Raw genomic sequence first — 144,179 nt, 5'->3', positions numbered from 1 at the left:
TCCGGTGTTGGTTGAGGGTGAGTTGGAGTACGTTGTGGAGAAAATCTTAGACTCTCGTGTTTCCAGACGGAGACTCCAGTATCTGGTCAAGTGGAAGGGATACGGCCAGGAGGATAATTCTTGGGTGAATGCATCTGATGTTCATGCCTCTGATCTGGTTCGTGCCTTTCATAGGGCCCATCCTGATCGCCCTGGTGGTTCTGGTGAGGGTTCGGTGCCCCCTCCTTGAGGGGGGGGTACTGTTGTGAATTTGGATTCTGGGCTCCCCCGGTGGCTACTGGTGGAATTGAACTGGTGTCTTCATCTTCTCTGTTCACCTGTTCCCATCAAGATGTGGGAGTCGCTATATAACCTTGCTGCTCTGTTAGTTGCTTGCCGGTCAACAATGTTATCAGAAGCCTCTCTGTGCTTGTTCCTGCTCCTAGACAACTACTAGATAAGTTGGACTCTTGTCCATGTTTGTTTTTGCATTTTTGTTCCAGTTCACAGCTGTAGTTTCGTTACTGTGTCTGGAAAGCTCTTGTGAACAGGAATTGCCACTCTGGTGTTATGAGTTAATGCCAGAGTTTTAAAGTAATTTCTGGATGGTGTTTTGATAGGGTTTTCAGCTGACCATGAAAGTGTCCTTTCTGTCTTCTGCTATGTAGTAAGTGGACCTCAAATTTGCTAAACCTATTTTCATACTACGTTTGTTATTTCATCTTAATTCACCGCCAATACATGTGGGGGGCCTCTGTCTCCTTTCGGGGTATTTCTCTAGAGGTGAGCTAGGACTAATATTTTCCTCTGCTAGCATTATTTAGTCCTCCGGCTGGTGCTGGGCATCTAGAATCAACGTAGGCATGCTACCCGGCCACTGCTAGTTGTGCGTTAGGTTTAGTTCATGGTCAGCTCAGTTCCCATCTTCCAAGAGCTAGTTCCTTTATATGCTGATGCTATGATCTCTTGCCATTGAGATCATGACAATCCACCATGCAGAAGTAGCAGTTGCTTGAGTGGTCGGTCGGTTGCCGCCAAATTCGTGGGATAGAAAACTACATGGCTCTCTTTTCTCCCCTGTACCAACCTGTAACATAGCAGATTTAATTAATTATATAAATTTAAAAGCAGGACATTTTACACATTACTTAATACACATTTTACTATAGTGCATTGACATATGTGAAAATGTTGTCAATTGCAACTCCTTAAACTGTACTAGAGCTAAATCATTGAAATTCTACAAAATAAAGCACTGCCATCTAAATGAGCAGCAATTGTTCACCTTACCTTCAAGAGCTTTCTTGCAATATTCGCATGTGAAATGAGGTGCCCAGGACTTGTCTTGATCCCCGACAGGCATGCCGAAATATGCCTTGTAGGCCTTGCACATCATACGACATGCTTTCACGGAATACTTTCTCGCTCTTTTCATTATAAATTGTCCACACACGTAGCAAAATGCATCTGCTGGGCGCAAACAACCTCTTGATGCCATCTAAAACAAATAATTGCTCTTTAACTACGATTCGTTATTCTCTTACTCTGCAATAACATAAACCAAAATGTTGGTTCGAGTCACCTGTGCTTTTATACTTGTATGACTACTATTGAACAGTCCAAGAATGTTCTAGAAAGTTCTAAAAGTTTCTAGAAACTTCTAGATAGTTCTGGAAAATTGTAGAAACTTCTGCACAATTCTAGCAGTTCAACGATATTGTAGAAGACTACTCAGCATTGAATACAAATCAAGAATTTTTCAGAAAACAGACAAATTTCATTGTCCTGATCACAGAAGCAAAATTTTTGTGGAACAACAACTATTTTCTATTTGTGTTTGGCATAACAGGTTAGGAAAACACACTTTGTACCCAGGAACAAAAAATAAATAAAAATTTGTTACATAAATTTTGTTACAAGAATTCAACCACAGATAAGTCCAATTATAATTATAATTGGACTTATCTGTGGTTGAATTCTTGTTAATTACAATTTTTCAGTCTAAACTTTAGCTTTAGTTTTTCATTTGAGTATTCTCATTTTTGCAACATGGTCTTGAATTAATTACTTTCTTGGGATGGGCAAAATAATAAATTTTGTTTGTAAGCGACGGCCCATATTTGTGGCAGTATCTTGTACCAAGGTATCTTACAAAAAAATGTTGATTCTGAAAAGAGACTTAAGGTTTTGATGGGATGTACTCATTTGTGCTGAGCACGGTGTATAAATATGTATATATATATATATATATATATATATATATATATATATAGTAGCGTTTCACCCACTACGTGTCTTGGGGGACACTCGCTTGGCATGGGATTAACGCTCTCAGGCACAGTTTTTCACACATAATGGTCCATTCGGTTTATTAAATACAGCATAAACCATGTCTCGAACAGTTCATTACATCGTCATATCAGGATATCACATACGGCTTTACATAGCCTTCAGTAGTCACACTGGTATCTCTCTCCAGACACCAGATGACTGCACAGTTCCGCAACTGTCGTATTTTAGCGCACAGTTCTTTTCCCCATACCAGGGGTTACCTCTCAGGAGCTCCTGCTCCACAGGTTGACTCCACGTCAGTCCCAGGTCCTCAACATGGACTGTCCAGGTCAACGGTCTCTCAGTGCTTCCAGGACGTCTCCACTCCCAGGAAACTTCAACACTGACCGTCCAGGTCCACGGTCTCTCAGTGCTTCCAGGACATCTCCACTGCCAGGAGACTCCAACACTGACCGTCCAGGTCCACAGGTCTCTCAGGTGCTTCCAGGACGTCTCCTCTGCCAGGAGACTCCAACACACAGACCACTCAGTGCCAAATCCCAACCATGTGCTATTCAGGAATCCTTTGGGGTCATCACAACAGAACCAGACCCCAATCAGAGGACAATAAAACACTCCTTATCTAAGAACTGGTCCAATATTTATGGACATAACCGTTTATCACTCATGGTAATTCTGCTTCATGTCACCTGTCTTATCCAGGTTTTTTCTGTTTTTTTCTTCTGTGATGTGTTGTGCATAAATATGTGATTCTCCAGAATTTCTTTTAGTCTGTGCCGTACCATTTTTCAATGGGAAGAGGGTCATGTGACACATTAAACTTATTGAGAATTTCACAACAAAAACAATGGTGTGCTTGGTTTTAACTTAACTTTATTCTTTCTTGAGTTATCTGCAAGTTTCTCTTTGTTTACAGCCATTGACATTTCGCAGAGGTTAACATGTGAGGAGCGGATAGAAATTGTGATGATATCTGGTGAACGCAGTACGCGGGTCATTGCAGCAGATTTCAATTCAAGACACCCTACGCAAGAAAACTGTCACCATTCCCATTTTATTTAGGTGTATCCATACAAATGGCCCACCCAAAAAAGTTTGCCTCATCACTGAACATAGTGTTCTGTGTAAACTGAGGGTCCTGTTCCAATTTTTGTTTTCCCATTCTGCAAATTCAGCACGCCGATCTGGGTCACCAACCATTCCCATTTCATTTAGGTGTATCCATATAAATGGCCCACCCTGAATATATATATACACTAGCTGAAGAGCCCGGCGTTGCCTGGGCATAGTAAATATCTGTGGTTAGTTATAGCACCTCACTTCTCTTATTTTCCCATCACGTCTCTCATTTTCCCCATCACATCTTTCATTTTCCCCCTCACATCTCTCATTTTCTCCCTCACACCTCTCATTTTCCCTCACTCCCCCCTAACACTTGTCATTTCGACCTCACATCTGTCATTTTCCGATCACTCCACTATTTTCCCTCACTCCTCTCATTTTGCACTCACACCTTTTTATTTTCACCTCACACCTCTCATTTTCACCTCAGTATATACATGTTTGTCATCTCCCTTATATATAGTATACACCTGTATGTCATCTCCTGTATATAGTATATACCTGTATGTCATCTCCCCTGTATATAATATATACCTGCTGTGTGTCATCTCCCCTGTATATAGTATATACCTGTATGTCATCTCCTCCTATATATAGTATATACCTGTATGTAATCTCCTCCTGTATATAGTATATACCTGTGTGTCATCTCACCTATATATAGTATATATCTGTGTGTCATCTCCTCCTGTATATAGTATATACCTGTATGTCATCTCCTCCTATACATAGCATATACCAGTATGTCATCTCCTCCTGTATATACTATATACCTGTAGGTAATCTGCTCCTGTATATAGTATATACCTGTGTGTCATCTCCTCCTGTATATAGTATATACCTGTATGTCATCTCCTCCTGTATGTAGTATGTACCTGTATGTCATCTCCTCCTCTATATAGTATATACCTGTGGCATCTCTCCTGTATATAGTATATATCTGTGTGTCATCTCCTCCTGTATATAGTATATACCTGTGTGTCATCTCCCCTGTAAATAGTATATACCTGTGTGTCATCTCCTCCTGTATATAGTATATATCTGTATGTCATCTCCTCCTGTATTAGACCTCGTTCACACGTTATTTGGTCAGTATTTTTACCTCAGTATTTGTAAGCTAAATTGGCAGCCTGATAAATCCCCAGCCAACAGTAAGCCCACCCCCTGGCAGTATATATTAGCTCACACATACACATAATAGACTGGTCATGTGACTGACAGCTGCCGGATTCCTATATGGTACATTTGTTGCTCTTGTAGTTTGTCTGCTTATTAATCAGATTTTTTTTTTTGAAGGATAATACCAGACTTGTGTGTGTTTTAGGGCGAGTTTCGTGTGTCAAGTTGTCTGTGTTGAGTTGCGTGTGGCGACATGCATGTAGCGACTTTTGTGAGATGAGTTTTGTGTGGCGACATGCGTGTAGCAACTTTTTGTGTGTCGAGTTGCATGTGACAGGTTAGTGTAGCAAGTTGTGTGCAGCAAGTTTTGCGCATGGCGAGTTTTGCGCGTGGCGAGTTTTATGTGTGGTGCCTTTTGAGTATGTGCAAGTTTTGTGTGAGGCAACTTTTGCATGTGTTGCAACTTTTGTGCATGTTGCAATTTTTCCGCGTGTGCAAGTTTTGCATGTGGCGAGTTTTCCATGAGGTGAGTTTTGCACGTGTGGCGAGTTTTGCTTGTGGAGAGTTTTGCGCGTGGCGAGTTTTGAGCGGCGACTTTTGTGTTTCGACTTTTATGTGGCAAGGTTGGTGTATGTGTGGTGAAATATACGCTGAGGGTGGTATATGTGTTCGAGCACGTGGTAGTGTGTTGCGCATTTTGTGTGTGTGTTCATATCCCCGTGGTGGTGTGGTGATTATCCCATGTCGGGGCCCCACCTTAGCAACTGTACAGTATATACTCTTTGGCGCCATCGCTGTCATTCTTTAAGTCCCCCTTGTTCACATCTGGCAGCTGTTAATTTGCCTCCAACACTTTTCCTTTCATTTTTTCCCCATTATGTAGATAGGGGCAAAATTGTTTGGTGAATTGGAAAGCGCGGGGTTAAAATTTCACCTCACAACATAGCTTTGACGCTCTCGGGGTCCAGACGTGTGACTGTGCAAAATTTTGTGCCTGTAGCTGCGATGCCTCCAACACTTTTCCTTTCACTTTTTCCCCATTATGTAGATAGGGGCAAAATTGTTTGGTGAATTGGAAAGCGCGGGGTTAAAATTTCACCTCACAACATAGCCTATGACGCTCTCGGGGTCCAGACGTGTGACAGTGCAAAATTTTGTGGCTGTAGCTGCGACGGTTCAGATGCCAATCCCAGACATACATACATACACACATACACACATTCAGCTTTATATATTAGATATATATATACTAGCTGTACTACCCGGCTTCGCCCGGGGTAATAACTGCTGTTAGAAAAATAGAATGTGTTAACAAAAATTTATTCTGCACAAAAAAACCACAAAACTAATAGATAGAAATGTAATTATTAAAAGGCAAAAACTAAGCTAATAGAAGCATTTTACAACATATATTTCAACACCAGAGATATTCCACACAGATTTAACTAAATTGGCCAAGTAATGTGAAGTAATCTTCTACTACTTATTCGAGAGCCTTTTGATAAACGACATTCTTAGTTTTTCCTTCAGGTGCAAAGACAAACAGATTTTTGGCTGTTCCAACTCTTGAACAAGCCACATAAAGTTGACCATGAGAAAAGCATGGAGATTGTAAATCTAAGCTAGCTGAAGAGCCCGGCGTTGCCTGGGCATAGTAAATATCTGTGGTTAGTTATAGCACCTCACTTCTCTTATTTTCCCATCACGCCTCTCATTTTCCCCATCACATCTTTCATTTTCCCCCTCACATCTCTCATTTTCTCCCTCACACCTCTCATTTTCCCCCTCACTCCTCTTATTTTCCCCCTCACTCCTCTCATTCCCCCTAACACTTGTCATTTCGACCTCACATCTGTCATTTTCCGATCACTCCACTATTTTCCCTCACTCCTCTCATTTTGCACTCACACCTTTTCATTTTCACCTCACACCTCTCATTTTCACCTCAGTATATACATGTTTGTCATCTCCCTTATATATAGTATACACCTGTATGTCATCTCCTGTATATAGTATATACCTGTATGTCATCTCCCCTGTATATAGTATATACCTGCTGTGTGTCATCTCCCCTGTATATAGTATATACCTGTATGTAATCTCCTCCTGTATATACTATATACCTGTGTGTCATCTCACCTATATATAGTATATATCTGTGTGTCATCTCCTCCTGTATATAGTATATACCTGTATGTCATCTCCTCCTATACATAGCATATACCTGTATGTCATCTCCTCCTGTATATACTATATACCTGTAGGTAATCTGCTCCTGTATATAGTATATACCTGTGTGTCATCTCCTTCTGTATATAGTATATACCTGTATGTCATCTCCTGCTGTATGTAGTATGTACCTGTATGTCATCTCCTCCTCTATATAGTATATACCTGTGTGTCATCTCTCCTGTATATAGTATATATCTGTGTGTCATCTCCTGCATATAGTATATACCTGTGTGTCATCTCCCCTGTAAATAGTATATACCTGTGTGTCATCTGCTCCTGTATATAGTATATATCTGTATGTCATCTCCTCCTGTATTAGACCTCGTTCACACGTTATTTGGTCAGTATTTTTACCTCAGTATTTGTAAGCTAAATTGGCAGCCTGATAAATCCCCAGCCAACAGTAAGCCCACCCCCTGGCAGTATATATTAGCTCACACATACACATAATAGACTGGTCATGTGACTGACAGCTGCCGGATTCCTATATGGTACATTTGTTGCTCTTGTAGTTTGTCAGCTTATTAATCAGATTTTTATTTTTGAAGGATAATACCAGACTTGTGTGTGTTTTAGGGCGAGTTTCGTGTGTCAAGTTGTGTGTGTTGAGTTGCGTGTGGCGACATGCATGTAGCGACTTTTGTGAGATGAGTTTTGTGTGGCGACATGCGTGTAGCACCTTTTTGTGTGTCGAGTTGCATGTGACAGGTTAGTGTAGCAAGTTGTGTGCAGCAAGTTTTGCGCATGGCGAGTTTTGCGCATGGCGAGTTTTATGTGTGGTGCCTTTTGAGTATGTGCAAGTTTTGTGTGAGGCAACTTTTGCATGTGTTGCAACTTTTGTGCATGTGGCAATTTTTCCGCGTGTGCAAGTTTTGCGTGTGGCGAGTTTTCCATGAGGTGAGTTTTGCACGTGTGGCGAGTTTTGCATGTGGAGAGTTTTGCGCGTGGTGAGTTTTGAGCGGCGACTTTTGTGTTTCAACTTTTATGTGGCGAGGTTGGTGTATGTGTGGTGAAATGTGCGCTGAGGGTGGTATATGTGTTCGAGCACGTGGTAGTGTGTGGCGCATTTTGTGTGTGTGTTCATATCCCCGTGGTGGTGTGGTGATTATCCCATGTCGGGGCCCCACCTTAGCAACTGTACAGTATATACTCTTTGGCGCCATCATTCTCATCCCTTAAGTCCCCCTTGTTCACATCTGGCAGCTGTTAATTTGCCTCCAACACTTTTCCTTTCATTTTTTCCCTATTATGTAGATAGGGGCAAAATTGTTTGGTGAATTGGAAAGCGCGGGGTTAAAATTTCACCTCACAACATAGCTTTGACGCTCTCGGGGTCCAGACGTGTGACTGTGCAAAATTTTGTGCCTGTAGCTGCGACGGTTCAGATGCCAATCCCGGACATACACACACACACACACACACACACACACACACACACACACACATTCAGCTTTATATATTAGATATATATATATATATATACACACACAATCTGGTTCTCATAGACTTGCATTATCTGCTTGTGACCACTACTTCTGACTTCCGGACACAGTATGTTGTGGATGATTTTTACACAGAGATCTGACTGACTTAACTGAGCTCTTCTAGATCTGCAGTAGAGAAAACTGTGATTCTATCGCACGACTGCACCCAGTAACCTAAGTTACCTATATCATGATGCTAGCACATCGTAGAATTACGGAGCTTGTAAGTTAAAATTGGGGTGAATGCAAAGTCTTTACCCTGTATGCTGAAGATACAGTGGACCACATGTAGGCTAGATGTGTAAACCGTCCGTTCTATACTGATGCATGCATTGGTATAACGGTTGAGGTATAGTTATTACATTTGGGAGCTTCTGGCATTGCACCAATTTTAGGCTGATGTGTTTATGCATCAGGACACTTGAAAGATTGTGATGTCCTCGGGTAATATGTTAAGACCATGTTTGAAGCATCAAATATTCTTCTACAGCTCAGCCAAAGAAATGTCTTCTTACTGGCGGCTTCATATAAGCCTTTTTTATGTTTTATGTGACATTCTGCGTAGTAACTTTACTTAAATTCCAAATTCCAATCAAGCACATGCTACAAATGCATTTTTCACTCTTGATATAAATTACTGTACTGTCTGTACCAACTCAACCTGGATTTATGAGCTTCTAGTAAATATAGGGTTTATCTAGAAATTACTACATCGGAAGATTATCAAACCCCAGTGGAGTCCATTTATCAAACATTGCCCAGGAAAGTTTAATAAAGATAAAAAAAAATGCATCTTAAGAAAAGCCGGTCTAATTATACCGGGGTCCGGAGAACATAAGTCTGACTGACTCTACTCCCCTAGTAAAGGAAAGTAGCACAGCGGGGTTAGTACAGCAAAGCTCTCTGCCCAGGAGGAGAGAGAGATGATAAGGCCAGTAAAGTGTGGAGATCACTGATTAGTCTCACAACCTTTATACGATAAGACTAGTGCCTTATTGCCTGCTGTGTAATCTCTGGAGCAATATTTCAGATATCTGAGAGGACAGAACCTCTGTTCAGACGAAGGAAAAACTCCACAATAGCTAAATGGTATCTCATTCTGGACTTCATAAGTGAATACATGAAGGGCCTTCCTAAGATTCTGATTGCTTATGAATGGCTTATAAAAAAAGATTTTAAATATCTTGGATTAGTATCACAATATTAAAACCAGAGGTCTTCATTGACGCAGTGATTACATGCAGGATTTGACTAAGGGCTTCTCAAGCTATTCCATTGTGATAGGCTATTTAAACCTTGTAAAATGATCTTCATGGACACATTCAAAGGAATAAAAAGTAATAAATGATACCAGTTTGTAAGTTATGTATAATATATATATATATATGTACAGTATGTGTATATATATATATATTTTAAGATTGTAGTAGCATCGTATGTAGTGAGGAGGCAGTGACCCACAAAGTTCCAACACAAAAGTCTCTTTAATGTGTTTCCTCACAGCATTAAAGTCCAATTCACACAAATGCATATAACTTCAGTGGATATTATCAGTGACCAGTTTACACCAGTTCATAGCAATACATATCATATGGCTTTAGATTTGCAGTCCCTAAACAGGCCAGACTTCCCTTGTCCAGTTTTCCTGGGCGACCGCACGCCATATAAGTCTCCATACACATAGCCTCATATGTTGCAGACACTACACACGCCAGCCTTCCTGACTAGTTCTCGTGGGTGTCCTGCATCACTGTATCACAGTCTCTTACAGTCTCTTTACTCACACAGCCGTACACAGCCCAGGATATCTTCTGAATAGCAGCCGGGCACCATATCCACCTGTTTGCAATCATTACACATGCTAGTCCTCTTTCGGGCACAGGACATCCACCTTCGGGCACAGGACTGTCCACATCCGTCTCTTTCAGGCACAGGACATCCACCTCCGGGCACAGGACTGTCGACATCCAACTCCTTTGGGCACAGGACATCCACCTCCAGGCACAGGACTGTCCATCTGTCCACATCCGAGACCAGTACTATGGACGACTTGCATCACTGTGTACACTGTGGGTGCCAGGCTATTCAGCTGCCCTGGGTGCTGGCTCCGCTGACCTGTGCCTCCATGCCCTCAGCCAGCGCTCTGCAGGCTTCTGCTCTGCACACAAGACTGACACTGACTTGCACCTCAAACACCTGACACCTGACACACCCATACCTCTTACTGCAGGGCTTTTAAGACACCAAACCTGTGGCCTTCAGCCACATGGAAAACCCAGATCGGAAAGCCGTGACTCCCATGTACACCTATGGACTTCATCCGTCTGCATGCACAACCTGGGGAGAAGACACAGCGACCCCTACCTGTGATATGAGTCACTGCCTCACAATATATATATATATATATATATATATATATATATATATATATATATATATATACAGCTCTGGCAAGAATTGAAACCACCACATCAAAGCCCTGTCATGGGCAGCCCAATCTCCAGTACTGAACCCCATTAAAAACCTCTGGAATGTAATCAATGTAATCAAGAGGATGATGGATAGTAACAAACCATCAAACAAAGAAGAACTGCTTACATTTTTGCACCAGGAGCAGTGTGAAAGACTGGTGGAAAGCATGCCAAGACGCATGAAAGTTGTGATTAAAAATCATGGCTATTCTACAAAATATTGATTTCTGAACTCTTCCTGACTTAAAACATTAGTATTGTTTCTTAATCATTATGGACTTGTATATACAGTATATATATATGTCTTGAAAGCCAAGTTGCCAACTGTTCAGAGTTTCTCGAACAGTCCACAAAGGTAAGATACGTTTTTTCCCTGTTTGTAAAAATATATTTGATGCTTTCATGATTTATTTTTTTACACCATAGAAATTTATACAGATTATTTGGCATGTAATTATCATAATTTTCAGTTCACAGTGAATGCAGCTAATGTCTTTATATCAGAATGAAGGGCTGTAGACATGTAGATAACAAATATCAAGCTGGCAACCCTGGTTCAAAGATAACTCTAGGACAATCTGCAATATAGATTAGAAGGGTTATCCCAAGTTATAAAAGTATCACCTATCTACAGTGGTGTGCGTGTGAGTAAACTGCTCAAGTTTAAATGGAGCATTGGCCGTGTTTGTGCACCACTTGTCCATTCAAAGTCCATTTTGGAGATTGCTGAGAGATTGCCAAGCTCAACACTGTAATTTGAATGGGGTGATGGAGCAACTTATCACCTCCTTCTAGATATGTGATTAGTTGATGTTCGCTGCAGAATAGGTGATAATAACTCGATTAGTTGGGATAACGCCTTCAAATTGAACATACACAGACCAATTCTAGCAATTCCAGTGCTAGAAATGTGTCTCTAGTTATTAATGACAGAGCTATCAAACTAGCTCAACACCGTGGAAAACATTGAAATTATTGGGTTCTAGGCATACACAGGGCTGCCATTAGGGTATTACTGGTGTATGGGGTCTGGTGAGAAGAATGCACATTCAGTTGAAATCTATTGCCCTACAGGAAGCCAGCGGGAGTAGGATGAAAACACCTGGGGCCAGGATGGGAGAACACATGTGGGCAGGATGGAGACACATGGGGCCAGGATGGGAGAACATATGTGGGCAGGATGGAGACACATGGGGCCAGGATGGGAGAACATATGGAGGCAGGATGGAGACACATAGAGCCAGGATGGGAAAACATATGAGGGCAGGATGGAGACACATGGGACCAGGATGGGAGAATATATGGGTGAAAGATGGAGACACATGAGGCCAGGATGAGAGAGCATAGGGTGCATGATGGAGACATATGGGGCCAGAATTGGAGAACACATGAGGGCAGAATGAAGACACATGGGGCCACAATGGGAGAACATATGGGGGCAGGATGCAGACACATGCGGCCAGGAATGAGACACATGGGGCCAAGAATGAGACACATGAGGGTCAGGAATTAAATACATGGAGGCCAAGAATGAGATACATGAAGGCTAGGAATGAGACATGAGGGGTCCAGAATGGAGTACATATGGGGCCAGGCAGGATGGGGGACGTTATCACAGAAAGGGGCCAGGATGTGGGACATTATTACTGTATGGGCTGACTAAGAGATATTATTACTGTTGTGCTGTATTTCATGTTTGATGATAATGTTTTCAGTGGGGGGTCCTGCTATCGTGCAGGGTAAGCACTATATTGCTTGTTTTCTTCATCTGGCATAGCGTCGAAGTTGGGGAAAAATGGGGAATGTGCTCTGCAAGTGGTACTCTAGATAACTGCATTACCTTCTGCAGAGACGAGTGCAGCGCCCCAGAGTCCTGGTCGTTGCAGTACTGATGCTCCGCCGCTAAGGGGAGTGATGGTACGTCTGATGGCACTGAAGGAGTTCACCTGACCAGGTATCACAGACACCAATACACTTCATATTCTGGCCTCCAGGGGGAGCTAAGGGCACTATGTATTAGGCCACTCCTCACAATCTGGTAAAACTGGGGGTTAGATAGAAAGTTAGAACAGAAGCTGACTGGGTTGGAACGAGGCAACATCCTGTGGCAGAGGGTGTTGCAGGGGAAGATTCAGGGGGGTCCCTGTCAGGGGTGGGATCCTGACAGAGGCCTAGCGAACAGGAAAGAACGTTAAGGAACCGCGCCTGCACTACATTGCGGCGGTATCTCAAGAAAGGACAAGAAGCGAGGTTTATTGTGGAGAGTGAGAAACGAGATCAAAGCAAAAAGGAGAAAACACCAGTAGGAGTCGTGCTGTAAGATCGAGGCAACATCCTATTGAGGCGCGTAGCCGGTGGCCGGAACACCGAGGAAGTATTAAGCTCCAAGCATTACTTCAAACCAACGGCAGGACAGTTAATTATAGGTTGGCTGTCTCACCTAAATCACCTAAGCAGACATAGGGGGCAACTGTGGGAGAGGGGCGTCACTAGGGTCCCGGAAGAACTCCAAGCCTACCCGTCATACGGGTGCGTCCTGTCCATATCATCTGGGGGACGGAGAAGAACATCAGAATAGACATAAGTTGTGAGAAAGAACATCAGAAACAGACACAACAGTTGTGAGGACTATCCCATGGTGCTCAGCAGGGAAGGACTACAACACACAGGCACAGATTTCCACCTGCAAAGGGAACTCTGGAGGTGCCATCGGACCGACCGGTCTCAGACAGCCCTGTTAACCGTACTCTGCAACCCTGTGTCCTCGTTATTCATCGCGACCTGCACCACGCACCACCATCACATCTTTTATTGGACGCCCCTTAGGAGGGTCACGGACCGGGTCTAGCCACCGTGACAACCCCAGAACTGAGACAGAGAAGCCCGGTACCGAGTACCCCGTGGCCCTGCGTCTGGGGGCGCTTCCAGTCCTAGCTGGAAGAAGTGATGATAGACTGCGCTGGATGAAGAAGCAAAACGAAGATGAATATCTTCAACTAGAGACTTCACTGGTCAATGTGTTACCTGTACACTTACACTATACACTGTATACTATGTACAGTGCTCCTGTTTACTATGGCATTCGTGATCACTGTATTATCTGTACACTAAATACAGAGCTCCTGTGTATAATGGCACTAGGGATCCCTGTATTACTTGTACACTGACACTATATACAATGTTGTTGTGTATAATGTCACTAATGAGTAAGTGTGTTACCTGTACACTTACAATATACACTATATAGTATATAGAGAGCTCCTGTGTATAATGGCAATGGTGATCACTGTATTAACTGTACACTATGCACCATATACAGAGCTCCTGTGTATAATGTCACCGGTGATCACTGTAGTACCTGCATACTGAAACTATATAAAGAGCTCCTATGTATAATGTCACTGGTGAGTCAGTGTATTACCTGTACACTTACACCATACACTGTATACTATGTACAGAGTTCCTGTGTATAATGGCACTTATGGTAATATTAGTATTGTAGGTTTTTTATTAATCAGTGTCATAGTACTCAGGCACTATGTGATTGTAATATGTGGTCTGGTCATGGTGTGGCAGTATTTGTTCCTTGTATGTGGTAATATTCAGTCACTATGTGGTAGCAATATGTGATCTGGTCATGATGTGGTGGTATTTGGCCTTTGTATGTGGTATTATTCAGTCACTATGTGTAGGTTATATATGATCCAATCATAATGTGGTGGCATTTGTCCCTTGCATGTGGTATTATTCCATCACTGTGGTTGTAATGTGTAGTCTGATCATGGTGTGGTGGTACTTGTTCCTTGTTTGTGGCATTATTTGGTTACTATGTGGTGGTAATATGTGGTCTGGTTATGGTGTGGCAGTATTTGTTCCTTGTATGTGGTATTATTGGTAATTTTAAAAATTGTATGTTACACATTCCCTTAAAGAAAAATAAATTAACAATATAGATAAAACAGTTTTGGGTATTTTAAGATTTTTTAAAAAGGTTATAGTAGAGTAGTATGGCCCTGCCACCTTGTTGTGGCAGGTTTAAAAAAATATATTGGTTAAAAAAAAGCTGATGGCTATGTATGTGATATGGTGTTTGATAAGAACTGTTCATGTGTGATTGGTGACGACGTGGTGCAGAATTGGAGTTTTTCCAAGAGTAGGCGGTGTGTTGCGGAAGGTTCGAGGGGTGGAGGCGGAGCTGGGGTGGAGCCTGAGTGGAGTCTCAAGGGTGCCCAAAAGTTTTGCCAGTATCGGTCCGTGAAATTCCTGGTGGCAGCCCTGGACCTATACATATCAGTGGCATAGGGTATGTTACTATAACATGGAGCAAATATTGCACTTCAACAACTAGTAAAAACAAACAGTTCAAACATGGGGAGGGGGATAGAGAAGGAAAGTCAGCTCACCCAGCCCATAGTGGCAGACAGGCTGTCAGTGTCCTCACACAGAGCCGCCTGGGACCAGGCGTGGCAACAAATGGAAAGAAAAACATGCTCCAGCGAAGCAGCAGGTACTTGAAATAAAACTCAACGGTTATTATTGCAGTTAAGGCAATAGGGGTTCCTCCAGTGGCATACAACAATACTGTATATATGCCACTGGTGGAACTGCTATTGTTTTAGCTGCAACAATAAATGCTGAGTTTATTTCAAGTACCTGCTGCTTTGCTGCATAATCTGTTTTTTTTCCATTTAAAACAAACAATGCCCACTGAGTGCCCCCTTGTAAAAATATTAATGTCCACTTAGTGCCAGCTTAAAAAGTATTGATGCCCTGAGTGCTCCCTCCAAACATAATATTGCCACCTTTTTGTTATTCCCCTGCAAAATTATGAAGTTTTTACTTGTCTAATTAGATTGACTAAGTCCTCTTATGCACTGCACACAGAGCGGACTGGCACAGGTCACATAATGCAATGATATCAATGAGCCACTTGTGCCATAATGTTGACATCTCATAAGTCATAAACCTACAGCAGCCCACAGTCTGCATGATGGAGAGTGGTGGGGCAGGGAGCCTATTGCCACATAATGTTATTGAAGTCTGCTGATGGATGGGTCTGGTCACATGCCCCCATCAGTGACCATGAACAAGATCAGACTGTTGTGCTGTGAAGTTGTAGAACCTTTGACTTGAGAACATCACCGCAGCTCCAGTAATTCCATCATATTGGCAATTGGAATAAATGGATATTTCCTGAACATTCGTAAAAATAATTAAAATGTGTCCAACTGCTTATAAGGGAGTTATCTGTTTTTAGAAAACCATTGTCAATTCACCAATGTGATGCTAGTCACTTCTTATGAACATGTCGTGAGGTGGGGACCTCTAAGAGTCTGAGGTGAAAAGTCATGAGGGCATGTCATAAATAGAGGGGTGAAGCAAAGGCATAGTCAGGTCAGAGTTCTGGGTCAGAACTCCAAGAAGCAAACCACCAAAGCGCAAAGAAGGGGCAATGATCCGATATTTTTACAAATAATAATAATCAAATTTATTCCATAAACAACAATAAAGTACACAATGTGTACACAATATGGATAACATATTTATGGGACATAATACAAAGATCCATTGGTCGCACAAGCACACGACTCCCCAGAAAAGAACATAGATATTACCTATATAGCATAAAGATAAGTGAAGTGTACTTATATGAATATAAATTTAATAAAATCACACACTTCACTATCCTGTCTGAATTAGTTCAAATAGCAAATTTGTCCTATGTTGACATAGTCTTATAAGAGTACAGCAGGCTACGTATATAAAGGCCCATCTACAATAATAGTAATCCAAACTGATTGCACTAATCCCGGACCTATATACAGTATATAGCTAAATGCTAGCAGATATGCCCATCTGAAACTGTACCTGTCGACATGATGAGAGGAGTGTGCGTGCATCAAAACACCTCGACGCGCGTTTCACCGCCTCATGCAGCTTCGTCGGGAGGTAGAGTAGCACTAACCTTTGACTCATTATATAGCATTGTGCCAATTACATAAGTGGCCACATGTGTTGCGACGCATTACCCCCATGTTGCGACGTCACAGAGAGCGCAGCGCTCAGTGCTCCCGGCATCCGGCCATTTGCCCAGGTCATGTGACCCGACTCGTCACCAGTACAACAGGCAGCAAACTATAGAGCACCGTCTCATCGTAACACCACAGCGCATGCGTGGGTATGCGCACACATTGCCCAGAATGTAAGTTTGGTTATATACAGTATAGACATGATTTGAAACCTCATAATATTATAACGGCCACAGATAGAGCCTATATATTGATTAATCATGATTATACTAACTGGCCTATTAATATTTTCATAACCTTAACAACATTTATCACAATATGGCAAACGTGTATAATATACAATATTGATAATCAGCCAAATCCGATCAGTACATATACTATACATAAATATATGCATATGCATCACGCATAATTGATACCAAAAGTGTAATTAATATACCTTCAACATGATTTGTGCAGCTAATAACATAATATAGTAAACTAGAAATACCATAACTAATAAGAAGTGCACAGTACTAAAAAAAAAAAAAAATGGCTGCAAAAGTGCAATTAAATGCAATTAAGATCCAGTAAACTGGATAAATACTGATCATCATTATATACAAGTGACTTTGCCATAAATAAACCAACTAGTTTATACAATGTGTATATATTAAAATTACAATGTATATAACCAATATAAAGTGCAATAGTGCCTTAAAGAGTCCATATGCATTATAATAAACAACTAATCAAAAAATAGCCGGCTGACTCCAATACATGAGAATCGATTATGTCTTCATATCAGTCTATTCATATTCTTTAGTGGATTTTAGGTAGTTAATATGTCAGACACCTAGGCTCCCCCTCAGAGAGGCTCCATCATCCCTATAGCTATATCGAAAGGACAACAAAACTCCAGTGAATTATTGGAAATACAACACAATGAGACAATTGGCCCATATAACAACATAAAAACAGATAAAAACAAACATAAATTGTGAAGATTTAAAATTTGCGCTACTATAAGAAGGGTTTGAAGCTCACATATTCATTTAGGCCCCTCGGAGCAATAGTGTCCAGTACAACCATCCATTTACTTTCCTTTCTTAGCAATTCCTTCTTATAATTGCCACCTCTAATTCAAGCTGAACCCGGTCTATCCCTTTGACTCTAAAGAGTCTTAAAGGATTACTGTGATGACATAACCTAAAATGTTTAGGAATAGTCTTGAGGGTTTCAATATCCTCAACCAAGGCCGCATTCCTAATGTCTCTCACATGCTCGAGCGTGCGTACCCGTAGTTGACGGGTGGTCATTCCAATGTAGATTAGCCCGCCCGGGCAATAGGCATAGTATATTACGTTTTCTGTTTTACAGTTTATATTATATGTGATCGTAAAACTTTTACTGTTATTACTATTACTGAAAGAAAATGCCCAATCTATAAATTTACATGCAGAGCAATCACCACACTGAAATAACCCCCATCTTGGGCAGGCTCGATTAGAAAAACTTGATGTCTGAGAAGCCACATAGTGGCTTTTAGTTAGAATGTCTTTCAAATTCTTTGATCGCCTCCATGTAACTGATGGATGCTCTGGAATGCACTTGGCAAGATCATCATCTGCCCTCAACACTGACCAATGTTTCCTGTCTATTCACCAATGTGATGCTAGTCACTTTTTACGAACATGTCGTGAGGTGGGGACCTCTAAGAGTCTGAGGTCAAAAATCATGAGGTCATGTCATAAATAGAGGGGTGAAGCAAAGGCATAGTCAGGTCAGAGTTCTGGGTCAGAATTCCAAGAAGGTAGTGGATCATGACAAAAGGGTTGGGCAAATGGATGGTCAAATGCAAATCCAAGGTTGGTCACCAAGGATGAAAATACTGGAATTCACAGCACAGAGCAAACACACATCAAACTGAGTAGAGCTACAACTGACATAGCTAAGAGGCAGACAGTCAGCTAAATAACATGGGCATCATTCTGAACAGGAGGCACCTGTAGGAAACCCATCATTCCCCGACCCTGCTTTGGTTACTGGACTGTCCCTCCCCACACTGACAGCTCAGCACACCCAAGCCTTAGATTGGATGACCGAGCTGTATGTCACGATACTGACAACTAAGCACGCGCCTTTCTCAGATTGAACTGAGCTGCCACTCCCCACACTGAGAGGAGGAATTGTGACAACCATTAGGAAATTGTAGTTATTAAAGAGATTTCATGGTCTGGAGTCCTTTATACCCAGGGCAGAAAGTAGCAACAATGAATGTTTCTAGCTCTGGAGGACCTGATATATTCTTACATTAGATCAGGAGTCAACTGATTTAATTGAAAACTATGTAATACTCTTTCTGCACTCTGGGGGCGATATAGGGAAACTGAACACTTATTTTCATGTTTCCCTACAAATCATAACTAATCACAGCAGATGGTTATCCTGTAATCCCAACTTTTTATCCAGGGACCCTTGTAATAAAAACTAATTGCTGCAAGTGAATGATTCCTTTATTAAATAGGAGAATGTTTAAAAAAAAAAAAAAAAAAGTGAAACATCTCTACATTTTATTTTGAATTTTATTTTTCAGATTTTTTTGTGTGGTTTATAACTCAAGTGATGACTTTTTTATTTTCAGTGTTACTGACCATGCGCTTAGTCACTGTTCTGTTTTTCTCTCATCTACCTCCTTGACACTGGCTATGCATTAAAATTTTCTTTGAAAACTGTTTGCAGAGCAGAAGAATAACATTGGGGAAGGTAGACTTGCATGTTTTTTTATGAATCTTAACACTGATAGTGAGATACAGCTTAAAATTGGTTTTAGTGGAAGGTATTGCAAACAGTTCTATGCTGTTTTTCTCCGAAGGCATTTGGAGACCTAAACTGTATTTTTAGATATGGTGAATGGTGGCAGAAATCAGTTACTCTTATCAACCAACAGCATAAATTATCCTTTTCCATGTGCTCCCTGCTGCCTGCGCAGCTCGCTTCTGTATTCCAGAACAACATTTTAAATGCGAAGCAGCATATACTGACATCTTTTAAATTCAGCAAATAACTAATCCCGCTGCAACTTGGAAAGCACATAAAGGTCCATCAAAATATTACTGACAAGCAAGGTATATATTTTTCCATCCATTATTTTTTTTATGTTAGCTGATTGCAAAGGAATCGACATATGTGTTTTTTTTATAGTTATTTTGTTACTTTTTATTTTCCCCCGGAAATAAAGGTGTGTATTTTACCAATATAATTTACTAAAATAAGCTAAATAGATTCAAAGAAGGGGGAGGTTAACATTTGACAAAAGTCAGCTGATCGTAAAATCATACTTATGAATATGAAAAATTCCATAAAAAAATTGAGCAAGAGATAGATAATAACAATGTGAATAGATACATTAACTGTTTGTAAAAGGCAGAAAAGCATATTGATGATAAAAATGTTTGCGAAAACTCATTAACGTGCATTGATGTGAACAAAGTCATAATATACGGTAGAAGTTTGTGTTCATGCCACAAGCCATGTATGAACCATGAACTTGATGTAGCTATAGGGGATGTGGAGGCAAGAGGGTCAGTGGGAGCTCCCATCTGCTGGCCTGGCTGTCTTTAGAACGCCCGTACTCCTTCCTCAGGGGCAGAATACTTCTCAGACAACAAAGGGTGAGGATAACACAGTGTGGTGATACTATATTGGTTCACCAACACTCAACACCATATAGGAGAGTCCCAGCAAATACACAAGATGATGCAAATGACAGAGTCTCACCCTTCCGCTAGCTCGGCGGGAATTTGAACATCTGTGACTTCGAGCTTCCAGGGTCAACTACCCCAACCAGTAGCACCCTGCTTTTGATGGGCACCCACAGAGAGGAGGTAGTAGCAAGTTTAAGAAGCTGACAGAGTACATTGAGGTTCATAGTGTGGTGACCTGATTGTCCCAACCTGGGTTCTCCAAACATCTCCATGGGTTCAGGGATTGGCAGTGAAGCATATTTGTATTCCTCTGGTTGCAGCCATTGTATCTTGGCTGCTGTCCTGTAGAGTCTCCCTGGGGAAGGACAGAGGTCACTTTTATACACACAGCTGTCATTAAGGAAATTATCCACAGGTTTTGGGGAAGATCGGAGGAGGTTTAAAAGGGGGTGTGCAATTCAGATAAGTAATCACCTATCCATAGGATAGGTCATAAGTTATAGATCAATGGGTGTCCAACTGCTTCTCATTTAGAATTGAGAAGTAATGTATTTGCTGCTCATTTCATCCCCTATCTGGCTGAAAGAGAAAGTCAAATGCAGCACTTGGTAGTACCATAGAGAAAAAAAAGGGAGCAACAGTCAGGCATGTGCACTGTAACTGCATTCTAAATGGTAATAAGTAGGGTTGAGCGACTTTTATTTTTATAGGATCGGGTCGGGTTTCTCAAAAGTCGGGTCGAGTGAAATCGGCCGATCCTATAAAAAAGTCGGGGTCGGCCGAAACGCGAAACCCAATGCAGTGCAATGGGATACTATGGTTCCCAGGATCTGAAGGAGAGGAAACTCTCCTTCAGGCCCTGGGATCCATATTTACGTGTAAAATAAAGAATTAAAATAAAAAAAATTGATATACTCACCCTCTGACGCACCCTGGTAGTAACCGGCATCTTCCGTTCCTAAAAATGGCGCTTGAAAGACCTTTCGAATGCTTCACGGCTTGTTCATTCTTAAGAAGGAAGGCTGCCGGAAAGAAGCAGGGCGCGTACGAGGGTGAGTATATACCTAATAGGAATATACTCACCCTCGGCTTCTTTCCGGCAGCCTTCCTTCTTAAGAATGAACGCGTGAAGGACCTTCCGATGACGTCACGGCTTTGTGACTGGTCGCGGCGGCCCACGTGACCGCTCAGCGACCAATCACAAGCCGTGACGTAATTCTCATGTACCTGAGAACCAGAACAGGACCTAGAGTTACGTCACCGGCTTGTGATTGGTCGCTCAGCGGTCACGTGGGCCGCCGCGACCAATCACAAGCCGTGAAGCATTCGAAAGGTCTTTCAAGCGCCATTTTTAGGAACGGAAGATGCCGGTTACCAGGGGCGATGTCCAGGCTGCGTCGGAGAGGTGAGCATATCAATATTTTTTATTTTAATTCTTTATTTTACACTTAAATATGGATTCTGATACCGATTTCCGATATCGCAAACATATCGGAACTCGGTATCGGAATCCCGATACCAGATTCAGAAGATCGCCGACCCCATGGCCGACCCCACACAGGGGTCGGGTCGGGTTTCATGAAACCCGACTTTGCCAAAAGTCGGCGACTTCTGAAAATGGTCGACCCGTTTTGCTCAACCCTAGTAATAAGCAATAATGTGCCACGCTCTGCTGATCAGTGCGGATCACAGAGGGCAAATTCAAAGAAATCTATAAGTTATCACCTATCCTGCTGATAATTTATCTTCAGTAATACAGTGTTCAGGTCTCATGGACCATTGATAAATTCTGTGCTTACTCGGTAGCGCCTCCCACTAGGCCCAAAAACACTGGGCTATCCAAGAATCCAGAGACACCAGAGGATAATCCTTAAAAACTTAGATTTTTATTCCATAGTATTGAAAAAACACAATAATAGGCAATAATAGGAAGACAAAACAACTTTTCCACCATATTTGGCCTTTCTCAAGCCTCAAAATAGAGCTACTTTTTAATGTTATGGAAAAAAGATCTAACTTTTTAAGAATTATCCTCTGGTGCCTCAGGATTAATGGATATTCAACTTATCTTCACTAGACAACTTCATTAATTAAATGGGTATTTTAGCCTACAAAAATGATCACAAATCCACTGAATGGGTGACTAGTACTGTTTGATTGGTTTGGGTTCCAGCACTGAGACCTTCATTTATCAACAAAATTGAGAACTTACATTATTACTCTGATATTTCCCAAGTCTAGCTGAAGTTATATAGAGTTCCAGTTATACATGTACCCATGCCCCATGGTGTGCTCTTCAAAGATCTTGGCGTGATGGTTATAGCAGCGTGCAGATGTATCTTTAGTTTAGCTATCATCAGAGAAAGAATATATTTGGAGTGGTAGGATGCTATTCATTAAATGGATCTGGGTCCATCCATCTTAGTCTTTTGTTCTCTCCTGCTTCTTCTTAGGTCAAGAAATAATGGCCAGGAGGAGTTGAAGAGAGTATCAATTACACATGTGCCCTGATGTTCCTTTAAAGTGATAATACTAGTCATTAGTAGAGTTACCTTCGACTACCTTCATTACTGACAGAGACTTTGATTGGAGTGATAGAGCGTTTGACCAGCTACAACATCCAACCTCTGCTATATGCAGTCTTGACATATTCTTTATTTCTTATTACTATGGTTTTGCAGCCATAAAGTAGCAGGAAAGAACAGGGAAATAAGTCCCCCAAATGGCAAATCAGGTGCCTATATAAGCATCACATGTCCAGGACAGGTTCCATCAGTTGGAAGACAACAATGAAGGTTTTCAGTTCCCATCCAATCACTAAAAGTTGTAAAATATGAGGGATGGATACAGACAATATTTTCATTATAAAGCAAATAATTGAAACTAGAAAAACTTTTTACATGGAGGCAAAAGATTCCCTTTAACCCCTTAACAACAGCTCACAATCTTTTAACTTTTGAGTGGTCCAACATATGTAGGGACTTTCATACCGACATTTTGAAGTTGTACTCTTGATATCTAACGCTATACTATCATAAAGGGTGGGAAAGAAAACCAAAGCTAAATACATAATATTCCAAAGGCAAAATGCAAAATACTCAGCTGTTATCATGTTTATTCAGTAATCCATATCCTGAAAGCTACCAACTTGTAATCTTTTAACGTATCCATTATCCTTTGTCTTGGGCTGAAAATATACTTATATTTAATAAAACACATAAAAAAAAACTTGATTAACGTATTAAATACCATTAAGTGTGTAATTACAAGGGTGGTTTTACATTTAGATCCCAATTTCTTTAATCCCAGAAATAATACCTACTGAAACTTTAATTATTTAAATGAGAGAAAGAGAAAAGAGACATGTTATCTTCTCTGACAAAGATTAAAATCAGTTTAATTGCTTCTCGGCTTCTTGACGTGATTCTCGCTGTGAGTCAAACAACCAAAAAGGGGAATTAATACTGCAGCTGTTAATCAAGTGACATGCAAACATTGAGCCCTATTGATGTAGAGATGTAGGATGAGGGTACTTGTATATAGGCGGCTTTTCAATGTTTGTGTATTCGCATAGAACTGTGCTTAATTTCTGCTGCCTAAAGAATGGAGGGCTTGAGTATAGCCTCGAGGAACAAGACTTTTCATTGTCAAGTACCTAGTAAAATTCTCTTGCAAAGACGGAAACTCGCTCCAAATTAAATTTGCCCTAAGGTGCCTGATTCTGCAATCTATGGTGTGAAATTATGAAGCAGAACAAAAAAAAAGAAAAACACATGCAGACAAGATTGATGTTCCTCTGTGCACTCAGCATAACAATATATATTTTCCAGCTCAGACACCGGCAGCTCCTAGAGGTCAACTTCAACTGGATCACCCAAATTAGAAAATGTATTAAAAAAGCTAAGGAGTAATGGATAATAAATTACAGCTGTATCAGATAACATGAGCGCCATGTCTGCATAGAAAATGGCCAGCTGTTTTCGTAAAGAAACCCGCCAGTCCATTGTATTTATGATAGGGGAAGATACATGGCTCCATTGACTTATTGATTATGTACAGTTGTAGTCAGGGGTTGTGTTTTTTTCTTCCTTTTTTGGTGCCAGATGTAGTAATTTATAATTTCTCCCTGGGGACAATGGCTGTTATCTGTTGACTTATTGTGAAATAAATAAGAAAAGATGTTTTGGTTTCCTCTATATGCATTAATTAATTGTCTATCTTCTTAGTAACTGTTGAATTACAGCTTAACTTTTAGTTTCTATTCCCGTAAAGGGATAGAGCTAGTACAATCCCTTTATTTATCTCCTATTCTTTAGATCTAGCATTATCCCTTTACTTATTTCCTATTCATTGGAGTTAGCGTGATTTCTTTATTTCCTATTTGTTGGACTTAGCACCATTCCTTTATTTCCCATTTTTACACATCTTCACATGTTCTGCAGCTTGGGTACAGAGATTCATTCACATCAGTATATCTACTTTCCCTGTTTAGGACACATACTTGGGTCACTTTTATAAGAAGCTAGTTGACCTTTTATTACATTTTATTACGAGTCAGAGGACACGAGAATACCTAAAGGAAACCCAAGAAAACCAAGGGATAACATCAAACTTTTGGTTGGAATCAACCCCACGATCCATACGGCACAATGACAACTACTGAGTCGCAATGCTGGCCCAACATTTGCCCAAATTGTTTATATTTACTAATTATTTCCATTTTTGCCAAAGGGTCCAATATTTAGTGCTGATTCATTTAATATTGTTTCTTTAAGGTGGTTTAAGCTCTTTATGGAAATCTTTAATGAACGCCCCTCATAGTTATAAATCGCCTACTTCCTCTCGCACAGTCATAGAGCTAAAGGAAACCACTTGGACACTTGCACCCACTACTAGGTGGAGCTTACTGAAGACAGTTTAGAAGATGTAAACACATGAATTCTAAAGGTTCTAACCCATAAATATAAATATATATTATGACCATGAGCATAAAAACATCACTATTTTGTAGTGTCCCAGTAAGCAAAAATTATACGCCCATGATATACATGTTATCATATAGCATATCTATTAAAGTCCATAGTATGGTTTGGAGTGAGAAGATGGCTAACACCTCCTGAAGACATTGATATGGTGATTTTGATACTGTGATATGCTATACTGATGTGTTCATATGTTCTGATGTATTAATCGGGGTGTAGCTAAGGGGTACAACCATGCCACTTCTGCTATGACGTTAAATGAGCATCTCAACTCAGGTGATAATCCGATGTGTCTCCCAAGGGATTGCATTTTGCGCGTGTATGCTGGATCTATTAAGCAATAAGAGGTATACTTTCTTATACTTAACCCATTATATTATGGAAACCCTGTTTGTTTCTATGCACTAGGTTCACTTTTTAGCTTATGGAGAGTGTTGGTTTTAATTAGGAACCGTCTGTCCCTTGCACTTTATTTGATATCACATTGCACTTGTTGGGACAAAATATATATGGTCCTCACACTTTGATATATATTTTTATATTTTTATATATATTTACACATTGTTTAATATAATTAATTTTTCTTATATATATAAATGGGTCTTACGTTATGTTATATATCGCTTTAGGGGTTTTTTAATAGATTATTTGAATTATTTGAATTATCTTGAATCTTGAATCTTTATGTACCGTATTTTCCGGCTTATAAGATGACTTTTTAACCCCTAAAAATTGTCCCAAAAGTCGGGGGTCGTCTTATACGCCGGGTACGGGTGCACAGAGCGATCCTGGATGGTTCCCAGGGTCTGAAGGAGAGGAGACTCTCCTTCAGGCCCTGGGATCCATATTCATGTAAAAAATAAAGAATACAAATAAAAATATGGATATATTCACCCCTCCGACGGACCCTGGACCTCAGCGGTGCAAGCGTCTGCCTCCGTTCCTAAGAATGCAGTGAGTGAAGGACCTTCGATGACGTCGCAGTAACATGAGCGGTCATGTGAGCTCATTTTTTTTCTACCATTCCATGTACAGTCAGAACGTGGTTCTGGACCCACTGGATATCTTTGCTGTAGTGGTGAGCTGACTTTGCACTTTTTTGCCTATAAAAAGGTGTCTCATTACCAAGGTGCCACACAAGAAACCTTTCATGATGGGTAAAACCACTTAGCTATCTTAAGACCATCACAAACTTATTATATCAAAACATATTAATGGCATTGGACACAGACAGGGCCGCCAACAGAGCATTGCTGCCCTTACTCACATATGGGGCCTGGTGAGCAGAAGTAAAGAGGGGGAACCAGACGGGGCCCCACTCTGTGTGTGTGTATAACCCATTCTCTATCTGAGAATAACCCTCCATCAAACTCCACCACCCCCAATAGCACCACAAATACTGGCTGGTGATTACCTCATGCAGCTTTTACCTATTCCCCATTCCCTCAAGATGGCTGGACCCATTGTAAATAAGCCCCTGTACTTTTTCTCCCCCATTTCATTGTAGATTGTCAGCTCTCACAAGCATGGCTGTCTTATTTTGCTTTAATTATCGTATTATTTTTAACGTTGTTACTTATGAAATGTGTATGAACTGTTAAACTGTAAAGTGCTGCAAAATATGTTGGCACTATATAAATAAAGATTATTATTATTATTGCCTTGGAATTATTTTCTCATCTCTACTCGTTAACATTCTTTTTTTGTTACTGGATCATATTTATAAACCTTTTCCTATAAGCCGCATTGTTAAAGTCAGGAGCCATTGTTTTCGTTAGGAAAATGTAAATTATTGACATTCACGGCCTTTAATTTTAGAAAAGAAACATAATTGAATGCATGGATAATAGGAGAGAAAATTAAATCAAAGCACAGAATTCAAAAGGTACAAATTCTGGCAAGCGAAGACTATCCGCCTTATTAGTATTTACTTGTAGGAGCCTTGTTTTACCATTTGGATGTGAATTCTCAGGCTGTTTAAATGTCAACATGTTTGTTCAGGATGTATGAATGGCAGAAGGCATTTCAAACTCATGGAAAATATTGATATGCTGGTATTAAAAGTTTACAGTTACAGAACACGCAAGGTGAAAATCTTCCCTTATGCTTCAATTGGTAAATCTACATTTTAGCACAATTATTCCAGCATAATTATGGATAAAATTAAAGGTTCACTAACTTTAGACACTATTTGGCAATTGCGTTTGGTTTTCTTTGACATTTATTGAATAAAGCTGTCCGCAACAAGCTTTCCTGCATCCACGATCTTTTTGTTACTACCAAACTTTCCTTCCTCGCATCACCGAAACCTGGCTCACCCCCTCTGACGCAGCCTCTCCCGCTGCACTTTCATATGGTGGCTTCCACCTTTCTCACACACCCCGCCCCAGCAGCAAGCATAGTGGAGGAGTTGGGTTTTCTCCTGTCAGATAACTGCTCCTTCACCCCAATCCCACTGCCACCCTCTGTTACCCTCCCTTCCTTTGAGGTGCACGCTGTGCGCATCTACTCCCCCTCCAACCTCCAACTGGCTGTCATTTACCGCCCCCCAGAGCCAGCTACCACCTTCTTTGACCACTTTACCACCTGGTTATTTCATTTCCTTTCTGCGAACATCCCTACTATCATCATGGGTGACTTCAACATTGACACTTCCCTCTCAGCTGCCACTAAACTTCTATCTCTCACTTCCTCCTTCGGCCTCACTCAATGGTCTTCCGCAACCACTCACAAAGATGGTCACACACTGGACCTTATCTTCACCCACCTCTGCTCCCTATCTAACCTCTCTAACTCACCTCTTCCTCTTTCTGACCACAATCTACTCACATTCTCTTCCCTCTCCACTCCTTGTCCACAATCACCACCCCACAAACTTGCACACCATCGCAGAAATCTTAAACACCTTGATCTACACTCACTCTCTGAATTCCTCCTCCCTCTCACAGACATAAGTTCCCTACACAGTGCGAATGATGCTGCCACTCTATATAACACCACAATAGCTGTAGCTTTGGAATCTCTTGCCCCTCTCACACATACCAAAGCTTGCAAAATCAACAGACAGCCCTGGCACACCAGCCTGACCAAAGAACTGAGGCGAACTTCCAGGGCTGCTGAGCAGAGATGGAAAAGATCCCACTCCAACGAGCACTTCATTGCATTCAAACAGTCCCTCACTACTTTCAAGACCACATTCGCCACAGCAAAACAAACCTACTTCTCATCTCTCATATCCTTCCTGTCTCACAACCCTAAACAGTTATTCAACACCTTCAATTCTCTCCTCCGTCCCCCAGCACCTCCTTCCTCCCCACTTATCTCAGCTGAAGACTTTGCCTCATTTTTCACGTAGAAGATTGATAACATCAGATATAGTTTTAGTCGACAACCCCCAGAGCCCTTCCTCCCAACTGCCCAGCTCTCCACCTCAAAAACCAACTTCTCCACCATTACAAAAGATCGACTCTCCACTCTACTCTCAAGATTGCATCTCACCACCTGTGCACTTGACCCGATTCCATCCCACTTCATCCCAAACCTCACCAGAGTCCTCATCCCAACCCTAACCCATCTCTTCAACCTATCACTAACAACTGGTGTTTTCCCCTCAAGCTTTAAACATGCCTCAATCACACCTATCCTCAAAAAGCCCTCTCTTGACCCATCCTCTGTATCTAGCTATCGCTCTATATCACTTCTCCCCTATGCCTCCAAACTACTGGAACAACACATCCATTTGAACTGTCCTCTCATCTCTCTTCCTGCTCCCTCTTCGACCGCTTACAATCTGGCTTCCGGTCACACCACTCCACTGAAACTGCCCTAAGTAAGGTCACCAATGACCTATTAACCGCCAGGAGCAAGCGACACTACTCTGTCCTCGTCCTCCTGGACCTATCCTCTGCCTTTGACACAGTGGACCATTCCCTATTACTACTGACCCTCTCATCCCTTGGCATCACAGACTTGGCCCTATCCTGAATCTCGTCATACCTAACAGACCAGATATTCAGCATCTCCTACTCACACACCACCTCCTCACCTCGCCCCCTATCTGTCAGAGTCCCGTAAGGTTCAGTTCTAGGGCCCCTGCTCTTCTCCATTTAAACCTTGGGACAGCTCATAGAATCTCACGGTTTTCAGTATCATCTTTATGCTTACGACACGCAGATCTACATCTCTGGACCAGATATCACCACCCTACTAACCAGAATCCGTCAATGTCTGTCCGCTATTTCATCCTTCTTCTCCGCTAGATTTCTAAAACTTAACATGGACAAAACAGAATTCATCGCCTTTCCCCATCTCACGAGACCCCCCCAACAAACCTATTCATTAAAGTAAACGGCTGCCCACTCTCCCCAGTCCCACAAACTTGCTGTCTCGGGGTAATCCTTGACACTGATCTCTCCTTCAAACCACATATCCAAGCCCTTTCCACTTCCTGCCGACTTCAACTCAAAAATATTTTATGGATCCGTACATTCCTAAACCAAGAATCTGCAAAAAACCTAGTCCATGCCCTCATCATCTCCCGCCTCAACTACTGTAACCTCCTGCTCTGTGGCCTCCCCTCTAACACTCTCACACCCCTCCAATCTATTCTAAACTTTGCTGCCCAACTAATCCACCTGTCCCCCAGCTATTCCCCGGCCTCTCCCCTCTGTCAATCCCTTCACTGGCTCCCCGTTGCCCAGAGATTCCAGTACAAAACCCTAACCATGACGTACAAAGCCATCCACAACCTGTCTCCTCCATACATGTGTGACCTCGTCTCCCGGTACTTTCCTGCACGCAACCTCCGATCCTCACAAGATCTCCTTCTCTACTCCCCTCTTATCTCCTCTTCTCACAATCGCATACAAGATTTCTCTTGCGCTTCACCCCTGCTCTGGAACTCTTTACAACAACATATCAGACTCTCGCCTAACATCGAAACCTTTAAAAAGAACCTGCAGACCCACCTCTTCCGACAAGCCTACAACCTGCAGTAACCACCGATCCACCATACCGCTGCACGACCAGCTCTACCCTCGCCTACGGTATCCTCACCCATCCCTTGTAGATTCTGAGCCCTCGCGGGCAGGGTCCTTTCTCCTCCAGTACCAGTTGTGACCTGTATTGTTTAAGATTATTGTACTTGTTTTTATTATGTATACCCCTCCTCACATGTAAAGCGCCATGGAATAAATGGCTCTATAATAATAAATAATAATAATAAAGCAAATCCCACATTGTACTGAAGCAGAAGCCATGTGCTATAACCCAAATGACCCACCTACACATTTTAAAGGGGTGGTCTAGCAACTAAAATATATTTTTTAAATATCTATCCTACACCCTAACCATTTTTGTAATTTGCTTTATTGCACAATACCCTACACTTCTCATAATCTAGCTAATCCCTAAATATGCTTTTTTTACTGTACTTAATGGGACATTTCATTTGAGAAGGGTCTCAAATGTAACGTCACAGGAAGCTGGCGCTGCACTCACTTTCCTGCAGTGTCCATCACTCCTCCTGGAACACGTCACCAAGGGAGGCGTACTGAAGAGACTCACTAGTTTCTTGCATCACCCCTCTCTGAACATATCCTAGATCCTGGGTGATGGATGCTGAGTAGTGATGAGCGAATATACTCGTTACTCGAGATTTCTCGAGCATGCTCAGGGGTCCTCCGAGTATTTTTTAGTGCTCGGAGATTTAGTTTTTCTTGCCGCAGCTGAATGTTTTACATCTGTTAGCCAGCATAAGTACATGTGGGGATTCCCTAGCAACCAGGCAACCCCCACATGTACTTATGCTGGCTAGCAAATGTAAATCATTCAGCTGTGGCAAGAAAAACTAAATCTCCGAGCACTAAAATATACTCGGAGGACCCCCGAGCATGCTCGAGAAATCTCGAGTAATGAGTATATTCATGGAAGATGTGAGTGCAGCATCATCTCCCTGCGTCTATTTCTGCCGCAACCGTAGTTTCTAACTTTCTAAGAGTAACACCAGCACTTCCTCACAGCTTCTAGCACCGTCCTCAAATGAAACGTTATCAAAGGGCAGCACTGCTGTTTCTGCCCCACTCTAAAAGGGGTCGTGCAAGAAAGGGGTGTGCATTACAAAGGGGAAGTCTTCTTTGGAAGAGGCGGTATGACTTGAAATATGATAATGTTGTCCAAATTGTACCAAAATTTAGGTGCATAAAAGTGAGACAAAGTATGCCAACAAAAAAGTGGTAAAAAGTCAGACAACAGTGCTAATGATGCAACAAATTTATTGTGATGACACCGCATTTAATCTGAATTAGCCAGACATATTATTTCAGTAGGCCCAGGAATATGAGTTAGAGTTTATGTGAGAATGACTGTGCCACGATTCATTTTTGGATTCATGACAGCTCTGTCTCTGCTTTAATTTATATGTTTTTGCTTTCGTGCCAGCAAGGATTAATGTCAGTTTCCTTGCTGGCAGGTTGCTGGTCAGCTGATGTGGGAGGTGACCACTCCCACCATCCTTTAAATAGCCACATGATGCATCAGCTGACTGTTGGTGAAAGAGTTTTTCTCTGGAGACTAGCCAATGATGTGGGAGCTCTCTGGTATCAGCGTGAATTAGCTGCTTGAGGTCTTGGTTTCGAATCCTCTGCTGTGTGGAGCTTGCAGCAGAAGCTTTAAAGCTAAGTTTCCTAATTCCTTGTGTTTGTCTGTCTCGTGCTTGTCACTATTCCCTGTGTTTACACCATCTCTCGTGGTGAGTCTAGCATCTTTGCCAGCCAGTGCCCTAGCCAGTGTATAGTGAGGTGAAAGCTAGGGATGAGGCACGTGACGACGGTGGGGGGATGAACCTGCATAGGGCATTAGGGGAGTTTAGGGATAGGCACAGGCTGAGTTACGAGGTGCCCCATCCCTTGTTCCCTATTGTGAGAGCCTTCCTCCCCCTCTTTCCATCCCTGTTGTTGGTGTTTGTTGTGCTGTCTGCTGGACGGACCCTTGGGGTCATGGCATTTCCCTTGTGGGTCGTGACAGACTGTTGACCCTTATTGTAATTGAATTAATGTTCAATGGCTACCATGTGTTGACTGGCTGCTGATTAGCTATTGTATCTGTCCTAGTTTTGCAGTCCTAGTATTGTTCCATTATCTTTGGGAAACAAAGGCATAACATTTGTTAATATGTTGATGACTCATTGCTGCTCTGCAATATGAAGGACAATCTATGCATGTTGTTTGAACACTACAGCAGTGAGGGATGTCCTCCTTCCACTTTCCCCCAAGCCTGTGGTGAAATGACTGAATGAGAAGTTGTGACCTATAAAAAGGAGGATCTGCCTGTGTTCAGGGAGTCTACCGTATAGAAATCATGGAATCATGGCTCTAACTGAAGAAATACAGAGTTGCCTCACTAACCATCACTGAACCCTCAAAGACGTTTAGGGAATCCAGATTGGGATGATCAAGTCACCTGGCCTCGTACATCAGTGGACTGTCAGCTCCCTAAGCTTGTCGTTACCTTCTCACTGTGGGGGCCCGCCAAAAGCAGGGAGCCACTGATGGGGTATTCGGCACTGGAAGCAGCTGTAATCCCGGCGAGTCAGCGGAAGGGTGAGACTCTGTAAATTGCACCATCTTGGTTATTTACTGGGACTGTTTTATATGCTATTGTCTGTTGGTGATTCAATAAATTATTGCCACACTGTTTTACCCTCACCCTGTGTTGTCTGAGTAGTGTTCCGCCCATGAGAAGATTAAGCAGGCGTTCAGTTGTGAGCCATGGTCCATGCAGGCTTTCTAAAGACAGCCTGGACAGTGGACGAGAACACCCACTAACACTGTATGTCTACAGTTATCATCCAACCCTAACCCTTGTAATATATTTATGGCATTTTCAAACTAATATATGTTTTCACTTCCCCGGCTGTGTACAAAATATAGATAAAGCGTACAGAAGTCATGCTAATCAACAGTAAACTACAGCGTACATAAAGTGTGACTTACAGTTACATATGGTGCATTCATGTTAGTAGGAATACCAGCAGAATTTTACCTGTGTATGCTTATAGTAGGTAGAGTTGTGCTGCTATTTACCAAGATGATAAAATTTAGTTCTGCTTGGTATAATAATATTTCAAGCATGTGATTGTACCTTCAGATTTACTGTACTTTTTCTTTCATTGGGTTCATAAAATGAAATATTGAGGCTGTGAAATAAAATAAAATGTGTTTTTTTCAACTTCAATAAAAAAGTACCGTTATTTAAAGTACAATATCCTGTCCGGGACCAGGTGTCATAAAAATAAACTACTCTTTTTCTGCCAAATGTTTGCAGTTTTCAGTCTCATATTTCACGCATTAAGGGTAGAAAATATTGCGCCAAGTAAGTAAAAGCTCTAATTCAAAGCCGAAGCTCAGTCCTGTTCACACATTCATACTTCCAATGTCTGCCTCTGTAATTCGCTGCAGGCCCCGACTGTCTGCAAAAGTGTTTGCTGAAGGAATATTTTAGTGAACCAGACACTGATTAATTACACGTATCTGACTAAATGTTTTCACTTTGACAACAAAATATATCCTTAATGTCAGAAGGGCTTTAGATGTACAAGAATACCAACTCAACTGGACAACATACTTGAGGATATCCTTACCAAAGCTGTATGATACAAGAAATGTGCTTTTTCTTTTTCTCAATGACCTCTATCTCAACTCAGTTTTTCTCAAAGGTATCATAAATTATAGTTTGTTGGTGAGACATACAGCATGACAGCCAGGGAAGAGTAGATAGGAGAGAGATATATTGCTCCAAAGGCCTATGTTGTTCCACAAAACAAAGATATGAAAGTATTGTATTGTCTATAAATATTATGCAGGTGCACAGAGGAGGCCATAAAGTAAGAGGGCACTCATCGCAATCTGTACTGAACATAAGTATTAAGCTCAAGTATTGACATTATTGATGGAATGTTCCATTTAAACAAGCATATTGTTTGGTATGATAACATCATGATTCGCCCGCCAGGGCCGTGGGGTACTCGGAACCGGGTCCGGTACTCACAGGGGGATGTCACGGTGGCGGTAACCCGGTCCGTGGCCCTGGGCGCCCATGTAAAAGGGAAAGTCTTTAAAGGGTTCGTTAGGAATAAAATTTGTTTGTGACGCCACCTGTGGTATTCGGTCAGTGGGGACCGACGCTGCTTAGAGGGGTCCACTGGGGTGATGTTATGGCAGCTAGATGGTATAACTTCCCACAGGTGAAGTATGTCCCTAGGGCTCCCGGTGTATAGATGAGGATGGTGAATGGTGCAGTAAAGAACAAGGACACAGGTGTGCAGTCTCTTTACCTGGTTTACTGTAGGCTTCAGGCAGCCACAGTCCAGGGCACCAGATCACAGGTACAGGCAGGATCCGGCCGGCTTGGAAGCAAATCCAGAGTTCCCCTTTACCAGATGGAGTAAAAAGTCTTCCTCTAGCGCAGTGGTGTTGTAGTCCCTTACTGCCTATGGCTTCTGATAAGGTTCTCACAGTTCTTCTCTGTCCCCCATATAGGATAGGACACAAACCCGTATGACAGGTGACTCGGGTCTTTTTACAGGATCCCTATCATGACCCGGGCTCTATGTGTCCCTGTGCCTGCTGGGTATTAGGGCAGACAGGTAACTTGCAGTTCAGCTGTCCTGCCGGTCTCTGCTGTAAGTCTTAGAGTCCTTTACAACCTCAGTATTCCGGCTACCGGTTATCTGCGCTTCAGAGGGGGATTGCTCATTCGCAGCTGTTCTCCCCCGATTATCACTCTCCTGTGCTTCGCTCTCCTTCATGCTCACTGAATGATGTTCTTTCCTTCTGTATGTCTCTTTCTCCAGGGGTTGTAGTACTTCAGACTACAGGGCCCTTTCAGTCCTTCTGACACTCTATGTCGGTCTGCACTCTCAACTTTCTGACCCTTTTTCCTCCAAATCACAATATACTCGTATACTGGGGAATCACCTAGGAATGGGATCAAAAGCTCCCCCTTGTGGCCTGGAGTGTGAACATGTTGTGTGCATTGTGATTACCTGATAAAGAGATATCCTTCATCGCTTCCAAGCGTAACATCCCTCTCCCCGTGAGGAAAGCAATGTCACTGCGACGACCAGGACCCTGGGGCGTCAAAATCACAATGGAGATAATAATAATATTGCTATACACAGTATATATATATATATATATATATATATATATATATATATACATATATATACTTATTTATTTTTTAAAGATTTGTAACTAGGCAGAAGGTATGCAAATTGTCTCTTCAGAGAAAAAGATGACTTAAACTCTATACCGCCACCTGTTGGAAGTAGCGATCCTCAAGTCACAGTCAACCCTTTAACAAATTGTGCAAAATGACTTAGGATAAAAGCCAAATCAGTATCTCAATTCGCAGAGACGGTGTTTCCGGCTGTTGGCCCTCATCAGTGCGAAGCATGAGAACTGATTTGGCTAGGTGAGAGGCTCTGGACTGGGGTCTAAGGGGTAACGTTTCTCCTTATGGAGAGTGACATACCAGCTCTTGCTTGTCAAGGTAAGGAGGCTTACCTAGGCAGAAGGTAAGGTCCTGAATGGCAGGTATTTCTTACTAAGATGGTTTTTATGTAGACTGGATTTTGGGTCCAGCATTTAGGAATAACCGGTAGAGCATGGGTGGGAAAGTTCGCTCCCATTCTGCAGTCCGGGTCTTATTGGCCTAATGAAATGCACCTGGTCTATCTCAGGTAGTAGTAGTGTACTGAGGCTGGAGAATGACAGAGTTGGTGGATAGTCTGTACTGCAGCCTGAGAGGTTCCTGTAACACCAAGTTGACCAGACCATTTGATTTACTTTGCCTTACCCAGAAAGAGGACTTTTTTAATTTATTTTTGCTGAAGAAAGGATGTTTCATGTTGGAGCTGAAAAGTTTATGAAGGACAACAACCTTTATTCTGTTTTGATAAAAGAAAACTGTGCCTGTGCATATCCAAGCGGCTACCAGAGCTGAAAACCCTACAATATATATATTGCATCACGAGGACAAAAAATATTGGAACACATTGAATTTAGTTTCTTTAGGTGGTGTTTAAGCAGTCCCATAGTATAATATTGGCCTAGTGCTATTTGATAAAACATCAGATAGCACTAAGCCTTGTTATACATTAGTGTGAGAGAGCCATAAGGCATATCAATATTTGGTGTTACTGCCCTTTGCCTTCAAAACAGCAGTGAAACATCAATTTTTCTATGTACACTTGTACACAGTTTTTGAAGGAACTTGGCAGGGAGATTTTTTCAAACACCTTAGAGAACTAATCACAGATCTTCTGTGGATGTAGGCTTGTGAAAAGCCTTCTCTCTTCATGTATTCCCAGACTCAATGATGTTAAGATGAGTCCTCCTTGAGGGACATATCATCACTACCAGGACTCCTGGTTCTTCTTTATGCTGAAGATAGCTCTTAATGATATTGATTATTTGGCAAGCAACACCCACAGAAGTTCTATGGTTAGTTCTCCAAAATGTTTGGAGCAAAACATGTACAAAAACTGCAACAAGTGTACTGAGAAGAATTCATGATTTGGCACTGGTTTGAAGGTAAAAGGTAGTCACGTCAAATATAAATCTGATTTCGATTTCTCTGTTGTGTATTCACTTTGCAGCTGGTCAATTGACAAAAATTGCCAGTTAACACTTCAATTTGTAAAGCATTCTCACTTTGCAAACTAAAGCCCACACCTGCTTAAAACCTGCGGCTGCAAATGTTGCACCAAAGATATGTGTGCCCCTGTATGTGACCGGAACGTGGGGCGATAGCCATGGATGAGTGACTCGCTTTCTGTGCCACAGCCCACTACAGGAAAACAAGGTCCTATTTCAGTGTGTGTGTTTGTGGCTATGTTTCAGTTAAGGACACCTCCTAGTTCCTCTGGTCGGCTCAGGAGCATGGCATCAGCTCCTTGAGACCCCAGGATGAGGAAACCAGACCAGACCAATGCAACAAAGCCCTTATTACTAACAGTCAAGCTTGTGCCCAGAGAGTAACTGGAGAAAACGCTGTTATATTTCTTTTCACAAAAACCCAGTGATCTGGTTGGTTTGACTGAAAAAGGAAATGTTATATCTGAGGTTCTGTAACTATTTTCCAGAACCATTATTAATGGTAAACTATGGTGAGGGGATTGATTTATGAGAATATAGAAACAAAGGAGAATAGAGACTTATTTAAAGTTAATCATCAATAAGCTACGGTGCTTGGCTACGGAATTCTTTACTATATCCAATATATATTGAATTTTATCCATAGCAGAAAAAAGAACTAATAAAATAATAAATGGATACACAACATTACACATGATTGGGACAGGTTCTTATACACTGAGAGTGAAAAATAAAGGTTCCTTTACTGAATTAGAGATATCTGTAAGAAAACAGAAAGCAGCAACTGCGAACACTGTGGGAACATCAAAAAACAATTATTTAAAAGAAGCCATAAACTTTGAGCAATCCAGTAGAAAATTTATCTGAATGCAATGCATTAGTATCAAGTACATATTAGAAAATATTTAATTTTTTCTTCAAAAATGGACAAAATTGTTAAAAAAGTAAGAATTTAGCTCCTTCTGTTACGTTTATATCCTGAATGCAAAAATAATGCAAAGCATTCACATGCAAAAACATTTTCAATATAAATGGATGAACTTTTTTGCCAGAAAATTACCATTTTTTTATCCCAAATTTTCAGAAAAAGAAATCCCGCCGACTGTTAGATTTTGTTTAAACTGCAATTAGAAGCTCGGTTGGCAGGCCCGTCAGACTTGACAAATAATGGTGTTAAGGCCACGTTCACAAGTTCTGTATTTGTTCTCTATTTTACATCAATATTTGTAAGCCAAAATCAGGAGTGGAACAATCAGAGAAAAAGTATAATAGAAACATATGCACCACTTCTGTATTTATCACCCACTCCTGATTTTGGCTTACAAATACTGATGCAAAATACTGACCAAATACTGAATGTGGCCTTATTAGGAGTCTGACCAATGGTGAGGCACAGTTAAAAAAATATTGAGAAGTTCTCCACTATAAGGTCACATTCAGTATTTTTCACGTATGCAAAAAACATGGTACCGGTGTCATCAGTGTTTGGTAAGTAAGTCCGTTTTTGCCATAAGTGTGTCATCAGTGTTTTTCATGGACGGATACATAAATTAAAAAGCTTTTCCTATCCTTTGCAATGTTAAATTCTGACAGCACACAGATAGCGCACACATACCATCAGTGAGCTGTTTGTGTTTTTCACGAACACATAGACACATGGTCCAGGAAAAAAATACACACACGTGTATAGCACATTAATCCCAGCTTGTACATGTTCTATATTAAATCAAAAAGGGTGATCCATATTGTAATAGTGCGTCACTAGGGTAAATTATAGATCAACAGGACTACCACCATACTAACCAATGCTTCGAGTAGTCAAAGAGTGAGCGCTACCATCAATAACTAATTTAGCATACTTTCTTGAAAAATTATAAAAACAAACAATACAGCACAACTATTATAACCTCCGATGTGAGGGACGAAAAAGATACAGGCCTAGTATACACAGGTCATATATTTGTAGAAAAAATGAGTTAAACATGCAGATCTGTCGACAATCAATGTTGCCCCAAGGGGTAAAAACCAGTATGGGTAGCCATATACAAATGTTATGGGTAATGTATATGTATCATTAAATAGAATATGATTGTCTCATAGTATTGTACTTTCCAACCGAAAATTGCAAGTGCTCAGACAGTAATTATAAGACTCTGCTCAGTGCATTGAAAACAATCAATTATTACACATAGCCCATAGAATTAATAGCAAAAACATTATTGCATATACAGTAGATTCTCGCTTAATGCTAGTGCACACCGCATGTAGGAGGGAGTAAAGTATAACTTCACAAACCACAGGCAGACAGTGAAGTCACCGGATCAATATACAATCCACCTCCATAAATAAGGGGTATAGCGTATGCAGAGACACCACTGAATACACTTACAAGCAATATACTGTGGTAATGTCTGTCTTCAGTCCCTCAACCCCGATGCGCGTTTCATCCAACACTTCTTCATGGCCCCTTTAAACTGCTGCAGTAAGAGATAGCTATGTTCACTGCAGTAAGACTCGGGTGCATAACTCAGCCAGCACCCAGACTGTATAGAGCAGGCTTAGTTCCTGAGCCTTCACCAAACATACTCTACACACATCTGACATACATGCTTTGCAAATATCGCAAGTTGAAACATCAGCAGAGTCGGCCCCCCAGTCACCATGATCCCCAGCACTTGCCTGAATTTACGGAGTGCTGGTGCCAGGGCTGAGAAGCATTGCTCTCAGTCAATTAGCACAGGAAATAGCATTTCCTTTAATGCTGATTGGCCAATAAAAGGCCTCCATTTCTATACCAGATTTCTAAAAAAGAAAAAAAAACTCACAAAAGCCAGTGCAGATTAATCAATATGTAAGCATTTTTTTAATGTATTTTTAGATTCCATATTCTCTTATGATTTTTGGCAGTCACCTATTCTATCTTGGTTTGAAGCATCACAACCTGTAAATTTTTCCTCCGAAAAAAGGTCAAAGATATGCCAGTTATACAGTATAAACCTATTTTTAGCCACCTTCTGGATTAAATAAAAAATAGACACTCTGCTCAACACCAGAAAATTACTACCCATCTGATTCAGATATTTGAAAAGTCAAGTGACAGCAACGACAGGACCTCGGGGACAGACAACTATATGGAAGCCAATAACTACATGTCATCATTGGCATATATGTCAGAACACTTCTATTAAACTGGCGAATTAGGTTCCCGAGTGGCACAATGTACAGAAGGTGCACAATACAATGAACCCAATGTAGCATAGAGTGAGCTTTTGAAAGACAGGAAATTAAAAGTTAGTTGGAAAGACATGCTCGCCCTTGATCAGCATCTGTGCCGAATCTTGATAGAACAAAGTAAGCGGCAAAAGTGAGTGCCATTATCTTGTGTCATAAATAATTAGGCTGCGATAAGGTGGTTCCTGGTGCTTTCTGTGATAAATTAAAAGATTGATCATCTGTAGTTATGAAATCATTTTACATAGATGTATCTGTTGGCTGCTTAATGTGACTTGAAAGAAGGGGAACCAGAAAGTAAGGAAGGCAGAGGTAAGTAAATATAATACAAAATCCTGTTACATGAAAATTAACACTTTCACAATATTTCTCCATAAAGTATGAAAGGCTGAGAAAATACAGAATATTAAAATAGTGTTTGCAATGATTTTATACCGTCATGAGAAATTTTCATAAATCATAGTTTTAAGCTTGAAAGTAGACATATCTCCATACAGGCCCTCTGCTAACAAGTTGATCCAGAAAAAGGCAAAAACCCCAAGAGGCAGATGCTGGTTGCCTCACATTGGTCTTTCCTTTAACCTCGTCCACCATTTCATCCAGATTATTTTTGAGGAGGCCAAACACTATCATTTTTTGAGTCTCTTACTTTTTATGTAGTTGAAGAACATTTTTGGGGATTATTTTTACTTTCTTTAGAAGTGAGTCTCGTCTCAATCTTTGCTGCTTCTGATGAAAGAAGATGAGGAATAGCAAGTAAAGGGATAGATCTATCCACCAACACAGAAGTCTCAAATTTAATAGTTTGAAATATAGAAGAATGCTGGTTCAGTCAGCCTTCAAACTGATGTAAAAAATTCCTTAAATATGTAAAGGTTTTTGTAGAGTTTAAATCACATAACTTGTTAACCAACATGTTTCCATATACAAAGATTCTCTAAAATTAAAGAAAAAAAGTAATAAAAATATATCCAAAAATATTTTTTACCCTACACCATATCAGCAGATATATATACTGTATATATATATATATATATATATATATATATATATATATATATATATATATATATATAAATGATAATAGCTAAGCTACATCCACACTGTCTAAAGAAAGAAAAATCTGGAGACCTTTCAAGTAGGTACTATCTCAGTATAATTTTAAGACCAGCATCTGTATTAAAACCTATCTGCTTAAAAGGGTTTTCCTCTTTGATCAATCCAAGACCTGGCTAACAGCTTCATTGATGAGCTTCATCAATCTACACTTGACAGTCATTTTAGGTTAAAGTGCACTCATATAAAATAACTAAATAGAAAGGACTATCATAGGAAAAAAAATCTCAAAGTTAAGACCTTTGACTCCAAGATCAATTTTCTATATATTTTAAAAGACATAGGTCATATCAGCAGATATCCAATAGAAGGTGTCAGGAAAGAACTACTCCAACGAAGGACTTATACAACTCACTACCACACCATGCTATATGATGGTCGACTCATGTTGTGATGGTAGATTTGCCAAACAAATTCAAGGATGACTTTCTTGATAATACAATGACAAGCAAAAGGGTAACAATGTTTTGAACTTTTCACTTTCCGGCTCCATATCTCACCATCCACTGCTGCTTCGAATGTGAGACTACCATCAATTTATAGACAATCATCTTGACTATCGCATACATAAATTTGACTTGCAGATATTTAACATATTATTATTATTATTATTTATTTATATAGCACCATTAATTCCATGGTGCTGTACATGTGAAATGGGGTTACATACAGGGTTATAGATATCGTTAACAGTAAACAAATTTACAGTGACAGACTGGTACAGAGGGGAGAGGACCCTGTACTTGCGGACTTACATTCTTCGGGATAATGGGGAAGAGACAGGAGGTCGGTGTGCTGCAGCACTGGTGGTGGTGAGGCGGCAGCTCGGTGGTTGGTGAGGCGGCAACTTGGGTGGTTGGTGAGGCGGCAGCTCTGGCGGTGGCGACGCGGCAATTCGGGTGGTTGGTGAGGTGGCACCAGCTCGGGTGGTTGGTGAGGCTGCAGCTCCGGTGGTTGGTGAGGCAGCAGCTTGGGTGGCTGGTGGTGCGGCAGCTCAGGTGGATGGTGAGGCGGCAGCTCGGGTGGTTATTGCAGGCTGTAGGCTTTCCTGAAGAGATGGGTTTTCAGGTTCCGTCTGAAGGAAATGAGGGTGGTGGATAATTGGACGTAGGCGTAGAATTCCAGAAAATGGGGATATTCAGGAAAAATCTTGGAGGCGGTTGTGTGAGGAACGAATAAGTGAGTAGGAGGTCTTGGGAGGATCAAAGATTACATGAGGAAAGATAGTGGGAGATTAGATTAGAGATATAGGGAGGGGACAGGTTGCGGATGGCTTTGTAGATCAGTGTTAGTTTGAACTGGATTTGTTGAGGAATTGGAAGCCAGTGGAGGGATTTACAGAGGGCAGAAGCAGGGGAGTAGTGAGAAGAGAGGTGGATTAGCCGAGCAGGAGAGTTGAGGACAGACTGGAGTGGTGCAAGGGAGTTAGTGGGGAGGCAACAGAGGAGGGTGTTGCAGTAATCGAGGCGGGAGATGATGAGGGCATGCACAAGAGTTTTAGCAGATTGTGGGCTGAGGAAGGGACAGATTCTGACAATATTTTTGAGTTGGAGGCGACAGGAGGTGGCAAGAGTTTGGACGTGCGGTTTGAAAAACAGGGTAGAGTCGAGAGTTACCCCGAGGCAGCAGATTTCAGGTGCGGGAGAGAGCGTGATGCCGTTTACCATAATAGATAGATCAAGTAGGGGGGGGATACGTGAGATGGGGGAAAGATGATGAGTTCGGTTTTATCTACATTGAGTTTTAGGAAGCAAGAGTTGAAGAAGGAGGATATGGCTGACAGACACTCCAGGATTCTGGACAGAAGAGAGGAGACATCGGAGCCAGGGAGGTAGATCTGAGTGTCGTCTGCATACAGATGGTACTGGAAGCCATGGGACTTTATGAGTTGTCCTAGGCCAAGGGTATAGATGGAAAAAAGTAGGGGCCCTAGGACAGAGCCTTGAGGGACTCAAACAGAGAGAGGGCGGGGTGAGGAGGTAGTGTGGGAGTGGGAAATGCTAAATGTGCAGTCGGAAAGGTATGAGGCAATCCAGGACATTGCAAGGCCTTTGATGCCGAGGGAAGAAAGAATCTGTAGCAGTAGGCAGTGGTCGACTGTGTCGAAAGCAGAGCACAGGTCGAGAAGAAGGAGGATGGAGAACTGTCTGTTAGCTTTGGCTGTGAGTAAGTCATTAGTAATTTTGGTCAGAGCAGTTTCGGAGGAGTGGTGGGGGCGGAAGCCAGATTGGAGGTTGTCAAGGAGAGTTAGATGAGAGGTGGGAGGAAAGTTGACCATGGACATGCTGCTCAAGGAGTTTGGAAGCAAACGGGAGCAGTGATATGGGGCGATAGCTGGGCATAGCAGTTGGGTCAAGGTTAGCTTTTTTGAGGATGGATGTGATGGTGGCATGTTTGAAGGCAGAGGGGAAAGTACCAGAAGATAGAGATAGGTTGAAAAGATGGGTTAGGGCTGGAATGAGCATGTTAGTGAGGTTGGGGAGCAGGTGGGAAGGGATGGGGTCAAGTGTACAGGTGGTGAGGTGTGATTTGGAAAGGAGGTGAGTAATTTCTCCTTCAGTGATGTTGGAGAGGGAAGTTATTGGGGAAGGGCAGAGGTCCGGTATATGGAGTGGTTGGGGTGGTGGATCAGGAAAGGTTTGCCTTGTTTGGTCGATCTTGTTTTTGAAGTAGATGGCAAAGTCCTCAGAAGAGATGAGGGGAGTTGGAGGTGGCAGTGGTGGGCGGAGGAGAGAGTTAAATGTGCTGAACAGTTGTATTGGGTTGTAGGATATTGAAGATACAAGGTTAGTGAAATAGCTCTGTTTAGCAGAAGTGAGGGATAGTTTGAAGGCCAGTGTAGCTTTTTTGAAAGCGGTGAAGTCGTCAGGCAGGCATGTTTTTTTTCAACGCCGCTCCATGACCCTGGATGCTTGTCGGAGTTTTTTGGTGAGGTTGTTATGCCAGGGTTGCCTATTGATTTGTCTCACTTTGCCATGCATGAGAGGGGCAACTGAGTCTATGGCTGATGTGAGGTTGGAGTTATAGAAAGTGGTGGCACTATCTGTGTCGTGGATTATAGATATGGAGGACAAAGGTAGAAGAGAGTCTAAGAGTCTGTGAATGTCTAAGTGTGCAAGGTTTCTGCGAGGATGTGGTAGTGGCTGGACATGGGGGGTGGGTGAGGAGGACAAGGATGAGAAGGTGAGTAGATGGTGGTCAGATGGGGAAGGGAGGGGTTGTGAGATTAGATAAGGAACAGAGGCCGGTGAAGATGAGGTCTAGGGTATGTCCGTCTGTGTGGGTGGCTGTGGAGGACCACTGAGTAAGTCCAAAGGATGAGGTAAGGGCCAGGAGCTTGGAGGCTGCTGGCTGGCGAGTGTCTGTTTGGATATTAAAGTCACATACACTGTGTTCCAAATTATTATGCACAAAGAGTTTAGGAGTGATAAGGTTAGAATTTTTTTGTTTGTCATTTAAACTTATTGATGGTGATGTGTGACAGGGCTCTTTATATCACTGAAAGCAATTGCAGATACCTGTGCAAATTAGTTTGGCAGGTGTGTCCAAATAAAGGCAAGACTACTTAAGAAGGCTGTTCCACATTATTAAGCAGTCTACATTTTTTGCCAAAATGGGAAAGAAAAAGGATGTGTCGGCTGCTGAGAAGCAACAAATTGTGGAGTATTTAGGTCAAGGCATGACTACAATCAACATTGCCAAGACACTTCATTGTGATCATCGCACAATCAAGAAGTATGTAGCTGATTCCCAGCACACACGTGTGCGTGCTGATAAGGAAAAATTGAGGACTCTTTCCAACAGGCAATTGCGTAAGGTTAAAAGAGCAGCTGCAAAAATGCCTTGTCATAGCAGCAGACAAGTTTTTGAAGCTGCTGGTGCCTCCAACATCCCCAGAACAACAAGAGGCAGGGTCCTTCAGAGGTTTGCAGCTGTGCGTAAGCCATCCTGTCGACCACCTCTATCCACTGCACACAAGCAGAAACGGCTCCAGTGGGCCAAACGATACATGAAGACTGACTTCCAAACTGTTTTGTTCACCGATGAGTGCCGTGCAACGCTCGATGGTCCAGATGGATGGAGTGGAGGATGGCTAGTTGATGGACACCCCATGAAAACACGGCTAAGGCGCCAACAAGGAGGAGGTGGAGTAATGTTTTGGGCTGGAATCATGGGGAGAGAGATCGTCGGCCCCTTTATGATCCCTGAAGGGGTAAAGATGAATTCCATAATCTATGTGGAGTTTCTAAAACAACACTTCTTGCCATGGTTCAAGAGGAAGAACCGTGCTTTCCGCAGCAAGATCATTTTCATGCATGATAATGCACCGTCTCATGCTGCAAAAAACATATCTGCATCTCTGGCTGCTATGGGCATAAAAGAGGACAAACTTATGGTGTGGCCACCATCTTCCCCTGACCTCAACCCCATTGAGAACCTCTGGAGCTTCATCAAAAGGAGTGTCTATGATGGCGGGAGGCAGTTCACATCTAAGCAACAGCTCTGGGAGGGTATTCTGTCCACATGCAAAACAATTTAAGCAGAAACCATCCAAAAACTGACAAATTCAATGGACGAGAGAGTTCAGAAGCTTCTTTCGAACAAGGGGTCCTATGTGCAAATGTAACATCACCTAGATTAAAGTTTTTTCTTGAAATCTGTTTGATTTCATTTTGTAATAAGCTGATAATGCTTATAACTTTACAATTGGCAATTTTTTTGTTCAAAATAAAAAAAAAAGGTTGAAAACTCTGCTGTGCATAATAATTTGGAACACGCATTTTGAGTGTTTATTTTTTTTTAAAAAGATACTGTTTTCATAGGCAGTTTGTTCCAAAACATTGCAATTATACTAGAATAGTAGATGACTGGAAAATAACAATGACTGCAATTCAGATAGGTAATTTAGAGAAAATATGAGGAAATATTATTTGCATAATAATTTGGAACACAGTGTATTATGATGGTGGGGATGTCAGCAGAGAGAAATTGAAGAAGCCAGGTGGTGAATTGGTCAATGAAGGCAGAGGCTAAGCCCGGTGGTCAGTATATGAAAGTAACAGTTTTTGGAAAAAGGAAACCCACTCCCCCGCCATGTATGTTGCTAGAGCGAGGGGTGTGGGTAAAGTGGAGGCCACCGTAACTCAGTGCAGCAGGGGAGGCCGTGTCAGGGGGCATCAGTCAGGTCTCAGTGAGGGCCAGGAAGGAAAGGTTGCGGGAAGTAAAGAGATCGTAAATCATGTGGAGCTTGTTGCAGACAGAGCAGGCATTCCAAAGTGCCCCAGAGAGAGGAAGCAGGGGGTGGGGGTCAGTTGCACAGATTTTAAGTGTGAGGGATTGCGGTAGTTTCTATTAGTGTGAGAAGGATAGGGGTGAGGATTAGTGGAATGTATGAGGCGGGGGGGCAGGATTGGGGGATATGTCGCCAGCAGTGAAAATGAGAGGAAAAAAAGGGAAAGCAGGTGGGTGAAGGAGAGCAGTCGGCTTATATTGTATGTTAGTGGGTGAGATTTGAGGTTGTAAAGCAGGTCAGGTAGAACAGGGGGAGAGAGGTGCATGGATTCAGGGGTGCAGTGGGTATTCCAGGTTAGGAAACAGTTCAAACGTACCAGGTAGAACAGGGGGAGAGAGGTGCATGGATTCAGGGGTGCAGTGGGTATTCCAGGTTGAGACAGTTCAAACGTACCAGGTAGAACAGGGGGAGAGAGGTGCATGGATTCAGGGGTGCAGTGGGTATTCCAAGTTAGGAGACAGTTCAAACGTACCAAGTAGAACAGGGGGAAATAGGTGCATGGATTCAGGGGTGCAGTGGGTATTCCAGGTTAGGAGACAGTTCAAACGTACCTGTGGATGGAAGCAGATGGGTCAGGGCATGACAGTGTGAAGGAGAATATGCCATGGGTTACCATTATGGCATATTTCTTACGATACACTTAAAAGATGTCACTTCAAATGATGTCACATCTGACTAATAATTAGGTATGCAGATTCTTGTCACATCACTGCATTGTTACTGTTTTGCTCCTGGTGGTGGGAACATCATTTTCTTCCTGTATACTACAAATTACAGCTCAGTGTGTTATTTGGTTGATTCCCAAGCAAAAGGGTCACTGGTTGAAATCGATGAGTTGCCATGAGGAATATTTCTCAAAAAAAGAGAAACAGCATCATCCAGCTCATCGATAGCGGTCTCTTGGCCAAGAAAATTGTCAAACTGCATCAAGGGTGTGCCATGACAGATGAAAGAATATGAAATAGAGTCTGTCTATACATTCAAAAGCCAAGAGGTGGACATCCAGGCAAAATATTGGAGTCATCCAGTTGGCTCATCACAAGGTTTATCAGTTCTGGTGTGACAAACACGGCAGTGGAGGAGGCTCGTATGCTTCGTTATAGTGAAATCACAGATGTCCATGCAAGCACCATGCGATGCACCTTACACAAGTCTGGAATGTTGGCACAAAAAAAGGTGAAGAAGCCTTGACTTCAATATCGTCATAAGAAGCGTTGTCTCCAGTTTATAAAAAACAATACAAAAAGTGAAGAGTAGAAAATTGAAAACAGTTGATTTGTAGGGATGATATGAAAGTCAATAGACTAGGCTCTGATGGCTGCAAACGGGTCTGGGAAAAAAAACAAGAGAAAAAGGGGATAACGAATTTAAAAAATTGAAGGAACTGTCAAGTTTGGTGGAGGAAGCCTGATGATATGGGGTTGTTTCACAATCAGAGGTTTTGGATACTTGACTAGGACCATTGGTGGTATCAATGCTTAGCTATATGTGAGCATCCTACAAGACAAGTTACTTCGTACATTTGAGTACTATGTGTATGAAAAGGACAACATAGTTTTCAAGCAGAACAACTACTTGAAACATAAGTCAAGATTGGCGAAGAAATGATTCAATGACAATGAAGTAGAGATGCTGGATTGGTCCCCACAGTCCACAGACCTCAATTCAATCGAACACTTGAGTAGAGTTGAAGAAAAAGCTGTATACATACCCAAGTGAGTCGATCAGTATGCAGCAACATTGAGAGCGTGTAGAAGAGACCTGGGATTAGATTTTGGTAGAGATATGCTTTAATCTGAACAAGAGCATGCCTAGAAGGATTAAGGCAGTGTTGAAAGCCAAAGGTGAATTTACTAAATATTAATAAAAAATAACAAATAAAATAACAAAATATTAAAAATTTAAATTTAGATTTTTAGGAGCAAAACAGTAACAATGCAGTGAAATGAAAGAATCTGCACAACTAATCAAAGGCAAAATAGTTGCAAGTCAAATTTATGTATGAGATAGTCAAGCAAGATGATTATCTATAAAAATATGGTAGTCTCACTTTCTAAGCAGTAGCGGATGGTGAGATATGAAGCCTGAAAGTCAAAAGTTCAAAACATTGTTACCCTTTTGTGTGCCAGTGTATAATATTACAATTTATGGGTACTAGATTCTGGAGATTGGATGTTAATCCAAGGAATTATTCTGCTTGACATATATGGAGTCATAAATTAAATTTTCCCATTATATATGGGGCAAATATAATCCCCTTCATAGGAATTTTAACATCCTATAGATCAACATGGTAGGAATGGTAGAACTTAAGAGAACTTAAACTGGCAATCCAAAACCAAGTGCAAATAATGAATAATTTGTTTTTATCTTTACACCACCAAAGCTTGTCCCATATTGGTCATTTCAGAATTAGGTCTATCAGAAAAGTTATACAAAGGGATGTGAAGAAAGGTGAGAGTAGAAGAGGTGTCAGATTTATTTTATGATGTTACAGGGGGTTTTCAATTTTATATGACTTTTTTTTACCTTTTTTTTGTCCAGCACAGTAATAACTCCTGCCTAACATTTTACTAAAAAATTTCGGTAGATACAATGAGTAAATATTCTTCAATAATAATAATGTTTGCCATTGCCCCTTATAACTATTATATTCGCTTTATTGGACTATGTTCTTTTCCATTTAGTACAGTTCCCATTTTATTACTTGATCGTTTGTGTTTTACACAGCACAAACCCCTGCTGTTCTGAAACAGTTACTCACTATGAAGTTATATAAAAATCAATAATTGATTGTTTTCATTGCACTGAGCAGAGTCTTATAATTACTGTCTGAGCACTTGCACTTTTGTGGTGCAAAGTACAATACTTTGAGACAGAAATATTCTAATTAAAGATACGTATACATTACACATAACTTTTGTATATGGCTGCCCAGAGTAATGGTTTTTATCCCTTGGGGCAACTTGATTGTCGACAGACCTGCATATTTAACCCATTTTTCTACATGTATATGACCTGTGTATATTAGGCCTTTATCTTTTTTTGTGTCTCACATCGGAGGTTATTGTAGTTGTGTTGTATTGTCTGTTTTTATAATTTTTCAATAAAGTATACTATATTATTTATTGATGGTAGCGTTCACTCTTTGACTACTCAAAGCATTGATTATGCCTCATAGTGGTAGTCCTGCCAATCTATAACTGTACGTGTTCTATTCATGAAAAAAATGGATAGAACACGTATGTGAAACACGGATGTCAGGGGATGCAACTCCACTGCCTTCAATTACCAGAACTGTTACGCAATTGACTGACGAATGATGCACGGGGCCATGTGGCTTTCCCTCCTAGGCCAATTATTGAGGAATTCACAGTGAGTGCATGATTTATACACCTTCTATTCCAAAGCATGGAATATATACAATACCAAGGTACATTCAATGACAACTCCACAATAACAAAAGGGACTAGCTGCCACCACTAATCGTTTATACAGGCTAATTGGACATCTGATACAGGTAGCATAAGACTTCAGGGGTGTGGTTTACAGAGCAAGAGGAACAGAACTATTAAAGTTTATACATTTAATCTGGAAAGTTAGGAAATGTTTAGAAAACATATACAATGATGTTACAAAATGGGAACAAAACAATACAGTATATACAATCGCATGAAATAAAAGGGATAACAAAAGAAAAATACTAAACCTGTGTCATGGAAATGGATCAGAGGTTAACAGAGGGAAGTGCTCCTTTTGAGAAAAAGGACAGGACCACAGCAATCTGTATCTTCCAGGACTGACAAATGACAAAAACCCAAACTCTGATTTTTATTAGATCAGAGTTACGCCCACATGTCTCCCCTTGCTGACATCATATGGAAGGCTGGTCATAGGATGTGCTAGATCTTTAGAAGATTATGAGATCGCCAACTTTCAGGATATCTTCACCCACGGAGGTCCTAGGCAGGAGATAATGTCATGTTTCTAATTTTGATTTTACATTTCTGCAAAGATGAAACATGGCATGGATAGCATCATCCATAAGACAGCTTGTGCCATATTGGTCATTTTGGATTTAGGTCTATCAGAAAAGTTATACAAAGACCTGTGAAGAAAGGTGAGAGTAGATGAGGTTATAACCATTATATTTGCTTTACTGTACTATGTTCTTTTTCGTGTAGTACAGTTCCCATTTTATTACTTGATAGTTTGCATTTTACACAGCACAAACCCCTGCTGTTCTGAAACAGTTACTCACTATGAAGTTATATAAAATTCAAGAGTTCAAGTGACCAAGTCTTCCAACAAAAAACAAGAGTGAATTTGCTAACCATGCACGATTTCAAGACAGAATGTAAAACTTCTCATATAATGGGTGATAGTGCAACCAGCATGAAAAATGTATTGATATTAGAGTATAATATACAGGTATAATTAAAATGAGTGAAACCCCATTGCAAATTACATTTTTAGTTATTTTCCATAAACATATCATCATGAATAATTGAAATACCTCAACACAGCTAATATAACAAGAGGTTTAACCAAAGTCAACACACAATACCAATTTGATGACTACTGATGTCTCCGAATTGTCTCAAACATACCTGAAGTAATAATCAAGGACTCCATTAATTGCAATTACAACAGGTGTGCTTGACATAAAACACATCAAATACCGAAACTGGCTAGGGATTTGTTGACTTTGACATTTTGACCTTTTATTGCATGTTAGAAATATGGTTAAGAGAGTAGTCCAAAACTTAAAGTGAACCTGTCACCCCCAAAATCGAAGGTGAGCTAAGCCCACTGGCATCAGGGGGTTATCTACAGCATTCTGTATTGCTGTAGATAAGCCCCCGATGTATCCTGACAGATGAGAAAAAGAGGTTAGATTATTCTCACCCAGGGGTCCGGTCCGATGGGCGTCACAGTACGGGGCCTCCCATCTTCTTACGATGACGTCCTCTTCTTGTCTTCATGCTGCGGCTCCGGTGCAGGCATACTTTGTCTGCCCTGTTGATGGAAGAGCAAAGTACTGCAGTGCCCAGGCACCGGGAAAGGTCAGAGAGGCCCGGCGCCTGTGCACTGCAGTACTTTGCTCTGTCCTCAACAGGGCAGACAAAGTACACCTGCACCAGAGCCACAGTGTGAAGACAAGAAGAGGACAACATCCTATGAAGATGGGAGTCCCCGGACCGCGACGCCCATAGGACCGGACCGCCCCCCCTTAGGTGAGTATAATCTAACCTCTTTTTCTTATCTTTCAGGTTACATCGGGGGCTTATCAACAGCATTACAGAATGCTGTAGATAAGCCCCTGATGCCAATGGGCATTACAGAATGCTGTAGATAAGCCCCTGATGCCAATGGGCTGAGCTCACCTTCGATTTTGGGGGTGACAGGTTCCTTTAAGGGATAATTGGATTGAAGAATGAAAAGGAAGCAAAAATATAGTAAAGTCATCACGTGTTCCTACAATTTTTTTAGGAGCATAATTCACAAGTTCAAAAAAGAATACAGGCTGGACTATCTGGACATGACAGAAAGAGGAAGTTATCATCCACTGACATCAGATTTTGAGGAAGCAGGTCGTGAAAAACCCTCGCATTTCTGCAGAAGACCTTCAGCAAGATCTGATGGCAGCAGGCTCTGAGATTTTAGTGTGCATAGTAGGTCGCATTCTAATGGCTAAAGGTCTCCATGCCTGAAGATGTACACCTCTACTGACCAAAGACCACAAAAAAAATCCACTCCAATATGCTCAAAACCATATAAATAAGACAGTAGTTTTTGGAATCTGTTCAGTGGCGTTATGAAACAAAACTGGGGCTATTCGGATCCGTGGATCAGTGGTACATTAAGAGGTAAAAGAATGAAGTACTCATTAAGAAGAACACCCTGCATACAGCAAAGCATGGTGGTGGCTCAGTGATGCCTACAGTGAAGGATGGGGAGTAGCTCAGTGATGCCTACTGTGAAGGATGGCAAATTTACTGGATAATTTGTAATTATAGGGGCTTTCCACTTTAAACAAAGTGAACCCTAAAAGCTTGCAGTCATTTATAATAACAAAACCAAATGTACTCACTCTCCCCAGATCCAGCACTGTCTCCCTGTCACTGATCCCGTCCCTGTTTTGTTTGCAGCAGTAATATCATGACTACAGTGCACATCATTGCTACTGCTAACCACTAAGATCAATGACATGTGCTGTCTACATTGGCAGAGCACCAGAGTTCCAGCAGAAAATGTAATAAAAGCAATATATTGTCCTGGAAAATATCATGACCTTTGTTCAAAGAGTAAATATTGGAAAATTTCAGAGAGCTATAGTACTAGGTGAATGAAAAACCATGACATGATACCACATGCAAAAAGCCCAATCAGTAGAGAAAACTTTTGTCTGAGCTGTCTCTGCAAGGTCTACGCTGCACCACATCTGACAAGTCAACACAGCAGGTGACTGTAGCTGGTTTATGTCCATCTATAAAACCCTACACAAAAGGAAAATGGGAAAACTCAAATGTTTTCAGGATGCAAAGCTATTAACCTTCGTAGCTACATAACACAGCTATAAAGTATTTTCAATATCCCAATCTGAACATAAAATTAGTAAAAAAAAAAAAAGAATTGACTCACAATAGCAACACATGTGACTCCAGTTATAGATTTTCCGCTTATGAATTTATCCAAAGTTTTAACAGAAAAAATTGTAAGTCCCATTGCTTTGACTATATATGTATATACAGCTCTGGCAAAAATTAAGAGACCACTGAAAAATGTTCAGTTTGTCTGAGTTTTCTCTTTATAGGTATATTTTTGACTAAAATGTAAATTGTTCTATTATTCTATAAACTTCTGACAACATGTCTCCGAATTTCCAAGCAATACATTTTGTATATTTTTTTTTCTGAAAAGGAGAAATGGTCAAAATTTAAAAAAACAGTGCTTTCAGACCTCAAATAATGTAAAGAAAACAAGTTCATAATCATTTAGAAACAACAATACTAATGTTTTAACTCAGGATTCAGGAAGAGTTCAGAAATCAATATTTTGTGGAATAACCATGATTTTTAATCCCAGCTTTCATGCATCTTGGCACGCTTTCCACCAGTCTTTCACACTGATTCTGGCACAAAAATGTAAGCAGTTCTTCTTTGTTTGATGGCTTGTCACTATCCATCATCCTCTTGATTACATTCCAGAGGTTTTCAAAGGGGTTCAGGTCTGGAGACTGGGCTGCCCATGACAGGGTTTTGATGCAGTGGTCTCTTAATTTTTGCCAGAACTGTATATACATGATGCAAAACTGCTAACTTTGCACATCAACCTCTATTTCTAACAGGAAGCAGTCGATTGCTCTAACACTAGCCCTTCCCATTATGGGTTAGTCCCAAACATTAACTCTGTCCTAACTTACCCTATCGTCATTACCTATACTACAGTCAACTATCTGCATCTCACACTACCTATACTATACTTTACGCTATGTATTATATTATGTACAGCCTATATTGTACATTACTAACATTAAACAGAAGCATTACATTTCACTTGGCACATAACATCATGATATATACAAAGATGAAAGACATTATTTACACTACACAATACACATAGCACAATTGGTGTCTTCAGGGACAGGAACGCGACAGCAACAGTCAACCACCCTTACACAGTGTCAAATTTAAAGGGAACATGTCAGCTGATTTATGATACAGAAATCACGGGCAGCGAGAATCAAAATCTGGCTGCATGATTGTAGCCAGGTATAGTTTACTCTAAATGCTCATTATAAGATCTGGCCAGAGACCATAGCCAGAGAAGAGACGAGTCCGACACCACCCAAACTAGCTTTTCCCAGAACTGCTAGAAGTAATTGATTTGTTCCATAGAAGAGACCTGTCAATCACCTGGAGAAGCCAAGGGAAAAGCCAGTGGCAGCGCTGGACTGGTCTCATGTCCGGCTCTGGTCCCTGGCCAGATCTTCTAACAAGCATTTCAGAGTAAAATATACCCGGCTGCAATCATGCAGCCAGGCTCTGATTCTTACTGCCTGTGGTTGGGCAGCATGAATCAGCTGATAAGTTACCTTTAAGTGAATCCATTTTTTTTCTCATTTTCTTATATTCCACTTATCAAATGGGTTGCTTAGTAAATCAGTGTTGTTCTTATGTGGGAACAAAAATCAGTCATGTCTTCACATCCTGTAAAAATAAAAAAGAGTGCTGTGACATCTGTGCCAGTGCCTGTCCCCTTTATTCTTGCTTCAAAGGTCATCTGATGCAGAGTGAATATTCAGTAGCACTGTTTTACCCCTGGGACTAGTGGCTCTGGCCTTTCCTAAAGCTTTGGGTTTAAATTTTGTTAGTTTGTGTTTCTTTCCGCAGTCAGTCCTGCGTGGGACTGCTTTGCTATTTAAACCCCTGAGAATCAGTTCCCACCAGTGGCGGATTATAATGAGGTCAATCTGGGCGGTAGCCCAGGGCCCAGTGGTGTGGGGGGGCCCTGGGATACCGCTCAGATTGACCTCGGCCGCCTTCAGGGCATTACTGCCCTGACTGGCGTATGGGGCCCGGTGGACAGAGGGTCCCACATCTGCTCACCGGGCCCCTACCGGCGCTGCGGCAGTTTAATGCTATTGACATGCAGGTGCGGGCCAGCGCCCGCAAGTCAATAGTTAACAGCTGCCAGCCAATCGGAGGCTGGCAGCTGACGTCAGCCACAGAGCGCACGTCACTGGAGTCTGACGTCATTGTAAGTCGCCGGTGAGTGCGCGCTTCAGCTGCGTGGAGGGAGCTTCCCGCAGGAGCGTGCCCAGGTAAGAAGAACTCTGGGTTTTTTAAATTTATTCAGAGCAGCAATCCGGGGGACCCAGGGCAGAAATGCTGGACACACTGGGGGCAGAAATGCTGGACACACTGGGGGCAGAATTGCTGCACACACTGGGAGCTGAAATGCTGGACACACTGGGGGCAGAATGCTGGAGACAGATGGGGCAGGACTGGAGACAGAAGGGGCAGGACTGGAGACAGATGGGGCAGGATTGGAGACAGATGGGGCAGAATGGAGACAGTTGGGGCAGGATTGGAGACATAGGGGGCAGAATGGAGATACGGGGCATGATTGGAGACACTGGGGGCAGGATTGGAGACAGATGGGGCAGGATCATGGGGCAGAATAGATACGATGGAGGCAGATGGGGCAGGATGGGGAGATCATATGGGGCAGAATGGATACTCATGAGGGCAGGATGGGAGAACATATGGCTGAAGCCAGGAATGAGACACACGGGGGCCAGGATAGGGAATATTATTACCATAGGGGCTAATTAAGGGATATTATTACTGCAGTGATGTATTTATTTTATTTTTTGAGTATACTGTTTTAAATGGGGGGGGGGGGCGGTCCTGTTACTGTGTAGAGTGATACTATGCCGCCTCTTTTTCTTCATATGGTGTAATGTAGAAGTTTAGAAGTTGGGAAAAATTAAGTAATGTGTTCTGCAAGCGGAGCTCAAGATAACTGTATTATTTCCTGCAGAGAAGAGCCCGGGTTGGAAGAAGTGATGGCGGTCTGTGCTGGATGAAAGATGAAAGATGAAGGACTTCACCTAGAGACGTCACTGGTGAGTCAGTGTGTTACCTATACACTGACACTATACACTGTATACTATATTCAGAGGTCCTGTGTATTGTTATGATCTGGTGGCCTAGGAGCAGCATTAGACGTACTCTGGAGAAGGTGGTACCTGTACTGACCGCAGACCCTGAACTTAACACCGCAACTAGAAGTAGCCGTGGAATGTACCTATCACTCCCTAGACATCTCGACACAGCCGGAGGACTAATTACCCCTAGAGATAGAAAAGGGAAAACTATCTTGCCTCAGAGAAAATCCCCAAAGGATAGACAGCCCCCCACAAATATTGACTGTGAGAGGAGAGGGAAAAAACATACACAGACTGAAATCAGAATTTAGCAAAGGAGGCCACTTCTAGCTAAATAGAAAGGATAGGACAGAGTACTATGCGGTCAGTATTAAAACACTAGAAAATATCCACCACAGAAAATACAAAATCTCCACATCTAACTAAAGATATGGAGGGTATATCTGCATCTCCAGAGATACCAGCTTGGCTAAACAAATCCTCATACAGACCAAGCTGGACAAGACAAAAAACATGGAAAAGAACTAAACAATAAGGCCCACAGCATGTGGACTGCAAAAATCAAGGCCAGAACTTATCTTTGTTGAAATGAACAGCAAAGCAGGGGAGACCAGGCAGGGATGTGAATCCTCCAGGAACAATGGACAACTGGCACTGACTAAAGGGTCAAGCAAGACTAAATAGCCCAGTCCGAATTGCAAAAAGTGGACACACCTGATGAATGCTGCGATCCAGAGACAGCAGCGCTACCACTTATAACCACCGGAGGGAGCCCAAGAGCAGAATTCACAACAGTGTATAATGTTACCAGTGATCACTGTATTACCTATACATTATATACAGAGCTCCTGTGTATAATATCACCAGTGATCACTGTATTACCTGTACACAGACACTGCATACTAAGTACAGATCTCCTGTGTATAATGGCACTTATGGTGATAGTATTGTGGTTTTTTTTATTACTGATCAGTATTGTAGTATTCAGTCACCATGTGGTGGTAATATGTAGTCTTGACATGGTGTTGCGGTATTTGTCCCTTGTATGTGCTATTTGGTCACTTTGTGGTGGTAATATGTGGTCTTGACATGGTGCGGTGGTATTTGTTCCTTGTATGTGATATTATTCGGTCACTGTGGTGGTAATATGTGGTCTGGACATGGTGTAGCGGTATTTGTTCCTTGTATGTGATATTATTGGTCAGTTTAAAAATTGAAAAATAAATAAAAATGGACCAAAATTGTATTGCATATTTTAACAAATATTTAATAGGTTACAGTAGAGTAGGGCCCGGACAAAAGTGCCTACCTTGTTATGGTGGCTAAAAACATCTTTTTGCCAAAACAAAAGCTGCTGGCTGGAACTGTTAATGTGTCATAGGTGAGAAGTGGAGTTTCACTCAGCAACTATTTTTCGGGAATAATCTGGTTCAGGTATATGATGACCCTGTCGCATGACCCCATCACATGACCGGGGGGACGGGGGGTCTGAACAGCCCGGGGCCCTGGCTACCCTTAAGCCACCCCTGGTTCCGACTGCCAGTTATAGCCTAATTAGCTCTGGTGTGTGTATTACAGATCCTGTGTGGATATGCCTAAGGATACTTTCACACATCAGGTTTTCGCCATCAGGCTGAATCCGGCGAATTTTGAAAAAAACACATCCATTGCAAATTGTAAAAAACTAATGCGACGGATCCGTTTTTTTTTGCCAGATCCAACTAGCTGATATCCGGGCACTAGCTGGTCTGGGGAGGAGAGAGAGAGACCAGAATGGAAAATGCAGCTACCGGGCATGCTCAATGTAAAAAAATGGAATCGATCGCCAGATTCAATTATTTGACGAATCCGATGCCATAGGCTTCCATTATAGCAAAAGCCGCATGGCGCCGGATCCATCGCTGCCCGTTTTTTAGACGGACACAAAAAAGTTCCACTGTGCATTCTCTCCTGCCGCTGGACCAACAATTTTTGACGGATCCGGCGAAAAATATATGAAACGTGAGGCCATCCGGCGCTAATACAAGTCTATGAGAAAAAAACAGATCCAGAGGCAACTTTTGCTGGATCCGTATTTTTCAAAATTCACCGGATTGTGCCTGACGGCATAAACCTAATGTGTGAAAGTAGCCTAAGTTTGACTTTGGTTTGTTGTCTGACATTTCTCTGGCCTGATGATTTTACCTCCTGGTTCTGACCCAGATACCTGACTATTCTTCTTGCTAGCTTGCACCACTGGACAGCAGATGGCTCCATGGCCCAAGCCTATGGGACCCTGTGTAAATCGAGATCCCTGAACAAGAGTTAAAGAGTGAAGGCCATGGCAACTCCTTTGATCCAGAAAATGGAGTAGCTAGCACCAAGCCTGTTCATGATAGCAAATTATAGAGATGCTGGGTGACCACTAACAGTGCTCTCATTACAAATGCATGATTGTCATGTGCTGCGAAACCAGAACGTCTTCCTGCGGTGTTTTTTTTTTACTTACAAAGGGTTAGATAAACTAAGTTTTAAAACATGCATGTTGCATCTACTGTATCACGACCACAATGTGGCACTGGTTTCACAGTTTTAACCCTTACATTATTACTGCAACTTGACTTTTTGGACTTTTAGGCTGCCGTCACACTATCAGTATTTGGTCAGTATTTTAAATCAGTAATTGTAAGCCAAAACAAGGAGTGGGTGATAAATCCAGAAGTGGTGCATATGTTTCTATTATACTTTTCCTCTATTTGTTCCACTCCTGGTTTTGGCTTACAAATACTGATGTAAAATACTGACCAAATACTGATAGTGTGACGGCAGCCTCAGGGTTGGTATATATATATTACATCTCCTGCAAGCTGAATTACTAAGGTTCGATATTGGCAAGGTTCACCCTTTAGACTGACTAATGTAGATTGGGGCTTTTTTAATATTGACATTGAGGCACTACCAAAATAACAAATACTACAACTGAAATGATCTAGCAGTCAGTATTGTTAGGGGTTGTTTTTTTTTTGCTTCAATAAAGGAAAAGAAGAACGGAATTGACAACTTTGACATGAATTCACTCTAACAAAAACTAGACAAAATGCGGAGAACAAAAAAGAGATGCCAGCTGGTTTTGGAAAATGGTCTAATAGATTGCTATGGAAAACTCATTTATTCATCTGCTTGGATTGGGTTATAGGAGGTCTACAAGAGTTTACTACTTAGTCGTTTCTACGCATTTAGTGAATACATAGACTCAGCTTCCAGGGTGATTGAATAAACTGATAAACTGAGTAACGACCATCACAGTAACCAGGTTTTATGATACATTGAAGCGAATAACAAGCTGTTTCCGTGGAGAATGTAATATCTGTGGGGTTTTTGTCATTAAGTGTCTCATGTTTCAAGATTGAATCTAAATTTGATTACATTATTCAGGAGTAATCCAATTTAACACCAACGGAAGTTATCAAATGCTATTTAAATGCATCAAGCATATCCAGTTATCTTTAGTAGCATGCAATGTTTTAGACACATCCGAAAAAAAATAAACGCGGTTAATTCATCTGCTAATACACCAACTGTTCTACAAAAACACCAATAAAAGCAACAATAGTTCTCCTAACACTAAACATAGATAAAAAAAAAACATTCTACCCAAGTCCCGCTCGAAATTCCATCCTCACCGCCATCCATTCACAGTTCATGGTCCATAAATATGTATCCGGCATAAATATTTATAGACAAGGAGTTTACGTTTCTGTGTAAAAGATTATGCTAACGATGTTATCAAGGGTTTTTCAGGGATATTAGTTCTGTTGCTTACAAATATGAGGCTTTATTCTGATTGGATGGGATAATTTAATGATTTTGGAAATAGGCGTAGGGGTAATCAGGTTTGATCAGTAGATCTGCAGGCAAAATATTTGTGTTAGATTTGTTAGGGTAGTCATATCACTTTAAATAGAAGTAATTTACATGCTGGCAACCAAAGGATTTACATCTACAGTAAACCGGTAATCCGAGGAGTAGCCTGCATTATCAGCCCCTTTAGATTCCTGTCAATGACGAGCAAGATGTTAATGGCACCAAATTATCTCTTCTGATAAACCCTAAAGTAAAAAGATGGGAACTGTTAAGGTACTTTCACACGAAGCGACGCTGCAGCGATAGCGACAACGATGCTGATCGCTGCAGCGTCGCTGTTTGATCGCTGGAGAGCTGTCACACAGACCGCTCTCCAGCGACCAACGATGCCGAGGTCCCCGGGTAACCAGGGTAAACATCGGGTTGCTAAGCGCAGGGCCGCGCTTAGTAACCCGATGTTTACCCTGGTTACCAGCGTAAAAGTAAAAAAAACAAACAGCACATACTTACATGCGTCCCCCAGCGTCTGCTTCCTGACACTGACTGAGCTCCGGCCCTAACAGCACAGCCGTGACGTCACCGCTGTGCTTTCACTTTCACTTTAGGGCCGGCGCTCAGTAAGTGTCAGGAAGCAGACGGCAGGGGACGCGCAGGTGAGTATGTGCTGTTTGTTTTTTTTACTTTTACGCTGGTAACCAGGGTAAACATCGGGTTACTAAGCACGGCCCTGCGCTTGGTAACCCGATGTTTACCCTGGTTACCAGTGTAAAACATCGCTGGGTATCGTTGCTTTTGCTTTCAAACACAACGATACACAGCGATCGGACGACCAAATAAAGTTCTGGACTTTATTCAGCGACCAGCGACATCACAGCAGGATCCTGATCGCTGCTGCGTGTCAAACGAAACGATATCGCTAGCCAGGACGCTGCAACGTCACGGATCGCTAGCGATGTCGTTTCGTGTGAAGGTACCTTAACATCAACAGGATTAGATTTGGTAATGTATATAATGATTAAAAAGCCTTGATGGATGTCTATGTCTCTTAATCTTGCTAGTGCTACCTAGTGAGGATAGCTACTCAATAAGGCTAAGTTCATACTTGCGTACCGGGGCTTTGCGGACGGCGGCTTACTTCCTCCATGAAGCTCTGCCCACTTCCGCACTTCTTCCGTTTTGGTCCGCCTACTTCTGCATGCGTCCTGCGTACCTATTTTTAACATTGAGTACGCAGGACATGCGGATGTATGCAGATGTATGCGGATGCGTCGTTTTGACGCGCCCGCCGACCGTACGGGGACGCAACAAGTAACTTAGAATTTTTTCAGTTTGTTAGCTTTTTCTGTAAAAACTACTGTGCCGCCTTGCTTCTGCTTTCAAGTGCATTAAAAATGAAGAAAAAAAATGTGTAAATGTAATTCTATTGCAGAAGGTCAGATGCCAGCTATACAATATCACTGATCAGCCACACTGAGTCTTGCACTGTGGCTAGCACCTCTCCTGTCTCTCTCTCCCCTATCAATTGAATATCGGTATTATTCACAGACTGCTACACATCATGCTACAGTTCTACAACACATCACTGTCTGATGTATTTGTCCATTTTTTTTAGAGATTTATCTTCCTATCTCTATTGCTTAGCTGTGTTCTTTGATGTCCTATCACTATAATAAATTACCCTAAAAAGGCTGCTGCATTCCCTGTCTCAATTTTTACACAGGCTAAGGCACTGCCTTTTGATTGTATATGCCATAATGATTTGATGTGATAGCAGCAAGGCATTATGTGGAATCCTGCATGGTCATGTCGTAGGTCATGTGAACCTTCTGTGGCTGATACAATCTTCTGTGATGTGTAAAATTATACCAGGCAGTTTTTTTGCAATGCAAGCAAATCAAATAGCAAATTCGGGGAATTCTCCGACACCTGCAAATTTCATAAAATTCCTCACAAATTCAATTTGCATCAGATTTAATCACTAATCTCTAATATCTATCTACTATGTTTGCTATCACTCTTTTATTTATATCACTATCATCTGTCTGTGTATCTATTATCTATGTGTATCTGTTTGATTCTATCTACTATTGATCGATTTATTAGACTATTATTTATCTCATCATCTATCTGACAATCTTTATTTATATTATTGAGCTATTATCTAGCTCTTGATTATCTTTCTATTTATCTATCTATTATCTATCTATCTATTATCTATCTGTCAATTATCTATCTATTATCCATTTATCTATTCCATATGTATCTACATTATCTATCTATCTATCTATCTATCTATCTATCTATCTATCTATCTATCTATCTATCTATCTATCTATCTATCTCATATTGATTTCCTAGCCTTGGTGCTTTGTTCTTGCTCCCGTTTCTGGTTTCTCTGAAATGGATGACACATATTCTACCCTAATTAAAGCGGAGCAGCATGTATAGAAATGACTGCAAAGGCAAACATGTCTATTAACAAAAAGATGTGATTACAGCTTGGCCAGAATCCAGGAATTCTACAGAAGTATCGAATTGATGTCTGCGACATAGTTCTCTGTGCCATATGGAATCTGCTGTAGCAATGAATTGGATTCATTGCAAGGTTAAGATGTGTCAGATTTAACTGGAGTTTAATTGATACTGATAAAGAGGCTCTAAATAAAGAAACAGTGTGTATGCTATGCTAATGTGAGCTGCATTTACAATTCTTTCTTCCAGAACCTTGGCACAGAACTATAGTTAGGGATCCAAATTAGTTTGCAAACTTCACTTTAAAATAAATAGATGCTTAGTGCGTGCAAATCCTGCAATGGAAATCCTGTGCGTCACTGCGAAAAGCGATGACAGTGTTCTATTTCTAACTTTTACCAAATGCGGGTAGCTTTTCCCATAGTAAACAATGAAAAGCTGGCGTACTGCTAAAATAATGCCGGATAAGCCATTTGTAACCCTGGTCTACTATCCCATAAGTGCCAGTCCAGGAGGGGGTGAGATTAACCATTGCCCAACTGTTTTACTGTCATTTATGGCATACCTGGCACAGATCTCTGTTTCTAGCAGGCAAACTGCTTACAATGTGCCAAAATGTATTAACATATGTTGTTCTCAATATCATTGTTTGGGAGCTCCCCGCTCCTTGCCTCCTGGCTTTCGGTTTTCCAGGGCGATCCTCTCCTGATTAAATAAAGAATAACAGTCATTTCATTTTTTTTGTTTTCATAAATCAATAGTACAAGTGAAAATAAGAAACTTTGCAATGAGTCGTATTACAGAAATCCGCTTCTTTCTCCGCCAGGACTGATCATTCATTCTCAATATTCTCAATTCATAAGTAAAATGTGTCTTCAGTGAATACAGGTTTTTTCATTAGGGGAATAGGAGATGACATTTGGCGCTAAAAGTTCTATGGGGAAATATAACTGTCATTTCATGTGAAGAAGCAGCAGAATGTCTGTGTTTGCTTCTAGCTCCTCCCTCCGCACTCTCCGTAGAATTTTAAGAGCACCAACTGTCATCTCTGTAATGTGAACATCTGTCTTCACCGAATATGGATTTTACCCCTAAACTGAAAGTAAAATATCAGTCCAAAAGGTGAAAGAAGCAGATTTCTCTGATGAAATATATTATAAAGTTTTTATTATTTTCATGTGTACTATTGATGTATTAAATAGAAATTAAAATGACGGTCCCACGATCAGTGTTTGTTCAGGCTTTCATGGAGCTGAATTTCTGTGTGAACCCGCACCTCAGCTCACTTGTGTTTTTCCTTGAGTTTTTAATGCGTTTTGGATCTCTGGTATGTTACATTAGATGTGCAAAGATATAGATAGATAGATAGATAGATAGATAGATAGATAGATAGATAGATAGATAGATAGATAGATAGATAGATAGATAGATAGATAGATACCGCATTTTCTGGACTATAAAATGCACCTAGGTTTTAGAGGAGGAAATTCGAAAAAAAATTGAAGCAAAAAATGTGTTCAATTCTGTACTTAATATCCACTATCCTGGTACATATATGCCCCCTCATCCCCAACCTGGTATATATAACCCCCTCATCCCCATCCTTTCATTTTGAACCCAGGACTACAGCGCTGCAAGGCAACAATGCTAACCACTGAGTCATCATGCTGCCCCGAGTTTGATCTGAGTGTCATCTTAGTGTGGTCTGATTCTCTTGGATGAGAGAACTGCAGCACAGGTGCGGAGAAGATGGAGAACTTAATTTCTCCATCTTCTCCATTCTGTGAGTAACTGGAAATCGGTCATCCGAGTGCAGTGCGATGATTTCCACTCCCCCACAGACTGGAATGGATAAATACGATCCAATTTGCACAGCAACCCACAGCATGCCATGATTTTTTTCTCATGTCACATCGGCATGAGAAAAAAGTCGCAGTTTAGCAGCGCCCCATAGAATAACATTGGTTTGAGTGCTATGCAATAAAACATCTGATCCGATGAATACGGTTGTGTGAACGAGCCCTAACAGTCTCCCTAGTGGCGATATCTAATGTGGCTCTGGTCTAATTTATTACTTATGATGTATAGAATTATATTGACTTTAATTCATAACCAATATTCCACTGTAATAAATATTTGTAGAAATTTCCAAGGGTACATCTAAAGAAAATTCCTGTCTTTATAATATTGGCCAAACCTCCAATACTAAGAGAATTCCAGAAAACAGTCACTTGGCACAAAAATCCATCTATTTATCCAGAGCAATGCAATCGCCTGATAGTACGTTCTTCAAAGGCTCTGAATTTGGATTAAATAAGTGAAGTCCTAAAATTTAATCATTCGCGAACACCTTATGGGTTGTAAAATCAGAGTCTTCATTTGTACTATAAAAGAACAGATTGGCAGTCGTTTATTTTGGAGTTAGATTTTACAATGGAGTTGTTGTCGTTTAATTGGACTTTCTTGTTTTCCTCTTCCACAACACAGATTAACAGGATGTTAGCGCTCACTAAGCATGCCTATTATTAACTGCCGATGACTATAATAAACCAACGCGTAATGTCATATTGTCATATACAACCAGGGCCGGTTTTAGACAATGTGGGGCCCTAGGCAAAAGTTTAAAATGAGGCCCCCAATGCTCACATATTGCACCATGACTCTCAAACATTTTGGTTGTATTGACATGAGCTGAGTTCAGGCCGTTCAATGCGTGTGATCTACAATATTGAAGTCGTTTGGCTCTTGTTTCTCGGCCTCTTTACACCGGCTAATGAAGAACGATGGGGACAGAACACTAGTAGATTAATCTGTCCCCATATAGTTTCATGTTATAAGCAGGAGGGCTGGAGAGTCGGAGTCAGTGTCCATTTTGGTGTAGTTGGTATCAAATGGACAGACTCTGTCTCCTTAAATACATTATATAATACATTGGGTGCAGGATGTGCTGTAATTTTTTCATAATAATGTGGGAAAGTTATGAAATGTCCTATAAATGAGCATTTTGCTCATTTGTTGCACGATTGCCAACATGTTTATATATATATATATATATATATATATATATATATATATATATATATATATATATATATATATATATATATGAACTCTCGTCTGTTCTTCAGCCAGTATTTAAAAATGTGCAAAACACACACACACCACACTCACATGCTATCACTGTGTGTCTATACCCAGCCATCTACATATACTAACATATATTCAAGTTAGAGTAATGCAAAAAATGTATATATATACACATACACATACCTACACGGCACATGCTTATACACACATACATACATGTACAAGGCACATGCTTATACACACACACGGCACGCACTTATACACACATACACACACTTATACACACATACACATACATGGCACACTTATACGCACACGGCATTCACTTGTATACACACACACATACATGGCATGTACTTATACACAAACACACATGGCACATACATACATGTAAATGGCACGCACTTATACACATACATGGCATGCATTTATTCACACCCATACATACAAACATGGCACACATTTATACATACATACATACATGACATGCACGTATATACACATGGCACGCACTTATATACATACACATGGTACGCACATATACACACACGGCACGCACTTATATACACACACATGGTACGCACTTACAGTATATACCCACACATGGCACGCACTTATATACACACACATGGCACGCACTTACAGTATATACACACACATGGCATGCACTTACAGTATATACACACACATGGCATGCACTTACAGTATATACACACACATGGCACGCACTTACAGTATATACACACACATGGCACGCACTTACAGTATATACACACACATGGCACGCACTTACAGTATATACACACACATGGCACGCACTTACAGTATATACACACACATGGCACGCACTTACAGTATATACACACACATGGCACGCACTTATATACACACATGGCACGCACTTACAGTATATACACACACATGGCACGCACTTATATACACACACATGGCACGCACTTATATACATACACGGCACACACTTATATACACACATACACCTACACACACACATACACACAGATGCGGCACAACAAATGCTCATTTGATACATGTGATTCACATAAACACACACACATAGCTCGCAGACAGCACACACTATTCACTGCACACACCTCAGATACATGCTTTATGCTGGAGGGAATGAGATGTTCCACACTATCAGCTGCAGCCCTCCTGCTCCCAGCAGCACTGTCCCAGCAGACACCTTCCTGCCCTCTCCTCTGCTGGGACTGCCGACAAGAGCAGGAGGAGCTGACAGCAGGACAGGAGCCATCATCACCAGGAGCAGCACACACAGTGGGACGGTGCTCTACTACTTATCTGCCAGCTCAGGTTGGTAGCTGCCATCTCTAGCTCCCCCTCAGAGGCTCTGTGCAGGAGGAGCTGACAGGACAGGAGCAGCTCACACAGTGCTGCACTGCTTACCTCACAGCTCAGGTTGGTAGCTGCCATCTCTAGCTCCCCCTCAGAGGCTCCGTGCAGGAGGAGCTGACAGAAGGACAGGAGCAGCTCACACAGTGCTGCACTGCTTACCTCACAGCTCGGGTTGGTAGCTGCCATCTCTAGCTCTCTCTTCCCTCAGAGGCTCTGTGCAGGAGGACAGGAGCACTGGCCAATGAGCGCTTCTATCACTCTGATGGGGGAGGTTCAGTGGCCGCTGCTCCTGTGCTTCATTGCACGCTCCTTTTTCACTGCAGAAACATCCAGACAGTCCCTGAGTACATGGCCTGTGATGACATCACGGTCACATGGCAGGTCACCTGATCGTGATGTCACTACAGGTCCTTAACCAGTCTCTACATCGGAAGCTTCACTGATAATGCTATTATTATCAGTGAAGCGTCTGCTGTAGATGCTGGGGGCCCCCAAGGGGGTGGGGGCCCCAGGCAGCTGCCTAGTCTGCCTGGCCCTAACGCCGGCCCTGTATACAACATGGTTATCGAGCAGTACTTTAGTATCGTGATTGTGTTTTTTTCCTATTTTATTGCTGGTTTTTATGATTTGGGATATTTTGAGGGGTAAGAAGTAGTTTACACACTCCAAATGCATAGTTTTGTAGTGAAGGAAATTTTTGGATAATTATTAGAAGTATTTATAGCAGAAAAAAAAAAAAACAATGTCAGGGTCGAACAAAATAATGTATGTGGGAGGCATGGTGCCCTCTAATTCATCTGCTTCTGTCACCCTCGATAGACATCAGTGAAGACTGCTAGAAATTTCACTTTGAAGGAAAAATGGAGGTGACGTCACGTTGACGGAGGCCCCACTCATCAAATATTTGTGGCATAAGTGTTACTCATCAATCAGAAAAACGTGACTGTCACCTTGGCTCTACAATTGACATGTAGAATTAAAATAGCTTTTAAATGGACAAATGGTAGATCAGTCAATTTTCTGCCGTAAAAATTTACCGTATTTGAAAATGCAAGTAAAAAGGAATAAAAAGAAAATGCAAAAAGTGAAGAATATTATTATTAACAACAAGTAGTAATCTTCTGTAAATTAAAGGGGTTATCTGAGACTATTTAATTATCTTTACTATGGGCCTAAGAACTAAAAGGCAGGTAGATAATACCAGGCCTGTTGTGTCCGGCGCTGATCTCTGCCGGCAGAGAGAGGTCACAGATGGCTCCTGTTGCCAATTCAGTGGCTTCTACTGATGATGTCGATAGAGCAGATGCTTCTCTTTCGCTCTGTTGACGGGGCATCACTGCTGACATCATGCTGATTGACAGCTGGATCCCCACTGTCTAACTGCAGATAGCCGGCTGTCAAGCACCATGACGTCGGCAGTCACACCCCATCAACAGAGCAGCTCGGAAAAAGAAGAGCGGCTTTGTTGACGTGGAACAGCTGAATTAATGGTAGGAGCAGTCACTGACCACTTTGTGCCGGCGCCGGATAGAACAGACAGTTTGTTAGAAACAAATAAAAAAAAAGATAGTTCTGGATAACCCCTTCAAATAAAATTGATGCAATATGAACAACTGTCTAATATACTTTCTACTTTAATTCCCAAAGCTTTCTATAAAAATTAGATGGTTAGTTTGTTCAGCCGACAGCCATCTTGACCATCTCTCCCATACACATGAGCGCTCGTTTGGGCAAGCGGTCCTGTGCTCTCTTTCAGAGATCCGCTGTCAGACATGTCTGGTGGCGGCTTGTCTCCGAAGAACAAAAGGATCTGACATCCCCGAGGAGTCAGCTTGAAAAAGACATCGTGTGCACAAACCTTAATGCTATCCAATGGTAATCTTTAAAACTTAGACACGTCTTTCGTAATTTGTGTATTTATCTCATAATTTTTAAATTGTGTGCTCTTTCTAGAAGTAAAGGTAGATTCTTTCTTCTCGGAGGCTTTACAGCAGAGGACAAGTAGGCTGGAACGTAGCCAAACCCCGATGCAGAGCCAGCAAAGATTGACATTGGCATCCTGCTGCTTTAAAATAAAGTTTCTTGCTGCTATCAAATACATATAATTAAAGAGACCATTTGAAGGAAAACATTAGTGATTATTAATCAAGATTGTTTGTTAAAAGACCTTACGCTGGTATCTGGGCAGTCATGTTTACTATGTTCTAGGCTACAGTTGCTATGGTTCTTATTTTACTCCCACAATTCTCTAGGACACTAGAGCCCTACAGACATAAACAGCTTTGGCATAAACGTCTTCAACAATTAGTCTTCATACTTACACATTAAAGTCAGTCATTTTTACTGCAACTGACTAAATTTTCATTTTAAAAACAAGTATGCAAATTAGGAGGAGGAAGAAATGTCAACGGCATCTCATGTAACCCATCAGTTCTCTGATCTGTTCTGATGAGGGGCAAGAACCTGAAAACAGCAGTTTACAGATGGATTTTCTCGAGTTATATTTTAAAGTGGATCTTTTACCAGTTTGAACATATTAAACTGGCCACATCATGGAATAGTGGGTGTAGAGCTGAGCAAAATATCTTTTTTTATTTCTCCTCTCTATTGCAGAGATATTAGCTTGTAAAGTTTAGATTCTAATTTATACTTCCATACCTGACCTATCTATCTCAATTAACGACATCATGCTTTCTCCGGTACCGGAAGTCCGCTGCCTCGGAGTAACCCTTGACTCTGCCCTGTCCTTCAAACCGCACATCCAAGCTCTTTCCACCTCCTGTCACCTCCAGCTCACAAATATCTCCAGAATCCGTCCTTTCCTCCACCGTCAATCTACTAAAATGCTTGTGCATGCCCTCATCATCTCCCGCCTTGACTACTGCAACATCCTTTTCTCTGGCCTCCCTACTGACACCCTTGCACCTCTCCAGTCCATCCTTAACTCTGCTGCCCGACTAATTCATCTCTCTCCTCGCTACTCCTCCGCTTCCCCCCTCTGCAAATCTCTTCACTGGCTCCCATTCCCTCAGCGTATCCAGTTCAAATTACTAATACTGACCTACAAAGCCATCCATAACCTGTCTCCTCCATATATCTCTGAACTAATCTCCCAATATCTTACCTCACGTAATCTCCAGTCCTCCCAAGACCTCCTTCTCTCCTCCACACTTATCCGCTCCTCACCCAACCTCCTCCAAGACTTCTCCAGAATATCCCCAATCCTCTGGAATTCTTTGCCCCAACACATCCAACTATCTACCACATTCGGATCCTTCAGACGGAACCTAAAAACCCACCTCTTCAGGAAAGCCTACAGCCTGCACTGACCCCGATGCCTCCTCACCACTACCAAAGCTACCACCTCACCAACACCGGAGCTCCTACAACCCTCAACCTATTGTCTCCATCCCCACCATCCTGTAGAATGTAAGCCCGCAAGGGCAGGGTCATCACCCCTCTGTATCAGTCTGTAATTGTTAGTTTGCTTACTGTAAGTGATATCTGTAAATTGTATGTAACCCCTTCTCATGTACAGCACCATGGAATCAATGGTGCTATATAAATAAATAATAATAATACTAAAGGTACCGTCACATTAAGCGACGCTGCAGCAATATAGACAACGATGCCGATCACTGCAGCGTCGCTGTTTCGTCGTTGTGTGGTCGCTGGAGAGCTGTCACACAGACAGCTCTCTAGCGACCAACGATGCCAAAGTCCCCGGGTAACAAGGGTAAACATCGGGTTACTAAGCGCAGGGCCGCGCTTAGTAACCCGATGTTTACCCTGGTTACCAGTGTAAATGTAAAAAAAACAAACACTACATACTTACATTCCGGTGTCTGTCGCGTTCCCCGGCGTCCGCTTCCCTGCACTGTGTAAGCGCCGGCCGTAAAGCAGAGCGGTGACGTCACCGCTGTGCTCTGCTTTACGGCCGGCCGGCGCTGACACAGTGCAGGGAAACGGATGCCGGGGGACGCAACAGACACCGGAATGTAAGTATGTAGTGTTTGTTTTTTTTACATTTACAATGGTAACCAGGGTAAATATCAGGTTACTAAGCATGGCCCTGCGCTTAGTAACCCGATGTTTACCCTGGTAACCAGTGAAGACATCGCTGAATCAGCGTCACACACGCCGACTCAGCGATGTCAGCGGGTGAGCCAGCGACGAAATAAGGTGCTGGCCTTCTAGCCCGACCAACGATGTCACAGCAGGATCCTGATCGCTGCTGCGTGTCAAACACAACGATATCGCTATCCAGGACGCTGCAACGTCACGGATCGCTATCGTTATCGTTGTTAAGTTGTTCAGTGTGAAGCTACCTTAAGGCCAAGGGAGTGTTAGCAGAGATTTGTCACGGGGAGAATATACTTTTTCACCTGCATGATGTTGTCCAATTGTGATTTCTGCATCTACTGCGCAGCACCCTCTAGAGATAACAGTGCTTTGAGAAGAGAGCTGCAAGAGTTGTTTGTAATCATGTAAGGAAATGGACATATTGCACAATATTTCCCTTTGAAGAACAAGTATATTGTTATATTGTCTAATGTGAATTGTGTGATGCGTTAATGGTATTAATTATATGTGTTGCTTGACAGTACGTAAAGTAAGAGTTAATGGCTGGGACTAGCACAGAGTGGGAGGTGCTAAGCTGAATTGATAAAGAGAGTTTTCTGTCAGGAAGTTAGAAAGGGCCCAGAGTGTGTAGAAAGAAGACCTAATGTCTGACATGAGCAGTGCCACATGATGTAGTTGTCCGAGAGAGGAGACAGAGACAAAGTATAATGAGAACCTAGTGGAGAGGAAGAGAGAGAAGTCACCGAAAGAACAGAGTGATCAATCAGAGATGGTTCCTGGGTCAGAACACCTAGCAATATGCCATGTCATCATGGGGTTCTTATCTCACAGTTGCAATGAGCCTAAATTGACAGATTGCGTAGGACAAAGAGCATGCCCAGACAGGAGTTCCAGAGCGTCAGAGACAGAAAAGAGAAGTACCGGCCATACTCACAATATAGTTCCCCAAAGGGAAAAGAAGACTCGGACCATGGGTTGAGAATAATTCTATTGCACACTGAACTGTAGTACTGAGCTGTGCTGTGGTTAAGTAGAAAGGAACAGGAAAGATAGAGAACAAGCGAGTAAAGAGGAGGGACTAGAAACTGTCTGTGAAAAATTCTCAGTGTTGTAAAGGAAAAGTTGATCAAGATGTGTACCTGTTATCTACTGTTTATAATTTCCTCCAGGTTATCGTTGAGTATCAAACATTTGGTCCTGGCCAACCCAAGCCATCGGTTTCATGCGGCCTGCATTGACGTAAAGCCCTCATAGGACAAGTCCACACACCAAACCAAAACCCCCACCTTCATGTAACACGCCGGGGTGCAAGAGATGAGTACCTCGCCCACGGCTGTCGCCCTGTGCCACATTACAATGACACATAGATCTGCTCCTTTTCCTCACACTGACTGCTGTGAGATGAAAGCTGTAGGTGTTTGTAATGACACACAGCTCTGCTCCACTCACCTCTTCCCCTGCCACAATGACTGCTGTGAGGTGAAAGCTGGAGGTGTTTATAATGGCACATAGCTCTGCTATGCTCACATAGAAGAGTAGGACTATATATCATTGCATGTCTGGCCAAACATGATGTGATGCAAATAAAAAGTCTTTATTTCATTTCACTGATTCCACAGAGAATATGGGAATTGATTCCGCACTGTGGGTGACAAAGTACCGACATTCAACTCTCCCAAGTCTTAATCACAGTGTCGTAAAGCTGAAGTAATAGATGGGTGAATGTGAAGACGGCTGTGATTCAGCTTAGATATAGGACCATGGAAAGAGACGCTGTTCATCATCTAATGGACATTCATTAGATGTGTTTTTAGTCTTGTCCGTTGCGGAAATGCTCTAAAACCTCATGTAATCCCCACATCAGTAATGTTTTGTCAAAGTAAAAAACTAGGAAGCATCAAAAACCAAGCAGCTTAATTTAAAACATGACATACCAAAAAAAAAAAAAAACTACTATTATGCGATAAAATGACATTTAAAAAATGCACTAAAAACACAAAGAAAAAAAGCAAATTACCTAATCTGCAACATCAAAAACTCGCCAAATACTCATCATAGGAATGTAGCCTAAGGATCCATGTACTGTTTGTTTTAAAAGCAGACACTTGGATGGGAAAAATAGATGCATAAATCTTTACCTCCTTTGGTTTTTAAAAATGAATGAGAAAAAAGCAGAGCAGGTGCAATCCAGATGCAAAATGGATGCAACACTAAAGGTAAGCAGTTTGTTATTTTTGCAGTAGAAAAAAAAATATAAACTGATGTGTGAATATGCCCTTAGAATAATTGCTGCTAGTGAAAAATTCAGCATCCATCAGAGGTCCCATGTATCAGCACATAGGTCTATAATATCAGCTAGCAATCATTCTCTGTGCTGAAACACAGGGTCTCTGCAAAAAAAAGCCTTATGTTTGCACAATTAATTACTGTACAAAATTGCAGCTACATTAACATTGCAATTTTTTTCATTTTGCTCAAAATAAACATTAAAAAGTTCCACTGTATGCGTGTATTTTCCCTTTTTCCAGTAAAGCATGTATTTAAAAAAAAATTGAAAATCAGCAAAAATTTTAAAAAAATAATAACAACATAATAAGGAAAAGAAATCCACCTACCAAAGTAACCTAAAAAAAAAATTTACTATGTAATTTAGTATGCCTAGAAATGATGCGGAAAAAATCAACAGTAAGTAAGGAGTTAATAAAAGTATTCTTATGTTTTCTCTTCCTTTTTTTTCCCCTCTTTCAAGATTCCTTTTGCCACACCGGTCAATGATCGCGTTAGAAATTGACTTCTGGGTTTCCATTTTCAATATTTTTAGCAATGTGTGCCTGGGAAACAGGATTGCAACATTACTCACAATTCTGTAATACAAAGCTCTCTGCCATTTGAAATCAGTATGGAACATTGAATTCTCCGATCTGGAAACTGTTCACAGTCTGCAAATTGTCATTCGACTAGACTACATTTCTTCAAACAATATTGGCATCTGGCTAGCAGCAATCAAACAGTACTTCTTTTTGATGTCAGCACTTAGAGTCAGCCCACTTGACTGAATTCTGATTAACTCCGTATTCAAAAAAGCAAATACAATATATTTTTCAGATCATTGCCGAGAGCAAAGAGACAACATGTAATAAGAGCAATATTGACTGTATCTCTAAAAATAACAATTGCTTTTGGCTCCTATGGATGAATAGAAGAACGGATAATTTTGATCTCAAGAGGAATAATCAAAGAGAAAAAGAAAAGGAAAAGCAACTGATCATCAAACCATAAGGAAACAAAGACTTGGAACCAAACATAAGAAATGCCCTCAACCCAGCAACATATAATCAATGTCTAAAGAACTTGCAGTACAGTGCATGGAACAATGATAGCCGAAAACCTCACTGAACACAGAAGATAAAGCTACAACAGACATTTATTTGTAGGAGATTTTAGAGTATTGGTGACTGATACCGAGTCATATAATATTATAGACAATTTAGAAAAAATAGCAAAAAATATTAAAGGAAAATATTGAAAGTCATAAACCTTAGAAAGTCATTAGTTGTAAAATGTTCCTTCTCAAATGAGAATATCCCCATAAATGTGTGTCCTTGACTTTTCCACTTTTGTCTTTTTATTCATTTTTTGTTATGCCTCATTTTGGATATGAGTATTCTTTTATAGTTTGTCTAACTCAAAGCTGTACAATCTTTTTTTTTGTGTTTTGTTTTTTACACTATAGGAAAAATTAGAAAATGAAAAAATTTAAAATAAGATTGTACATAAATATATACACAAGAGTGGCGCCTACCCCAACGCACGTTTCAGCAGATGCAGGATTACAACACCTCTATACACAGCTGATAACACAGGATCCACCAATCACAATAACTGATGTCACTGCTGACCCTTCCCGCCTTCCCTGAACAATGACCTTTAAACAGATGCTTCAATACAAAAGATAAGGTCACAGTCTGTGCATTGTGTTTAATGTACATGTGTTGTTTCCTGAAACAAGAGTAAAGTTACAGTCTAAAAAAGTCACAATGACCGGTGTGAAAATTGCAAGATTTAGTACTTTTAATGTAGATTTTTAAAACATTGCCAAAAATGTAAACAAACATATGTTTAATTCAAAAATCTGATTTAAATAATAGGTCATTTTGCATTTATAGCCTTGTCCCTTTTTATTTCTATGGAGGCTTGAGGAGGAACACTCACCAAAAGGTCATTTTGTCCTGTAAGAAAAACAAAATAATTGCTTGAAAAAATTAAATTTGCCCAATTGTCGTCTCATATATGATGAATCATTGCTGGATATACCTGAAAACATCTGGAGTGGACGAGGTCAAATTTGCCATTATATGATGTGAAGGTATTGCTCATATCAAGGGATATACTGTTGGTACAGAAGTTCTTATAATAATATTATAAATATTAGAAGTAGTAAAAAAAATCAATACATTATGATGCAAAGATGCATATTATGAGGCCAAGCTAAAAAAAAAAAAAACTAATTATGCTCAGATTGCCTCCAGAAACGTGGATGAGTTAAGCCGAATACCAGCTGAAGATGTTCTGCACATTTTCAACACACTGCAGACTTGCAGTCCAATAACTATAACCACGCAGATAATGGCACAGAAAATTACTTTGACCAGTCAAAACAATTGCTCCATCTTTTCGTTTCTCATACCAGTGATTTTCAGAATTAGATTTTACACACCGCACTTTCACAAACCAGTCATTCAAACAGAGTAGGGAAAAGTATCTCCAAAAACAATGTAAAAATAACTCACGGGCTCAGCCAAGTGTGCGAGCAGACGTGTAGCAGTAAGCATGGCTGGGCTTACATTTGTTTACGTCTGATGTACAATTTGATAAGCCATCATATATTATTGAAGATAAAGAAGATACATTTTCTAGCCTAATACCAATTTTCTTGTATCCAAACAGTGAATAAATCCTTTCAGAACATTGCTTTTTATTTCATTTTTTGCAATAGTAATAGACATTTTGTAAAAATCAAATTAAAAAAACACACAAAAAAAATAATAGTTTGGGAAACATAATTCGAATATTTTCACCAACGGTTGGTAAAACTTGGTCTTCATATAGAAGTCATTTTTTCATGTATACATGCTATCCATCACGGATAACGAACCTACCCATTATAATCTATGATCATTTTTATATGGCTGGGTAATTTGTAGACCGATTGGCCAGAAAAAAAAATGTCTCATTTTGATCTGATTTATGGATCAAATTCACGCATTCAACTGAATGGATCTGTCAAAATAATGGATTATGCTCGGATCCCCTCTATATGTCGTCCATGTGCTGTTTTTATTGTATCGGGGCATGTTCACACTGCTGACAATAATACACTTTACAGGAAAGAGGGCCTCGCTGATGTTAAGAGATTACACTTTACATGAGAGCTAGATATAGCAGGGTCTGCTGACCGTTAGAATGACACTTTACAGGCAAGAGAGAGGAACCACCAGGCCATAAGAGCTTACGCTCTACAGCAGAGAGTGGACCTCGTTGACCAAAAGAGCTGACCCTCAACAACAGAGAGAGCGAGAGAGACCCCACTGATTAGAAAGCTTACACACTAAAAATAAGAAAAACTTACCCAGTAGCTCTGGAGATTGAAAACAACTCTATAAACAGTGCTCTGCTGGGAACAGCTGATCTGTAATGACCCAGGTACTGACCACCACTGGACAAGGTGTGATAATCCGTAAAATGTCAAAACTGCAGCACATTATGGGTAGAGATGAGTGAATTTGCTTATTCGGCAAGCTATAGCGCTTACTGACTAAGCTGCAAAGGGAACCCGAATACTTGTAGCGCACCACCGGCTGATCAGCTGTTCACCTCCAGAGCTGCATGTGTCACGGCTGTGTGACTGTCACAACACATGCATGGAACGCCCAACAAACAGGCTCTCCATGCATGTGTTGGGACTATGACACAGCCGCAACACATGCAGTTGGGGAGCCAAACAGCAGATCAGCCGGAACGCTCCATGTATCCAGGTTCCCTATGCAGCTTATTCGGTAAGCGCCATAGCTTGCTGAATAAGCAGGGACCCGATCAAATTCGCTCATCTCTAATTATGGGGAAGCCGAGCTGCAATACAAAATTACATTATCCTTCTGTCTGATGCTTGACTAGTATGGGAAATGGTCCCAGGCAAGATCTATTTTTTTTCTCCCAAAACGTTCGTATTTACGTGAAACCACAAATTTCAGGAAATTTGACATAAACTTGATCCTTTGTGGATCGATCCGCTCATCTCTATTTATAATTAAATCCTCAAAGCCAGGATCAGGTATGGACTTTTGGACTTTTATACAGAGGTCTACAGACTTTGGCCTACATTTATAGAATTGTGTAAGGAGAAACATTAGACACCTTGCACAATCGTTTTGCAGATTGTCTCACTATTTGGCAGATATCACAAAATTACAAAGATAAGTGACCTTGGTGCACCAGGAGATGCAGTTTAGAGTAAATTTAGGACAACAGGTTGAAAGTTATGGAAAAGTTGCAACATGTGTTAGTCTGGTCTAACTTACAGACCAGGCTCGTGCATGTAAAGGTAGGAAGCGACTGTACCATCCTATGCACAGAGCAGCACATGAAGCCAGTTATATTCACAATTTGCGGACATGACTGGTGTGGAGACAGAGCATTGTATCTTTATTAATCAGACAACTATTGTTAGCAAGACAGGAAGAATAGACTTTTATCTACATGTTGGCTTTTGAATTTAAGTGTTGATTTCTTGTTTGGTCAATAAAGCAGACTTTTGTTTGTGTAAACCCGGAATATTGACATGTAAGCTGATATTTGATATAACATAGTGGGCTCTTATCCTTGATGACTAGTGAGGTTTACTGATATGCTAATTATACATTCTTTAGACCAGATAGTTTGTTGATTGTTAAAACAGAGGAGGAAAATCTATGCAAATAAATTACATAATCAAACAAGGCAACTTGGTCATCATCATTATTCCCCTTATCTGTGAGGCTGGACACTTGTTTAAACATGAAAAGTGATATGCCTTGGTATATACTGACACAGAGACAGAGAGAGAGAGGCAGCCAGAGATTCTGCGAATGCATCCAAACATCCAGGTGATCCTACAGGACTGCTGCCAATTCATCATGGCTCCATCACGAGGGACACGGATCTATCATTCTACAGAAAACAACCTAATGGACCTCAAACCCAGTTGGAAGAATACAGATCTGCTCCATTGACCATCACTGAATCATGGATACATTTGGAGAAAGCCAGGATTGGGACCGGCCGGTCGCCTGTCTCCATGGAGATGTTCAGGGAAGCCAGGTTGTGACTCTCGGATTTATTTAAAAAAACTGACCGTCACATCCAAACATAGACTAAGTGTGAAAAGGTGCTGAACCTAGAGTCACCAACTCATATACAGTCAAGTAAATAAGGCAGCACACTGCAGCGCTGAAACATGCAAACATGAAACATGAAAACTGAACTGCATTACTGCAATAGAAATATGAAAAATGAGAGCGTTTAGCGCATAAAAATGGCCAATTTTATGTGTACCTGGTAGCCACTTTAGGGCGTCTCTCGTATACCAGGTCCTACACTTTCCTTTCCTCGCTGAGAATAAACGTCTCCATCTGAATGGGTACCTGTGAAACCTCTTCTTAGACTAACATTCTCTCTCTCTGTGGAGGGGTAATGGACCTGTTGCAAATAAAACACCTGTGGCTAGGAGGCGGAGTGCTCAGTCAGAAGGCTAAAGAATATATTTGTGACGGTCAGTTTTTTTAAATATATTCTTTAGCCTTCTGACTGAGCACTCCGAGAGAGAGAGAATGTTAGTCTAAGAAGAGGTTTCACAGGTACCCATTCCGATGGAGACGTTTACTCTCAGCGAGGAAAGGAAAGCATAGGACCTGGTATACGAGAGATGCCCTAAAGTGGCTACCAGGTACACATAAAATTGGCCATTTTTATGCGCTAAATGCTCTCATTTTTCATATTTCTAGTGCAGTAATGCAGTTCAGTTTTCATGTTTCATGTTTGCATGTTTCAGCGCTGCAGTGTGACTCTCGGATTAACTGGCCTTGTACCTGAATGGACTGTCGCTTGTCATTATCTCCTTACGCTTGTCATTACCCCCTCTCTGTGTACATGGCACAGGTGGGGTAGCCAACTCTGGGAGTTCTAAAGTAACAGCTGCCATTATCCTGGCTAGTCAGAGGAAGGGTGAGACTCTGTAATGTGCACCTTCTTGGGGTATTTTTCTGGGACTCTTCTATGTGTTATCTGCCTGTTTTGTGGTTCAATAAAGCATTGCCACACTGTTTTACCCTCACCCTGTGTTGTCTGAGTAGTGTTATGCCCACGTTAAAGGGAGAGCGAGCGAATGGCGGGACGTTCCCGGGTCCATGCAGTTTAAGCTAGCGGACCGGAGCACTCGCAGACCCCCTGTGTCTCCACAAATGGGCCTATAAATTCAGCGGCCCATGTGAGCGAAGCCATAGACATATTTCTAAAATGTGCCAAATTTAATAGATGAAGTGAACTGTTTTAAAAGATTTAGCACAAATCATACCAACTATCCCCTCCTTACTTTGATGTAAAGTACTAGAGCAGGAGCTGCAGAGAATCTGTAAGTGTGAGTGTTGAGTCATTCTTATCTCATACCAGTTGGACACGTTTAAAAATATTTTTCATCATCTGGACAACTTGTCTTTGAGCTGGACATTACATTTATCTAGCTTCCTATTATTGGATATCCTTATTTGGGACTCGTTCTTGCTCAGCCCTTATGTACATTGACATCACTTTGACACATGATAAGGTAAAGTTAGGACCATCCTGATTTGGGTACACCTTGACGCTGGTGGGATGGCTTTTATGCTCTTTTTTATCAAATTAATCTTTTAGCAGCAGTTAACACTGTTTGTTTATTACATATTAATAAAAAAAAAATTCCATTTTGAATATATTAATTGCCACAATGGTCTTAATAACAGAATGGATTACTGCTGTACCAGTAAAATCATTTTAATAAGAACATACAAGTAGGAAGGAATTTCAAATAAGAAGTATGATAAAGTAAATGAAAATTAGGTTGTTGGTTCAAGTCCAGGCTTAAAACTTCCATTTTGCATACTTTGCAATCTCTACTTGATAGCTCCATGACTTTAACTTAGATACTTTTTCCTGATAAGGATTTAACCACAGGACAAGATGTAATATGGACAGACGTTTCCTCCGACTCTGCTGTCTGTTCGCTTTAGAAAACATCTGTCTGTGGCACTTTGTCATCGGAATTAAGTCTGGTATCTCCGCTCTAATAGCACTTGAGATTGAAAGTGTCGCCGCGGTGCCAGTCTGAAAGCTGGATGTTTCACATAATGATTTTCTAATCTGCCAACCATTTGTCTTTCATTTATAATTTTAATCCGTTTATTAGGAAATCCGGCACGAGCCGAGACCAATCCACATGAATCCACTTGTATCCATAGACATTTCCCATATGAGCTCCTATAATCACGCCGAGTGACACTAATTTCTAATTATAAAGCAACAATGGGACCTGCCTACAATGAAGCGTCTAAATTTATAAGGTCTATCAGATTCCAGAAATGTAATAGACCCTTATACCAACGTGATACATTTCCATATCCATATTTATGTTGTTATATTCTCTACCACTATTTTTCTCCTTTGAGAGTAGATTAGGTTCACGGCTGGAGACCTTTGTATGGTTCCAGTTCTGTCCATGCAGTCCTGCCGTTACTTTGAAGGAGTTTCTGATTTTCTTCTTTATCTTGACTCAAAGACCACTCAAGAACTAGGCAATGTTATTATTCATACTGTGGTTCAAATACAACCTCTAGCTGTTTTATTGTATTTTAAATGAAAAAATATCAGGACAGGGCTATTTTCTACACTGTGTGAGCTCGCTAACTGCGTAAAACAAATAATGAAATAGGGATTATCCACACAGATATCTGGGGTCCTAAATGAGAAAAGTAATAATACTGAAAAATTAAAAAAAAGTAGAGTGCTAATTAAAATGAAGGAAAGTGCATTTGTGGCTAATCCTTTCTGCACTCAGTAGGTTTCATGTAATACAGTATAAATAACCTTCATTAAATTACTCAAAGTTGAGGAATGGGAGATTGCTAAATGCCTAGCAGAGCAATCAAACAAGGGTGAAGTCTATGACACAAGGCCTTTACGTCAAGCCAGCAGAAGAAAAGTCATGAAACCTCCATTTTTTGTGACTCTTCTGGGGATTTTTGTCATTCAAGGGAATTGTCAGCTGCTTCCTACCATCCACACTATGGCCAGACAATGTTCCTCATTACAGAATGTTGTAACAATGAGTTGGAAAATGCAGAAATCTTACAATTTTGAGCAAAGTGGATGGGATTTATAGAAATCTCATGCCCACTGTGCTTTTTTGTACGTAGAATAAACTGACTTGTTTGAAATTCGCAACATGTCAATTTCTCTTGCGGGTAAGTTGAGTTTTATGTTCAGATATTCCCAAGAGACTTGCATTAGATGCGAAAAATCAGCAGGTAAAGAAATGCACAGACATCTTTAGAGCATTTCAGCTGCGGAAACACACTAAAGACACATGTAATTCGCACATGACTTTCTCAGTAAAATCTTGTCAAGGATAAATACCTAGAAATATCAAAACGAATGCAGTTTTATTTTAAAAAATGGCATACCTAAAAGAGTCAAAAATGTGATCAAAACACTTGTTAAAAAATGCATTCAAAAGCATAATGAAAAATCGCAAGCAACCTAATTATCAGAGATGCAGAAGAAAACCTGCAACATCGAAAACTCACTAAATACTCATCATGGGAATGTAACATTGCTCTGAAAAAACTGTAGTAGAAAACACAGCTTAAAGATGTGTCCGGGCATGAAGAGAGGAGTCCACTGGATAGCTCCCTCTATTTTGATTGACAAGACTTTGTGTATTTGCATACACTGCTTTGTCTTACTCTTCCAGACCACATATAATATGTTGCCTATTCATTTGAATGTATGCCATATAAAAGTACTACTGTAGAGGAAATATACCACAGTCCCCTCCAGCAAAGAAGGCTGATCATCAAAGGTTTCAAAAATTAATCTTAGTCACAAGAGGCTCTGTCAGTAGTCACTTGGCAGCTCTAAAATGGCTACCACAAACAGGAAAAGAACAACATCAGAAGGAGCAAGAATAGTCAAAAAAAAGTCGAAGTCAAAAACAGGAAACAAAAACACTATACTGGAGCTGAATTAACAGGACTGAACCAGAAGAGAACTACACTGTATCTGGCAGCTTCCAGCAGTAAGCTGGAAGCTTTAGTAATGTGTGGTGCTTTCCAATTGGCTGGAGCAAGAGCTGATAGCTCCAGCTGGACACAACACACACACCCATACTGTCAGACTGGATGGCACAGTAGGAGGTCCCAGCCATCCTAATCTAACTGGCTGGGCAGAGCCTGCACCATCCATAGTTGCTGGTTGCAACGTCTCTTCTATCACCAGTGCGCAACTCACAAAATGAATACTGCGACACCTGGCGACAGGAGCAAATGTCATAGGAGCAGGTCCTGGTGGAGATGTGACACTTAGGAGCCAATTTTTCAAGCAGTTTACGACAATTTCCTGGCATTAAACTACTTTCTCTATTTTTGCGTGTTTTACATTCTTCTGCTATCCCGGCAACTTTGGAGGAACCATGGCCGAGAGTGTCCAATAAATGTATCATCATTAATGCCAGAAAAGTGTCATAAATGAACACAGAAATGTACTCCAACCCCTGGAGAAACATTCCTTGTATTGGTTGCATGGCATCTGAAAGATGCACCACATTTATTAACAGGTACGTGCCTCTGTGGCGCGTCTTATTCCAGCGCAAATTTCATCAAAATGCTATTCTTCATGAATTGGGGCCTTAGAGTTCAGTTCAACTGATCACTATGAAGCTTCCTTTATAGAACAGGTTGGTCAATTGTTATAGCAGATAATCCAATGCATTTTAGGTCATTGGGGTACAGTAATCTCCAAAAATTGCAGTTTCATGTGTATGGGAAACATTCTAAAATTTTCATAATTGTGAGAATTTGCACATACCTATAGAGTAGATTTGGTGTAAGTTGGTTCAGTATCCAGTCCATCGGACATGACGGTAATCTGTGGTGCCTGGAGAACTGCCTCCCTACATCCATGGCTCTTCTTTAGATTAGTCGGCCTGGTGCAAAGTCACAAGCACAAAGTAGGAGGTCGGGATGCCGTTGGGTAGGAGAAGGTTCCCGGGGCTCCCACCAGATTACTGATGTGCAAAAAAAATACACCATCTTGTGGTAATGTAGAAAAAAGATTGGTACCAGTTAAAAACGATTTTATTGCTCTGAAAAAAAGAAACAAATTAATACTTTTGCACTTAAACATTTTAATGCCTTTAAAAAGAATCTGTAGTTTTTAAAACATGGATTTTGTTCTCTTTTTAATTCACACCAGGTTTTGTTTTTTTTAAATTGCATAAAACTGCATGAGCAAAATTAAGTATTAGTTATTTATATATTATTCAGGCCATTTGCATTTTCGCACGTTAATGAGCATCAGGTATTCACATATTAATGAGTCGGGCTGCTCAAACCAGCCATAAATCAACATAAACATCAGAAATCATTGAGCAGCGAACGAAAATGAAACAAAATCATTGACATTTTTACCATTAGTCGTACCAAGGAAAATAAAAAATGCTTATTATTATCATTAGGGTTGAGCGACTTTCATTTTTTTAAGATCGAGTAGGGTTTTGGGAAACCCGATTTTGTCCAGAGTCGAGTCGAGTGCAGTCGGCCGATTATCGCTAAAAGTCGGGGATCGACCGAAACACGAAACCCAATGCAAGTCAATGGGGAAGCATAGTCGGCAGTGAGTGGAGGCCAGGAAAACACCTACAGTGCCCATTTTAATGCCAAAAACATCCATTCTTGTTTCTGAAGCTTGCCAATCTTAATTAACTGTATAATAATAGTTGGGCATAAGGAATTGGGGGAAAGTTGTGGGGGGAGTAGGGCTGGCTCAAGTTTTTCGTGGGCCCAGGAAATGCGGACTACGTCACGGCGGTGTTGCAGGGAAAGGTAAGTATTTAAAAGTTGCAAGTGCTGTGATCCTGAGCAAGCAGGGGGGGCCCACTCGTTCGCATTGCCACTGGCACAGGGCCCCTCAAAGTACGGCGGTGTGTTTGCATGGCGGGGGCGCCTCCCACCAGCAGCGACACTTTTGCGTACTCTGAGGGGCCCTGTGCCAGTGACGTCGCCAACGAGTATGCCCCCCCACCTGATGAAGGAACCTGCACTTTCATCTGCACCTTCCTCTTTGTCCCTGTGTAAGGTGGTATAACATGCGGGAAGGGGAACCTTACTTTCAGCAGGGTCAGATTCTGGCTGTGTAGAGTACAAGGGGAATGTAGTGGTCTAGGTCAATGTACCAGCAGACTCATTTAGCAGTGGCTGGGCAATGGGCAGGATGAGGAGGAAACAGATATAGGGCCAAAGAATAAAGTAGGCTACATGCAGTTCAAAATTGGTAACAGGACTAAACAGGCGGCATTGCTTTGTTCAGTGGAGTAGCAAACCCAAGAGCAGCAGACACTGTTTCAAGGGCCTAACCACACTAGTAGGCCAAATGCAGTTTAATATCTGATAGTATAGGGCGAAAGCCAGAATGTGGAAGCTCAGCTTTGTTCAGTTGAGGACAACACCAGGGAGGGGCAGACACCTTTAGTAGGCCGGAAAAGCCTATTGCATTTTTTAAAATGGTAATTTGGAGCAGAAGGTTGAAGCTCAGCTTTATTTAGTTGAGGACAACACCAGGGAGGGGCAGAAGCCGTTAGTAGGCCCTAACCACCAATTTTTTTTTTTTAAAAACCACTTAATGAGAGCCGGAAGGTTGAAGCTCAGCTTTATTTAGTTGAGGACAACACCAGGGAGGGGCAGAAGCCGTTAGTAGGCCCTAACCAAAGTTGAAGGCCAAATGCAGTTTAATTTCTGATACTATAGGCCGAAAGCCAGAAGGTGGAAGTTCCGATTTAGACAGTGGAGGACAATTTGAATTAGGGACTGCAGACAGACTTAGTAGGCTGTCCCCTGTGGACCATGCATCCACCACATTAACCCATTGCGCCGTAATGGACACGTAATCTTCCGTGGCCATGCCTACAGGTCCATGCGTCTGTTGTCAGGTGCACCTTTGTACTCACAGATTGCCAGAGTGCATGGACAATGCGGTCTTCTACATGCTGGTGGAGGGTTGGGATGGCTTTTCTCGCAAAAGAAGTGTCGACTGGTTAGCTTGTAGCGTGGTACAGCGTAGTCCATCATGGCCTTATTAATAGTAAATAAAATATATAACTAGGCTCTATGAACTTTTAAATAGGTTCCAGGGGTACACGGGCAGCATTGGTGTGGTCAGTGGAGGAGTATTGCAAGTAGGGGCTGCAGACAGGCTATCAAAGGCCTAAAATAACAAACAGTAGGCAGTCATGGCAGTTTTACATCGGTTACATGGATACACAGGCAGGCACTCCAGGCAGCATTGTGCTCAGTGGAGGAGTATTGCAAGTAGGGGCCGCAGACAGGCTATCAAAGGCCTAAAATAACAAACAGTAGGCAGTCATGGCAGTTTTACATCGGTTACATGGATACACAGGCAGGCACTCCAGGCAGCATTGTGGTCAGTGGAGGAGTATTGCAAGTAGGGGCCGCAGACAGGCTATCAAAGGCCTAAAATAACAAACAGTAGGCAGTCATGGCAGTTTTACATCGGTTACATGGATACACAGGCAGCTAGGTGGTGAGTGGAGGAGTATTTAAAGTAAGGACCGCAGACAGGCTATCAAAGGCCTAACATAACAAACAATAGGCTCATGGCAGTTTTACAGCGGTTACATGGATACACGGGCAGGCAGCTTGGTGGTGAGTGGAGGAGTATTTAAAGTATGGACCGCAGACAGGCTTCGAAGGCCTAACACAATAAAATGGGCTGGCTGTAGGCACTTTAAAATTGGTTCCAGGGGTACACGGGCAGCAGTGGTCTGGTCAGTGGAGGCCTAGTGGAAGTATGGACCGCAGACAGGCTTCGAAGGCCTAACACAATAAAATGGGCTGGCTGTAGGCACTTTAAAATTGGTTCCAGGGGTACACGGGCAGCAGTGGTCTGGTCAGTGGAGGCCTAGTGGAAGGAGGGACCGCAGACAGGCTTCGAAGGCCTAACACAATAAAATGGGCTGGCTGTAGGCACTTTAAAATTGGTTCCAGGGGTACACGGGCAGCAGTGGTCTGGTCAGTGGAGGCCTAGTGGAAGGAGGGACCGCAGACAGGCTTCGAAGGCCTAACACAATAAAATGGGCTGGCTGTAGGCACTTTAAAATTGGTTCCAGGGGTACACGGGCAGCAGTGGTCTGGTCAGTGGAGGCCTAGTGGAAGTATGGACCGCAGACAGGCTTCGAAGGCCTAACACAATAAAATGGGCTGGCTGTAGGCACTTTAAAATTGGTTCCAGGGGTACACGGGCAGCAGTGGTCTGGTCAGTGGAGGCCTAGTGGAAGGAGGGACCGCAGACAGGCTTCGAAGGCCTAACACAATAAAATGGGCTGGCTGTAGGCACTTTAAAATTGGTTCCAGGGGTACACGGGCAGCAGTGGTCTGGTCAGTGGAGGCCTAGTGGAAGGAGGGACCGCAGACAGGCTTCGAAGGCCTAACACAATAAAATGGGCTGGCTGTAGGCACTTTAAAATTGGTTCCAGGGGTACACGGGCAGCAGTGGTCTGGTCAGTGGAGGCCTAGTGGAAGGAGGGACCGCAGACAGGCTTCGAAGGCCTAACACAATAAAATGGGCTGGCTGTAGGCACTTTAAAATTGGTTCCAGGGGTACACGGGCAGCAGTGGTCTGGTCAGTGGAGGCCTAGTGGAAGTATGGACCGCAGACAGGCTTCGAAGGCCTAACACAATAAAATGGGCTGGCTGTAGGCACTTTAAAATTGGTTCCAGGGGTACACGGGCAGCAGTGGTCTGGTCAGTGGAGGCCTAGTGGAAGGAGGGACCGCAGACAGGCTTCGAAGGCCTAACACAATAAAATGGGCTGGCTGTAGGCACTTTAAAATTGGTTCCAGGGGTACACGGGCAGCAGTGGTCTGGTCAGTGGAGGCCTAGTGGAAGGAGGGACCGCAGACAGGCTTCGAAGGCCTAACACAATAAAATGGGCTGGCTGTAGGCACTTTAAAATTGGTTCCAGGGGTACACGGGCAGCAGTGGTCTGGTCAGTGGAGGCCTAGTGGAAGTATGGACCGCAGACAGGCTTCGAAGGCCTAACACAATAAAATGGGCTGGCTGTAGGCACTTTAAAATTGGTTCCAGGGGTACACGGGCAGCAGTGGTCTGGTCAGTGGAGGCCTAGTGGAAGTATGGACCGCAGACAGGCTTCGAAGGCCTAACACAATAAAATGGGCTGGCTGTAGGCACTTTAAAATTGGTTCCAGGGGTACACGGGCAGCAGTGGTCTGGTCAGTGGAGGCCTAGTGGAAGGAGGGACCGCAGACAGGCTTCGAAGGCCTAACACAATAAAATGGGCTGGCTGTAGGCACTTTAAAATTGGTTCCAGGGGTACACGGGCAGCAGTGGTCTGGTCAGTGGAGGCCTAGTGGAAGGAGGGACCGCAGACAGGCTTCGAAGGCCTAACACAATAAAATGGGCTGGCTGTAGGCACTTTAAAATTGGTTCCAGGGGTACACGGGCAGCAGTGGTCTGGTCAGTGGAGGCCTAGTGGAAGGAGGGACCGCAGACAGGCTTCGAAGGCCTAACACAATAAAATGGGCTGGCTGTAGGCACTTTAAAATTGGTTCCAGGGGTACACGGGCAGCAGTGGTCTGGTCAGTGGAGGCCTAGTGGAAGTATGGACCGCAGACAGGCTTCGAAGGCCTAACACAATAAAATGGGCTGGCTGTAGGCACTTTAAAATTGGTTCCAGGGGTACACGGGCAGCAGTGGTCTGGTCAGTGGAGGACTAGTGGAAGGAGGGAGCGCAGAAAGGCTTCAAAGGCCTAAAATAACAAACAATAGGCTCATGGCAGTTTTACAGCGGTTACATGGATACACGGGCAGGCAGCTTGGTGGTCAGTGGAGGAGTAGGGACCGCAGACAGGCTATCAAAGGCCTAAAATAACAAACAATAGGCTCATGGCAGTTTTACAGCGGTTACATGGATACACGGGCAGGCAGCTTGGTGCTGAGTGGAGGAGTAGTGCAAGGAGTGTCTGTCCCAGTACTCCCAAAATATAAATAGATGTTAATGTCTCGCAAAACAACCAAAACAAAAAAAAAGATGGCATACTTAGGTACAGGGGTGGGCTCATCTGCTGTGTTTCTGACATAGTAATTTGGCAGTAACTATTTAATGGTGCCAATATAGGACACAGACACAGACTACTTTAAGTTGCATCATAGATGTCTACAAATTTGTATTGTCAGTGCCAGACATTGAATGATGTCAGCGAATAGACTAAAGATTGGTGGAGCTGTGCGACATAATTTTGCACGTAGTACAGCCCAGTTTGAGCTGGGGTAGGGGGGAACTCTCTTGAGGCCGGCGGGACCGCCCCAGGGCCACTCATGTTACAACGGTGTGTCTGACGTTGGGTGCGCACCACCACCGCCAGAGACACTACATTGTACTATGAGGGACCCAGTAGCAATGCCGTCAACCAAAAGCGAGCACACCCACCTCTTCAGACAAACAGCAGTCTCACGGGTGCTTGCGCCAAGTCGCGATACCACGGCCCCGTGTGGGGAGTTTGGCCATTTAGGGAGGTGTAAACATGTCGTATGCTGTACAATCTGCAGCAGCAAATTAGACATTAGAAAAGTAATTCACAGGCAAGAGCTTTTCATAGGAAAGCTAGGTGTCGGCCGGGCAAGGTGGGGCAAAAGATTTTGAAATCCAGTTGTGGTTCATTTTAATGAATGTTAGATCGTCAACATTTTGGGTAGCCAGACGAGTCCTTTTTTCGGTTAATATTGACCCTGCAGCACTGAATACTCTTTCTGATAGGACACTTGCTGCCGGGCAAGCAAGCTCCTGCAATGCATATTCTGCCAATTCTGGCCAGGTGTCTAATTTGGAGGCCCAGTAATCAAATGGGAATGACGGTTGAGGGAGAACATCGATAAGGGATGAAAAATAGTTAGTAACCATACTGGACAAATGTTGTCTCCTGTCACTTTCAATTGATGCAGCAGTACCTGTCCTGTCTGCGGTCATAGCAAAATCACTCCACAACCTGGTCAGAAAACCCCTCTGTCCAACGCCACTTCTGATGTGTGCACCCCTAACACTCCTAGTCTGCTGCCCCCTGGAGCTCGTGTGAGAACGATCACGTGCGCTGTGTGCTGGGAATGCCTGAAGCAAACGGTCAACAAGAGTTGATTGTTTGGTTGCTAATATTAGTTCCAAGTTCTCATGTGGCATAACATTTTGCAATTTGCCTTTATAGCGTGGATCAAGGAGGCAGGCCAACCAGTAATCGTCATCGTTCATCATTTTCGTAATGCGTGTGTCCCTTTGTAGGATACGTAAGGCATAATCCGCCATGTGGGCCAAAGTTCCACTTGTCAAATCTCCGGTTGTGATTGGTTGAGGGGCAGTTGCAGGCAAATCTACGTCACTTGTGTCCCTCAAAAAACCAGAACCCGGCCGTGACACGCAACCAATTTCCTGTGCCCCCGTGAAAGTTTCCGCATTAAAAATATACTCATCCCCATCATCCTCCTCGTCCTCCACCTCCTCTTCGCCCGCTACCTCGTCCTGTACACTGCCCTGACCAGACAATGGCTGACTGTCATCAAGGCTTCCCTCTTCCTCTGGTGCAGACGCCTGCTCCTTTATGTGCGTCAAACTTTGCATCAGCAGACGCATTAGGGGGATGCTCATGCTTATTACGGCGTTGTCTGCACTAACCAGCCGTGTGCATTCCTCAAAACACTGAAGGACTTGACACATGTCTTGTATCTTCGACCACTGCACACCTGACAACTCCATGTCTGCCATCCTACTGCCTGCCCGTGTATCCTCCCACAAATAAATAACAGCACGCCTCTGTTCGCACAGTCTCTGAAGCATGTGCAGTGTTGAGTTCCACCTTGTTGCAACGTCTATGATTAGGCGATGCTGGGGAAGGTTCAAAGACCGCTGATAGGTCTGCATACGGCTGGCGTGTACAGGCGAACGTCGGATATGTGAGCAAAGTGCACGCACTTTGAGGAGCAGGTCGGAGAACCCAGGATAAGTTTTCAATAAGCACTGCACCACCAGGTTTAAGGTGTGAGCCAGGCAAGGAATGTGTTTCAGTTGGGAAAGGGAGATGGCAGCCATGAAATTCCTTCCGTTATCACTCACTACCTTGCCTGCCTCAAGATCTACTGTGCCCAGCCACGACTGCGTTTCTTGTTGCAAGAACTCGGACAGAACTTCCGCGGTGTGTCTGTTGTCGCCCAAACACTTCATAGCCAATACAGCCTGCTGACGCTTGGCAGTAGCTGGCCCATAATGGGACAACTGGTGTGCAACAGTGTCATCTGCCGATGGAGTGGTTGGCCGACTGCGTTCTGTGGAAGAGCTGTAGCTTCTGCAGGAGGACGAGGAGGAGGAGGAGGGGGTGCGAACGCCTACAGCCAACTGTTTCCTAGACCGTGGGCTAGGCACAACTGTCCCTAAATTGATGTCGCCTGTGGACCCTGCATCCACCACATTCACCCAGTGTGCCGTGATGGACACATAACGTCCCTGGCCATGCCTACTGGTCCATGCATCTGTAGTCAGGTGCACCTTTGTACTCACAGATTGCCTGAGTGCATGGACGATGCGCTGTTTAACATGCTGGTGCAGGGCTGGGATGGCTTTTCTGGAAAAAAAGTGTCGACTGGGTAGCTCGTATCGTGGTTCAGCGTACTCCATCAGGGCTTTGAAAGCTTCGCTTTCAACTAACCGGTAGGGCATCATCTCTAACGAGATTAGTCTAGCTATGTGGGCGTTAAAACCCTGTGTACGCGGATGCGAGGATAAGTACTTCCTTTTTCTAACCAGAGTCTCATGTAGGGTGAGCTGGACTGGAGAGCTGTAGATCGTGGAACTTTCGGGTGTGCCGGTGGACATGGCAGACTGAGAGACGGTTGGAGACGGTATTGTTTCCGCCGGTGCCCTACATGCAATATTTCCTCCTACAAAACTGGTGATTCCCTGACCCTGACTGCTTTTGGCTGGCAAAGAAACCTGCACAGATACTGCCGGTGGTGCGGAAAATGGTGGCCTTACAGTGACGGAAGGGATGTTGCGTTGCTGACTAGCTTCATTGGCCGAGGGTGCTACAACCTTGAGGGACGTTTGGTAGTTAGTCCAGGCTTGAGAATGCATGGTGGTTAAGTGTCTATGCATGCAACTAGTATTTAGACTTTTCAGATTCTGACCTCTGCTTAAGCTAGTTGAACATTTTTGACAGATGACTTTGCGCTGATCAGTTGGATGTTGTTTAAAAAAATGCCAGACTGCACTCTTCCTAGACTCTGATCCCTTTTCAGGGATTGCAGACTGAGCTTTAACCGGATGGCAACGCTGTGCTCCAACAGGTTTTGGCTTTGACACGCGTTTTGGTCCAGATACGGGCCCGGCAGATGGAACCTGTTGCGATGTTGATGCCTGCTGCGGCCCCTCCTCCACCTCCGCTTCTGAACTACTGCCGCCTGCACCCTGTTCCCCCAATGGCTGCCAATCGGGGTCAATAACTGGGTCATCTATTACCTCCTCTTCGAGCTCGTGTGCAACTTCGTCTGTGTCACTGTGTCGGTCGGTGGTATAGCGTTCGTGGCGGGGCAACATAGTCTCATCAGGGTCTGATTGTGGATCTGTACCCTGAGAGGGCAATGTGGTGGTCTGAGTCAAAGGAGCAGCATAGTACTCTGGCTGTGGCTGTGCATCAGTGCACTCCATGTCAGAATATACTTGTAATGGGCATGGCCTGTTAAATGTTTCACTTTCTAAGCCAGGGACGGTATGTGTAAAGAGCTCCATGGAGTGACCCGTTGTGTCGCCTGCTGCATCCTTCTCTCTTGTTGTAGTTTTTGCTGAGGAGGACAAGGAAGCGACTTGTCCCTGACCGTGAACATCCACAAGCGACGCGCTGCTTTTACATTTACCAGTTTCGGAAGAGGAGGCAAAAGAGCTAGAGGCTGAGTCTGCAATGTAAGCCAAAACTTGCTGTTGCTGCTCCGCCTTTAAAAGCGGTTTTCCTACTCCCAGAAAAGAGAGCGTTCGAGGCCTTGTGTAGCCTGACGACGAAACTGGCTCCACAGCTCCAGACTTAGGTGGAATATTTTTATCCCCACGACCACCTGATGCTCCACTACCACTACCATCATTACCAGCTGACAATGAACGCCCACGACGACCTCTTGCACCAGACTTCCTCATTGTTTTAAAATCTTAACCAAAGTAACTTTATTTGTTGCTATCAAACAACTTACACGGTGAGCTATAACTTCAGTATGATTTCAATATCCCTTAACAGGTTGGTGAGACCACAAGGAAAATCAGGCACAATGTTACACACTCTGTTTTCTGTGGCACAAAATCACAGAGATGACACACACGCAGGACTGTCACTCAAGCACTAATGTCAATATTAATCTCCCACCTAATTTATTTATTTTTTTTTCTCAGGGAGACTTTAGAAACCAAATAATATTAAAAAAAAAAAAAAAAGGCTTTCTATGGCCCACAATTAGAGAGAGAGAGGTGGCACAACCAGGAGTCAAGACTGGCACACAAGCTGAAAGGGCAATATTACTCTCCCACTGTTTTTTTAGGTTTTTTTTTTTTTTTCAGGGAGAATTAGAAACCAAATAATATTAAAAAAAAAAAAAATAGGCTTTCTATGGCCCACTGAATGAAAGGGAGAGAGGTGGCACACCCAGGAGTCAAGACTGGCACACAAGCTGAAAGGGCAATATTACTCTCCCACTGTTTTTTTAGGTTTTTTTTTTTTTTTCAGGGAGAATTAGAAACCAAATAATATTAAAAAAAAAAAAATAGGCTTTCTATGGCCCACTGAATGAAAGGGAGAGAGGTGGCACACCCAGGAGTCAAGACTGGCACACAAGCTGAAAGGGCAATATTACTCTCCCACTGTTTTTTTATGTATTTTTTGTTTTTTTCAGGGAGACTTTAGAAACCCAATAATATTTAAAAAAAAAAATAAATAGGCTTTCTATGGCCCACTGAATGAGAGGGAGAGAGGTGGCACACCCAGGAGTCAAGACTGGCACACAAGCTGAAAGGGCAATATTACTCTCCCACTGTTTTTTTAGGTTTTTTTTTTTTTTCAGGGAGACTTTTGAAACCAAATAATATTAAAAAAAAAAAAAAAAAAAAAATATAGGCTTGCTATAGCCCACTGAATGATAGCGCACACACAGCAGTGGCACACAAGCCCTGACTGAGGCCAATATTTTTCTCCCACTGATTGATGTAGTGTTTCTGTGTTGAGGTAGATTTTAGAACACAAATCACGGAAAAAATAAATAGGCTTTCTATGGCCCACTCAGTGAGAGATGGCACACACAGGGATGGCACTGTAGCAGAAATGCCAATCTTAATCTCCCACAAAAAAAAAACAAAAAAAAAAAAAAACTGTCCTACAATTACTATCTCCCTGCAGTAATGTAAGCCAGGTATGGCAGGCAGCAATAGGAGTGGACTGATGCACAAATTAAATAAAAAGTGTGGACAAACAAAAAAGATAGCTGTGCAGAAAGGAAGGAACAAGAGGATATGTGCTTTGAAAAAAGCAGTTGGTTTCCACAGTGGCGTACACACAGCAATACAGCTATCACGGAGCCTTCTAGGGCAGCCCAATGAGCTACAGCGCTGAGGGGAAAAAAAAAAAAAAATAGCTTCCACTGTTCCTGCACACCGAAGGTGGTGTTGGACAGTGGAAATCGCTGCAGCACAAGCGGTTTGGTGGTTAGTGGACCCTGCCTAACGCTCTCCCTGCTTCTGACGAAGCGGCAGCAACCTGTCCCTAAGCTCAGATCAGCAGCAGTAAGATGGCGGTCGGCGGGAACGCCCCTTTATAGCCCCTGTGACGCCGCAGACAGCAAGCCAATCACTGCAATGCCCTTCTCTAAGATGGTGGGGACCAGGATCTATGTCATCACGCTGCCCACACTCTGCGTTCACCTTCATTGGCTGAGAAATGGCGCTTTTCGCGTCATTGAAACGCGACTTTGGCGCGAAAGTCGCGTACCGCATGGCCGACAAGCACAGGGGTCGGATCGGGTTTCATGAGACGCCGACTTAGCCAAAAGTCGGCGACTTTTGAAAATGATCGACCCGTTTCGCTCAACCCTAATTATCATTATTATTTCAGCAGGGGCTCTGTCTTTATTATAGGAACAATCCACAAGCCTTTGAGATGTTGAAATTTGTATTCTAAATGGACACAAGGATCTCATAAAATGACTATTTCATTATCTGGAAGATTAATATACAATTCAATAAGTGAAGTGTTATTACAATTTCGAAGTCTGATTACTGTACTTGGCAAGTAATTAATGTGATCCATTGCAGATACGTCACCATTTTCTGAAAACTGGCTATAAAGTGCAATTTCTTTGACATGTAGAGTGTATGGGATTTCTGTGTAATGTCAATTAAGTTGGCGGAAAATTATGTGGGAAACTGTCAGAAATATTCTGTGTGTCACATAAATACAGTTTTGAGTGCATAGACTATGGCGAGAAAAAGTGTTGAGGATAAAAATGCCAACCAGTTAATATTGGTTTCCCGGAGAAAGTTGCTTCCTGTAAGGGGTACAGAGACTTTGGACCCACTTCAGTTACTCTTCGATATTTGCTCATGATGTCTTTTTAAAGAGGTTACTCATCCTTAGGCTACAAGTGTGCAGTCGCTCTATGTGACTGCAGACTTGTGAGTCCTCACAGTGCGCGCACAGCACATTGTGAGGATTCTCCAGTGCCATAGCTGGGAGTGTTGGGCGCGTGACCGCAAGTATGTGATTTGCATACATGCAGTCACATGCCAATGCAAGTGAATTGAGCAAGGACGGACACATCTAATAGGAATGTGGCCAGGAGTGTAAATCGCATAGTGGCGATCACATGATTGTCCTTTTCTGGTGCCGGCACCAGAGAATCCTCATAGCGTGCAGTGCATGCGCTCTTATGATCCACAAGTCTGCAGTCACATAGAGTGACTGTACACTTGTACCCCAAGGCCAGCCAACCCCTTTTAAACCAGGTCCGATTCCAATATTTTCATCCAGAACACTATCAAAAGAATCTTCCTATCATTTCTGTGTAAAAATGACTTTTGAGTGTCTTTTAACACTAGGAAGGTTTCTCTACCTGAAAAAGATGTCGTGTGCACATATGCTTATAGGGGCCAATACTTTAGCTGTAGGAAAAAACTCTAAAACAATACTTTAGTTGATCTTCTTTGCCACTGATGGATTGATATCAATTATTCACATGCGGCAGCGGTTTGGTGGTTGACAGGAGATCCATGCTGCTTGAACCGTGGGCAGCATGAATTAGACGCTGACTGCATTACTACAACAAGGTATGTTTTACTCTGAAATACTGCAGCATTAAAGGGAACCTGTCACCTGAATTTGGAGGGCCCTTTTTTCGGTCTGATGAGCGGTGTTTTGGTGTGTTTTATTCACCCCTTCCTTTCCCGCTGGCCGCACGCTGGCCACAATATCGTCTTGAAGTTGATTCGCTTTCCTACGTAGAACACGCGTGCGCAATGCAATCTTGCCTTGCGCACGCGCAGTGTGCTTTGCCCAACTGCGGGCAAAGCCGAAAAGCATAAGTGCGCATGCACTGGCGCACTATGTCCTGGAAGTATTTCGCTGTGTTCTGGCGCATGCGCACTAATGCTTTTCGGCTTTGCCCGCAGTTGGGCAAAGCATACTGCACGTGCGCAAGGCAAGATTGCATTGCGCACGCCTGTTCTACGTAGGAAAGCGAATCAACTTCAAGATGATATTGTGACCAGCATGCGGCCAGCGGGAAAGGAAGGGGTGAATAAAACACCCAAAAACACCGCCCATCGGACCGAAAAAAGGGCCCGCCAAATTCAGGTGACAGGTTCCCTTTAAACATACACAGCTACATTAAAGTAGCCAGTGTCTGATTAATGCTGGACCTAGTTTGGTGTCCATTAATCTCGAATCAGGTTCCCTTTAATTTGTGGGGCCACAAAGAGATTAATCCAGCATCAGTTAATCCATGATGCAATACCATCAGGGAGGTGACTGATTGGCTGCAAAAACTACACCAAACATAGAGTCAATGTCATTAAAATTGTTGTCCGGGTTTGGGGTTCATGTCTGCAGTCATTAATGAATCCTCACAACGTGCAATGTGCGTGCTGTCAGGATTCACCAGTGCAGGCATCAGGAGCGGGCAGGCATGTGACCACAATTATGTGATTTGCGTATAGGCGTTCACATGCCGACTAGAGGTGCGCGGCCTCATACAATGCAAGGCCGGACATGTCTAGTCGGAATGTGCAAAACGCATACGTCCGGTCACATGATTGTCAGCTCCCAACACCGGTATAGGTGAATCCTGTGAGAATTCACATAACGCCACATAGAGTGACTGCAGACTTGAGCTCCAAGCCTGGGTAATCCCTTTGAAAACCATCTTCAGTGTAAAGAAGAACAAGGAATCCTTGAAGTAATGATCTCAACAACATTCAAAATGTCTGGGATTACATAATGAAACAGAACTATTTGTTTTATCCTATATCCACAGAAGATCTGTGGTTAGTTCTCTAAAATGTTTGGAACAACCTCCTTGCCGAATTCCATCAAAAACCATATACAAATACAAGTGTACCTAGAAGAATGGATGCTTTGATGCTGTTCTGAAGAAAAATGTAAGTTATTCCAAATATTGATATAGATTTCTCTTTTATCCATTCACTTTGCATTTTGTTTATTGATAAAAATAAACTATTAACATTTATATTTTTTTTTTTAAAGCTTCTTACTGTACAGCATTTTTGTCTATGCCTGCCTAAAATATTTGTTCCGTAGTGCATGTATATTTTTTTTTATCTGATGTAAACAGTGTTTTCCTGATCTGTGATGTTTTTCTTTTGTTTCTTTGTCTCTCATCCCTGTATATAAATCTAGTAGTTTTTATCCAACTGGGTGTGGTCCTCAAGAAGCCACCTATGAAGAGTTAAGGATTACGCCCACTTGGTAACAATACTAGATTTGCATACAGGGAAGAAGTGGCCATATCTCAGGGATGGAGAGGAGCGGGAAGAAAATAAAAATAGTTCTCGATTCAGAAGAAAAGCGCCATTTACATCAGGTAAAAAAAAATACATATTTATGGCAAGTGACAGGTCCTCTTTAAGTCAGGCCTCCATATCACATTTCAGAGGGAATTTTTCCTATTATATCCTTCCTTATCTGAATCCCATTTACATTATATGTATTTTAAACCCCAGTGACTTTCCACATCGGATGCACAGTATCTCACAGGTAGTATATGTTCTGTACGACAGGCCTGTCGCTATGGCAACATCCTTTTCATTCCTATTCAATGGCAATGTGCACAGATGTGCTCTTCCCATTAAGGTTCCTGTAGCAAACTAATGCTTTCTCTGGAGTGCAGTAAGATGTGTTCCTTCCCTGCTTATAATTGATTCAAAGTTTTATTGCCTACAATACTGAGCAGCGCACTCTTACAGATCGGAGTCAGATACTTAGAATTATGGAAAAATAAGATGTTATCAGACATTAAAATACCAAATTAAAAAAAAAAAGAATTTCGTAGTTATTTTTTTTATTGTAATTAAATAGTAGATAAAAGTATTAACAGAAGGTCTTGGAATGGTTCATAATGTAACTCATAACAGGTGCTTGCAGGAAGACTGGGTCAGTGTCTCAGGTCACTTTCTTTAACAGGTGACTAGGCTTGTAGCCTATCATTTGCAATAACCAGGGTTGCCTCCATTCACACACCATTCTCTCCAAAGACAGCCCAAAAAACTCACCAGCGCCTCCGAAAAGAATAAAGCAAATGTGAACAGGTGCAAGCTGCTATGACTGCATAATATACAAACAAAAGAATTCAGCAGCATTCTGTAATGGCTACGATGTATGCAGATGTTGAGCATATGAAATCTGAACTGCATTACTGCTATATAGAATAGACTCATAAAAATTAAGATAATTGGATTGTAATTTGCCAATTCATGAAAGCCCAAGGCGTCCTTCTTTGATAGGACCCTCCCCTAATATTGTGCCTCTCCCAAGCTAAAATCCTACAAATTTAAAGGGCAGGTAGGATCCAACACTAGTCAAAAATAGTCTTTTAGGCCGATGGGAGGAACGTTCAGTCAAAAAAGGAGGAAGTCATCACCTCCAATAGTATACTACAAAAAACTTATCAGCAACTCTGAACAGAATAAAGCACCTGTGCAAGCTGACATGACTGCATAATATATAAACATGAGAATACATCAGCACATTTTTGATTATTGCTGGATCCTACCTGCCCTATATTTGTATGTTTTTTTGTCCAGGAGAGGCATAATATTATATTAGGGTCCCATCAAAGAAGGTTTCCTTGTTGTGGCTGTTGGGCTCTCATGAAGTGGCCAATTTATGAACTAAGTACCTTAATTTTTATAAGTATTTAATCTACATAGCAGTTATGCAGTTCAAATTTCATATATGCTATGTTTACATATATCTTAGCGCTTGCAATGTGCTGCAGTATTCTCTTACTTAACTATTCACTCTACCAGGCACAAAGAGATCCAAGGCTACCTTGTTGGATCTCTTGTAGGGTTGGTCATAGTACCTGCGTCCGTTGTTTCTACAGTGCCAGATTCCTTGTCTCTTTCCACTGGGGATGGAGATGCAGGTCAGCAGGCCAGCCGCTGCTCACACACTTTCCCTAACAGGGCCGCTTTCCATTTTAATACCACGGTGATGTGCGATTTCAGGAGCTGGCGGCTCAGCTCCTCCACCTCGGCCCCCAAGAACTCCGGGTCCATGGCTGACAGTTGGTCAGGGTTCTCATCCGAGGGAGTCCTCCGCTTCCACCCCATGCTTCAGGTGACCAACACTCGGCATCTTTCTTGTCGGGTTCTTAGTTGCACCCACGTGCTGTTCCCACTCTCTCTTTTGTGGGTGGTCCTTCTTTTTCTTTCTCTTCCCACCATCCAGGGCCGGACTGGCCATAGGGCAGTTCTGGCAAATGCCAGAAGGGCCGATGGCAGTAGTGGGCCGCTCGAATGTGCCGCTGTCGGCACACTCCCCCCGCTGTCACGGCACACTCCCGGCCCCGCATTCAACTATACCGGCGTCATAGACGCCGGTATAGTTGAATGCAATGATGGAGGAGAGAGCGTCTGCTGACGCCCCCTCTCCCATCATTCCCCGCTCTGCCTGCCGCTGACACTGCGGGTGCGCGATGACGTCATATCATCGCGCACCTGCTGTGTGACCGGGCGGGCAGACTGCGACTGCTGAGACCGGAGCCAGGAGCAGCGCGGGACACGAGGAGAGAGGTGAGTAGTGTGTTTGTTTGGTTTTTTTTATCAATGAGTGATGACTGGATTGTGGAGCTATTGGGGGGGGGGCTGCCTGCCTGCATTACTTTCTATGGGGGCTGCCTGCTTGCATTACTTTCTATGGGGGCTGCCTGCCTGCATTACTTTCTATGGGGGCTGCCTGCCTGCATTACTTTCTATGGGGGCTGCCTGCCTGCATTACTTTCTATGGGGGCTGCCTGCCTGCATTACTTTCTATGGGGGCTGCCTGCCTGCATTACTTTCTATGGGGGCTGCCTGCCTGCATTACATTCTATGGGGGCTGTCTGCCTGCATTACATTCTATGGGGGCTGCCTGCCTGCATTACATTCTCTGGGGGCTTCCTGCCTGCATTACTTTCTATGGGGGCTGCCTGCCTGCATTACTTTCTATGGGGGCTGCCTGCCTGCATTACTTTCTATGGGGGCTGCCTGCCTGCATTACTTTCTATGGGGGCTGCCTGCCTGCATTACATTCTATGGGGGCTGCCTGCCTGCATTACATTCTATGGGGGCTGCCTGCCTGCATTACATTCTATGGGGGCTGCCTGCCTGCATTACATTCTATGGGGGCTGCCTGCCTGCATTACTTTCTATGGGGGCTGCCTGTCTGCATTACTTTCTATGGGGGCTGCCTGCCTGCATTACTTTCTATGGGGGCTGCCTGCCTGCATTACTTTCTATGGGGGCTGCCTGCCTGCATTACATTCTATGGGGGCTGCCTGCCTGCATTACATTCTATGGGGGCTGCCTGCCTGCATTACATTCTATGGGGGCTGCCTGCCTGCATTACATTCTATGGGGGCTGTGCTGCATTATATTGTATGGTGTCTGCCTGCATTACATTCTATGGGGGCTGGCTGCATTCCATTCCATGGGCCTGTGCTGCATTATATTCTATGGGGCTGGCTGCATTCCATTCTATGGGCCTGTGCTGCATTATATTCCATGGGGCTGGCTGCATTACATTGTATGGTGGCTGTGCTGCATTATATTGTATGGGGCTGTGCTGCATTATATTCTATGGGGCTGTGCTGCACTATATTCTATGGGGCTGTGCTGCATTATATTCTATGGGGCTGTGCTGCATTATATTCTATGGGGCTGTGCTGTATTACATTCTATGGGGCTGTGCTGCATTTAATTCTATGGGGCTGGCTGCATTACATTCTATGGGGGCTGGGCTGCATTACATTCTATGGGGCTGGCTGCATTACATTCTATGGGGACTGTGCTGCGTTAAATTCTATGGGGCTGTTCTGTATTACATTCTATGGGGCTGGCTGCATTACATTCTATGGGGGCTGTGCTGTATTACATTCTATGGGGGCTGTGCTGTATTACATTCTATGGGGGCTGTGCTGTATTACATTCTATGGGGGCTGTGCTGTATTATAGTCTATGGGGGCTGTGCTGTATTACATTCTATGGGGACTGAGCTGTAATGCTGGATACAGCTGTAAATATATGTTATATAGTCGTGTTACACTCCCCTCACTTCTTGTAGCCTACAAGTGTACAAAGATATTATACAGTCACCATGCGACAAGTGGGCCTGTGTGACTTCAAATGCCAGGGCTGAATTTTAGTCCCAGTCCGGCCCTGCCACCATCCCAGACTAGGAGGCGGATCTCCATGGCTGACTGACTTGTTCTCAGTATATAGAAGTATCTACAATGGGCAAGCGTGGTTTTCGCACCTTTCTTCCAGGTTCCGCCCATGACGACAGGATTATCTTCTCCCGCACGCCGTGTGATGCCGCAATGGCGACGATTTCACAATTCAACAAAGTATCTGGCGCACAGTACCCGTTGATACCGGGCTGTGAAAATCCTGTTTGTGATGCCAAAATGGAGTGCCCGCTAGGACCGGGCCGGGTCTGATGGTTCTTCAGGGCATTATCACGGCAGCAGTGACCCAGTCCATGGCCCTGGGCATCCAATAAAATTAATGAAATGAAGAGAAAATAAAGTGTATAAGGGATTAGTTCGTGACTCCACCCGTGGTGCTCGGCAATAGGGAAATGACCGATGCTGCGGTTCAGGTCCACTGGGGTAGATGGTGACGCAGTAGAGGTGTTTCAGCTCTCCATGGGTAGAGCTAGGCCCCAGGGCAGTTAAATAGTTAAAGTTAATGGTGCTTAATATTGTGATGCAGGGCAGGTGACGCAGTAATAATTCAGAGGACACAACAGAGTGCAGTTTCCACACTTTTACTCACCGTTCCTAAATGCAGTCCCAGCCAGGTGCTGTGTCCTCTGGGTCTGTGGTCCAGCCAGCTCTCAGGTAATTTGGGGTCCACTTTGTCAGAACCCCCTTCTTATGTTCCTTCCCTGGAAGTCTCACTGAGCTGGCTTCCGCCTCTCTTGCCCTGCGCCTTCACACACAGTGTCCCAAGCCAGCAGCCTCGGATCTTGTCGGGCGACAACCTTCTGGTCCCCTTAATCCTATGTGGCTGCCTTTTCAGCGAGTGTGTGTGGTTGTGGTTTTCAGCGAGTGTGTGTGGTTGTGGTTGTGGCACGTACAGATACCACAGCCTCCGGCTGGCAAGCTGAGCCTTCTAGTTCTCCACTAGTCTGGGGGCCGGTTCCCCCACTGCGACCTGGTCCCTCCATCCAACTACAGTCGGCGTGGATACGGACCCCACGGGTGGATTCCTCACTGCTCAAGTCCCCAGTTCCAACTCTCTCCCTCTAACTGTACACTCTCTCTTGTCACTGACTCCTCCCCTCTCTACTTCCTCCACCCATACCCTCTACCTAGTTCCCTCCTGGCCTACAGAGGTCTGGTGTTGGATGCTAGTGTGTGGGTCCTGAGTAGTGTCCCCTCCTTACCCGAGAGTGGAGTTAGTACCACACCTCTGGGTGAGGTGCAGTACCTCTGTGATGACTGGACCCTCAGGGGGAACCACACATGATTTTTATAATCATATAATTTGTCCACAAATTTTTAGGGAGAAACTGTAAAAAAAATAAAGTTGTTAACCCTGTACGTTGCTTGCACCAAAAATCCAACACATTTCTGAGAAGCTTGCTCTCTTTCCTCAGGGATAGCCTAGCTTATGCACATTGCATATGTTCTTTAAAGAAAAAGTATCCCAGAGGACGTCACTGGGGTAGCGTAACACATGGCGTGACACCTTCACCTTCACAACTGGAGACATCTTAGTCCAGTTGTATTCTATTTTTGCATTCATTTGCTGTTATTCCTCCGGTACATTTGTGTTCTCTTTTTTGCTATACAACTTGGAAGGGTCCAAGCCTTCTTCTTATTGTATGTGTTTGGGGGGATTGGTATCTTGGGCACTTATCAGGTTGTAGCCCTTGGGTTTCATTTGAACTTTTGCAGTCGGTTTATATGTTTGGCCTTATAATCTTTCGAGTAATGCTTACTTATTATTATTAATTATTATTATTATGGTAGTTTGTGCAGTGTATTCCTTTTTACCTCTGCTCTTTTCTCATTTGACTCATTACGCAGGAAGGAGGATAACTCCCCTCGGAGCTCCCATTTTTATAAACATTACAGATGTTCTTGAAGTAAAGGCAATAAATCTTTTTTTTTTTGCATCCAAATTTTATTCCTTCCAACTTTTATGTTCAATTGATTATCATGTTAAAGAAAGTAAACATGACCCTATAATCTTCTGGAAACTTGTCATTATCTATTTGCCTTGTCTTCCCATGGACCATAACAATAGATTACATTATTTCTTTTTTTCCCCCAAAAAAAAATAATTATAACACAAAAAGTACAGTGACATAATAATCTCTAAGAAGCCTCTTTAATAGCACCTATTAAAATATTCATAGAAAATTTCCCAAAGAAATATGAACATTGAGCTAGCTCACTATTATGGAGACAGATGAAACTATACATGTGCTGAAAGGAACAGGTTGGCGCCCTACTAGCTAATCCTGTTGTAAAGAACTACTGATAGTGACACAAAAGCTGGGTGAAAATTATTAAGCTTTCCTCATTACATGTATACAATTTATTTATTGAATTGCTCAGTGTGTCTGTCGAATAACACCGCTTTTATGTTCGTGTCTTTGTTCACATAAAATGAAACTGGCATTTATCCTTTTAAAAACTATTCCGTGAAAATGTACTCATTTTTTTTTGTGAACTGATTGATGCTCTCCTTTAAATGCTCCAACAAATAACTTTTTTCAGTTCAAGGTTTTATTTTTTTCCTTTTTTTTTTGCATAATGTAATAAGGAGATAAAAGAATTTTTTACTTGAGCGAGAGAATTTACAAAGCAAGCAGAGACATTATTAAGAGCATTAACATGCTCCTAATGGCGTAAAAATACCTTTTAACTGTCTGATGTGGAACATGTTTCTGTTAAGCTTCCATATATTATGATAATTGGCTCAGTTTTCAGATTCTTTAAATGCAATACTGCAAACAGGTATGCAAGGCTAGAGAAGCGGGCCTAAAATATTCATTAGATGCTCTTTTCTGTTGCTCTGGTATCATAATTAGCTATTTTAATTTATATTTATAAGTGCAAAATTGATACCATCTAATTAAAGTACGTTGGCATAGTGGTGAGGTGAAAGCATGGAAATTCCAGCGGGGGGGCTGTAGGAACGTAGTTAATCGAAAGCTCCCCATGACTGCGTTGCCAAGGGAACTTTGGAAAGCATTGTTTGAATTCAAGCAGGGACAGTCGGGATTGGTTTGTGGGATGGGGGGGAAAGGGGTGGTCCGTAATTTGTGGGGCGGGTTCATAGAGAAAGTGCGGGAAAGGGGGCCATTACCTTTTAGGCATCCAAGCAGTGAAGGTGCATGATGTCGTCGGTGACCTCTATTCTCGGGCAGCTGCGGGAGACGGCGCGGTCCAGGCGAGATGGCTGGTTGGAGGACCAGCTGGCATCGTTGCTGGGCAGCCCTGGAGGACAAGGGACCAGAACCAGGAGGACCCGTCCCCCGGAGCGTTTGTCCCCGGAGCTGAGAGCGCACGGCAGCCGCCGGCCACGAAGCCCCTCTCGGGACTCTGCGGAGGGAGCGGGCCGCCGGTCACCCGTCCACCTCGGCCCGCCCTCCGGCAGGAATCCTCCGGTCGGCGCTGCTGGTGCTGGGCGGCGGTCCGGAACAGCGGCGGTGCAGGCCAGGAGAGTTGTGCAGGCCGCACCGGAAGTGCCCGCTGAAGTTCCGGTTCAAGGGACAAACATGGCGGCGGCCAGCAGGAGCAGCACCCGGCGAGCAGCTGCAGTAGCTGCGGTGCTGGCGCCGGCCTCAACATTGAGGAGGAGACCCCAGGGAGCAGCGGCAGCGCGGAGGAGCAGCAGCGGTTCAGCGGCGGGTGACTCAGGGTTGGAATCACCCCGGGTACCTGGCAGGTGCGGCGCCCCGGGAACCAGTGCGACGGGCAGGCGTACTTCAACCCCTCAGCCTGGCCCAGTTCGGAGGGGGCGCAATGTGGCAGCGGCTGGGTCTCGTGGCAGGGCCCAGCGTGAAGACAGGCCTGAAGACGGGCTGGCAGCCGCCAGGTCCAGGTCGCCCAGGAGGTCGAGGGAGAGGTCCATCTCGTCTGCTCCGGTCCCCCCTGGTGACGATGAGGCCAGGGGCGTGGGCCAGGAGCAACACAGCGGCGCGGAGGATTCCGGATCCGGGAGTGACCCTTGCGAATTCGGAGATCGCACGGCTGGCAGGGACGCAGCACCTGCGCAGCTTCGTGAGTATGAGGCTGAGTCTGTTGCGGTGTGGGATTGTAGAGTTCGGTCTGGGGAAGGCGGGTCTGGGGGGGTAGATTTGTCTGGGAGAGGAAGGGCTAGCACTGCGGTGGTCCCGGGGGTTAAGGAGCTTTTGGCGGGTATGTCTCAGATTTTGAGGAGATTGGATGGGGGGGTTTGGATAATGTGCAGTCGTCCCCCGTGGGAGCATGGTTGCCGGTATCTGGTTCTGGTGCGGGAATGGTAGTGGGGTCCGATAGGGCAAGTGGTGCAGAGCAAGCGACAGCGGCAGGGGTGTCGGTGTCAGTTCAGACAGAAAAGGATAAAGGGGATATGATAAAATTGGATGATAGAGCTAAGGGGGAGGTTTATGTGTGTTTTGAGGGGCCGTTGGGGGCTCATTTAAAGAAAGAAATAAAAGAGAAAATTTGGAAAGATGAATATGTGGAGATTTTTTCCCTTTTGCCTCTAGAGAAGTTTAATTTGGACAAGGGTAAGAAGGAGGATAGTAAAAAAGAGGAAAAGAGGCGTTGGCGTTTAATACCGCAGACGTTTGTGAACTGGCAGCAGGCGTTTTTCATTTTGACAAGTGTTATCGGGGAAAAGGTTCCAGAGAACTGTTCGGGCCTGTTTTGCTATGTGGATGCGATAGGGGAGACATACAGGGTGTACAGGGGCCAGGCGTGGTTACGTTATGACGAGCAGTTTCGGCAAAGGAAGGCGGTCAGGCCCGAGATAAAATGGGAGCAAAAGGATATAGGTTTGTGGTTGAAAGTTATGGCGCCAACTCGGTTTGGGCAGTCCTTTCATGGGGGAGGAGGGAACAGTGGTCAGCAGTCAGGACAGGGAACTGGGGGACAGGGGTCACAGGGGGTTAAGGATAAAACAGGGACGTGTTGGCAGTTCAATGACGGCCAATGCAAATACGGCAGTACATGCAAATTCAAGCATGTCTGTTCTCACTGCGGCGGGGCCTCGCATGGTGTGGCCAAATGTTTTAAAAAGGTAAGGGGTAAACCTGCAGTGGGAGGCGGTCAAGGGGGTGACACCAGTGATGGTTCAAAGGATGGCCCCTTATCTAAGTAGGTATCCAGATCAGGAAAAGGCGAGGTTACTGTGGGATGCTTTTTCGGAGGGTTTTCGGATTCCTCATCCGGCTCATACTATCCCGTTTTCAAAAAAGAATTTGAGGTCGGCTCATTTACAGGCGGACGTGGTTATGGCTAAATTGGCGAAGGAGGTTGAGTTAGGGCGTATGGCCGGGCCGTTTAGTGCTTTACCTGTGGAGGGGGTGGTAGTGTCACCTTTAGGGGTGGTCCCTAAGAAGGAGCCTAATAAGTTTCGCCTGATCCAACATCTGTCATATCCAAAGGGCCAGTCAGTTAATGATGGCATCGCTGAAGAGCTTTGTTCCGTGGTGTATACTTCTTTTGATGCTGCGGTACAATGGGTGCGTAGGTATGGTGCTGGTGCGTTATTGGCTAAGACAGATGTTGAATCGGCTTTCCGATTGCTTCCGGTTCACCCCGATAGTATCCCGCTGTTAGGTTGTTTTTGGAACGGGGGTTTTTATCTGGACAGGTGTTTGCCTATGGGCTGTTCAATTTCTTGCTCGCTGTTTGAGGCTTTTAGTACATTTCTTGAGTGGGTAGTTCGGGATGTTTCCCAGGTTCCGTCTGTCATCCATTACTTGGATGATTTTTTGTTTGTCGGCCCCCCAGATTCTCTGTTATGTGGCAATTTGTTGGCCACCATGGAATGGGTGGGCGGACAGTTTGGTGTGCCTTTAGTGCGGGAGAAAATGGAAGGACCCTGCACGGTTTTGAGTTTTTTGGGCATTCTCATAGATTCGGAGAGGATGGAGTGCCGGTTGCCTGAGGAGAAGTTGTTGGCTTTACGGTTGGAGGTGTTGAGATATGAGAAATTGCGCAAAGTTACGTTAAAAGAGTTGCAGTCGCTGTTGGGGTGTTTGAATTTTGCATGCCGTATCATCCCTATGGGCAGAATATTTTGCAGGAGGTTGTCTAGGGCAACCGCTGGAGTGCGGTCGGCACATCATTTTGTACGTCTGAACAAAGAGCATAGGGAGGATTTAGTGATTTGGCGGCGTTTTTTGGACAATTATAACGGTAGGGCTTTGATTCAACAGGAGGATTTGAATGATTTTGATTGCGAAATTTTTACGGATGCCACAGGCAGTGTTGGATATGGGGCATATTGTGCAGGAAAATGGAGTGTTGGTCGATGGCCTGATTGGTGGGGTGCAGCTGGTTTAAACAAAAATTTGGCGTTGGAGCTGTTTCCAATTGTGGTTTCGGTGTTTATTTGGGGAAGTACTTTTCAGGATAGGCGGGTACGTTTCCGTTGCAATAATTTGAGCGTGGTGTCGGTGATTAATAATCTTTCTTCTTCCTCTCCCCCGGTAATCAGACTGGTCCGGGAGTTAGTCTTGCGGTGTTTAGAGTTGAATACATGGATTTCGGCTGTTCATGTTCCTGGTGTTCAAAACTCTATAGCAGATGCTTTGTCTCGTTCGCAGTGGGAACGTTTCCGGGAGTTGGCTCCAGAAGCGGAGGAGACAGGAACGACATGCCCTTCTCATTTGTGGCGGATTGTTGCGGACGAGGAGGTCGTTTGATACAGTCCTTGGTGTCAGGAAGGACTTGGTCAGGTTACGAATCATCGTGGCATTTGTGGGAGGGGTGGTTGGAGCAGTTGGGTTCAGTTAATTCAGAGAGTGACAGAGTGATGGCGATGTTGCTTTTGATTGGGTCGGCGCTGGAATGGGGTTGGTCGGTGTCAAAGCTGAGTAAATTTATAGCCGGTTTCGCTTTTGGTTTTAAGCTTCAGGGTTCCGTGGACGTTACGAAGGATTTCTTGATTCGGCAGGCGTTAAAAGGTTTTCGGAAGGGTTTGTCAAATTGCGATACGCGTAGGTCCATATCTTTTGGGACATTGGAGCGTTTGGGTGAAGCATTGGGGGAAATTTGTAGTTCTAACTTTGAGGCTGTTTTGTTTAGGTTGGCGTTTTCGTTGGCTTTTTTCGGGGCATTGAGGCTCGGTGAGTTGGTGTCACCTAATAGGTTTGAAGTGGCGGGTTTGTTGGCTGAGGATATGGAATTTTGGGCTGGTGGAATTTCGTTCTGGATTCGGCGGTCAAAGACCGATCAGTTTGGAAAAGGAAAACGCGTGGTTTTAGGGAAGGTGGTTGGGAGTTTCATGTGCCCCCATCGGTGCTTGGAGGCTTATTGGAGTTTGTGGCTTGGTAGGTCTGGTCCACTGTTACGGCACCGACAAGGGGAGTTTTTGTCACGGTTTCAGTTCGCGGCAGTTTTGAGAAAGGGGCTCGCATTTTTAGGCCTTGATCCTTTTTCCTTTGGGACACACTCATTCCGGATTGGGGCAGCATCTGAGGCTGCTGGTCTGGGTTTGGGGCCGGAGGTGATTCGGAGTATTGGCAGGTGGTCGTCTAATCGGTATTTGTCTTATGTTCGTCATTAATGTTGGTTTTTTTGGGGCGGGAATTAATTGTTGTCATATTTTGCAGGTAGGACCCCACTGCTGGCTTGGATATTCGGACACTCTTTTGTGCATTGGGGCGTGATTCGCGCTGATGCTAGGACAGATGGTAGGCAACTGGGTTTTCAGAGAGATGTGGTGGTGGTCCGATGGTTGGGTTTCAGGGGCATGTTGTGGTTTAGGATACTAGCTGAGTTTGCCCGCGCTGCTAGTTTGGATCGTTCCCCGGATATTGTTGTAGTTCATTTGGGTGGGAATGATTTGGGGTCTAAGCCAGTGAGAGAGTTAATCCGGGATATCCGTTATGATTTTTTGAGGTTGTGGGTATCCTTTCCAGGGATGGTGACGGTTTGGTCCGACATCGTGCCTAGGAAAACGTGGAGGGCGGCACGTTCCCTTAAAGGGATTAATAGGGCCCGGGTCAAGCTGAACAGGGCCGTGGTGAGCTTTCTTTCCCGTAATGGGGGTGTGGCAGTTCGGCATTTCGATTTTGAAGCTGGTGTGGGAAATTTTTGGAGGAGTGATGGCGTTCATTTGAACGAGATTGGTTTGGATTTGTGGATGTTGGCCATTCAGGAGGGGGTTGAGAGAGCCATGGCGGTGGTGGGGCACTCGCGAGCCTGAGGTGTTCAGTGTTGCTTGTGGTTGGCGGGGGGGCGGGGTTCTTGGAGTTGGTTTTTTATGGGGCTGATCTGGCTTTGGTTTACTGGCTCTGGACGGGGATTTTACATCGGGAGCTTTGGGGTTGGTTTGCCCGGAAAACGGGTTACATGGTGCCCTCGAGCTGGTGGTTACGGCTGAGGGTAAAGAAGGTTATCGGTTTAAAAAAGTTGGTTTGGGCTTTTGCCTATTGGGTGCCAGATTTATTAGCTCCAAGAACCCTCCCCTCAAAGTTTTTTATACAAATGTATAAATGGTTGTTATGTTTGTTTTATTAATAAAATGGCCGCTGTGGCCAAATTATCCAAAGAAATAATTGTCATCTCTTTATTGAAGGTAGAAAATAGGTCTTGGGGTGAATGTGGTCGGGGGTAAGTACTATGTGGTATCGCAAAGGTCCGATCTTGGGATACGCAGTCAAGCGGGGGGGCTGTAGGAACGTAGTTAATCGAAAGCTCCCCATGACTGCGTTGCCAAGGGAACTTTGGAAAGCATTGTTTGAATTCAAGCAGGGACAGTCGGGATTGGTTTGTGGAATGGGGGGGAAAGGGGTGGTCCGTAATTTGTGGGGCGGGTTCATAGAGAAAGTGCGGGAAAGGGGGCCATTACCTTTTAGGCATCCAAGCAGTGAAGCCCACCCACCCACCCTTGTTTTTGGTTTTTTGCTTTTTTGCTTTGGGTGTTCTTTGTCGGGCTTGGGGGGGTGTAGTATGGGAATCGGGATTTAAATTAATTTTTTCGTAAGGGTTTGAGTCGTACTGTCGTCACAGTGGCTGGTTGGCGGGGGGCGGGGTTCTTGGAGTTGGTTTTTTATGGGGCTGATCTGGCTTTGGTTTACTGGCTCTTAACGGGGATTTTACCTCGGGAGCTTTGGGGTTGGTTTGTCCGGTAAACGGGTTACATGGTGCCCTCGAGCTGGTGGTTACGGCTGAGGGTAAAGAAGGTTATCGGTTTAAAAAAGTTGGTTTGGGCTTTTGCCTATTGGGTGCCAGATTTATTAGCTCCAAGAACCCTCCCCTCAAAGTTTTTTATACAAATGTATAAATGGTTGTTATGTTTGTTTTATTAATAAAATGGCCGCTGTGGCCAAATTATCCAAAGAAATAATTGTCATCTCTTTATTGAAGGTAGAAAATAGGTCTTGGGGTGAATGTGGTCGGGGGTAAGTACTATGCGGTATCTCAAAGGTCCGATCTTGGGATACGCAGTCATGCTTATTTGTTTTCTACAGTATGACCATATCTAATTATTAGAATATCTGAAAGACATTGATCGGCCCCAGACATTGCAATATACAGTATATATGTGTATAAATCAAGGACCCACTGAGAGGCTCACTGTGACGTGGCAGTGGGCTTCATACAGTGTGATTAAAATGTTAACCTAAGAACCTCATGTTCAATTTTGTTAATTTTTGTGTAGTCACAATAGATTAATGTGGTCTAAGGGGTATCGTTTCTCCTTATGGAGAGTGACATACCATCTCTGGCTTGTCAAGGTAAGGAGGCTTATTTGCCGTACAATGCTCCTCTGGGAATTTAAATATGCAAATTGCCTCTTCTGAGAAAAAGAGGACTTAAACTCTACAGCGCCACCTATTGGAAGTAGCGATCCTACAAGTCACAATCAACCCTTTAACGAGTCGTACAATATGACTTAGGATAAAAGCCAAATCAGTATCTCAATTCGCAGACACAGTGTTTCGGGCTGTTGGCCCTCGTCAGTGCGAAGCATGAGAACTGATTTGGCTAGGTGAGAGGCTCTGGACATGGGGTCTAAGGGGTATCGTTTCTCCTTATGGAGAGTGACATACCATCTCTGGCTTGTCAAGGTAAGGAGGCTTATTTGCCGTACAATGCTCCTCTGGGAATTTAAATATGCAAATTGCCTCTTCTGAGAAAAAGAGGACTTAAACTCTACAGCGCCACCTATTGGAAGTAGCGATCCTACAAGTCACAATCAACCCTTTAACGAGTCGTACAATATGACTTAGGATAAAAGCCAAATCAGTATCTCAATTCGCAGACACGGTGTTTCGGGCTGTTGGCCCTCGTCAGTGCGAAGCATGAGAACTGATTTGGCTAGGTGAGAGGCTCTGGACATGGGGTCTAAGGGGTATCGTTTCTCCTTATGGAGAGTGACATACCATCTCTGGCTTGTCAAGGTAAGGAGGCTTATTTGCCGTACAATGCTCCTCTGGGAATTTAAATATGCAAATTGCCTCTTCTGAGAAAAAGAGGACTTAAACTCTACAGCGCCACCTATTGGAAGTAGCGATCCTACAAGTCACAATCAACCCTTTAACGAGTCGTACAATATGACTTAGGATAAAAGCCAAATCAGTATCTCAATTCGCAGACACGGTGTTTCGGGCTGTTGGCCCTCGTCAGTGCGAAGCATGAGAACTGATTTGGCTAGGTGAGAGGCTCTGGACATGGGGTCTAAGGGGTATCGTTTCTCCTTATGGAGAGTGACATACCATCTCTGGCTTGTCAAGGTAAGGAGGCTTATTTGCCGTACAATGCTCCTCTGGGAATTTAAATATGCAAATTGCCTCTTCTGAGAAAAAGAGGACTTAAACTCTACAGCGCCACCTATTGGAAGTAGCGATCCTACAAGTCACAATCAACCCTTTAACGAGTCGTACAATATGACTTAGGATAAAAGCCAAATCAGTATCTCAATTCGCAGACACGGTGTTTCGGGCTGTTGGCCCTCGTCAGTGCGAAGCATGAGAACTGATTTGGCTAGGTGAGAGGCTCTGGACATGGGGTCTAAGGGGTATCGTTTCTCCTTATGGAGAGTGACATACCATCTCTGGCTTGTCAAGGTAAGGAGGCTTATTTGCCGTACAATGCTCCTCTGGGAATTTAAATATGCAAATTGCCTCTTCTGAGAAAAAGAGGACTTAAACTCTACAGCGCCACCTATTGGAAGTAGCGATCCTACAAGTCACAATCAACCCTTTAACGAGTCGTACAATATCACTTAGGATAAAAGCCAAATCAGTATCTCAATTCGCAGACACGGTGTTTCGGGCTGTTGGCCCTCGTCAGTGCGAAGCATGAGAACTGATTTGGCTAGGTGAGAGGCTCTGGACATGGGGTCTAAGGGGTATCGTTTCTCCTTATGGAGAGTGACATACCATCTCTGGCTTGTCAAGGTAAGGAGGCTTATTTGCCGTACAATGCTCCTCTGGGAATTTAAATATGCAAATTGCCTCTTCTGAGAAAAAGAGGACTTAAACTCTACAGCGCCACCTATTGGAAGTAGCGATCCTACAAGTCACAATCAACCCTTTAACGAGTCGTACAATATCACTTAGGATAAAAGCCAAATCAGTATCTCAATTCGCAGACACGGTGTTTCGGGCTGTTGGCCCTCGTCAGTGCGAAGCATGAGAACTGATTTGGCTAGGTGAGAGGCTCTGGACATGGGGTCTAAGGGGTATCGTTTCTCCTTATGGAGAGTGACATACCATCTCTGGCTTGTCAAGGTAAGGAGGCTTATTTGCCGTACAATGCTCCTCTGGGAATTTAAATATGCAAATTGCCTCTTCTGAGAAAAAGAGGACTTAAACTCTACAGCGCCACCTATTGGAAGTAGCGATCCTACAAGTCACAATCAACCCTTTAACGAGTCGTACAATATGACTTAGGATAAAAGCCAAATCAGTATCTCAATTCGCAGACACGGTGTTTCGGGCTGTTGGCCCTCGTCAGTGCGAAGCATGAGAACTGATTTGGCTAGGTGAGAGGCTCTGGACATGGGGTCTAAGGGGTATCGTTTCTCCTTATGGAGAGTGACATACCATCTCTGGCTTGTCAAGGTAAGGAGGCTTATTTGCCGTACAATGCTCCTCTGGGAATTTAAATATGCAAATTGCCTCTTCTGAGAAAAAGAGGACTTAAACTCTACAGCGCCACCTATTGGAAGTAGCGATCCTACAAGTCACAATCAACCCTTTAACGAGTCGTACAATATGACTTAGGATAAAAGCCAAATCAGTATCTCAATTCGCAGACACGGTGTTTCGGGCTTTTGGCCCTCGTCAGTGCGAAGCATGAGAACTGATTTGGCTAGGTGAGAGGCTCTGGACATGGGGTCTAAGGGGTATCGTTTCTCCTTATGGAGAGTGACATACCATCTCTGGCTTGTCAAGGTAAGGAGGCTTATTTGCCGTACAATGCTCCTCTGGGAATTTAAATATGCAAATTGCCTCTTCTGAGAAAAGGGTTGATTGTGACTTGTAGGATCGCTACTTCCAATAGGTGGCGCTGTAGAGTTTAAGTCCTCTTTTTCTCAGAAGAGGCAATTTGCATATTTAAATTCCCAGAGGAGCATTGTACGGCAAATAAGCCTCCTTACCTTGACAAGCCAGAGATGGTATGTCACTCTCCATAAGGAGAAACGATACCCCTTAGACCCCATGTCCAGAGCCTCTCACCTAGCCAAATCAGTTCTCATGCTTCGCACTGACGAGGGCCAACAGCCCGAAACACCGTGTCTGCGAATTGAGATACTGATTTGGCTTTTATCCTAAGTCATATTGTACGACTCGTTAAAGGGTTGATTGTGACTTGTAGGATCGCTACTTCCAATAGGTGGCGCTGTAGAGTTTAAGTCCTCTTTTTCTCAGAAGAGGCAATTTGCATATTTAAATTCCCAGAGGAGCATTGTACGGCAAATAAGTCTCCTTACCTTGACAAGCCAGAGATGGTATGTCACTCTCCATAAGGAGAAACGATACCCCTTAGACCCCATGTCCAGAGCCTCTCACCTAGCCAAATCAGTTCTCATGCTTCGCACTGACGAGGGCCAACAGCCCGAAACACCGTGTCTGCGAATTGAGATACTGATTTGGCTTTTATCCTAAGTCATATTGTACGACTCGTTAAAGGGTTGATTGTGACTTGTAGGATCGCTACTTCCAATAGGTGGCGCTGTAGAGTTTAAGTCCTCTATTTCTCAGAAGAGGCAATTTGCATATTTAAATTCCCAGAGGAGCATTGTACGGCAAATAAGCCTCCTTACCTTGACAAGCCAGAGATGGTATGTCACTCTCCATAAGGAGAAACGATACCCCTTAGACCCCATGTCCAGAGCCTCTCACCTAGCCAACTCAGTTCTCATGCTTCGCACTGACGAGGGCCAACAGCCCGAAACACCGTGTCTGCGAATTGAGATACTGATTTGGCTTTTATCCTAAGTCATATTGTACGACTCGTTAAAGGGTTGATTGTGACTTGTAGGATCGCTACTTCCAATAGGTGGCGCTGTAGAGTTTAAGTCCTCTTTTTCTCAGAAGAGGCAATTTGCATATTTAAATTCCCAGAGGAGCATTGTACGGCAAATAAGCCTCCTTACCTTGACAAGCCAGAGATGGTATGTCACTCTCCATAAGGAGAAACGATACCCCTTAGACCCCATGTCCAGAGCCTCTCACCTAGCCAAATCAGTTCTCATGCTTCGCACTGACGAGGGCCAACAGCCCGAAACACCGTGTCTGCGAATTGAGATACTGATTTGGCTTTTATTCTAAGTCATATTGTACGACTCGTTAAAGGGTTGATTGTGACTTGTAGGATCGCTACTTCCAATAGGTGGCGCTGTAGAGTTTAAGTCCTCTTTTTCTCAGAAGAGGCAATTTGCATATTTAAATTCCCAGAGGAGCATTGTACGGCAAATAAGCCTCCTTACCTTGACAAGCCAGAGATGGTATGTCACTCTCCATAAGGAGAAACGATACCCCTTAGACCCCATGTCCAGAGCCTCTCACCTAGCCAAATCAGTTCTCATGCTTCGCACTGACGAGGGCCAACAGCCCGAAACACCGTGTCTGCGAATTGAGATACTGATTTGGCTTTTATCCTAAGTCATATTGTACGACTCGTTAAAGGGTTGATTGTGACTTGTAGGATCGCTACTTCCAATAGGTGGCGCTGTAGAGTTTAAGTCCTCTTTTTCTCAGAAGAGGCAATTTGCATATTTAAATTCCCAGAGGAGCATTGTACGGCAAATAAGCCTCCTTACCTTGACAAGCCAGAGATGGTATGTCACTCTCCATAAGGAGAAACGATACCCCTTAGACCCCATGTCCAGAGCCTCTCACCTAGCCAAATCAGTTCTCATGCTTCGCACTGACGAGGGCCAACAGCCCGAAACACCGTGTCTGCGAATTGAGATACTGATTTGGCTTTTATCCTAAGTCATATTGTACGACTCGTTAAAGGGTTGATTGTGACTTGTAGGATCGCTACTTCCAATAGGTGGCGCTGTAGAGTTTAAGTCCTCTTTTTCTCAGAAGAGGCAATTTGCATATTTAAATTCCCAGAGGAGCATTGTACGGCAAATAAGCCTCCTTACCTTGACAAGCCAGAGATGGTATGTCACTCTCCATAAGGAGAAACGATACCCCTTAGACCCCATGTCCAGAGCCTCTCACCTAGCCAAATCAGTTCTCATGCTTCGCACTGACGAGGGCCAACAGCCCGAAACACCGTGTCTGCGAATTGAGATACTGATTTGGCTTTTATCCTAAGTCATATTGTACGACTCGTTAAAGGGTTGATTGTGACTTGTAGGATCGCTACTTCCAATAGGTGGCGCTGTAGAGTTTAAGTCCTCTTTTTCTCAGAAGAGGCAATTTGCATATTTAAATTCCCAGAGGAGCATTGTACGGCAAATAAGCCTCCTTACCTTGACAAGCCAGAGATGGTATGTCACTCTCCATAAGGAGAAACGATACCCCTTAGACCCCATGTCCAGAGCCTCTCACCTAGCCAAATCAGTTCTCATGCTTCGCACTGACGAGGGCCAACAGCCCGAAACACCGTGTCTGCGAATTGAGATACTGATTTGGCTTTTATCCTAAGTCATATTGTACGACTCGTTAAAGGGTTGATTGTGACTTGTAGGATCGCTACTTCCAATAGGTGGCGCTGTAGAGTTTAAGTCCTCTTTTTCTCAGAAGAGGCAATTTGCATATTTAAATTCCCAGAGGAGCATTGTACGGCAAATAAGCCTCCTTACCTTGACAAGCCAGAGATGGTATGTCACTCTCCATAAGGAGAAACGATACCCCTTAGACCCCATGTCCAGAGCCTCTCACCTAGCCAAATCAGTTCTCATGCTTCGCACTGACGAGGGCCAACAGCCCGAAACACCGTGTCTGCGAATTGAGATACTGATTTGGCTTTTATCCTAAGTCATATTGTACGACTCGTTAAAGGGTTGATTGTGACTTGTAGGATCGCTACTTCCAATAGGTGGCGCTGTAGAGTTTAAGTCCTCTTTTTCTCAGAAGAGGCAATTTGCATAATAGATTAATGTGTGATTTTTGGATATGTGGTCCGTGTCTTTTTTTTTACAGTTCTGGCATAAAGCATTACTGTCCCCTTCATTTTTTGTTTTTCTTGGGCCAGCGCTCCTCCCATTTGACCCATGTGTTTTTAATTAACAAGAGACTGCTAGAAGGATTTTGCCAGTTTTTTGCTCTCAACCAGGTACGGACTGGGGCTGAAATTCAGTCCTGGCATTTGAAATCACACAGGCCCATGTTGTCCCCATCCCAACTAACTAGACTGGATATATTACTAATATTACCCTGGATGGAGGAAAGGAAGATTTTCTACAAGATCAATATTTCTAATGATACCCATGGCCTGCTGAGGTAAGTGACGGAGTCAGCAACTTTGTGCTCCATCACAACTCTTAACAGTATGGGTGTCTTAAGAACATGGATTCTGTTAACAACATAGCAGACAAGGCAGCCCATGACCAGAGAGGCCCTTCTGGCATTTGCCAGATTTGCCAGATAGCCAGTCCAGACCTGCTCTCAACTCATAGTATGAGACCATGTGGAAGGTGAGTTTTTAGCTCCTTTCACTTGGTGTTGGTGCTGTGTGGTGGCCATGATTGCTTTGGTAGTGTGCCTGTGGGGTGGGGTGGCCTGGAGCCATGGGAACTTTGTCTTTGCCTGTGGAGCACGAGGTCACTTTTTCCTGCTGGTGCTTCATCAGTAGTCGGTGCATAGCCACAAACCTTTTAGGTCAGGGACCCACTGACAGGTTCACCGTGATGTGGCAGTGGGCGTAATATGGCTACGTTCACATTTGCGTTGCGTCGGGCGCAGCAGCGGTGACTAGTGTTGAGCATTCCGATACTGCAAGTATCGGGTATCGGCCGATACTTGCTGTATCGGAATTTCCGATACCGAGATCCGATACTTTTGTGGTATCGGGTATCGGGTATCGCAACAACATTAATGTAATAATGTGTAAAAAAGAGAATTAAAATAAAAAATATCGCTATACTCACCTGTCCGACGCAGCCGGGACCTCAGCGAGGGAACCGGCAGCGTTGTTTGTTTAAATTTCGCGCTTTTACTTGGTTACGTGAAGTCCCGGCTTGTGATTGGTCAGGGCGGCCATGTTGCCGGGACGCGGACCAATCACAGCAAGCCGTGACGAAATTACGTCACGGCTTGCTGTGATTGGTCCGCGTCCCGGCAACATGGCCGCCATTAACCAATCACAAGCCGTGACGTCACGGGAGGCTGGACATGCGCGTATTTTGAAAAGCGCGCGTGTCCAGCCTCCAGTGACGTCCCGGCAACATGGCCGCCATTAACCAATCACAAGCCGGGACGTCACGGGAGGCTGGACATGCGCGTATTTTGAAAAGCGCGCGTGTCCAGCCTCCAGTGACGTCCCGGCAACATGGCCGCCATTAACCAATCACAAGCCGGGACGTCACGGGAGGCTGGACATGCGCGTATTTTGAAAAGCGCGCGTGTCCAGCCTCCAGTGACGTCCCGGCAACATGGCCGCCATTAACCAATCACAAGCCGGGACGTCACGGGAGGCTGGACATGCGCGTATTTTGAAAAGCGCGCGTGTCCAGCCTCCAGTGACGTCCCGGCAACATGGCCGCCATTAACCAATCACAAGCCGGGACGTCACTGGAGGCTGGACACGCGCGCTTTTTAAAATACGCGCGTGTCCAGCCTCCCGTGACGTCACGGCTTGTGATTGGTTAATGGCGGCCATGTTGCCGGGACGCGGACCAATCACAGCAAGCCGTGACGTAATTTCGTCACGGCTTGCTGTGATTGGTCCGCGTCCCGGCAACATGGCGCCGTGACCAATCATAAGCCGGGACGTCACTGGAGGCTGGACACGCGCGCTTTTCAAAATACGCGCATGTCCAGCCTCCCGTGACGTCACGGCTTGTGATTGGTTAATGGCGGCCATGTTGCCGGGACGCGGACCAATCACAGCAAGCCGTGACGTAATTTCGTCACGGCTTGCTGTGATTGGTCCGCGTCCCGGCAACATGGCCGCCCTGACCAATCACAAGTCGGGACTTCACGTAACCAAGTAAAAGCGCGAATTTTAAACAAACAACGCTGCCGGTTCCCTCGCTGAGGTCCCGGCTGCGTCGGACAGGTGAGTATAGCAATATTTTTTATTTTAATTCTTTATTTTACACATTAATATGGTTCCCAGGGCCTGAAGGAGAGTTTCCTCTCCTTCAGACCCTGGGAACCATCAGGAATACCGTCCGATACTTGAGTCCCATTGACTTGTATTGGTATCGGGTATCGGTATCGGATTGGATCCGATACTTTGCCGGTATCGGCCGATACTTTCCGATACCGATACTTTCAAGTATCGGACGGTATCGCTCAACACTAGCGGTGACGCATGCGTCATGCGCCCCTATATTTAACATAGGGGGCGCATGGACATGCGTTGTGTTGCGTTTTGTGACGCATGCGTTTTTTTGGCGCAAGCGTAAGGGCGCAGAGGACGCAGCATGTTGCATTTTTTTGCGCTAAAAAAAGAACGCATGCGTCACAAAATGCTGCGTTTTGCTGCGTTTTGCATGCATTTTGCATGCGTTGTGCGTTGCGTCGCCGATGCGTCGCCGACGCAACACCCAACAACGCAAATGTGAACGTAGCCATACAGTGTGACCAGAATGTTAAGCTAAGAACCTCGTGTTTAGTTCTGTATATTTTTTCGGAGTTCCAATAGATCAATGTGTGATATATATGTTCATTCAATATTTGTTGTGACCGCCCTTTGTCTTCAAAGCAGCATCAAAGCATCAAATCTTCTAGGCACTCTTCCATACAGTTTTTGAAGGAACTCAGCAGGGAGATTATTCCAAACATCTTGGAGAACTATCCACAGATCTTCTGTATATGATGCTTGTGAAAATCCTTTGGTCTCCTCATATAATCCCAGACAGACAGACTCGATGATGTTGATATAAGGGCCATGTGGTAGCCATATCATCACTTCCAGGACTCCTTGTTTTGCTCTACACTGAATATACATTACATTCCCTGTATGTTTGGGATCATTATTCTGCTGAAGCTATAGCATGATGGATAATATCTGCCTTAAACGTTTGCACAGTAATGTTCATACAAATACTGTATATATGGATATATATTGTGGTAAATAATTATTTGATGCCTTGCTGATTTTGTAAGTTTGCTCACTGACAGAGACATGAACAGTCTACAATTTTAAGGGTAGGTTAATTTTAACATTTTGAGATATAATATCAAAAATAAAAGCCAGAAAAATTATATAAATTTATTTGCATTTTGCAGTGAGAAATAAGTGTTCCACATGTGTCAACATGATCTTAGGCCGGGGCCACATGTCGAGTTTGGCAGAGACACATGTCACACGGCCAAAGATTAGCTAAGTGTTTCAGCGCAATGGAAGTGAATAGGGTCATTGCTATCTTGAGGTGACTGCGACAAATTATACCTGGTTGGATTTTTTGTGACTTGCTTGCTGGGGATGCATGAACCCTCAGTTTCATAATACGACCCCATTCACTGTGGCCGCACGACAGATGTCACAGCGAAAATCGCTGGGTAGCCCTAGCTTTAAGTTTTTGTTTCTGATGGATTCTGTTTTTGCAACCATGCCTGTTGGGATGCACCGCCCCTGCCATCCTTTTTGCCCCGTGGTTGATCACATGGGCAGTGTATAGTGCTATGTACGAGTATAACATGGCGTTGTTCAGTTAAGAGGTGTAGATTTTAGTCTATGATTCAAAATCAAATATGTGATTTGTTGGCCTGGTGAAATTGCCGATCACGTTAGTTCCCGTTAATTTTTTGAGCTTGTGGGGGCCAAACTTATATTCATACGTATGCATCAGTTATATTAATTGTCGTAGTGTGTGTTACTTTCCCACTTAAAAGTCCTTGAGTCAATTTCTAATATTTTTTTCTAATATTTTGCTTGTTTATCTCACGTTGTGCCGTTAATTACAAAAAAAAGTTTATTCCAAGTTTTGAGAATTAGTCACTGCAGGCTGTAAATTCTCACGCGATGCGATTATCAGAAGCAGGTGTAAAGCATTTGACCCAGACCGGGCTTTTTATATATTCCCTGATATTCTCCCGCCTACATTGATAGAACAGACTTCATATCTGACCCTGTCATATTAATTTGCATGTGACTAAAATGGCAAAATATGGCCCAAAGAAACGCAGTATCTAAGAAACGATATCATTTCTATCCGAGCCCATACTTACTGTTCACCAAGATCACGGGTAGGGACAATTATTTCATCTAAAAAACAGCATGGAGCTTAAGTATCTTCTCATTATGTAAAGCAATTCTTCTTGTTCTAAAAATACGTTAAATACACTCCATCTTGTGAAGCATATCATTTAAAAGTTTCGCTATCTATTATACTGCGCATAAAGAAGAAAATCCAGGTGTACAGCCACACAAAGGTCTTCATTAACCTCAGAACATGTTCCTCAGCTCGTTCCCAAGAGAAACTTGATTAAATATTTTACATATTAGTATACTTTTTCTATCAACCCACACATGGCGGGTGACTAGGAAGCGCTATCAATCTTTCAAATATTATTTAAAACAGTTTTTTTTCTCTTCTGCATAAACTGAGGCTCAATTTACACTATTTTTACGACGAGCCTTTACAGTGTGCCTATGGACGTCAGTAGGTCAGCAAATAACAAAAGGGTATGCTCCCAAAACATTATGACCCCAATTCATCATTCATCATTTGCAGGTTGTTGTTTTTTAAGCCACTTTTCTATTCTTTTTTTTTTTTGTCTTAAGGTACTCTTTGATGTTTTGTATGGAAAACTTTTCAAAGTGGTGCACGTAATTCAGGAATTTTACGGAAACTGAAACATGCTCTTAAGTCTTGCCTTTATACTCTTTAACATATTTTCCATTAATATTTTACAACTTTTTAACAAGCTCCAATTAATGGAGCAGCCAAATCCTACTGCCACTCTTAACTATAAAGTTAAGCGCTTCAGTAGAGGAGGGAGACATGATTCTGATGCTGTATATCTTACTGATCTAAGGCTGCATTCACATGGCTCTATTTTGATCAGTATTTCACATCAGTATTTGTAAGCCAAAACCAGAAGAGGAACAATCAGAAAAAAAGTATAATATTAACATGTTCACCACTTCTGCTGTTTTGACCCACTTCTGGTTTTGGCTTACAAATGCTGATGTGAAATACTGACTAAATTATTGCCGTGTGAACGTAGCCTAAGGCTGGGTTCACATTACGTTAGGGCAGTCCGTTAGACGGCATAGCGCGGTGTAACGCAGTCCGTTAACGCTGCCCTTGAGCTCTAATTCGGGCGCATCGCTAGCGCATGCCCATAATGGGCATGCGCTAGCGATGTGCCGTCATTGAGTGACGGACCCTGGGACGCGGTCTGTGTTTCCGGGTCCGTCACCGCTAGCGCAGATAGAGCTAGAAGATGCTCTATCTGTGCTAGCGCAATGGCAAGTCGGCACTTGATTTAACAAAGCCCGTTTAACGCATCTGTTGAACGGGCTGCATTAACGCAATGTGAACCTAGCCTAAGGCCGGGGTCACACTTGCGAGTGCAATGCGAGAAACTCGGGCGAGTCTCTCACCTCAATACCCGGCACTCGGGACCGGAGCATTCAGCTGCATAGAAATACATGGACCCACACGCTCGTCCCGAGTACCGGCGGCAGCGCCGGGTATTGAAGCGCGAGTTTCTTGCATTGCACTCGCAAATGTGACGCCGGCCTAATAGTAATAATTTCAATACAAGTGGAGACAAACATTTTAGACAAACACTACTAAAATCAGCATCATTTGGATCATCTGTATCCTCCTTTGGGGCCCTTACTAAGCATTCTTTAGCAGCAACATTTGCTAGTGGTACACATCACACACAACATTACAACATTACATAATATGACCTATAATGGCTTTTAATTGATAAAAAATATTACATTTGCATTACTGCAAAATAACTTAGGTAGCAATCGTAACATCTCCACAACAACATGGCTAACGGTGACCCATGGCAAACAATAAATGTTTTAGTAGTTAAAACGTAGCCTTTAATTATATAGGGTAATAAAATTGGGAGAATATGCAAATATTAAAAAAAACATAATACTTTCACGTTTCGGGTAGAAAAACCCTTTAATTATAAGGATTAAGGGTTATTTTTTATAAGTTGGATAATGTGCACATATAAAAAAAAACAATGGTTATGTGTTTCAGGTAGAAAAACCCTTAATCCTTATGGGTTTTTCTAAGCAAAACGCGTAAGCATTATTGTTTTGTTTTGTTTTTTAATATGTGCATATTCTTCCATTTTTTTATCCTATATGATTAAAGGCTAAGTTTTATCTACTGCCCTTTGGTGCTGGAGAACATCCCCCTTTTAGACCATTGAGAAAGCTATTTGACCTGGAAGCCAGAGCAGTGTATACTCCGTGTACCACACACCACAGATTGTCTACCCTGAAGTCTCCTGAGATACTTGAATTGACATTTTTCCTATTTTTTGTATGATAAATATTATATTGGTCCTGGAAACAACAGTACAGTCTATGTAATATTTGAATCTCTTGAGGTTTGATGTTGACGAAGCCTTTTGTCATCCCTCTTGCAAGCACAGTTGTCTATCCGAAGATTACATATGACGTGCCATATGGTAGACTTTTGAGTGTATCATTCATCCAATTAATATAGGCTCCATCTGCATTTAAGGAGCTTATTAAGTCATTTACCAGACATAAAAATACTGTACGATCCTGCTTATATGTCACTTGAATAGTTCTTACAGTTTTTCCTATTCCTTTACCACCTAAAGATTACATAGAGGCTATCGCAACTTTGAATCCTGACATTCTAGGTCAAGTGAGGATTTCTAACATTTGCAAAAATGCTGATAAGAGCCCTTACCCTGGCAGGATCTGTAATATATATGAAATTGTCTGCTGTTTTTAAACAATTGAAGAGAAGCAATCTTCCTAAACTACCACTTTTGAAACAAAATAATGTAAGCTATTCACCGAATACGACTAAAGAAAAAAAATTATAAAAAGAATGAAAAAGTTTAGAGAGAAAGAAAAAGTTTTTTATTGTTCAGGAAACTTTAAATGTATTTCTTACCATAGTAGACTATGAGAATGACATGGGGCACAATAAACTTGGGACCCTGTGAATGAGAAGTCAGGAACATCACAACAGACTATTGTGTTGCTCTTTGAGGGGCTTGAAAGCTGTATTCTATGATAGATAGGACAGCTACCATGAATCCAGAGCAGTTTATGGAAGGGAAGTCGATGACACTGAGACTACACATATCTGCCAGGATCAGTACATGATTGCTATGTATTGCACACCCATCTTGGCAGGTATGTGTAGATATGACATAATTGGACGCCTTCACCTACTGATGTGGAAGTGGTCTACACCTTTAAAGGTGACTTCCCATCTTATAAAGTCTTATATCCCCTATAAAAGAGTTGTCTCACAAAACAGCTGACATGTGCAGGGAAAGATGTGGGCTCAGCGCCGGAGCCCACATCAAAGGGAGGTATTCCGAAGTTGGCGTACTATTACGCCCAACGTCAGAAAGGGTTAAAGAAGTGACATGCACTTTGTTTTCAACCAGTTATTTTTCCAAACCTTATCAGGAAAACCAGGTTGTGACCAGTCGAAGCGCCACTGCAGCGCGAAACGGCTGTCGTCCATTCCACTCCTGCTCCCATCCTCCCGACCCCGATGTTTTAAAGTATTGGAATAAAGAAGTTTTTTAACCGGTGAGTGCCATCCGTTCCTTTCAATTTTTGTATCCATTGTGGCTATTTTCTTTGGAGTGGCACCCCGGCTCATGGAGCACTTGCACTGAATGGGCTTCCCCGCTGTGCGGATTAACACTTTTTGGAGCTTATCGGGAAAAAAGAAAACATTCAAAAAATCACTCATGTGATCAGTAAAGTGTTTTTGACACTGTTTTTGATTAGTATTTTGCAGCAGGTGCACTGCTGAAAAAGCCCCAAAAGGGTCGATATTGACTTTTAGGATTGCTACATCCAATCAGTGGCACAAAAGTTTCGTTTTTTTTCCTGTGTGCAAAGGCTATTTGCATATTGAGATGGGTGGTCCGAAACTAAAATTTATTTCATCCTAAATCTCTATTTAATATCATAATCCAATCTTTTTTCTCATGTACATTAATTACAAATTCTCTCACTAGACTATATAATTGCTTTGTTTATTGTTTTTTAATACCTCCTGTGTGATAACACTTCATTTGAGAATCCCAGTGCATGCTGGAACACTCAAGCATGTCGTCATCAGGGGGCGGAGGCTGCTGCTACTGCCGCAGCTTCTGCCCCTTCCCTGGAATGAAGCATCATTAGTGATGTCCGTTTCAGGAGCTGGGCTAGTCACTGCTCTACTGAACATGTGCCGGTTTTCAATTCCAACAAATGCTTAGTAGGATCTTGTCACTGTGCACTGTTCTTCTCAGTGCACAGTGACAGTGCACTCACCGACTCTGATGAGAAGTGACTATTCGACAAGAGAGTGCACTGTTAATGCTCATTGTCAGAAGAGAACGAGCAAGCACAGACCAGTACCATCCCTGACAGGGAAGTCCGAGCTATGAATAAGGGTTGTCAACCCAAAATGCATAAGTTTAATGATCCTTATAATTTTTTACAAATTTTATCATTATACCATATTTTTATTATTGAAAACAAAAGTTATGTTTTAATTTTCTTTTTATGATACTGGAGTTTAGTCCTAGCTGTCCTCTTTATCTTTTTGACCTGGAAGCCAGTCCAGTGTGCTTCCTGCAATCGCTGCACCACTGTCACGACCAACACGGGTAAGTCCAGCAGATGACACAACAAATACCAACATCAGGATGGAATGGGGAGAGGAAGTCCCTAACAGTAGGGAGCAAGGGATGGGTCTCCTCCTGACTCCAACCTGTACCTGTAACTAAACTCCACAAATGCCCTATGTGGTCCTTCCCCCCACCGCCATCACATGCTTGGTCCCTAATTGTCACCTCAATATACCCTGGCTAGTGCACTGGCCGGCAAGGTCACTAGCCTCACCACTGCAGATGGTAACAACACAAGGAATATGACAAACACGACACAAAGTAGAGGGCAATAATACTCAATGACTTGCTCTGCTGCAAAGCTCCAGACAGTAGAGGATAAGGCTCCAGAAATCTAAAAACCCACCAGCAGCAGCAGCTATACTACTGAAACCAGGAAGCTCCAAACTGCTAGGCTGATCTGCAAAGAAAACTCTAACACCGACAGTCAGCTAATGGGTCATGTCACTTTTTAAATGATGGCAGGAGTGGTCACCACCCACATCAGCTGACCAGCAACAAAGCAGCTGCCAGCAAGAAAACCGACATTCACCCTTGCTTACCCAAAAGGAAAAAAGCTACATGTAAGTTACAGCAGAACCAGAGCTCCCACAAATACAAAAATGAATCGTGACAGTTTCACCCTTTCAATGAGGGCCTCTGGACCCTCAGCACCATACTTCACCGGAAATTACCTCTCAACCCAATAGAATTGACTCCAGCTCCACTATCCACAAGAACTGGTATGGTCTCTGTTTCCCCACCAATCACTTCAGCTGAAATGATAAACTGAGACGTAAAGGTAGAGGAGATGTACACACCCTGGTCGTCTCCCTCCACATGACAAGGCTTTTGTGATGAAGTACATACTTTGGCACGAGCTGGGCAGACATTGATATAATGATCAGTCAGACCACAGAAAAAACATGCCCCTATCAACAGGCGAACCGCAGGCAACCTAGTTTGAGAGAAGACTCCTCCCACTTCCATGGGTTTGCCTGTCTGCACCAGTGTGTCCTACTCACTAGAAAGACCAAAAGGGGGTAGATTCAGTGTATGACTCTCACTGAGACGTCTATCTACCTGAATAGCAAGGGCCTCCAACGACTCAGGAGAAGCATACTGCACCAGAGTATCCTGAAGCCTAGTTGACAGACCCTGGAAGAAATGGCTCCTAAGAGCAGGGTCATTCCACTGGATGTCAATGGCCCATCTCCCAAACTCTGAGCAGTACTCCTCTGCTGGTCGACCCCCCTGCTTGATTTTATGAAGTCTAGACTCAGCCAGGGAGAAGCCATCAGGATCCCCATACACCAGCGCCAATGCCATGAAAAACTTGTCCACCAACCACAAAGATGGTGAATCAGTCGGCAGGGAGAAGGCCCAGGATTGGGGATCACCCTTAAGAAGGGAGACTATAATCCCCATGCGCTGTTCCTCACTTCCTGAGGAACGAGGGAGAAACCTGAAATAATATTTACTGGCTTCTTTGAAGACCATAAATTTATCTCTCCTACCAGAAAATCTGTCAGGGAGAGATATTTTGGGTTCCAGTTGAGCCTGGTGGACATGAGTCAAGACTAAGACACCTGCTGAAGCTGCTGCACCACCTGACACCGCAACTACGTAACCTCATCTATGAGTGTCTAGATCATGTGAGCAAAAGTCTCAGCTTGAACCATGGGTTCACTAGAAAATAGTACAGGTCAGTAATAATGTCATAGCCATTGGCTATGTACCTGAGGAAGTGAAAAGGACGTCCACAAAATGCATAGTTTTATAGCCCTGAATAAAGTATGCAACTCTTCTGAACTCTGATTCCCTTGCCTGATTTTGGAGGAGCGCGGAATTGTAGACATCTTGACTATCCTATTCAGAATGCCTTGAAGATCCTTCTCAGGTCCGGTGCCATCTGCAGCCCTCCTATCATACTTACTATATGTGTTGTGCATACTCACAACGTGTAAATGTGAGAATTTTATCATACAGTAAACTAACTGCTATTTTGGTAACTGCACTATTGCGCCCCTCTCTTTACCGTTTCAAGTGCTTTTCTATTTACACAGATATAGCACCATATGATTGTATGTTCAGCTGCGCCCGTCTAATGGAATAGAGACCTAAGCCACTGACAAGGTAATATCTAGCTGTCAATTTGTTCATAGGTTTCCAGGAGTAACAATGGAACAGCACACTGCATAGTTCTAACATAACTGTTATGATAATGTAGCAACTCACTCAGGAAAATAACACACTTAAAAACTGATAATCGGTTCCTGTACAGACTAGAGATGCCGACCCCACCGATGCTAGTGAGTGGTTCCTGTGTGACCTGAGATAGCCCTAACCTTAGACTAGATGATGGCAACTCGGACCAAAGTTTCACATTCCTCTTAAAGTATCAGGGGGCAGAGCAGAGTGCAAACTACCTACAGAAGTGAAAGTGTGCTGAAATAGAAAGAGATCCCAGAGTGAGTAAAACAAACCACAAAATATAAATTAAAGGATTAAGTACGTTCGGTTAGAGAATATGCCACCTACTTACCGTATTTTCTGGCGTATAAGACGACTGGGCGTATAAGACGACCCCCCAACTTTACCAGTTAAAATATAAAATCTTCTTAAAAGTCGGGTGTCTTCTTATACGCCGTATGTCGTCTTATAGGGCCGGTGACTAATGTGTCTGGAGTGGTCCTGATGACAACGAGGGGGCGTCTCACAGGAGAGTGAGTATCCCCCATTACCTCATCGTAGCGCTGCAGCGTGGGGTCTCTGCTGGGAGCGGTGGCGGCGGCTCCTCTTTGTGCCGCGTGGGTGCTGTGGGGCCTCTGTGCTGTGGGGCGACGGCGGCGTATCTTCATGCAGTCGGGGCTCCTCCGGCATCTCCTTAAAGCCCGGAGGCCCCGCCGGTAGCTCCATCGGTGCAATGCGGTGGCCTCCGGGAAAATGGCCGCTGCTCAGATTCAGATCTCGTCCCCAGCGGCCATTTTCCCGGAGGCCACCGCATCGCACCTATTGAGCTGCCTCCGGGAAAATGGCCGCTGCTCAGATTCAGATCTCGTCTCCCGAGATCTCGGGACGAGATCTGAATCTGAGCAGCGGCCATTTTCCCGAAGGCCACCGCATTGCACCGGCGGGGCCTCCGGGCTTTAAGGAGATGCCGGAGGAGCCTCGACTGCATGAAGATACGCCGCCGCCGCCGCCGCCCCACAGCACAGAGGCCCCACACTGCAGAAGAGGAGCCGCCGCCCCACAGCACAGCAGCCGCCGCTCCCAGCACAGAGACCCCACGCTGCAGCGCTACGATGAGGTAATGGGGGATATTCACTTTCCTGTGAGACGCCCCCTCGTCGTCATCAGGACCACTCCCCCCACCCACCATATACACCCGGCGTACAAGGCGATACCCGGCGTATAAGACGACCCCCGACTTTTAAGAAAATTTTCAGGGGTTAAAAAGTCATCTTATACGCCGGAAAATACGGTAATATAACGAAACAGAAGATAGGTGCAGTGTAGAGAACATAAAAAGCTGAGAGACAAAGGCTAGCGGATCTTTCACTGACTGGCTTAAACTACAGCAGTATGACTGGACATTTAAATGATACTATCACCAACAGGAAATGCCAGCACGGGGAAATTATATAAATTCGCACCCAATGGTGATTAGGGAGACAAATTAATAAATAAAAACCCCTGTTACCCTGAAAAGACTGACACAATGATAACAGAAACTAAACCCCCAGAGAAAAAGTACATCTGCTGTGGTTCGGCGGACAGAGAAGTTGACCACATAGCACAGACTCAAGGGTTCGAACCCAGATGCATGACAATAACATGCTAGGGAATTGTTTCTTTATTGAGAATAGAAGCATTTGCTTAAAAATAATATCCTCAGTATGGAAATTTAAATAAGCACTCCCATCAAAATTGTCATCCTCTTAATTTATTGCAATCATTATATTATGTAGTACTGTGTACTTACAATTGCTCATTTTGGCTTTCCACCAAGTTTATTCTTCTGTTTTCCATTAGGTCTATGACATCATGTGATTAAAAACTGACTAGCTGACTCCTTCTAGGCTCTATGTAGAAACAGGAGGTCAATTTTCCCTGTATGAGTCATAAGTCACTGCAAAAGTCACTGGCAGGGGGGAGGAGGAGCAGAGCAGCTGGATCAGGATTTGAAGAGGATTTGAAGAGGGGCAAGAGACTTCCTGTTTGTACAAAAAGCAGAGAAAAGAGAAGCCTTATCTAAGTAGAAAGCCAAAATTAGCAATTGTAAGTACACAGTGTCATATAATAAGTTGACTGTAATATATTAAGAGGATAAAAGTTTGATGGAAGTGCTTCTTTGATAATCCAATCATAGTCACTTTAAAGCTCTAATAAAATTTCAGTTCTGTATGCCCTGATCAGAAAAAAGGTTGAATGTGTATTAGAATAGAGTAATCATGGGAACATGTCTTTATATACACACATACAGTATATACTGTATACACTGCTCAAAAAAATAAAAGGAACACTAAAATCCAACATCCTAGATATCACTGAATGACATATTCCAGTTGTAAATCTTTATTCATTACATAGTGGAATGTGTTGAGAACAATAAAACCTAAAAATGATCAACGTAAATCACAACTAATATCCCACTGAGGTGTGGAGTTGGAATGATGCTCAAAATCAAAGTGGAAAATGAAGTTACAGGCTGATCCAACTTCAGTGGAAATGCCTCAAGACAAGGAAATGATGCTCAGTAGTGTGTGTGGCCTCCACGTGCCTGTATGACCTCCTTACAATGCCTGGGCAGGCTCCCGATGAGGCAGTGGATGGTCTCCTGAGGGATCTCCTCCCAGAACTGGACTAAAGTATCCGCCAACTCCTGGACAGTCTGTTGTGCAATGTGACATTGGTGGATGGTGCAAGACATGATGCCCCAGATGTGTTCAATCGGATTGAGGTCTGGGGAATGAGCGGGCCGGTCCATAGCTTCAATGCCTTCATCTTGCAGGAACTGCTGACACACTCCTGCCACATGAGGTCTGGCATTGTTCTGCATTAGGAGGAACCCAGGGCCAACTGTACCAGCATATGGTCTCACAACGGGTCTGAGGATCTCATCTTGGTACCTAATGGCAGTCAGGCTACCTCTGGTGAGCATATGGAGGGCTGTGCAGCCCTCCAAAGAAATGCCACCAACCACCATTACTGACCCACTGCCAAACCGGTCATGCTGAAGGATGTTGCAGGCAGCAGATTGCTCTCCACGGCGTCTCCAGACTCTGTCACGTCTGTCACATGTGCTCAGTGTGAATCTGCTTTCATCTGTGAAGATCACAGGGTGCCAGTGGTGAATTTGCCAATCCTGGTGTGCTGTGGCAAATGCCAAGCATCCTGCACGGTGTTGGGCTGTAAACACAACCCCCATCTGTGAACATCAGGCACTCAGATCATCCTCATGGAGTCGGTTTCTAACCGTTTGCGCAGACACATGCACATTTGTGGCCTGCTGGAGGTTATTTTGCAGGGCTCTGGCAGTGCTTCTCCTGTTCCTCCTTTCACAAAGGCTGAGGTAGCAGTCCTGCTGCTAGGTTGTTGCCCTCCTACGGTCCCCTCCACGTCTCCTGGTGTACTGCCCTGTCTCCTGGTAGAGCCTCCAGCCTCTGGACACTACGCTGACAGACACAGCAAACCTTCTTGCCGAGATCGCATTGATATGCCATCCTGGATGAGCTGAACTACCTGAGCCACTTATGTGGGTTGTAAAGTCCGTCACATGCTACCACGAGTGTGAAAGCACAACCAACATTCAAAAGTGACCAAAACCTCTGCCAGAAAGCATTGGTACTGAGATGTGGTCTGTGGTCCCCACCTGCAGAACCACTAATTAATCTGAATGTGTCTTGATAATTGCCAATAATTTCCATCTGTTGTCTATTCCATTTGCACAACAGCATGTGAAATTGATTGTCAATCAGTGTTGCTTCCAAAGTGGACAGTTTGATTTCACAGAAGGTTGATTTACTTGGAGTTATATTCTGTTGTTTAAGTGTTCCCTTTATTTTTTTGAGCAGTGTATATATATATATATATATATATATATATATATATGTATATACATATATATATATATATTTATATATATCTATTTATATATTCTGTACCCATAACTGAGCAGAGAACTCTCTGAATGGTTTGTATTCGAAACCTTTTCCCTGAGACTCATTGCTGTATGTAAATAGAAGTCTTAAACTTATGTTTTATTAGTTGAAGGTGCGGAAAACTTTTATACAGAGGAGGTTTTAGTCCTAAAGCACACAACAGGAGACAGTTCAGCCAGGAATACTCTGCCAGCAGAAATATATAAGTTGTGTTTGTTTCTTACACAAAATCATGAGCCTAAGGGAGGAAAAAAAAAAACAGACAATGATGAAAGGTGGTTCTTTTTCCACTTCGTTTACATGCTCTGTAAAAACTTTATTTCTACAGGCAGTGAATGGGGGAAAGGAAAGAAAAGCTTTGACAGAATACTATACTCAAGGATATGAATATACTCCAGCAGCTTAAAAGCTTTTTTCAAAGTGTGCTGAGGATAAAAAAAAGTCTCATTGATACTTCAAGAAAAAGTATGTACCTTTACTTTGTTAGTGAGTCTTACTGTATTCTCTGCAGAACATTACTCACTTTATCTGCGCTGAATACTGCAGACAATAGACTATTGTACCCGCATGTGTGTTACTGTGTGTTACCGCAGCATTCAATGTATTGTTTGACTTAAAGGGATCATGACACCTCTGCAAAACACACCTTTTACCTCAACCAGTGGCAGTAATTTCTGTAGATTCTGAACATATTGAACTCCGCTAACCTCACTAGAGATCTCCACGTATTGATATACAATGCACAATTTCTCCCGTTAAGGGCAAAGTAAATATGAAATGTCGGATAATAAGGCAGAAAGGAGCTGAAGTCTCCGAATACAGAGTGTGGTGGGCAGCCACATAGGAATGGGGCTTGTGATAATAAAAATGGAAAGGAGAGCGCAGCATAGGACACTCGCTGTGGATTACTGCAACTTGAGTGGAGAATTTCAGGTGCTCGAATGATGGGATGCTGCGAGCACAGTAGCGTTATTTACTACGGGGACTATGGATCGGTCCTGGGACCCTTTAGGGTCAGTTTATAAAGATAATCCAAAGGGTTCAAAGACAAGCAGAAAATCAAGGATCATGCAAGGTGCCTGTTTCTTGGGGGCAGGATAAGGCACATGGGGCAGCAGGAGTCTTTCAAAGAGAAAATATTTTTATTGTTTAACGTTTTTGAAAAAAAGATCTTCGGCTTTATTAGTAACATTCAGAAAAGCATTCTCCCCGATGTCGCTTCGTAAATGCAAAGTTGAGCCTTTCCTATTTTTATTTGTTTATTTATTATCATGTTATTGTATGTTATTTATTAGCCTTTCACATTCCCACACTAATACATTTCTGACTTTAGTGTTTCTAAAGCTACAGACTGAATGTGCTCACCTGCTGCACAGCAAACAATGTCTGTGAGCAATTACCATGGTAGAAGGTGGGGCTGGGACAATTTCTATGTACAAGAACTAAGGCGTCCAACTCAACTCCGAGGTAAGTTACAATAAATGGCGATTATGGATGATGAAGGAGGTCTTGGGAAAGTCGATGGGTCTGGTTATGCTATGGAACCCAATGGTTACTTATTTTGCTCTTTTTGTGACGCCTCCCATTTCTGTGTAGTAACATAGTAACATAGTTAGCAAGGCCAAAAAAGACATTTGTCCGTCCAGTTCAGCCTATATTCCATCATAATAAATCCCCAGATCTACGTCATTCTACAGATCCTAATCACTGTAAGATACATAGTAACAATAATGTTTCTATGTTATGACATAACAGTGCATTATCTTTGTATTGTGACATCACTGTGTGCATTATCTTTGTATTGTGACATCACTGTGTGCATTACCTCTGTACTGTGACATCACTGTGTGCATTACCTCTGTACTGTGACATCACTGTGTGCATTACCTCTGTACTGTGACATCACTGTGTGCATTACCTCTGTACTGTGACATCACTGTGTGCATTACCTCTGTACTGTGACATCACCAAGTGGATTACCTCTGTACTGTGACATCACTGTGTGCATTACCTCTGTACTGTGACATCACTGTGTGCATTACCTCTGTACTGTGACATCACCAAGTGGATTACCTCTGTACTGTGACATCACTGTGTACATTACCTCTGTACTGTGACAACACAGCGTGCATTTCCTTTATCTTGTGACATCACATTGTGCATTACCTCTGTACTGTGACATTACTGTGTACATTATTTCTGCTGTGACATAGCTCTGTGCATTATCTATCTGCTGTGACATCACGGTGTTCATTACCTGTCTGCTGTGACATCACGTTGTGTGTATTATATCTCTGCTGTCACATTACAGTGTGTATTATTTCTCTGCTGTGACATCATGGTCTGCATTATCTCTCTGCTGTGACATCTATGTGTGCATTATCTTTCTGCTGTCACATCACGGTTTGCATTATCTCTCCACTATGACATTGCAGTGTGCATTATCTCTCTACTGTGACATCATGGTGTGTATTATATCTCTGCTGTGACATTACGGTGTGCATTATCTGTCTGCTGTAACATCACAGTGAGTATAATATCTCTGCTGTGACACCACAGTGTGCATTATCTCTCTGCTGTGTCATCACAGTGTATATGATCTTCTTGCTGTGACATCACAGTGTGTATTACCTCTCTTTTGTGACATCACAGTGTGTATTATATCTCTGCTGTGACATCACAGTGTGCATTATCTCTCTGCTGTGACATCATGGTGTGTATTATCTCTCTGCTGTGACATCATGGTGTGCATTATTTCTCTGCTGTGACATCGCAGTGTGTATTCTCTCTGCTGTGAGACAATGGTGTGTATTATCTCTCTGCTGTGACATCATGGTGTGTATTATCTCTCTGCTGTGACATCATGGTGTGCATTATCTCTCTGCTGTGACATCACGGTGTGCATTATCTCTCTGCTGTGACATCACGGTGTGCATTATCTCTCTGCTGTGACATCACGGTGTGCATTATCTCTCTGCTGTGACATCACGGTGTGCATTATCTCTCTGCTGTGATATCACTTTGCATTATTGATGTATACGGTACTTAGGAAAATGCATTTGAAACAAAGAAGTTGAAGATTTGTGGAATAATATGTTTATTGTTTTTAACACTGTGAATGTGTTGGGACCAGATTAGATAAGTATGGGGACTTCATATCTTTCTACTTGTAATTTTCATAAAACTAATTGTAGATTCTCAGATGTATTATTTGAGGTTTTCAAACCTAAAAGATTTATGATGATCAAGGGCAAATAAAGGGTTTTTAAAAAGAGATAAAAATCTCATTTTTTTGAGGTTTATGGGTTAATGACTAGTACCTTTGGTGGTCCCTTCAACATTAAGAGAGCTAACGGTAATATATGCGATACTCTAGGGTGATATCTAGAGGTCCAGGGTGGGTTATAATAGGTTAATATCTAATGCTGGAGTTAGCAGTATAATCTGCAGGTGTCCAGGTTGGTTATAGGTAAAATTGTACGGAAACTGTTACTGCATTTCATCTAAAGAGGTCTGCTTTATAACATGTATTTATATTATAAATAGTTTTATATCTGTGCTGAAAGTAATCCCTCACTTAGTTATATATGTATTTATATTGGTTGGTATTCCTCTTGTGCTATCCTTCACTCAGCCATATTAAATAATATTCCTCTGTTGTATATTTCATAAATTTTAACATTTTTATCTACCATTAGGGAACTCGCAGCACAATGATTTAGGCCATGTGCACACGTTAAGTATTTTTCGCTATAAAAACGTGATAAAAACGCGAAAAAAACGCTTACATATGCCTCCTATTATTTTAAGTGTATTCCGCATTTTTTGTGCAAATGTAGCCTTTTTTTCCGCGAAAAAATCGCATCGCGGAAAAAAAAGCAACATGTTCATTAAAATGCGGAATTGCAGGGGATTCCGCACACCTAGGGGTCCATTGATCTGCTTACTTCCCGCACGGGGCTGTGCCCACGATGCGGGAAGTAAGCAGATTATGTGCGGTTGGTACCCAGGGTGGAGGATAGGAGACTCTCCTCCACGGACTGGGCACCATATAAGTGGTCAAAAAATAAGAATTAAAATAAAAAATAGTCCTATACTCACCCTCGATGTCTTCCCGCCTCCACTGCATGCTGTCGCTTCGGTTCCTGTAGCTGGTGTGCGGTGAAAGACCTGCCGATGACGTCACTGTCCTGTGATTGGTCGTGAGCGGTCATGTGACCGCTCACGTGACCGTGACGTCACGGAAGGTCCTGTGCGCACACACCAGCTATAGGAAGAGGAACGGACGCCGGTGAGATGTCTGGGTGAGTATAAGCATTTTTTTATTTTTTTATTATTTTTAAACATTCTATCTTTTACTATAGATGCTGCAAAAGCAGCATCTATAGTAAAAAGTTGGTCACACTTGTCAAACACTATGTTTGACAAGTGTGACCAACCTGTCAGTCAGTTTTCCAAGCGATGCTACAGATCGCTTGGAAAACTTTAGCATTCTGCAAGCTAATTACGCTTGCAGAATGCTAAAAAAAACGCGAAAAAAATGCAAAAAAAACGCAAAAAAAAAATGCGGATTTCTTGCAGAAAATTTCCGGTTTTCTTCAGGAAATTTCTGCAAGAAATCCTGAACGTGTGCACATACCCTTACACCACTCCCCTTGAAATCAATACTAGCCTTAAAATCCACAATTGGCTACTGCAGAAATAAAGAATTTTATCCTTTATTGTCTTCTGTATTTCACTATTTCTGCACCTGAATTATACTAATGTAAATTAGATCCGCTAACCCTCTAATGGGAATGGAGACATCCCAGCTGTCCTACTTCCAGTCGTATGTGTTACGCTTCTTTAGACCATCATACACATTAAACTAGCGGTGGTTGAACCCACCAATATTCAGCCAATAAGTATATTTGTATGGGGGTCTCCTGACACTTCCGATAAAAATGATGTGAAGGGAGAGAAGGATTTGGCATGTCTGATTTCAGACTGCCAATTCTTCTGTCCATCTGAAGATTGACTGCCACCGGAGGAATCTGGCAGAAGCTCTCTGATAGAAAACATAGGCCCAGTCTGCCAAGATCTTCTGTCTATGGGGAAACTGGAAGAGATAGTTGGTGACCAAACGATCAGCCAACTGAAGGTTCGGTTGACAGCTATCTACTGTGTATGGAGGAAGTTTAGACTTTATCTTGTATTTTGACTTCAAATTCACTTTATAGAGGCCCTGTCAGTTTTACCAACAAGTCTAATTTGTTAAGTTTTGGAAAATGAAAGTAATTACCAATCTAATATATATTTTTCAGAACTTTATATTGTGCTGACCCTCTGTCATTTCCACTGTATTTGAAAAACAAACAAACCCAAAAACTAGATATTTCCAGGGTGACAGGGTGGACAGCAGTGTGAGCAGCTTCTTCTTACTTCAACACCCCTGGTATCTAAAGAATTAGATCAGATAGACAGAGTGAACAGCAGTGTGAGCAGCCTCTTCTTACCTCAGCACTTCTGGTATCTCCAGTATTAGATCAGAAAGACAGGGTGGACAGCAGTGTGAGCAGCCTCATCTTACTTCAACACCCCTGGTATCTAAAGAATTAGATCAGATAGAGTGTATAGCAGTGTGAGCGGCCTATGCTTAAATCAGCACCTCTGGTATCTCCAGTATTAGATCAGAAAGACAGGTTGGACATCAGCGTGTGCAGCCTCTTCTTACCTCAGCACCCATGGTATCTTGAGTATTAGATCAAGATAGACAGGGTGAACATCAGCGTGAGCAGCCTCTTCTTACCTCAGCAATTCTGGTATCTCCAGTATTAGATCAAATAGACAGGGTGGACAGCAGTGTGATCAGCCTCTTTTTATCCTAGCACCTCTGATATCTAAAGTATTAAATTACAGCAATAGGGTGGGCAGCAGTGTGAGCAGCCTGTTTTTACTTCAGCAGCCCCTGATATCTCTAGTATGAGATTAGAACGACAAGATGGACAGCAGTGTGGGCAGCCTCTTTTTACCTCAGCCCACTGATATCTCGAGTATTAGATTAGATAGACTGGATGGATGGATTGGTGGATGGATGGATGGACAGGAGTATGAATGACCTCTTCTTACCTCCACCTACACTATTTGAACCTTCACATTACATTAGATAGAAAGGCTAGACAGCATGGACAGCAGGGTGAGCAGTCTTTTCTTACATCAGGATTTCTGGTATGTCCAGTATTAGATTAGGAATACAGGGTGGATAGCAGTGTGAGCAGTCTCCTCTTACCTTTGCACCCATGGTATTTCCATTATTAGATTACATAGACAGGGAGGAGAGCAGTTTATTCTTACCTTAGTATTTTGAGTTATCTCCAATATTAGATCAGAATAACATGGTAGACAGCAATGTAAGCAGCCTCTTCTTACCTCAGCACCCCTGATATCGCCAGTATTAGGCCAGATAGACATGGTGAAGCAGAGTGCACAGTTTTGTCTCGCTCAGTATCCCTGGCATCTCCAGTTTTAGATCACATAGAAAGAGTTGATAGCAGTGTGAGCAGCCTTTTCTAACCTCAACAAGCCAGGTTAGGAGAAAGAAAGACAGTGAGTAAGATAGATAGATAGATAGATAGATAGATAGATAGATAGATAGATAGATAGATAGATAGATAGATAGATACATTACTGATTAGTCATATTAGTGGAGCTGCATATGAGGGTCTATTTTCTCTGTAGGTCAGGGGAGTGAGACAGGATAGCTAGCGGTAGCAGTCTACAATGCACTTCTGGCATGCACGATAGATATTTATAAGAATTTGGGTCCCCAACAGGACAGAATGCTGATGAGCGGCTTCCATCTCACTAATTCAGGAAGATTTCCATTTCATCTTCACCTTTATTTGAAATAAAGTTCATATATCAAATTTTAATATGGCTAACAGCTATTTAATGGATGTGTATGACGGCAGCCCAGATTGATTGTTCTCCATCATTTGTTAAAGGTTCCTAATGAATCTGTAATGTTAGCTCATCTAGCCGTGTAAAGGTGCCTGTTTTATTCTACATCGATTGTCCCCAGTTAAGACTGAAGGAAATAAAGTGAATTTCATCCTAGCACATACCAACCAATGAAGAACCAATGACAAATCTTTACATAAGAACAATAGATCTAGGAAAGAATCCATGTTGCCGCTCAATACACGGCAGGAGCACAGACTGATCAGGGTGTATGAAAACTCAAACTGATGGATGAAGCCTTTTCATCATCTTCTCAGAGATTTTCTTTCTTTTGAAGAAAACATTTTCTTAAAAATTCAAGTTAAAGTAAATTTCTATGCAAAAACTAAAAGTTTCCTTCTTGTTTTCCTTGGATCATGTCACCCCCAGTGACATTACGGCGCGTGTATGTGTTCTGAATAGGGAAAGGAGAGTAAAGCCCCCATACACAGTAGACTAATGTTGGCTGAACTTGCCAATATCGATGGACTTGGCCAACATGCTGATGTGGATAGGGCTCTGGCTAACTCATCGTCGGGGAAGATGTTGTTTCGGCATGTCCAATTTCAAAATGCCTTTCGCTTTATTGCCCCAGACATAAGACGCCAGCAGAGATATCTCTCAGTGGATTTCTCATAGAGAAGAAAGGAGAGCTCAGTCGAAGGAGTGCTCTTGTGTATGGGAGAGACAGCCAAGATGGCTGTTGGCCGAACAAATGTCCAAAGCATCGTGCGGCCAACGGACATCTAATGTGTATGGAGGCCTTATGAAACCTCTTGTGGCAGCCTATTTCCCTTAAGAACAAAATGAGAGGGCATGATGAAATCTAAGTGCCCGATCCTTATCCAACTCGTCATCTACCATAGGAAAAGTCAGGACACCATATGTATTAGATGACCACACAGTCATTCGGAAAGCAGCTGATATTATTTAATTTTGACCACCATAAGGTAGCGAAACAATTTTCACTCAAAATTAGAATTAAAGTTGTCTTATCAAGGTGTAAGTATACCTTAAATGGGTTTTCCATCACTTGGCAAAATCTATCCTAGGGCAGAGAATGCTATAAAATACCGGAGTAAGGATCACTTATCCCAGCGACTCTGGAGATCTCCTTCCAGTGTCAATCGTCCACGTGTAAAAGAAATCACAGCACGCACTAGTCTGATCCATTTTTTAGACCAGATTTGCCAGTGTGTCCATAAATTAAACCCATGTAGACACCATCCATATAGCATCCACTGCTTAGAGAACCATTACAAGTATTAACACAGGAAAGTGCATTTGACCTTGAAAAATTTTAATTGTTGATGAATAAATACTTATGCCATATGGATGTTAAAAACATACCGGTGACATCAGGGCCGTATTTGCCACTAGGCACTTGAGTGGGAAGATGCGGGGGGTGGGGGGGTGCAGCACCTGAGCAAGTTTTTTGCTCTGTTCTATTTTTTATTTTTTTTTTTTCAATTTAAGTCCGGGGTCTCCTCCCTGCTTGCGCCCGCCCGCCTCCCACCTCACAACCACCCCCCCGCTTGAGGACGTCATACTCACCTACTCCAGTGATGCCTGGTCTCAGCGCCTGCAGCTCGTCCTGTGTGAGCGGTCACGTGGTACCGCTCATTAAGGTGATGAATATGGAGGCATGTTCATCACCTTAATGAGCGGTACCACGTGACCGCTCACGCAGGAAGAAGCTGCTGCGCCAGGACAGAGCTGGGTTCGGCTCGTTGTGGAAAGGTGAGTATGACAGCCAATGAGGACAGGGGGAGGATGAAGGAGGGCGGAGGGACGATGGGGGAGCGAGCCATGCAAGCAAGATGGGAGCAGGAGCCGGGGAAAGCTGAGTCATTCATACAAGGGGCGGGGGAGAGCTGAGCTATTCATACAAGGGGGAGGAGAGCTGAGCCATTCATACAAAGGGGGAGAGCTGAGCCATTCACACAAGGGGGGAGCTGAGCCATTCATACAAGGGGAGGAAACAGCCATTCATACAAGGGGGAGGAAACTGAGCCATTCATACAAGGGGGAGGAAACTGAGCCATTCATACAAGGGGGAGAACTGAGCCATTCATACAAGGGGGGGAAGCTGGGTCATTCATACAAGGGGGAGGAAACTAGGAAACTGAGCCATTCATACAAGGGGGAGGAAACTGAGCCATTCATACAAGGGGGAGGAAACTAAGCCATTCATACAAGGGGGGAGCTGGGCCATTCATACAAGGGGGAAAAGCTGAACCATTCATACAAGGGGGAGGAAACTAGGAAACTGAGCCATTCATACAAGGAGGAGGAAACTAAGCCATTCATACAAGGGGGAGGAAACTGAGCCATTCATACAAGGGGGAGCTAGGCTGTTCATACAAGGGGGAGAGCTGAACCATTCATACAAGGGGGAGCAAACTAGGAAACTGAGCCATTCATACAAGGAGGAGGAAACTGAGCCATTCATACAAAGGGGAGAAAACAGCCATTCATACAAGGGGGGAGCTAGGCCGTCCATACAAGGGGGGGAGCTGAACCATTCATACAAGGGGGAGGAAACTGAGCCATTCATACAAGGGGGGGGGCTGGGCCATTCATACAAGGAGGAAAGCTGAACCATTCATATAAGGGGGAGGAAACTAGGAAACTGAGCCATTCATACAAGGAGGAGGAACCTGAGCCATTCATACAAGGGGGAGGAAACTGAGCCATTCATACAAGGGGGGAGCTAGGCCATTCATACAAGGGGGGGAAGCTGAGCCATTCATACAAGGGGAAGTAAAGCTGAACCATTCATACAAGGGGGAGGAAAGCTGAGCTATTCATACAAGGGGGGAGAAATGAGCCATTCATACAAGGGGGAGGAGAGCTGAGCCATTCATACAAGGCAGGGAAAGCTGAGCCATTCATACAAGGGGGGAGCTCAGCCATTCATACAAGGGGGAGGTGTTGTGATTTTGCTTTTTGCTCCCTCTAGTGGTCATTAGTGATTTGACTCTGGAGCTTCTGTCTTTTCCTATATCCTCACCTGGGCCGTTAGTTCAGGGGCGTTGCTATATAAGCTCCCTGGACCTTCAGTTCAATGCCTGGCATCGTTGAAATCAGAGCTAATCTGTTGTGCTCTTGTCCTATGATCCTGGTTCCTGTATTTCAAGCTAAGTCTGCTTCATTGCTTTTTGCTTTTGTTTTGTTTGGTATTTTTGTCCAGCTTGTTCCAATCTGTATCCTGACCTTTGCTGGAAGCTCTAGGGGGCTGGTGTTCTCCCCCCGGACCGTTAGACGGTTCGGGGGTTCTTGAATCTCCAGCGTGGATTTTTAATAGGGTTTTATGTTGACCAGATAAGTTATCTTGCTATATTCTGCTATTAGTAAGCTGGCCTCTCTTTGCTGAACCTGGTTCATTTCTGTGTTTGTCATTTCCTCTTACCTCACCGTTATTATTTGTGGGGGGCTTGTATCTTGCTTTGGGGTCCCTTTCTCTGGAGGCAAGAGAGGTCTTTGTTTTCTTCTCCTAGGGGTAGTTAGATTCTCCGGCTGGCGCGAGTCATCTAGCGATCACCGTAGGCATGATCCCCGGCTACTTCTAGTGTTGGCGTTAGGAGTAGCTATTTGGTCAACCCAGTTACCACAGCCCTATGAGCTGGATTTTTGAATCTCGCAGACTTACACGTTCCTCTGAGACCCTGTCCACTGGGGTCATAACAGTATGCCAGGCCAGTATTAAATGTTTAATGCATTGCAGAAGTGGGATTATAAGAAAGAAAATTTTGAGTTTTTTTTTTCCCTCTCTCATTTTTTTTTTTTTTTTTTTTCTTTTCCCCTTTACCTCAGAGTGGCTTAAGCTTGCTGCAGACATGAATGTCCAGACCTTGATTACAAGTGTGGACCAGCTTGCCGCTCGTGTGCAGAGTATACAAGATTATGTTATCAGAAATCCTAGGTCTGAACCCAAGATTCCGATTCCTGAACTGTTTTCAGGAGACCGATTTAAGTTTAGGAATTTCAGGAATAATTGTAAATTGTTTTTGTCCCTGAAACCTTGTTCGTCTGGAGACTCTGCTCTACAAGTAAAAATTGTTATTTCATTCTTACGGGGTGACCCTCAAGATTGGGCTTTTTCGTTGGCGCCAGGAGATCCGGCATTGGCTGATATTGATGCGTTTTTTCTGGCGCTCGGTTTACTTTATGAGGAACCCAATCTTGAGATTCAGGCAGAGAAAGCCTTGCTGGCTATGTCTCAGGGCCAGGACGAGGCTGAGGTGTATTGCCAAAAATTTCGGAAATGGTCCGTGCTGACACATTGGAACGAGTGTGCACTGGCCGCTAATTTTAGAAATGGCCTTTCTGAGGCCATTAAGAATGTTATGGTGGGTTTTCCCATTCCCACAGGTCTGAATGATACCATGTCCCTGGCTATTCAAATTGACCGGCGGTTGCGGGAGCGCAAAACCGCAAATTCCCTCATGTTGTTGTCTGAACAGACACCTGATGTGATGCAATGTGATAGAAAAACCGCAAATTCCCTCATGGTGTTGTCTGAACGGACACCTGATTTGATGCAATGTGATAGAATCTTGACTAGAAATGAGAGGAAAATTCATAGACGCCGGAATGGCTTGTGCTACTACTGTGGTGATTCTACACATGTTATCTCAGCATGCTCTAAACGTATATCTAAGGTTGTTAGTCCTGTCACCGTTGGTAATTTGCATCCTAAGTTTATTCTGTCTGTAACTTTGATTTGCTCACTGTCATCTTATCCTGTCATGGCGTTTGTAGATTCAGGTGCTGCCCTGAGTCTTATGGATCTCTCATTTGCTAAGCGCTGTGGTTTTATTCTTGAACCATTAGAAAATCCTATCCCTCTTAGGGGTATTGATGCTACGCCATTGGCAGAAAATAAACCGCAGTATTGGACACAGGTTACCATGTGCATGACTCCTGAACACCGCGAGGTGATACGTTTTCTCGTTCTACATAAAATGCATGATTTGGTTGTTTTGGGGCTGCCATGGTTACAGACCCATAATCCAGTCCTTGACTGGAAGG

This window comes from Ranitomeya variabilis, chromosome 8 (assembly GCF_051348905.1).
Source record: "Ranitomeya variabilis isolate aRanVar5 chromosome 8, aRanVar5.hap1, whole genome shotgun sequence".
In the NCBI taxonomy this organism is placed as follows: Eukaryota; Metazoa; Chordata; class Amphibia; order Anura; family Dendrobatidae; genus Ranitomeya; species Ranitomeya variabilis.
Note: the sequence above shows the minus strand (reverse complement) of the source record.